General features: G+C 37.7%; 1 protein-coding gene across 3 annotated transcripts; it reads right to left on the reverse strand.

The window, feature by feature from the left end:
• Positions 1-23,373: 23,373 nt before the first annotated feature.
• On the reverse strand, positions 23,374-113,368 carry LOC149780972 (solute carrier family 49 member 4-like). Of its 3 annotated transcripts, XM_089938084.1 has the most exons (15): positions 113,128-113,368; positions 106,122-106,288; positions 103,312-103,461; positions 99,309-99,516; positions 97,450-97,540; positions 90,667-90,830; positions 89,651-89,705; positions 83,921-83,964; positions 80,744-80,803; positions 77,099-77,228; positions 74,769-74,877; positions 67,343-67,407; positions 33,220-33,338; positions 28,835-29,017; positions 23,374-28,114 (listed from the first exon to the last, which is right to left on the reverse strand). In XM_089938084.1, exons 3-15 carry the CDS (start codon positions 103,438-103,440, stop codon positions 27,966-27,968), a joined length of 1,506 nt encoding a protein of 501 aa, XP_089794210.1. In that variant the 5' UTR covers positions 103,441-103,461; positions 106,122-106,288; positions 113,128-113,368; the 3' UTR covers positions 23,374-27,965. The 3 variants fall into 3 exon arrangements, with proteins under 3 accessions (XP_089794210.1, XP_089794211.1, XP_089794212.1); XM_089938086.1 differs by lacking the exons at positions 23,374-28,114; positions 28,835-29,017 and adding an exon at positions 32,038-32,132; XM_089938085.1 differs by lacking the exons at positions 103,312-103,461; positions 106,122-106,288; positions 113,128-113,368 and adding an exon at positions 102,330-102,381.
• Between the last annotated feature and the right edge of the window lie 30,811 nt (positions 113,369-144,179).

The raw sequence follows: 144,179 nt of genomic DNA on the forward strand, positions 1-144,179 counted from the left end.
CTTCTTTTTTGGTCACACGTTGTAACTCGGGCAAATAAAACGTTCCTTTGTGCACTTCTCCGTTCATGTCTTCCAATTTATAGACGGCAGGATGACGGCCATGCACTCGTCCAGTGACGCGAAACAATTCGGTCGTCCAGTTAGGTAAGTAACCTTTATCGAAAGTGCGTTTGGTTTTGCCAATGCGCACCCAATCTCCTACGGCCAACATTCCACTTTTCTCGGGGACAGCCCTCGTCGGGGACGTACCAAACAGACGCTCAAACACCAACACTTCGTTGTCGGGAGTCACGTCTTGCGGGGCACGTCCGATGCTTCGATGGTAAGATTGGTTGTACGCTTGCACCAGGTGCGGTAAGATGTCGATGTACTCCAGAGTGTGGTGATGCGTAAAATATTTCACATGCGTTCTTTCAAAGTGCGTTGAAAACGTTCCACGATGCTGGCTTTGGTTTCGGGATTCTCGGTGGTAAAAAAATGAATGTCACGTTTCTTTAATTCTTTTTGGAAAGCTTGGTTCAGGAATTCGGTGCCTTTGTCCGTTTGCCATCGAAGAGGGTGAAGACCGCTTTGTTTCAACACCCGTTGCAGGGCTCGCACTAACTCGCTGATCGATTTGGAAGTCAAGGGCACGACCCTGGCAAATTTGGAAAAGACGTCGATGACACAAAACAAATATTTGTAGCCACGATTGTAGCTGGCCAAATGAGAGACATCGCCTAAGTCGGCTTGCCATTGATGATAGATGCCTTCCACTCGAGTGCGACTTCTGGCAAACTTGCGTCGAATGGGTTTGTGTAAAGTGTAGGTAGCTTGTTCTTGTAACCATCGTTGCACTTGAGGTAAACGGAGACTTTTCAATCGAGTTTTGGCAGCACGGTACAATTTTTGAACTCCTGCGTAACCTGCAGGATGAGAGGGATCGTAGTAAATGCTGGCTAAGACTTTTTCCATTTTTTTGTGTTTGTGTGTTAATAAGGCATCCACTCTTGGAGGATGCTACTCTTTTTCTCTTGAGGTACTTTCTTGGATTGCAATACTTTGCGTGTGCGACCGGCAATAGGTGTTGAAGAGGAGGATGTCTGAGCGGGGGATATCGGTTCTTGTTTCACTTCTGTCTTCACTTCTGTCTTCACTTTCTTTTTCTCTTGTGATGAAGAAGGGGTGGCCATCATCTTTTTAATCCATCTAATTCTGGAGGTAGTTGGTGTTGTTAACTTGCGTACTTTTTCTGGTGGAGTTTGAAACCCTTTTGTCTTCTTCGCCTTTTTCAGTCTTGGTCACTGGTAGTGGTGGTACTGGTACTGGTAATGGTGCTGGACTTTTCATCAAGGTCTTAAAATCTTTCAGAGTGGGAAGAGCTGTTTCGTCTAAAGCTTTTTGGTGAAAGAGTTGCAGTCGTTGCAAGAGTTGACCGTACTTTTGCGATTTTTCTGTTTCGGACAAATCTTGGCGATCCATCAAGGACTGCAATTCGTGTTGTAACTGGGACATCTCGCTCAAATTGGGATTGGGAGGTAAATGCGGGGTGCGTTGTTCTTGCCACCGATGGTATTCCATCCATCGTTTGTAAGGCACTAAAGCTAGTTTTCGTCCTTCCATGGGGTTGTCAGGGGTCGATTCTGAGATCTTGGGACTTCCGAGGGTCTTTTTATCTTGCTCCCACCAGTCCTCCCAACATGGTTCCCAAGACTCCTTTCAGCAAGGGACCTAACAAGAGGGGCAAAATGCCTCCACGTTGGACCAACATCTTCTTCTTTTGACGAATGGGAATTTTCTTTTGAACCATTTGGCGAAGAACGTGACGATGTTTGCCTAAGCATTGTTTCTGGTGTTTGGACAAAGGGATCGTGCCTTTCAAGACGTTCAAACAACATTCGCACACGGTATCGATGACCTCTTTGGAGGCCGATTGAATGAGTTTTTTTCGTAGAGGTGGAGAAGCTTTGGACAGGACAGATAACATGTCCCCATGTTTGATTAAACGTGGTGGTAGTCCTTTCCTTTTCTTTCCTTGGGGTTCTCTGGAGGGCGACATCTTTGAGTCTTCAGGAGCACCAAAAACACTGATTCCCCCTACTTGGTCACAGGCCTTTTTTATACTGGAACGCGTCGCCACTGATTGTCTTTACGTCGTATCAGTTTGAAGACAGGTATGACACGTCGTGCAGGGGTACGCAACGGACTAAATCGAGCCAGTTCTTGCTTGGACAAATCCAGTAAACTTTGTAACATGCCCGATCTTTCTTGGACTTTGATTTTGGGAGAAGGTACTTTGTGAGCAGCAGCCACTGCCACTAAATTGGAGGGTCCTGCCACTGGGGAAGTTCTTTTGGGGGTCATCAACGGAGAAGTTCTTGGTGTGATCAACGTCTCCAAGTACTCTTCAGTTCTTGGTGTCATCAACGGAGAAGTGGATGAACGTGAGGCTGCCGGAGACGCAGTCACTGCCGTGGCAGGTCGTGGTTTGCGAGTGTAAAGTTGCGTCCTGGCCAAAGTGCCTCTCTTGCGACTAGTTTTCTTCTGTGGACTTTTCTTTTTCTGGGGACTTTTTCTCTGTTTCTGTTTCTGGGGGCTTCTTTTCTTTTTCCGGGGTGGTGTCTGGTCAGAGGAGGGTCCCGCCACTGGAGAAGTTCTTCTTGGGGACCTGGTCTTTTTCTTCTTCTTGGAGCTTCGTTGGACTTTTTTCTTGGGGAGAAGTTTGGGGGCATTAGGATCCCATCTTAAGAGAGAGCGAATGATGACCCCTCCTAGAGTACCGCTTCCTCCAGGTTTCAAAATGATTTGTTTTTTGGTTTGAGTGACGATGCGGCGATCGGCCAGTTGGGTCAAAGCAACTTTGTTTCGATCAAAAAAGCGTTTGGTTTGATGAGGAATCTGAATGATTCCTTGGAGTATTTGACGTGCCGTCACCGTGAACCATCATAAGACTTCTTTGAGACTAGCTTCTAAGACACGAGCTCGTATTTGTGGATTTTTTTCTCGACTGATGCCATACAAGGCACGAATCAATTTGACGGGAAGATGCGATTGAAGGGACGTTATGTTCACACTGTGTGAGACAGACGAAAAGGGTCTGAGGTTTTTATAGATTTTTTTGTGGAGTGAAATTAAGTCGAGGACGGAGACGTGTACAGGACAGGCCCTCCGTCTTGGCACCAGTGGTGAAACAAGTGGGTACGAAATCGCAAATCCTCGGGGGTCGTAGGTTTCAAATCGACGAGTAAATAGGCGTATGGCGTTTGAGTGGCATCGTCGTACGCCTGAGTCAGCCAAAGCGTTCCTAACTGTTTGGCTAAGACTTGCACTTGCGATTTATCTCGAGGGCTTTTAAACAAGACCACGTAATGCGCATTGAGACTGATGGTGCGATGGGCTTTACTTTGTTGAAACAAATTTTGGGTGATGTAAACGACACTGGCATTAAGGTGATGCCCTTTGCGCGTGAACCACAGTTTAATTTCTTCTTCGTCTTCTCCTAACATGTCGTCGAAAATGACCAAATGGGTTTGACTGGAGTCAGAGACGATGCCGTCGTCTTCTTTAGGAATGCCTTCCACAAACACGATGGAATCGTCTTGACTTTCTCGCAAGAGGCTGTACGCCGATTGCCACTCTTTGTAACACCACACGATCCGCTGAGGTGGCCGATCGATCAAATGATGTTTATGTTCGATCAAACGTTTGACGAATTCGGTTTTGCCTGAACCGCTAGGTCCAGCAATGAGCATGTTAAAGGGATGGCGAAGATACAAAGCCTCCCAACTGGCACGATCTAAGTGTTCGTCGATGACCTTGACAGTAGAGGAAGAGGGAGCAGAGACAGCAGAGGTAGCCATAGTGTTAGGAATGTCACTTGTGACACGAAAACAAACAAGACGAGAGTTTATATACTTTTTTCAGGACACGTTTATTGAATGTTTCAAATATGAACAACACGAAAGAAAAAATTACATAAAACCCAAATAGTTATGTACAGGAATAAAAAACACATCAAAACGATCAAAGTGGAATATAAACAAGTCTCTGTACAACATGTTTTGGGTAACCAATATATCCTAGGGACAGTGTGTAATGTTCTTACAGTCTCTACATGAGGTATTGTCACACAAGTGTCCTCCCGGAATGACCTTTCAGGAATGTCCATGACAGTCCTGTCCTGAAGCGAGTGGTTGTTCTCGGTGACGGGTTCTTCTGGCACTGTCACTAACACAGGTTGAAAAGTAACTTTTTTCCTTGAACAACTCTTGTGCATACTTGGCCACTTCTTGGGTCCAAGCTTCAAAACCCCCCTTTTTCCAGTCACGAACATCTGTCCAATGAGGGTGTAAGTCACAAGCTACACACACACATCGTCATACACGTCTTGGGTAGCTAAAAGTTGACGAATCTTTTTTTCCCGTAGAGGTCGAGAAGTATCCAGATGAAACCGCAAGGCTTTGAGCAAAAGGAGTTTTTCGTGTCCATTTAAGGCCATGGGGGGTGTGGTAAGTACTGATCGTAAAGAGTCCACAAAGAATCGGCTGGTAAACGAAATCCCAGAAAACAAGTCACTAAGACACACACCACTTGTCCCAAATTGAATGCATACAGTTCTTGTAATAATCGATGGTAATGATCCACGGTTTGAATATGGTCGTTGAGTTCCTTCCACGGAATCTGTTCAATAATATGTGACATAATCCGTGGCATGGCAGCCTGATTTTATAGTCTCTTTGTTTCGGAAGCAATACAGGTAATTTCTAACTAGACATGTTCGTTCTCCAGTAGGTAATTTAAAAGTTACATACTGTAACCGAAACGTCAGAGTTTGTCTAGATGTTTCGTCTTCCTCGAAGCAGATTCCACGTAACAAATGTTGGTAATCCTTTACTCGTCTTCCTCAATACGTTGCAGTAGGTGAATCTCGAAGTAACCAAAATTACGAACGTCTAGTTCATCATTCACAAACTGAAAGTGTTCAACAAGGTCTGACCACTGAAACAATTTCTGACGAATCAGTCCTCTTATACCATTCAGGTACCAGTGGTTAAAGATCTGGTGACGTAACGGATCCAATTGTTCTTTACGTTTGACTTGTATTTTCACCAGCTCTCGGTAAATCCTTTCTCTCAACTCCACAGGCAAGCCCAAAATGTTCACTCGTAAAGTATCCATGAATAGGTCAGTCCGTACAATTCACAATCTTCTCCTAGAGCAAAAGTAATCCACATAGTGAATAATTTCTGGCCACTGCCATGCAGGGTAACGTCCAAGAATGTCACTGAACTCTTTTGATGTAAACGGTCTAGAGTAAAACAATAGGACGAATGCACACTTGACCCAAAGAAATCTAACACACTGGTTGACTTTTTTCACTTTCCTCTTGTGAATTTCACGGCACAAAAGTTCTACAGTCACTCATTGAGATTTCACTCTGGCAAGTCCCTGCCAAACTTCCTTGTAAATCTTCTCTTGCAGTTCTTTAGGTAATGATTCAATATCGTTTTTGAAATGAAGTTTAAATACTGGTCTCGGTGATGTCCAACATTTGACTCCTAGCCAAACTGGTTTCTTCTTCGTCAACGACATGGTAAGTTACTTTAATGTCTCGGTCCCACTAAGGGTAAGTAATCACAATTCGGTGACCATCGAGTATGTTCTACGTAGGCCGAATCTTGCGGTTCCCAGTGGTGAAGTGACACACCGCAACTGAAGCACTTGACTTTATCCCCTTCGTCCAAGTAGAATAATCCGGCTCTGGCTAATTCTTCGGGGGTCGGTCCTCCCAGATACTTAGGCCATTTTCCTTTGAACGATTGAAGACAATTTTCAAAGTCGCAGTATTCCGACAAACGCACAGGAAACGAATATTCGTCTTTCACAGGTTCGTTTCGATGAGGGTTGGGTGACATGAACAGGAGTTTGCTCAGGGCTGGATGACATCCGTAGGGGGTAGACGTGAAGGTGAACATTACCCTTTAAAACGAAACCCAGTAAAATGTCCAAGAGGACGAGCGGCATCGCTTTCGCATCCCTCAGGTTTGACACGCACAGCATGACTTTCCATAATAGGGGTAGTGACACTAAAGTTCCCATGATGCTTAACAACGTACAGCATCGTACCCATCGCAAGGCTCACAATCGCATTCCACTTCAGAAGCCCCACACTTGAATTGTGCCTTTCTAAACAACTTGTTTTGTGTTTCTCTGAAAGTATTCATCATGTTCGCTCGGTCTTGGTAGTCACAATGAACTATCGATCTTGCCTAGGGTTCCTTTTTATATACAGACCAATACCGACGTGTCCATACGGCAAGGTGAAATGATTGGGAAGTCGCACTCGCTTCTGGTACACGATTTGATAGACTTTTTCCAAGGGTCGACTGACGATGTGGTGAGTGGGTAAACGTACAATCTTGTTCGGTTGATAGGTGGTCACTTTAAAGTTTGCATTCTCTCCCGATTGCAAGGCTTCTTTCAATACCCCAAAGTTGACCACTCGACTGGTACGATAATTCAGAGTCAATCCTTTCACTTTGCACGTCGTGTGCACTTCTCCTTGTGGGTCCCGGTATTCGTAGCCGTAATTTTTGGGACCGCCACTGACGAAACTTAGAATCTTGTCGTCGGGATGCTCGTCTGTCCAGGCTCCTAAACGGTCTCCTTCGATATCAGGGTGCTGTTGACTCGGGTGATGGATGTAAATGCAACTGTCCGTGTCAAGGTACAGGACGCGTTCCCCTAACAGTTCTAAAGCTTCGTACAATTTTAAGCGAGCATGAGCTGTCACGTAAGCCGCAATGATGACATTTCCAAAAGGGTCGTCTTGTACAAAGTCCAGATCTTGTTCGTAATTGACCAAGATCAAATCCTCGCGAACGACGTCTACGTGTTTCATGTATTTGGTTTTGTCGTGAATCATCTGGAAGTAGCGGGAAGGTTCTGTCAAATATTCCGTCTTGGGTAAACACGGTCGTTGTGCCATTTTACCCCACAAGCAATTTAACATCACTTTGGCAAACGATCGCCTGCCTTCGTTTTTCTCGATGTGGTCTAAAGAGATGCCTTCTTGTTCATAGTATTTCTCTTTGAATTGTATTTGGTCTTCGGGAGTGTGACACCAGGACGGATAGCCGCTGCCTTCTTGCTTCAGTTTCAAAAAGGCATCCACGTAGTCGGCGAAAATGCCTTTCTGACTGGGGTCGCCCTTGTGGTATTGTTGTGTCTTGGGAAAGTGGCAAATTTCGTACACTTCTAACAGTTGGTATCCCATGTCCAGAGCTTTGAACAATTCTACGCTGACCCAGGTTCCCGTCAAGGCCCGTTCTTCCTGGGTGTGCTGACAAGGTTGGTCTTGGTTGCACGTTTCGGCACAAGTACGGCACAAAGGAAACATCAGTTTGCCTTGGCAATGGTGAGGTAACACGGGATGGTACAAGTCCGTGGGAGGCAAAACTTTACACTTGATCAAGCCTTCGTATTGTCGAATGTTTTTCAGGTCGATGTGTTCCGTGAACAATTGCGGGTGCCCTACAGGAAAGCGACAATATTTGCACAAGTAGGGATACAGCGAACACACGTCCAAGTATTTGATTTCTTCTCCTTTCTCTTCGTCGGCTTGGTACAGCAAACAGGTGGCATTGGTCCTTCCTCCGTACAAACTATCCCTCGGGTTCAGCGGGTCCATGAACTGGTAACTTTCCACGAGGCGTTTAAACTCGGGATTGGTTTTCATACGGTGATCGTACTCGTGTTCCCACATTTCCACCACTTGGTATCCTTGCTGTTCTAACTTTAGGCGCCGCTGGCAAGTGTCCTGGTACAGGTCTTCCATGGTTCGTTGTAAAAACTGATTTTCAGTGCCACGGTCAGGGTAACAGACGGGACATCCGTGAAATAAGGAACCGTTAAACTCGTACACGATCTTGGGGTTTTCTAAGTCCCAGCCATCGACCGAATACGTTCCGATGGTCTTTTCACCCCCTCCGTTGCGGGCATGCTGAATCCACTTGTCTTCCTTGTCGCACAAGTAATGTAACCAGCGTAGGGCTTTGACCAAGTATTGACGTTTGACATAGTGGGTCGTTTGAGGACTGATGACAGGTACGGTGTTTTCAGGCATGAATCGTTGTCTGTACACTAAGGAACACGCTTTGGCAATGGTGCCAGCTTCTTTCAAAGGATCAACCCCTCCGTGTTCCATGAACAGTTCTCGAAATTTTCCACAGCAACGTCGTAAAATGTCCACGTCGGAACGACAATACTTTAACATTTCTTCCTGAAAGTCGAAAGGGTCCGAGGCGTGAGCCTGGTACCAAGCGTAGAAAGCTTCTCGTTGTTCGGTACGCATGTTGCCGGGGTCGTAATAGTGAGAGTCAGGTAAATGGGGTAGAACGGCGTGTTGATTGGCTTCCGTATTGAAAAAGTGTGGAAAGTACCCTTTAGCCATTTCTGTCATTCTAAACGTTTTAGGCATTCGGCTCAAAGGCATGGCCAAGTAACTCATCGAATCTTTAAACTGTACTTGTCCCACTTGCATGAAAATGATTTTGGCTCCGTTCAAAGTCACTTTAGGACGCTCGGTGCCATGTTCCGCATAGTATCTGAGAAGAAACTGTCCATCGTATCCAGAGAAATTGTGAGCCATCACCGTGGCATGACGATGACAATCTCCGTAACGTTCGATGTCCTCTTTGCTCCACGTCTTGTCGACGGTGTCCAAGACCCATTGGGCAAAATTGGCTAACGTGTTCGGTCCCCGAAAGATTTTTTCACGCCCTCCAGGAATCTTGCTGCAGTGAGGGCAATGACTGAAGATAGGTTCTTGAATGCACTTCTCGCACGCTCGATGAGCCACGCAGAAATAAGGAATGTGAATACCGGTCTCTTGCATGCATTCGAAATCAAAAAAGATGAAATTGCCTTTCTTCTTGTGACCGTCCTCTTTCTCTGGTGGAGGTTGGTATTTTTGCACGTAGCATTGGTGTTCCAAGTCCGCGATGTGGTGACAAATGTGACATTTTTTCTTTCCTCGACATACGTGTGCCTTGGCAGTATTGGTACATATGACTTGTCCACACGTAGGGCACAATCTCAGGAGTTGACAAGCACATTTCTGCTGTGAACCTTGCGTCTTCAGATGTTGTTGGTAACAGGTAGGGCTGACAAACGTGCGCAGACAAGTTGAACAAGGCACTGGTCCTTTTCTCAGACAGGGTTGAAAGGCCAAACATCCTGAGCGTTTCAATCCGCAATGTTTGTGTTGCTCTCGATTATTATAACCATGGTCACATTTCTCACAGTAATAACCGTATCCCAGGAATCCGGTGATACTGGTAATGGTATCGAAATGGTCATTGTGATAATAGACATGAATGTATTTTCCGTCCTTAAAGTCTTGGCGTCGAAACAACAGAAGTCCGCGCACTTCTTGAGGGTGCACTTTCAAGGTGTATCGTGGAGCTAGGGCATCTTGCAATTTTTGCATCTCAGGAATGCCACAGGGTGTGTCTTTGGACAGTCCGGCTTGTTGCAACAGGAGTTCTGCTTCGTTTCGTTGTTTGGCTCGGTCTTATTGTCGAATAGTTTTCCAGGCTCTTTTCCATTCTGTCGTGTCGTTCTTGTTGGCATAGGTTCGTCCCACCACAATGGCTTGGGATAAACACATCTGGTCTTGAGGGTTGTGAATTTGGACGAGGCTACACTTAATGCTGCGAAGCTCGTTCACCAATAACTCTTTTTGAGTCCGGTCCCTTGAGGAGGAGAGACGTGGGTCATGTCCAGTGTGGCTTTTCCATCGGTGATGTCAAACTGGTCATTGGATTGTTGCACGTGTTGAATTTTGTCCATGACTTTGGAAGCAGTCAATTCTGCAGGGGTGCTAAACTCGATCCAAACAGGGGATTTCAAACCGTCGTGTTGTATGGAAAGTCTCAAGCGATCGTCTTCTTTGGGTTGACATTGTCGCTTGAGTGCGGTGAGCAAAGAATCCACACCCCAGTGATGAACCCTTCTGCTTTCTCTAACGGTACTTCAGCCTTGAAATCTTTAAACTTCACTGTGTATTTGTAAGCCGTGGTTCTAAATTTTCTAGATGAGCGCTTTTCCGTCTCTCGAATGGAATAGTATTTTTCAGGGTTGACTAAGGGTGGTGAACTTGATTTAGAGGGTTCGGATTCTGGTTCACTCATATCCTCTTCAAAATCACTGGCATGAATTTGTGCCAAGACTTCAGCTCTGGTACGAGGCGATAGATCACGTTTCTGCCTCTTACTTTCTTCTTCTTTCTTCTCGAATGAATAGGATCGTTTCATCTTGAGTAAAAAACGTCAAATGACTCAAGTTTAAACACCATGGACTAATTTATAGTCATGGCAGACCAGCGTATATGAAAGGGTGTGTGTCTTGTCCTTTCACTATTCATTTCACTCTCTAACCGAGCACAACGATGGAAGAGACTAGCCAAATCGAACGTTTCATCAGAGCTTTGCGAGGGGTCATTAGAAAATTCTCTTCAGACCAGCCCACGGACTACTCTCCTTCCTTTCGAGATAAAAGTCAAGATACTTGCTATATCTGTCAGAAGAAAGGGCATTGGTCTTCAGAGTGTCCAGACCGTCAAAAAAGAAAAAAACAGGGGCTAAAAATGACAGAAGTCAAGATACCTGTTATTATTGTCAAGAAAAAGGACATTGGTCTCCAGATTGCCCAAAAAAGAAACAAGAGGAGTCAGAAGAAAAGAGGGATTCTTCAGAAGAAGAGAGGTATTCTTCGGAAGAAGAGAGGGATTTTTCAGAGGAAGAAAGCAGACAGGTGAAGAAAAAGAAACAGGAGAAGGAAAGAAGAAGGGAAGAAAGTGAGGAGGAAGAAGAGGAAAAGCCTGTGACGGTGAAGAAATTTAAAAAACAGAGAGACTAAACAAGGAGACAGAAGAAGTGTATGAACTTTTTAAAGTGATCTGTTGTGAATTGTGAATTGGATTGTAATTATGGATAAAAGAATAAATTAAGTATTAAAAGGTAAGTGTCTTTGAGTTTTGATTTTAAAATAAGAAGCTACACTCACGCACTCATATACACGTACTATAGGGGTAAAATGTTTTTTTTTTTGAGTTATTGGCAATTGAAATTGTATTTCTTTTTGAGAAATGCGGTTGGCCCTGAAAAGGGCCTTTTTTGGTGTAGGGGTGAGTTTAAGCAATCAACTTTAACTGCTTTAAGCCTTTGCCACGGCCAAGGCCTACTTCTGGACTGCGTACTGTTGATGATGATTGGGTTGAAATCACTAAGGGTGGTACGACAGGCTTAGTCACAGGGTTGACGTATTTAGCTCGGGAAGGTCGTATTCTCTTCGGTCGTAATAAAGAAGTCTGATACATTTGTTTCAGACTCCTTAACTCCGCTAAAATGTCCAACAGTACCGTGACCGTTTGATTTTCACCCTCTTGTTTCTTTGCTGCTACTTCTTGTTGTTGTTGTTGTGTTTTTTTCTTACCTCTTCTTCTTGCTGCTGTTGCTGTAGGAGAAAAGCTTGTTCCGCTTCCTTTTGTCGTTGTATAAATTTCTCCAATTCTTCTTTCTGTCTCTGTCTAAAATTCTCCACTTGCGGTAATGAAGAAGGTAACGAAGGTTCCGGAACAAATTCTTGCGAGGTAAGAAAATCCACAAAATCCCAATTCACCTCTTCTGAAAGTAAGTCCGGGTTCCCTTGGGTGGTCTCCACTGCTGGTGCACCCCAATGAATCGTTTTCTGAGTTTCCGTCATGTTGAATCACTGTCGCATAGATTGACTGCACACAGGCGCTAGCGAATCTATATAGACCACGTGACGTCACAAACTGCTCTCTTCGGATTGGATGCGGGCTGACTGAATTTTGTAACGCGTGTTCGGATTGGTGAATGAACTCAATCCGTTTCAATCCTTCCTCTACCTATAAATAAGCGCAGTTCACTGCATTGATTCACCTGTTCTCGTCGCCTCACGATGTGGACCACAGTTGAATCATCCACCTTGTGTCTTCAGTGATGTTTAGGACGGACATGTTCATGTATGTCCGGTCCAAGTGGACTGTTGTTGATATGAAAGATACTAGTCTATGGATGAGAAGAGTTTACATAGAAAGATAAGGATGTCTCAAGAGGGTACTTGTGTATGGACCTGCAGTTAGAAGGAGTTTAAGAAGAAGAAGAAGATGTGACAGATGCCATCTATGTTAATATTAACATAAACCCAAAGGCCCTTTCCAGGGCCACCCACATTTCTCGAAAAGAGAATGACTTTCAATTGCCTACCCCTTGTTTTTTAATTTAAAAAATAAATAAATCCCATGTTCAATTTCCCTTGACGCTAGACAGTCCCACCCTGTTTAAATTCCTTTGACGCTATACAGTCCCTATTCCCATGTTCAATTCCTCTTGAGGCTATATCGTCCCACGATTTTTCTCCATGTTAAATTCCCTTGAGGCTATATGTTCCCACGATTTTTCTCCATGTTAAATTTCCATTGAGGCTATATGTTCCCGGGGGGGGGGGGTCTGTAATGCTAATTCCCATTGAGGCCATAGTATCCCTATACACTACTTGTATGTATGCATGTATGTATGTATGCATGAATGCACGCGCGCGTACGTATGCATGTATGTATGTATGTATGTATGTATGCGTGTGTGTAGGATTTAACAGCACGTCAGCACACTACTGGCTATATGTGTCAGATATAACGTGCTGAACTGACTTCACAACAACGTTGAGAGATCGTATTATTAGTATTTACATCAACACGAGATATTTCAATAGTTAATTTGTTTACACACAAACATTGCGAGGACTTATCATGCGACATGTTTACACACCAACGTTGAGGACTGCAAAAATCAGGTGTGTATTCTCTTATTTTTAAAGCGATTAGTATGAATCTTAGAAAATTCATAAAGACATATTTTTTGCTATTAGGGATACCTTTAGCAAATCGTTTAAGTGACAATTGGTACACATTTCAAACAGGTCCTCCCAATGTATATCAGATAACATAGGGAAATATTGTTTTACACACTTTCTTTACCTATTATCATATCCATCCAATATTTCGACCCACCCAATATGACCAAAATTTATTACGATCTAACTTAACAAATCACAGAAATTCCAATATTTAAATTTTTTCACATGTTACTCCACATACATTAGGAGGAAGCATTAGGAGGATATCCTCCTAATGTCGATGGTCCTCCTAATGTTGGTGGAAAACATGGGGTTTTTCTCCTAATGTAGGCGATGCGTGAACACACACACACACACACACACACACACACACACACACACTTTAGCTTAAATGTACTTTACTCCTCCCCCATCAATGCCATCTGCCATTATGGGCAGGGCTCTTTATTACAATGCGCTAGTGCTAAATCACTAAATAACCAAAGAATTTCAGTACTCAGCACTGAAATAGAAGAATTGGTTTTATCTTAGATTCCTAGAAATTTTTGTTGGTCAGTAGAGTGTACTTCCCTCTGAAAGACTTTTTTTTAAAGTTTAAAAATATGGCTGCTCCTTCTATCATAACCTAGATGCCATTTATTGCTTTTTATCAGACAGAAATACTAGAAATTGTCAGCATTATTATATCAGGCAACATTGTGTTGGACCAGTTGGTGACTTTATTTCAAACCAACTTATATTCATGTTGATAAGTTACAAAAGCTGAACTTAAGGTACTGCGGAAGCAACTGTCATCAATAATGCAAGCTCTGCTCTTAAAAAACAAGGCCACCAAATAAGTTCAGTACTTGATGCAAATGGAGTAATCCAGAAAGTAGCCAATTGGTACAAAGTTAAACAGTAGTTGTTCTATTTAGGTGATGTTACTAAATTGTACAATATATCAAAAAAATTATTTTGAAGGATTTCCTGTTAAAAATTTTAAGAGAAAAATTGGTATGCGTAAGCATCTCAACAATGGTATTACTCTGATTTCACTACCAAACCAACTGGTGAGGGGATTCCTGTTTATAATACAAAGGTGCTAACAGAGTTTCCTTCAACATCAGGTAGTTTTAAAAGCCATTCACCTTGTACACTGACATGTTATGTCACATGTAGATCAATCACAATAAAGAGTGTCCTGTATGTCATATATTTCAATATCTTGTTCACTTCGGATGAAATGTGTGGTCACATTTTGGTATCACAACATGAAACATAGTTACAAAACTAGTAATCATTATAGAACACTGACTGATTATGTTCCGGATTTAAGTATTTTTGTCTTAGGGGTTGTCTCATATAGTTTAAATTTTTAATAGTGCTTGTCAGTTCTATTTTATTTTACAGGCATCTACCTTTGTGAGCCCAAGGCATTACAATTTATTAAAGGGACTTATTGACAAATTTGCGTTTTAATAAGAGCTTACCTTCAATTTAGAAATGATAAATCCCTTAAAATTGTCAAAAATTAAATGTTGAAAGAAAAAAGGTTTACTGGTTCTATTGTTGTTTCTGGTATCTTTGTTTTCGCAGTTTAAATTACCAGAGTACATGTTAAGAGATGAAACTATGCCATTTATAAGTGCTGTTTATTGATGTTTATGGAATTTCAGATTGAGCATTTGTCATTGTTGTACAAAGATGTAACTGAGGTACCAACATTTCAATTATCCAGAGCATTCAGTTTAAAAAATCACATTTGCTGTCATGAGCCTGTTGCTATGATCTAGGTACATGTACTTGTATTTGTGACCTGTAAGATGACATATGAATGTAGATATAAGGGGTACGGTCAACACTGGTTGTGTTAGGTTCATTTCAGATGGAGATGTCATGAACAATAACTTTTGTTCAAAGTTTGTTGGTTAACTTTACCGGGTTTCATATTGCAAGTGGTCATTCATATTCTTGGCAACCTTGAATTTCTTAGGTGAAGTTTGAACAATGTATTCTCTTTATCCTGTTAAAGATTGGAACACAACATTTTAACAATGGTGTTAGAAATCATTTTGGTAATATGCTTTGAATTAAAGATGCTAAATTGAATACTGGTTTGAAGTATTGTTTAGACCACTTTCCAGTTATAAATAATAAGGCATACAGAATTATGCATAATTTAGTAGAACAGATCAATATATGGTGACCTTATCTATCACATTTTTCATCTCCTACAAACAGGAATACAAAGTGGTTGAAGAATAGCATTTAAGGAGAGGAGTGACTGTCCATGCTAATAGCATTTTAGATGTGCTAAATATTATGGAAAAAGACAAGAGTAAAGTAGAATGTAAACATTGTAGCAATCCGGTATACATGTCATGGTTTTGCAATAAACACCTAGTCATGTTAAATACTCTTTACATAGCCCAAACAACTTTTATGAGCACCAGTCATTTCTCAAATGTGAAAGTTTTTGACTCTCATCCAGAAATGCACATACTTAACAAAGCCTAATGTTGTGACCAAATTGCCATTTAACATGCTGACCAGAAAAGTTAAGTCGGTCTGACAGCCATATTTAGGTTTGTATTTGATATTTATACACTTTGGCTACCTGTAATCTGTCAGTGGTCCCAGCCCATGTACACTATGACTAACATAAACATGATGACAACTTGAGCTGGTCTGCAAGAGATAGTCCTGCAGAAATGCACATTAGATTTAAAACTAATCTTGAATAAAATGTTTACCAAAGTAATATAAGTATAATTTATAAACTTTAATTACAGTTACTTATATATATATATATATATATATATATATATATATATATATATATATATATATATATATATATATATATATATATATATATATATATATATATATATATATATATATACACACACACACATCAGGGTTTCGTCATTTTCTGGCATAAGGAGTCACACAGCACATGACAGCTTGATAAACAAACTGTAAAGACCTTATTACAGAATAGGGAGTAGTGACCTAAACAGGGAGAAGTGGAAGCAATGCAAGATATATATATATATATATATATATATATATATATATATATATATATATATATATATATATGTGTGTGTGTGTGTGTGTGTGTTTTCATTCTCTTATTTGAATTATGCCTTATATTTGTCATTATGCATGTCTATATTTAACACTGGTTTTAAGCAAAATTTTATTTTCAAGTAGAAACTGAGTTGTATATATGTATATTATAAATATGTATGCATATAAAAATTATCATATGCATATGCAGTGTAGAAGCTATACATTGAAAGCTTGAGAGCACTGTATAAGCTATACATTGTAATGAATTTTAACTGATAGGACTAACAAAATTACAGTGTTGTAATTGCAACAAGGTGGTTCAGATAGGCCATGAGAACAGAGATCAAAATAACAAGTATTCCAGCAAGGACATTTATACTGATAGAAAGGTCAGGCTGTCATTCCTGATTTATTAAATGGGAACAGCTTATTTTTTTTTACTCAGTGCTAGTATTTTGCAATATTAATGATTCATTGAAAACCTGGAAACATATTCTAGAAACATATTGCACTGTTAGCTTAATATAATTTTCTATATGTAGGAAGTAGAATGTGGAATCAAGCATTCTTGGAGTGGATATCAGTCTTGTCAGAGATATATTGATTCATTTAAATTGATAATGATTTTTTGAAATTTCAGTGCTATGATGAACATTTACTCAAAGATATTCAGACATTATTAGCTGATTATTATGAGTTTATTCAAAGGACAGTTGGATATTGGCCATAATATTAAAAGAATATTATTTTGGATTTTACCACTAATCCACTTCAAGACTATTTGGATTATATTGGATTTTATGATGAATTCATTTAATAAATACATTAGGATTTAAAACATTTACTTCTGTGATGTTCGCACACAAGGATGTTAGAATTATCATTTGGAATACTTTGGAATGTACAGTATTTGGATTACATCAAATATATTGGATTTTGGAGAACTATTGTAGGAAATTGTAATTTATACCATATGGTAAGATATTTTTAATTATTTCACTTTCTAATTTAGAGAAAAAATGTATATGTTGAATTTTACAAAACTTGTTAATTATTGCTCTTTCTTTGTTACACAATTAAAAACTTCAAACCTTAACACCAATCTACATTCTAATATTCCCAATGTTACTAATAACAGAAAGAGCTTTAATGACTTCTTCCCAAAAACTGCTAAACATTAAAGGTTCTTCTAAAAAAACACAACAGAATGTTACCAAATTTAGCAGGAAGGATTCTGGGATAGATGGGTTTCAATATTGTACAAATTATGCTGATCTGCCACCAAACATACACGTACAAGGTTGCCTGAGGGTGATTTAATTTTTAGCTGTGGTTATTTAAAATACTGAGTTCAGTGTATCCATTGCTGTACACACATGAAAACCCCAATTGTAAATCCTCATATTCTCACAATACAATGAGTATAGTCAGGAAGAAATCTAATTTACAGGAGGAATCACCAGTTGTAGAGTTGTTATTTTTCCAGGGTGTCATTGAACTCAGTGGTGTTTTATGCACCCTGCATCCTGGGTACGATGGTGACATTGGCTTGGAGGATGATATTGGTTTACTATCAGCAAGGAACCAAAGATTCAGGACCAACAGGCATGAAGAGAATAAGGTGGCTCTTGAGGGATCCTTCAGCAGACTTGGTGGGGTGAGCCATCCAAGGTGATACCAGTGGACGAGAGCTGTGGAAGAGGAAACGCTTTGTGCTGAACATATGGATGTAATGATATACGTTCGTTCCATTTTTTAATCAGTATTATTCAATATCACTATATAAGTAATATTAATAATTCAAGATTACACTACGAGTGGAAATCAATAATACATACATCCAACTTGTGATTGAAATTTAAGTTATTCTTATTTGTGTACAAATTTAATACTTTGTTCACCCTTGGTTGTAGAATCATTCATAGTTCATATTTCTGTTTATATCCTATACTTTGATCCACTTTGTGATAGGAATCATGTATTCATATTGGTGTACAAATTTTAGACATTGATCATCCATGGTGATAGATCCATATATCAGTCATATTTGTTTACATGCTCCATTCATTGATTCTTGTTGAAGTTATAAATTCTGATCAGTTTCCTTTAGAAATGATATATTTTATTATCAAATTTGCTGAACTCATGCACATCACATATTAAATCCACATTTAGTTTATAACTCCTTTCATTGTTATTTTTATTTTTAATCACATCCACGTTGTTTTTTTTAAACTGACTTCAAATGCTTTTGATGTGCTGAAGGTAATTTTTCTTTCTCCATTTTTATTAGGTGTTGGTTGTAACACCTCTTTTTCCCTGTATCCATTTTTAACAGTAGGTTTTTATTCTTTCTCCATTTTAGGTGTTGGTTGTAACACCTCTTTTTCCCCTGAATCCTTTTTAAACAACTGGTTTTTATTCTTTCTCCATTTTAGGTGTTGGTTGTAACACCTCTTTTTCCCCTGAATCCTTTTTAAACAGCTGGTTTTTATTCTTTCTCCATTTTAGGTGTTGGTTTTAACACCTCTTTTTCCCTGTGTCCTTTTTAAACAACTGGTTTTTATTCTTTCTCCATTTTAGGTGTTGGTTGTAACACCTCTTTTTCCCTGTGTCCTTTTTAAACAGCTGGTTTTTATTCTTTCTCCATTTTAGGTGTTGGTTGTAACACCTCTTTTTCCCCTGAATCCTTTTTAAACAGCTGGTTTTTATTCTTTCTCCATTTTAGGTGTTGGTTGTAACACCTCTTTTTCCCCTGAATCCTTTTTAAACAGCTGGTTTTTATTCTTTCTCCATTTTAGGTGTTGGTTGTAACACCTCTTTTTCCCCTGAATCCTTTTTAAACAGCTGGTTTTTATTCTTTCTCCATTTTAGGTGTTGGTTGTAACACCTCTTGTTCCCCTGAATCCTTTTTAGACAACTGGTTTTTATTCTTTCTCCATTTTAGGTGTTGGTTGTAACACCTCTTTTTCCCCTGAATCCTTTTTAAACAACTGGTTTTTATTCTTTCTCCATTTTAGGTGTTGGTTGTAACACCTCTTTTTCCCTGTGTCCTTTTTAAACAGCTGGTTTTAATTCTTTCTCCATTTTAGGTGTTGGTTGTAACACCTCTTTTTCCCTGTATCCTTTTTAAACAACTGGTTTTTATTCTTTCTCCATTTTAGGTGTTGGTTGTAACACCTCTTTTTCCCTGTGTCCTTTTTAAACAGCTGGTTTCTTTAATTTTTCTTGCAACTCTTGCAACATTTGTTGTTTGTAATGATTCTTCATGTTTATTTTTTACTTGCATTACTTTTTAAGTAGGATGTGCCACTTTCAATTTTTCAAAGAATCACTAATATTGTCTAGTGATGCATTTTTAACTTTTCTTCCATTCTAGGCAATTAATTTAGTGCTTGTTGTGCAAGCTTTTCATATATTTTACTCTGCATATTTTATCTATATATTTTGTTCTTGTTTCTTCCAGTTGAGTAATTTTTGGTATTCTAGTTACATTAATTCTTTTCTTTGTAAATCACCATATCATCTTTAACTGATGTTTCTTCAATAATTTATTCATTTTGTAGTTTATATTGGTTGTTGTGGTCATGGTGTATGTAATGACAATTGTGATTGTGATAATGATACATGTGGCATAATTTTATTCATGTTATTATTATCATTTTCTTATCATAAATCATAATAAGGGCTCTTCCATTCAAACATACATGGTACACAGGGAAGGCTGTTTTTGAAAACATATGAAAGGGTACTTTGATTTTACAGATTTCATATTAAAATGATACAAAATTTTAAATTGCATCTCTGGGTGGGTGCCCCACTTTAAAAATGACTTCTTTGGGTCCCATGTATTTTTTAATGGAACAGCCCAAATCTGATTTTATTTTCATCTAATTTCTCAAATGTGTCAACATTTTTTTGAAATTTCATTTCAAAATCTTTTCCTTTTGTTTACGTTACTATGGTGTCAAATAATTCTTCTAATATTATATATTTTTCTTGTTTATATTAATTGTACAAAATTGTAAACCTATCGAAATTGAACTAATTTAAAAGCAAAATTTATTAGCAAAAATATTTTGCCTTTTGACCTGTTGCATCCACAAATATGAACCTAGTAATAACAAACAATTAACGCAAATTAATTTGTATGTTAACTTTATTTTCGTATCAAAATCAAATATTGCCATTATACACATAAAAAACATATATCTTTATTTTGTTAACCATTTAATTTTCAACAAATGTTAAGACATTAATCCAATAGCTCCACGTAATTTTCTGTTCAATTAAATTCTTATATTTTAGCAAATATCTCTTGGATAAACTCTTCTGGATTATCAGAAATAAAGTTGTTTTAACTTGGGTAGTGATTGCTTAAAAGAGTAATGATTATAGTTTAGTCTATGTTCTTTTTATTTTCTAATTTTAGGATGAATTAATTCCAGCTGAAATGACACTGATAATAATTATGACAAAAGTCATGGCTACTATAATACTAAAGTTATATAATTGCTGATCACCGTCCTACAAGCCAATGTCACCATCGTATCCAAATTACTTTGTGCAAGTTACCAAATAATTTGTATCATTTTCTATATGCTGAATATAATCTTGCTAAATAATCATGTAGTTTATGTATGTTATTTATTTATATTATTATATTAGATCGAAAATACAAATATGGACAAGACCACATCAACAGACTCAATATGGATGTTTCCATGACTGGCAACAACTTGGATTACTTCTGTTTCAATAAAAACACTACTCCATATATTATTTTTTAGATCTTTGAGAAAACATGACAACTTTCAGGAACAACACCTATTGAATAATAATTAGAAACATTATCAACATCCCCTAAAATATCCATGAAAAAACACTGGTTGTGATAATTTCAATAATAATAACTAACTTGTGCGAGTGACTGGAGGTAACTAAATGAAACTATTGGGTAGAAACCTTGTGGGTAAAATTTCGCACACTTCTTTATTATGGTTTTGATTAGTATTGTGCCAGTATAATGCAATAGCTGGTTCATCAGCAGCCTTAGATTTAATACCAAATTTATTATCCAAAGTCACAGGTATAAGTTTTTATTAAGATAAAAAACTGTGGTAGTATTTTTATAGATTTTATTTTTATTCAAGTTCTAATTTAACATCATTGATAAAACTGTATCTTCACATTAACCATATGTTTATCCTCAATTGGTCTAGAAGAGGAAATATTGCTCTGTCTACATGCTGAAGAGAGAGAAATTGACTGACCTCTGTCAGGAATATTATTTTCAATATTGGTAATGATTATTTTGTGGGGTGGTGGTGGCAACAAATGATAGTGCAAGAAGAAAGGAAAGTAGTGTGCGAGAACCAAAACATGATTGTTATCATATCCTGCAAGGATGAATGAGTCAGAGATGCCCATGATGTAATATGGCTCGACCTTCAAGGTTTTAATTGACATGAAGGATGGGTCCCTATTGATAAGGGACTGATAAACACTATTGATAAGGGACTGGTAAGCACTACTGATAGTTAATACAATCCATCTTTACCATAAATAAAATTTACAGCATTATACCTATCAAAACTGGTTTTCCATTCAATTTGAAACTGTCGTTGAAAAGTTTAAATCCTTGTGAAAGCACATCTCATTTTATCCAAGCATACTTACACCCAACGAAAAATAAAATACTAGCTACTTGCTTTAAGTACAATTAATAATGAAACACTACATACACTAATTACCACATATACACTAATTACCACATATTACTGATTCTCATACTTCACTGGCATTCAGACAAAACTACCGAATCAACATCATGTCAACCAAGTTGATTGTCATCCACAAATGTTTGCTTGTGGGTAAATAATACTGAAACTGTTGAATAAACAAGTCCAATATTCTTAAAGTCACTGATAATTAGGTCTGAACTTTCCCAGATTTTGGCATGTTCAGTTCACGTATGGATGACATTATTCAAACTGATGGGGGTCCAAGCTGAATTTTACCTCTCTTCAGCCAGAGTTAATGACATGGTTGCCAAAACGTAAGGACAGTGTTTTCAGAAGGAGATCATACACATGCACTTTAATAAGACGTTAGCTTAGTGTTGTTGGCTGCATTTGTTCCCTTTCATGTTGAGTTGTTAGTGATTTATCTTAACAGGTGATTTCATTTGTGCTCATACAAGTCATAGCATTCTTTTAACCATTAAACCAGCTGTTGTTTGTTGTCATCATAGTTCCTTTGTATTTCTTCATTTGGGGTACAGTGGAACCCTGCTAAAACGCGATAATTGGGGTCCAAAAATTAGGATTGCATTAATAGCAGGTTCACGCTAATGTGGAGTTTTACAGTATTCAACTTTTTTCAGAGAACAACGCATTGGCACATATACATTTATTCATGTCTAATGTCAACACCATTTACTATTGTGCCATCATGGCATGCAATTCATCCATAATGCATGTAATTCCGTTGAAAAATTGCACACAGATTAAAAAATATTCAATAATTTTGTCACAGTTCATTGTGTCTGAATTCAACGTCTAATAGAGACGTTGAACAGAAGTTTAACACCGTTTACCTACCGTCTGATATTGTACCGTCATGGCATGCAGTTAATCCATGTAATTCCATTGCAAAAATTGCATAAGTATTTAAACCATTCAGTAATTTTGTTACGGATTATTATATGTCAGAATTCAATGGGAAAAAATAACAGCAAAATTAGGCTAAGAAAGACGAAGCACAGGTAATTAGACGGTTCATTACGTTGCATGGTTTATGAATGTGTCTATACAAATTTCATACCACTAAAATTTTATCATATGCGTTTTTGTGTACCTTTATCCATTGTAAATTCCCAATAATTAAACAACATACGCTTTCAGCGTGCATATAACTTTCACTTCAGATTTTGTGAATATCGAAAAGAAAAAAAAAACAAATGAAAAATACTTTAATAAAAAGTTTTAAGCTGAACACAAACACTGCCAAGTCCAGCAAACATGTTGGCGACTTTCGTTTTTTGATGTTTATTAAATTGTGAGAATATTTCATCAACCACCACTTTGTCTGCTGCTTGGTTGTGTATACAGTTAAAAAAGAAACACATGTTGGCTATTGTTGAAGCAACGATAGTATACAAAATAATTGAAGAAATCACAAAGACAACTTACTGGCTTCATTCATGGATCAATAATAAATAACATTTCCGATAATGTTTATTTTGGCATAACACTTCAAGAACCTGGTGAAATTATTAAATTTCAGAAGCCACCCAATGATCATATTATATTCAAATTAATACGCAAAGTGTTCCCCCGAATGACGATAAAGATTTTACCCACTATTTCTCGTACTTTTAAAAAATAAGATGTTAGTGTTAGGACTGGTCGGCCTGGTGTCAGGATAATGTGACTGGGTGGGACATCATGCTACATGTCTGCGGCATGATGCCCCAGTGCTAGATATCACTATAAACTGTCACATTGCAGACTTCGCAGCGATATGACTGAAAAGTTGTTAAAACTACGTTAAAAATCCAAATCACACACACACACACATTAAAAATCCGTATTCCTAGAATACATCTGGACTATACAAAACAGAAAATTACACTTCAACATTCTTTGTCTTGAAAACATCAAACATGCACCTTTATTGTTCTCAATAGAAATGTTGTTTCAGAACACAAAGTCCCAAGCTGACGTTAAATAGTCAGAAATTTCACTTTTGTGCTTTTTGCTACTGTGTCAAACCAGTGCATGGAATATTCACCATTCACAACAAATGCTTGAGGACAAAAGTGTATCTAACAGAGTTTATTTAAATTATACTAATTCAACCTATATTTGTTCCTCATTCTACCATAAATAATATAGCTTACATTATTCATTATATTTTTTATCATCTTTTTTATATGGATAACTGTAATTTCTTATGTGCCAGTGAGGTGTTGAAAAACATTATTAGTAAATGGGAATTTCTTGATATAGAGAACTACTCAAGTATATTACAAGATTATTTTTTTAAAATTACAATTATTCATTCTTTATGAAGAGAATAGTTATTTAAATTGATGCATGATTACTTTCTCATACAGCTTAGAATAGTTGTTTCTCTACCATGAAGGGGCCCCGAGTGGCCGAGTGGTCTAAAGCGCTATATGTTACGGATCACTGCCATCTCACCTCTGTCTGCATAGGTTCGAGTCTCGGATTCGGCCAATATGGGTATGAGAAAAAGCTTGCCAATAGCTTCTGGAGGATCGGTGGTTCTTTCCGGGGTTATCCCGGGTTTTTCCTCCACTATTAATACTGGCCGCCATGTATAGCCTATCGTGTGCTGAACAATGGCGTTAAACCCTACAACAACAACAACAACAACTCTACCATGAAGCATAACTCTCTTCTCAAGTATACAGACATACATATAAAATATGAATTAAATACATCAGTCAGCTTTATTTTTTCACCTGTTTTATCTTCTTAAGCAAATATTTTTGGAATTGGATGACTAATTTTCAAGATGGGCCTTCCCTTAAGTCTTAGAATATCTAACAAGTTCCTAAAAAAATAATTTCTTATAAAAATGATGTATCTAAACAAGGATATTATAGCAAAAAGTACACTGAAAACATACAAGTAATATATTGGCTTAACATGAATTCAGTACATTGTAAACATTAAAATTTACTTTTTTTTTATAAATCCAGGATTCAGAATCTTAAACTGTTTAATCCCGAACAAAGGAAAAGGAATAAACAATCTTTAGAATGAAACCCAAGATCTGTAGCACCAACGCCTGGCACAGGTACCACTTGACCATAAGGAAAAGAACCCATTTTCACTAAACATGTCAAATTTTCTTTCTCAAATTGAAATTTTGGAGCATAGTTTTTATTCATTTCAAACCATGCCTTTTTTTAAAAAAAACATTCTGCAGGTGTCAAGAAGATTAATCATCATTTCTATAACTCTCTGAAAAGCGTCCTGTTTTATCTCAGAGGTATTTGGAAAATTCATTAACTTCGTGGTTTTTTCAAATATAAGAAAGATTTCAATGTGTACAACTATACAATTTAGCACATATTTCTTTATTTTTACTACTGAAAATGAATCCCAGTTATAAATGACAACATTTTCGTAAGTTTAGGTAATAAGAATGTGATGCAACAAACCCTTGATCACATCCTCTGCAGAAGTTTTAATTTATTTCTTTGGGACATCATCATCTTAAAAACAGACAAAAATGTCAACTGATTAACATGATCATTTACAGCAATGTAATTTCTCCATCAGACCTATACCAAAGTACACCATCCATAAATGTGGAGAAAATGTAATTCATTCATCTGGAACATCTCATCTCAAAATGAGATAAAAATGTCTAGTGATGCATTGATTTATATGTGCATTAGTACATCATTCATGGATGTCATTACATACATACTTTAGTCTAATCAAAACATAATACACTTTATCTCTAATAGGAATATAATAAAAATGTTATTTTTAAAGTTATTACTTAAATTAACAAAAGAAAAGCTCATCCAAATCATGATCAAGTCTTAATACCAAATTATTAATCTGTTTGCTGTCCTCTTACTGGTGATAAATTATATTTCTTCAAAAGTCTGGATTTTGACACAATTATGGACTCGTTTTATTCTTAACTTATTTTTGGACATAATTTTTACTAATTTAATATAAAAAATTGAAATTGCTAATAACACTTGAATAGGTCATTAAAATCACTTTGGAAGAATTATCACACAGGTATTACGCAGTATATTTAACAGCAGATGGATGAAAATGTGATTGGTTGCTATGTAAGGTCAAACTGTCATGGAACTGTAGTGTTAGCCATAGTCACTATAACAATTTACCTACAATGCATATTTTTTTTTATAAACCCTGTTTCTATGATATCATAAAGTATATAAAATAAACCAAAAACCATTTTAAAACTTCACATTTCAAAAACTGCAAATTGTACATGCCCAAGTAAGTTCTTAAATCTTAATTCGAGTAAGCTTGAAAAACTTAAATTTGTCCAGGATTTATCAAGTGTGTTAAATTGCATAGGAAGTAAAGGTGGTTCAAACAGACTGATATGATATTTGTGATAATCTTTCATTGTGATAGCTATTTATGAAACAAGCAACGATAATGTTCTTTAACTCCCCATTTTAAAGATTTCAACATGCATTAAAAGTCACAAAAATAATTACATTGATCCCTTAGAACATTCCTGATTAGACTAAATAAAAAAATAAAATCATTGGTGGATTGTCTGATATATTATATGCGCTGAATAAAAATGTTCATGAGTAAAACACTCAGTCTATTAATCACTGTGCAATAACAAATAAAACACTCTGTATGCATTATAGAATGCAGTCACATTAAAATAAGGCTGACAAAGTTTTACTTCACTCTCTTGCTGTACTAGATAGTACCTTCTCTGTAAAATTAATCACTAATGTAGCAATAATGCTCTGTGTATGTACAGCTATCCATAAGTACATTTTGTGATAATTTTTGCATAAACTATACAATATGACTTAATATAATATGAGGTTTGTATTTAAGTATAATGCAAACGATTTTTATTGCCGTTTGAATAAATCTGAAATAAAAGGACTTTATATTCTAAAAATCACACCAACTATTCAAACAAGAGTCCTTCAAGAGGACTGATGTTTTACTGACCAAAATTAATTTCCAAAAATCTAAGATAACAATGTTTCTTCTTTTTAACTGTGGAAATGATTGAAATCATCTCCGATATTCTTGAGAATCTCCCACACAACAGTTCTGGTAACAAAACTGATAAATTACACAAGATACATCTAAGTGCAGAATAAAATTCTTTATTATTGCCTTTGACACTGAAAGAAGATCAATGAATCTGTTTCAGACAATGCCAAGATCAATGATAAAGTACAACTGATAAAGTACACAAGATACATTCAAGTGCATACTACAATTCTTTATCATTGTCTTTGACACTGATAGAAGATCAATGAATTTGTTTCAGACAATGTCAAAATACAACCATACGTCAAGTCATTATATCTTTAACTACTATTTTATCTTGGTGGGAAATTTAGTCATTTCCACAACTTGTTTCTTTTCCAGACAAAAAAAGATCTCTATGTTAACAATTTTAAATTCTTTTCACTACCATATCTCTACTTCTAAAAATGATGTTGTGAAGTTGAGTCATAAACAAACAATTTTTTTTAAATACAGATTTAGTGAAACCTGGCCAGGTCTTTTAGACTGGTAATAACTCTGTAAGATTTCAATGCAATTGGTTATGGACAACTTCTTTTGTAAAAGCTTTGTTGCATCAATTTTCTTAAAATGGCACTCAAAGGTCAATTATTGTATTGATTTATGTCAAATCTATGTAATGTCCTCACCCGAGGTATACAATTTGCATAATCAATGGATGTAAACAAAAAAGCATACTTTAGTCTGATCAAAATTTTCCCTTGTCATTATGAAAGCCATTTTCAAAATTTGCTATTTTCATCCATAAAGGTCAAACATACACAGTGACCAACACTTTATGTTGAGACCATGATGCAACATCAAACATATTTAAGGCAGATACCAAACTAACCACTGTGTTCACCATGGTGACTGACTGATCTTTCCCTCAAAAGTAGTTCTAAAAGTAGTATCCAAAGTCACATTATGATTAGTGATTAGGGCTGTGGAAGTTCTGAGTGATGCTTCATTTATTTAAAGTACAGTTACAATGACACTTCATGACCTTGAAAATGACTAGTGATTCGGAAGAAAAAAAGTTTTTGTACATCATGTGTAAAATGAAGACAGAAAATATAGTACACATTTTAAGTTCAGGACATGTACTATGTGTAACAATGAAGACAGAAAATACACTGAATATGTTGACTGTTACAACCAAATAACGTTTAGTCCTATTTAAAAGTTTTATGATGATATATCAGTGCTGGAATCTGCTGTATTTCTGACACTCTCTTCATCTACTTTCAGTCTGTTGTAATTGTCCCTCAGAAAGAACAGCACAGGCAAACAGAAAATAATTGACCCCAATAAGCACCAGTTTTCCCACATGGTACCTGAAAAATAGCAGTTTACACAACATATATTTTCATGCTGGATATAAAGATAGAAACAACTTAAAATGAACCATAAGTGTAAAGAGTACTAGAGTGACTCAATAATATTGTAGAATGACAAGTCCATATAATTTCCATACCATAACAGTTGAGCCATCCCAAACATGCAAGTTGGAAAGACTCGTGATATGATACAGTAGCTTTTGACACAAAACATTATACCAAGTATAACCAAGCATAAAGGTTGTATCAGGCTCATGACATAAGGAAGTAGATAATGATGTAAAACATGACTCCAAGCATGAAGACACCCACGCACTGTTTTTGACGGATCACATTTTATGGTGGACAATACGTCTTATAGATCAACACAGATTGGATGATCTATTATTTTCACGTATGGGTGAGTAAATGTTGATAATGGGGTACTTAAGCTGAAAAATGTATGCCAACAAGAATTCATTCTTTTTACATAGCAGAACTAAATAAATATATAAAATTGCAAACAAAACTTTTCTATTCTTATACAATGAAACTAAATAAATATAACATGTACATGTCTGCACACTAAGAAGCAGCACAGGTTTCACACTTGTCAGACATGCAGAAAATCTGTTTACCTTTTTCTGGGCGAGTCCATCTTTTGCTGACATATATACAGATGTCATATGAATCATTACATCTATGAAGAGCTATATTATGGTGGGTTAATGCACTTACCAATATTAGGTATCATCTGGATTAGCAGGAACACCAAACCTCCAATATTATTCATCAATGTAAGGGCGAAGTTTGTGATGCCCTCAGCCACTGGGTACGTAGCTTCGCAACATGACTCATAAAATAGTGGTGTTGAAGCTGACAGAAGTAGTCCCACTAAAATTAGGGTTGTGTACATAATTCCTGAAAAGAACATCATCAAAGAGACATTATGAGGGATATATTGCAGTCCATGAATAAGTCCTGAAAATGAAAGCAAATTAAAACCATGTGTTGTTCAGCTTGTTGCTAAAAACTACATTTTAAACAGGTGCAATTATTATCCCCTTGCTTTATTATCAAGGTTAGTGATAAAGTGATATCATCCTTTATTTCGTCTATCAATAAATAACCATATATTCTCCTCATACAACATGTGGCTGTAGTAGAACATTTGCATGTATGTGGTAACTGTACTTAGGGTCCCTGGGAGGAGTTCAAAGCTCAAATAAACTAATATATAAAATATTTTCAAGCCAAACTTCATATACAGTACTACCCATTTATCTCGACATTCTCTGTCCCAATTTTGTTGACATAAGCAGATGTCAAGATAAAAGTATTTATGTGGGGATACTGAAACAAAAAAAGAAAATCAAATTTTTCATACAAGTAAAATTCATGTTAAGGGTGACCTGTCATCAGCGAGCAGGATTTAAACTTTGAGAAGAAAAAAACAATGAAAATTTTGTTAACAGAAGGCAATACTAGTTCTAGTCCACTTGTATATTGACAACTTACATTTATGTTATCTTTGTGTAATACAATCCATAATGTATCAAGTTGTTGTTGCTGTTATAAGGTTTTTAAGTACACGATAGGCTATATATGGCAGACTGTATAAATGGTTGAAGGAAGAACCCAAGGAAAACCCAAGAAAGAACCACCAACCCATGAGAAGCTACTGGCAAGCTTTCTCACGTACCCACACTGTATATATATACACACAAGAACACAAGAAAAATCTATTAATTTGTGTATAGGTCATATCTTAGAAAATTCATGCATCAACCACATCACATTAGAAAAAAGATATAAAAATGGTAGTCCTTATGTCATTTCATCTATATCCCAATGTGTCACTGCACAATTCACTATGATTTTCATTGTCGCCAATAGCACATGGCTTTATAGTTGTCGTTTACATGCTACATGTACTTAAACTGACCTAGATTTTGGTTTGCCTCAGACAACAAACATAATCATCTTGCTGAGGTTACAAAGAATATGAAAGTTTTCATAGGGAATTGAAAACCTTTCAACAAGTGAACATTTTTTGTGATATGCCTCACTTCAACTCCCTTAGTGGCCAGATATTGTAAATTTATGTTTTGGTAGCCATTGTAAGCACGAACAGTCACTTTTTTCCTGCAGAGAGGAAACTTTAACAACACAAAAATGTGTTCCTATCACCGATCACTTTGGGAAATGCAACAATGTACCAGATTGCATTGCTATCATTCAAGTTTGGTGCTCACTTCCTTTGATAAATGATGCATTGTTTTAATTGAAGTTTGTAGCCAGCTTGCTTTGATGAAGGGTTTATGCACAACTAAAAATACTGAATTGCACAAGGAAAGATTTAATGCACACATTGTAAGAAAATACAGGATATACGAGTCTCTCAAACAAGCCAACATTCATTATTACCAATATTCTACATCTTCAAAAACTAAAATAACATCAATGCTTAATTAAAATATTTAAAGAAATATTTGGTTCTCTCTGTGGGGGGTGGGTTACTCATGGGCTAGAATCTGAATATACAAGACTGTGATTCTCAATCTGTGCTAGGCTGATCCCAGCATTACAGTGTATTCTGGGCTAGACTGATCCCAGCATTTAAGTGTATTCTGGGCTGATCCCAGCTTAAGGTATGCTATGTGCTAAGCCTATACTAGCATACTAGTGTATTATGCTGGGCTGATCCCATCTTCAATTGAATCTATTGCTAGGCTGAACCCACCATTATTCCCAGCACAAGTATAATTGGCACATAACTGATCAAAGTATTAAAGTCATCCCAGCTTCCGTAGACTGTGCTAGGCTGATCCCAGCTCATGTCAAATCTGTGCTAGCCTGATCCCGACATATGTGTGTTTTCTGGGCTGATCCCAGCTTAAGTAGGCTATATGCTAGCCTGATCCCAGCATACTAGTGTATTTTGTGCTGATTCCATCTTAACTAAATCAATGTTAGGCTGATCCCCACATAGGAGTGTATAATGGGTTGATCCCAGAATAGTTGAATCGGTCTAGGCTGACCCTAGCACAAAGAAAGTCAGAATAGTTGAATCGGTCTAGGCTGACCCTAGCACAAAGAATGTATTCTTAATTTTCCTCTTTAAACTGTAAAAGAAATGTATTAAGCAGGTATGACCTTTACGTTATTAGTATAGCATATGAGTATCTGATTAAGGGAAAATGCCAAATTGAATTTTATATTAAAATATATCAAATGAGAGCACCCATGAGGATGTCAGTTTGAATGTAATAATCCATTCGGATGGGAATGGTGTCTAAAGCATATCGCACTAAATGTATGTACAGAACTGTTTCTCAGCAGAAAGAGGTCGATTAGGGTTAACTCTGATGTATCACATATAAGATACTGAATGGCACATTACACATCTGCCCTATGTTTAATAGCTCTGAATGTAGGTCCTAGTAGAACATGATTCATTCTTGAGATTACTGACCATCAGGTCTCAGTGATCTGGATCATTGGTCAATGCATAAGGTCTTGAACTAAGCTTGATATACAGAAACCATTGGTCTCTGACCTTCTGATACAAGGCTCAACAGGTTTGTATACAATTAGTGCAGTTTATCCAAAACGTTTGTCAAAAGATATGTAGTCTGGAAGAAAAGACTACAAAACCCATTTTCTTTGAACCATAATTTTATGAGAGCAAATTCTTTTTCAGTCACAGTGTTCTGACCAATGAACTTTTGACTCCGAAAAAATGAATGTCTTTATTATATAAAGTCATCCATAAACTTTGTGCAAGGTTGATGAAGAAACCATTTTTGTTCCTTTGTTCCTTCAGTGACCTTGACCTCTGACCACAAAATAAATAAGCCTTTTCCTTACTCCAAATCCAAGACGATCCCAAAGTGTTGTCAGAGTCTGTGATGTAGAAATAATGTTGCTGTGTATTAACCTTTTTCTTCTTTCAGCCATTGACCTTGATCTCTTGTCTCAAAATGAGTAGACTTCTTTCTTGCCAGAATTGTAATTCATCCAGTTTGCTCGACGTCTGTGATAGAGGTAATCTTATTATGAAGTAATTTTTCTTCTTTCAGTCAGTGACCTTGACCTTTCACCTTTTGATCCCAAAAAAGTTTTTTTTCTTAACCCAGAAGTGCAAGTTATCCCAAATTTTGGTGAAGACACATGGTCACAAACTGACATTTTTATGCAGAAACTATTTTTTCAACTTTCATTTTGTGACCTTGACCTTGGATCTCCTGATCACAAAATGAAAAGCTTCTTTCTTATCACAAGTGTAGATATTGGCAAACTTAAGTTATTATGTTTTAATGAAATTAGAAACAGATGGATGGACAGACATCATGTGTTCTGCCATATGAGAGCTGTATAAAAAAGCTAGAATACAATTTAAATAACACAATAAATATGTTCAATATAAATAATCTTTGGCATAATGGGGGCACATCCTGTCTCAGCACACTGCACCAGCCGAGTTCTGAATTTTTTCTATAGACATACCTCAGGAAGAGTTTGTAGGGTTGAGAAGAGTGTCAACACCTGTTATGTGGAGCCACAAGAATTTGATATGAGGTATATAGATACACTGATAACCGAAACTTGATAAGTTTGATCCTGAGGATTACTATGATAACAAACATCAGCCAATACTCAATACATGCACCTTAGGAATCTGGTATGAAGTATATAGTTCAGTACATTTAAGTACTGACACAAATTGGGAGTCAACACGAAATTTAACATGACAATGCAAATTTAGTTACTAGCTTCTTAACATATTGGTTGCAATGACATCGTGTCTGGGCAGAGAAACCATAGGAGACAAAGAGGGGCCCAGCAAGGGGCTAGAGAAGGATGCATTGTATATTAAACTACTTATAATCAATTAAATTTTAATATAACCAATATTTGGTTTGCTTGATACAAGTCTTATTTCAATCAATCATATTCTTAAGGTATCAAATTATCTGTATAGTCAAGAATTTGATTTTTACAACAGAAATAATGTATGGCTAATTTTTTTTAAAATGAAATATAAACTTTTAATTTAATTAAAATATTGTAAATATTATTCCTTAAATAAGTGTCATTTGCAATACTTTTAACACACAAACCTGTTGAAAATGGAATTGTTCCATACAAAGCCAGAGTAAAGACAGCAAAAGAAATCCCTGCCAGAATGTACAAGGTGATCAGGTATTTCTTCATGTGACGGGAGAAAATATCTGCAAACCTTAAAGACAACAAAATATCTAAAACATCTGCTAATGTAATGCCTAGAGGATTACAATTCATATCTTATTAAGTATGCAGCTCTCCCCCGCTATAATGCACTTTGCTATAGTTCAATTATGAATACACGCCAGAATTGCTGTTGGACCCCATAATCAAAACTATAAAAATTATAATTTAAAAATCAAACTTTCAATATCAGTTGAAAACTTTATATCAACAACTCTACTTGATTTGGACATTACTCGAATGTGTTTTTACATTTACAATTAAACTCTAATTAATTAGCCACTATTATTCAATCATCCTAAGATATTGTTTTCCTTAAAAAACTGCACATCAGAAATTACATGTCTCTAACAATTGTCATTGGTCAATATCAGCTATCTGGTTAAAGTACATGGGACTGTTGAATTTGCTTTTAACACTAAGGCCACCCCAGTAGGTCAGTGACTTAATCTCTGTAAACACAGCTCACCAATTATAATGAAGACCAGCTTACTGTCCATCATTATTTGTTGAAACAAGGACAGCAACAGCTTGCAGACAGGTTTAGTGGCTGCATTCCTTTTGTACTTATCTCTGCTTTCTGTAATCTGTTGCAGTGCAGCCCAGAATAGATAGATGCTCATTTGCAAAAAGTAGCTGCAAATGAGGTCCATTCAAACAATTGTCATTTTCTAATGAAATCAGTTAGATTTAAAAGTGAATCCAGTATTATTAATATCTTCAAGTGAATGTAAACATTTAATCTCACAATGGAGACTTCCAAGAAAAGGTAAGTATATATGTGAGTAAGATTGTAACTTTAAGAGATTCACAGAAGAGGATGCTGAAAATGTTAAAGCTGTGCTATGGTGATATTTTAACTCATTTGATGATGCTCAGCGCTAGATCAAAACAGATGAGGACTGCCTCACTGTTCAGTGTAATACTGATGCTAATGTCATCCCATTCTTTATCGCCAAAAGGGAAAACTTTCAGTCAGTGGGAAGTAGGATTTACTTATGACAGTGGCGACGATGACCTTCTGGAAATACCCCATGCTGTTTCTGAAGGCATATTTGCATTTGAGAAATCAATGATGTTTCTAGAAAGCTATTAAACTGAACTTTTGAAAATTATGCAGCTAGACATACCATGGAATTTGCTGCAAATAAAAACGAGAACAATCAGGACTCAAACAACATAAAATTATGAAACACTTCCAGTAGGGAATAATCATCATGTGTGTGAACAGTGCTTACTCTATTTGGATTAGTACCCTTGTGACCAATTGTGTTTGTTTTGGACATCATTGGAAGTTAAACAAATTACATGTAAGTTTGTTATTTTTTTTTTTCCTCCACTGTTCTGTGTTTTGGAATCGCTAAAAGCATGCAGCAAATGATGTGATGTCACCCAGCTGCTAATTATCACATGTAACTGATATTTTTGAATTGAAGATGAGATATTATATTGATAAAAATGTTTTTACATTACCCAATACACCTGTTGCCAATAGATGTTCATTTATTTAATTGCCATATGGGTGTAGAAGTGGTAAATATGTGATAATAAGTTATCAAAAAGGACTTTAGCTTTTAACATCAGGATGCATGAACCTCAAATGCAACCTACATTTAAAAATGAGAGGGAGGCAAGTGATGATATTTTTTCATAATTTTAGACTGAAGTTATAACTTGCAATTGGATTTATAAAATGACATGTTTACATCACCGATTGAATGTAACTCATAATCTGATCTATCATATGCATGACACAATGGGTTGAAAGAAAATGAGAAGCTTAGCATTATATTATTATTTTATTTTTAAAACATTATTATCGGACACAATTAAATGTATTAATAGAATGCATCACAATACACCATACCTAATTCATATAAACTATTACTATACATTTGACTGGCGTTTTGTTACCCCTCCCATACACTCAGTTTTGGACCATTTTTGCTATCCTGCTGTTTAGTACATACCACTGTCAGCAGTTATGGACCCCAACTACAGCATTATAATGGGGAAATGGTGTATTGTTATTATTGTCTGCATATCCTGTACATCCAGCTGGTAACAACACAGACTTGTCTATCATTTAATAACATACTGGAAAACCAGATTCTATCATGCTAATGTCAAAATTGAGTGGTAGACTTCGATCTGCTGGTCCACTATAGGATGACAGATATGTACATGTTAATTAATACAATGCATCAAAATACACCATACCTAATTCATATAAACTATTACTATCCATTTGACTAGCGTTTTGTTGCCTCTCCCATACATTCAATTTTGGATCATTTTTGTTATCCTGCTGTTCAGTACATACCGTGGGCAACAGTTATGGACCCCAACTACCGCATTATAATTGGGAAAAGCTGTATTATTACTATCTGCATATCCTGGTAACAACACAGACTTGTCTATCATTTAATAATATACTGGTAAACCAGATTCTATCATGCTAATGTCAAAACTGAGTGGTAGACTTCAATCTCCTGGTGCATTATATGATGACAGATATGTATATGTTAAACACAAGCCAATGTATCAGCTATTGAATCCACATTGAAAAATATTTGTGTGAATGAACTTTTTTGGTAGTGACTGACTAACATGCAAGTTGGTTCGCAAAACAAGTCATACATATAATTTTGGCAAAATTCAGTAATCTGTGTATTTTGTATACTTTAAGCCGAATTAAGGAGCGAACTCTATTCTGAACATTGTTACAAAAGTAAAAACTCAAAATACAGATAGAACTTTACACTAATGAATTTAAAAGACATCACCCAAGATATATTCTCAATGTCGATTCCAAGTGTACCTATGGTGACAAAATTCTCTGAATCATGAATAGGTCCTTTACTACCGTAAATCAGAAATATGTTATATAGGTAAATTATAGATTTTTATCCTTTTACATTATATGCTAAACATTCCACAGTTATGCAGTATGAACAGAAGTGTATTAAACCTTTGCAAAATTATGTTTAACTCATACTTAGATCACATTTCACATGCTAGGAATATCATTAGCATTTAAAAAGAATACATAATGTAGATACATTTATTATTATAATTATCATTATTATTATTGTCCCCCTCGGATGCTGGAGGTTGTGGGTTCGATCCCCGTCGAGTCATACCAAAGACTTACAAAAATGGTACTAACAGCTGCCTCGCTTGGCGCTCAGCACTAAGAGGTTAGTGTTAGGACTGGTCGGCCTGGTGTCAGGATAATGTGGCTGGGTGGAACATCACGCTACATGTCTTTGGAATGATGCCGCAGTGCTAGACATCACTATAAACTGTCACACTGCTGACATCGTAGCGATATGACTGATAAATTGTTAAAGCTACGTTAAAAATCCAAACGTACATACATACATACATACATACATACATACTTACATACATACATACATACATACATACATACATACATACATACATACATACATACATACATACATACATACATACATACATACATACATACATATATGGATGCATGCATGCATACTCAATATGGATGATCTCGTGCAGGAAATAACGTTGATAATACAGCCGAATGAAAATACAATTTGTCAGTGTTTCTGACAATAATACAACATTTCAAGTTTTAAATTTTAGTTGGCAGCTCAACATATGAGTTACCTTGCAATGGATTATATTTCATAGTGTGAAACAGTATTTCTGTTATATTATTAAATTTCCAGTCCGATCCAGATGCAGTGTACTCGTCTATTTTCTTCCATATCTCCTGAAATATATTATCTGACAGTGATATGAAATCTGTCTATGTTAGAATATGATTAGATTCTGATGAGATATAAGGATTGGCAAATTCCTCGCATTGCTTAGCGGCAAGCTGTTCTGACGTAGGCATCTGACTGACAAGCCTATCCTAAGATTTCTGTTGGGATCCCAGAGATATATTTAGCTTAAAAACCTGAACAAGGAACTGCAATATGATCTTTAGACCCTTGTGCATGGCAAACTCTGATTTAATTATTAGCCGAAACAGATGATATAAGTTTGTGGCAGATATATTTACTAACAAATATTTATTATCGAATCTCCAACTGTTATCAAACCCAGAAAATGCAGCAGCGATTTTTCTAGATTGATATCTGATATCTCTTTGTCAAGAATAGAATTCTCTTTGTGATATCGGCAAGTTTGAGTGTGCTGTGAAAATTGTCAATTAAAGAAACAAAATACTGTTATTAATAATATGAGCAAAATTATGCTTAGTGGCCTCATGCCAACAGTCACTGAGCAGGAGCTATTCTACGTTCACGAGAAGTACAACTGCTATGCAGGAAATATGCTAGGAGGGGTGATTAATCTTAAAACTAAGGCTTAATTTGAGATTCGAACTATGGCTGGTTATAAGATAAAAGTGAAAGGTGCTGATGCTACGTGTATGCAAATTTGTTAATCAAGGGCTTCATTTATTTGTTGTCTTGTGGTGACATTCCAACAGGGATGCAAGTCTGTCAGGTAAATAAGAGTATGACTGACGATACCATTGCTAATTTATCTTTACAGGATGAATTTAAATCTCATCCAAATTATGCTTTTGATGAGGTCAACGACAGACGAATTATCAGAAATATTAAAACAAAAAACATTAATTGTTTTATAAAAAGTAATGGTTATTTACAAGTAACAGTACGAGGAACTAATACTAATAAAGCTTGTTACAGATCGCACAGATATATGTTTTTGAAGTTTTTCATGGTTTGATTCCTAATTGTTTAGTTATTGATCACATTAACAGTATTCGAACTGACAACCGATTTGAGAATTTAAACCTTGTTTCACAACAAGAAAATGTTTATCGTGGTAGATGAGGTGGTATCAATTTTAGAAAATCTGCTCAACCTATAATAGCAAACAACTCTACTACTGGTGAAGAAATATTATTTCTTTCAATATCATTAGTAAGAAAACACTCTAAGATTGTCTCAAGGGCAGTAAAATGTGCTGATATAGTCTATAAATCAGTATTATCAAAAACATTCGGGGATAGAATCGTCTTTCGTTATGAATCACTTGCTACTTAATATCTGTGCTTGTCAATCAATATTTGTGTTTAAAATTTCCTTATCTTATTCGACTACAATCTAGCTGTATCGCCCACAGCGATAAAATGTGAGCAACATATACATTTTTGTTTGTTCTATTATAATGCTGCTGTTACCGCGTATCACCATATTATCTTAATAATCAGCATAAAATTAAAGTGCAGAGTACCCATGCACTCCACTGCTAGCAGTTTATTCACAGATCAATATTTAGATTATTTCTACGATCTTTTCTTGACAGACAACAGTGAGCCATTGAGTGCCAAGCCGTAGCTGATACTAGTCCTATTTCGGATTTATTTGCACTGTCCAACTTAGTCTGTGATGAATCTAGCAGTAATGTTGTTGATAACTTTCCTATTTTATCCGATTGATAAAATTGAACTGTTAGCGGTTAGCGAATTAATTTGGCATGAATCAAATCGCAATGATAAGATCATTGTGTACAATATAATATTCGTCAGATGTTAGATAACCGTTTGATTGCAAATTATCTAAAATTTCAACAATTTTGTTGTCGATTTCTGTGTTCGTATTTCTGACTAACTTTGAAGCTATTAATAACATCAACCAGTCAACTATTTCAGCGGTCGAAAAAAAGATCTTTAGAACATATACTATTTTCTCTTTTCTTCTATACTCATCAAATTTGTTAGCAAAGTTTTATATTAACAATGCTTTGTAATTAACATGTTTTTTTATTTGGTAAGATAATATTATAAAAGTTTGCAATACTATCTTCTCGGTGTTGGTTTAAATATGTTTTGCATCATTGTAATTGAGTTTATCATGAACCACTTCATTCTTTGTTTTCTCACAATTCTTAGTTGCTCAATTAAATCATCTATCTTATTATGACCCAATATTTTTACATCATCAATTGTATTTTTATTATTGCCAAAGATTGTCTTCTCAAAATTTCTAAATTCAGCAATATCTATTGGACATCCAGTTTCTCTTAGGAATTTATTGTTTCCATAATGTAACCACATTCATTACCCTTATCATTACCCTTATCCTGCTCCCCAATTGTTTTAATTCTACAGTTTGCCATTCAGCTAGATCACTTAATTTTTCAATAATTTGTTCAGCAACGTTCTTTTGCTCCTCTTCAAGAATACCGCTGTTTACCTGTATTTCACCTGGTAAATCAATCAATATTGTAGAAGCCTTGTGCCAGATAAACTGCATTACACTTTCTGTTGCGAGGCAATGAAAAATACGATTTTATCTTGTCCATCTTATCGTTGCTAAGGGGAATGTCATCGGAGACAAATGTTTTATGCTCGTCAGAATCTAGCTCAGCAACTGGAATTAAATCTTCAGGTTGTTTTATAATAAATACATCATCACTAATGCATAGTTAATTTTTTTTTAGCTTTTCATTTTAGTCCCTACGCAGCTTGTATTTATGCTGCTGTGGACTGATCATGTAGATTTAACCTCTATCGTAGTTGAGGAGGTCATTAAGTAACAGATTCATCAGAAGGTTAATTTTTTGCCCAATCCATTTCGTTCTACTATCAGATAATGACAATCTGGAAGGTCATGGTTATGCTGATGTTTGATTAATCGCTCCATGTCAAATTCATTTATGCTCATTCTGTACTTGGGATTCAAAAAAAATTATCAGGCAGTCAAAGTTAAATTTTATCTTACAGTAATAAATAAAAATGAACTATCACACAAAATTTGGTACGTTAATTGACAGCTCAACAGTAAAAGAAACTTCAGTCACTATGGATGGTGCAGACTTAACAAACTTTCTCAAAAAATCTTAAAATACAATGACAGGTACTTTATATGTCAGGTCAGTGAGTGCTAGAACTTAAAACAAAATATCCACCAATCAACGTAAATAAATCATAGGCAGTAAGTTTTGTGCAACTCTTAATGGTCAGCAATAGTAAGTTATCAGCGACAGGTGTAAAGATGACCGGAAGTGTCAATATGAGTATTAAGAAAAGAGTAAATCTCAAGCCTGAATTCGCTACCCCCGCTAACATAAATAACTCACAAGCAGTAAGCTATGCACAACTTAGTGTGGTCAATAATAGCAAGCTGCCACTACCTGGTAGGAAGATGGCTGGAAATACAATTATTGGATGGAAACCAATATTTAATACTCAACTTGATAATACAACTTTGACCAATAACGATTCTATAACAAATGTCAAGTTTGTCAAGGATGACTTTGTAATAAAATCCGGGATGCTATGGTGGGAAATCTGGACATGGGATCAAGCAACATAACAACTATAGCAATTCCATCAGAAACATCAGATTTAACAAGCAAAAATTACACAGATGATATGATAGCAAGAAATATTACATCATGAATAGCAAACTCCGGTGATACGATGACAGGTATGTTAAGCATGGGCTCGAATAAAAGAACTTATAATCCAGTCGCCCCATTTGATCTTACAAATAAATTTATGTTGATGCTGAAATAAGTGCAGTATCAGTGAGTACAATTACTTCTGCAAATGCCAATGATCTTAAAATTCGAGGTACATGTACAGTTATAGGTGCGATGGATTTGGCTATCAATAAGATAACTTCTGCATATGTGCCTGTTTCAACATCTGATTTTGCCAATAGTATGTGGATAGTGTTACCTAATCACAAGCGATTGGTGGTAGTACACAACGAGCTAAAAATAGCATTGGTCATATTCCACATCTCACTGATGCTACAAATAATCATTGGGGGTTTGTTGTAACAGCATTAAGATAGTATTCGTAGAATAATCCAGGTTATGTGTTTGCGTTTAACAGCTCTATATCTGATGGGTTAGAGTGGGTCACAGATGGGGAGACAAGCGACTTTTGGATCAAAATAAAGTGTCCAGAAGCCGTTGCAATATGGAAATTTCAACTAGGAGGTCGACTAAATATTAATATCGGATGAGGTTATATTTGGAGTTTAGAAGGATCTATTGACAACAAAAGATGGACTCAGCTGTATTCGGCACCAAGTGTATTAGTACTTCTCAGCAATTTACACTTGATCCTAGAGAAACCACAGGCAGGTACTCATATTTCAGAGTTATGTTGAGAAAGCTGAAGGTCCTTGCCCAGGTTTGATGACGTTTCAGATATATACACTCGATGACCTAATATAGGTTTGGCATGCTAGCACGCTATGATTTAATGTAATTGTAATATATAATGTATGTTGATCCTTCATCGACCAGGTTCGCAAAAGAGTTTTATATTTTTATACTAAACCCCAAAACGGAGATCGAAATGGCTGGCGTTGATTCACTAGACCCAGAACATGTTGAGGAAGTAAGGGCAGTAAATTTAATTTCTCAAATGAGACAATTTAAATTTAGAATCACCCGGTTTAAATGAGATGAGTGACAACTTTGCTAGAGTGTCAGGAGTGAGAGGCCCTCAATTGAGATATGCGATCAGAAACATTATTATTATTATTATTATTATTATTATTATTATTATTAGTAAATACTGTCCTGTAAGTCAGTGTGAGGCAAGATGGTTAAAAGTTGAAAAGGTTTTGATAAATACACTGCTTGAGCTAAATAATGAAAATGTTTTGACGATCGACAGATCTAACCTTGTAAAAACAAAATTTCATTGTGATAAGAAACCAGAGCAAGAGCGACTGAAAAAATTTATAATGAGTTTGACACACTAACTGAAACAAAGAAACACAAGTTTCTTAAAAATTGTAAACTCAGACACATTTGTTAAATGTCAAATATATTGTGTGCTACGCATGAACTACTATGACATAAAGACGTTAGAAATGGTAGATAATTGTACTGACTCTAACCCGCTATCAACAGCATATCTAGTTCTACTAGACTCTCTCACCGACAATAAAGAAAAGTACAACATATATCGCATTAATACTGCACTAAATGCAATATCAGAAATTGAGTCTAGAATTGAGTTATATGATGATGTTGAACGAGACATTTTTAAAGGCTTGATGAAATTATGATGGTAAAACCTAGTATTGATGAAGATTATGAATACATAATAGTTGTAAAATCTTGCATTAAAAACTATAAAATAAGAAGCTGGAACGTTACTGACAGATCCAAAATAAAGAAATGAAAAAGAGCTGATTGATGGATACTTTAACCTACCTGCCAATGTAAATATAGAGCAAGCAGATATTTGCAGTTTTTTAAATTTGCAAAAGCATATGCAATTCTCAGGCATCATCTGGTACTTAACAATTTTAAGCTGGGATAGTTATGTTATGTTGTTAGTTCTATCGATGAAACAGAATATATTTATTGTGATAGAGTAATAGATGTTACTGAAATACCAACAATTTTTAACCCTCCATTTTCACCCCCAGTCTTAACGAATATCAGATAATATGATATCTCATCTTAAGTATATTATAAGTATGGAGAGTTTCTTGCCGACCCTGTTAATAATAAATTAAGTACCCTGATCAATAAGGCTGTCGCTGAAAATGCCTTCACCACGGCAATTGAAATAATTACCGAAACAGTTTCAAGATGACAAGCTAGAAAATATTACAATAAGATAATAAGCATGCTGAATTAAATTCCTATGATACGATCGCACAGAAAATTCAGAGTATTTTAGTAAGCTTGCTTGGGTTACAGTTTCTCTTTCTGATGTTATTGATAATCTTTGCAATCCAATATCACAAGACAAATGCACAAGGATCACAGAAGATAAGGAGCTAAAAAATGTTATGTCGATAAATCAATAGTCTCACATGGAAATTTTATCAAGATGCTAGAACCTGACTCTCTCATTAGTGGTAAAATTAATCTGTATTTGTTCTGTCATGATAAGTCTTACATTATAGCAAAAGATGAGACTTTAAAAATATCTCGACAAGTAGCTGTGCAAAATTTGGTTTGAAAAATAAATATAAATCGCTAGGAATTTTAAGTAAAAACCGCAGTAGTTGTGTATAGGGAGATGGTATCTAAGCCAACCATATTTTGTATTGTGTCTGCGGCGGTTCGAGTCTAAGATTCAGCCAATGTGGGTATGTGAGAAAGCTTGCCAGTAGCTTCTCGTGGGTCGGTGGTTCTTTCCGGGGTTTTCTCTGGTTCTTCCTCCACCATTAATACTGGCCGCCATGTATAGCCTATCATGTGCTGCAAAATGGCGTTAAACCCCACAACAACAACAACAATTTTGTATTGTGATGGTGATTCAATGATAAGTTCTCGATGCTGTTGCCTCAAGTTGTTTTCATATTTTTTTTCTTTTTAGACTAACATGGGGGGTCTCTGAGGGGTAATCATGCTGTTATGCAAGTGTAAAATAGGGTTTTGGCTAAGATACCAATAATGTGTTAAAGTGCCATTAAAACCAATAAAAACAAACAAATTAAATACGGTTACATCTGTAAAAGTACCATTTGCTCACCTTTAAAAATTAGCTTAATTTCACAATTTTTTTATAGTTTTGCCTGTAAATTATATTTCTCTCAAAACATTTATCTAATCCCATTAATGTTAGGAATTACTTTCTGCTGCCTCCAGAATCCAGCCTTCTTAAAGATGTGAACATGTTTTTTATTTATATATTATGTAGACAAAGGGAAGGTATTCGTACAGATTACATACCATCACCCTGCTAGGTGGCAACCTGTAACATGGATGTCATCTGTGCGATTCCTGATGCTACCATTATTTATTGGGATGGTTGGGAAGGCTAACGAAGGCCAAGGTAAGTATTTTTGTAGAAACATAATTTACTAATAAATATATTTTCTCTATCAAATATAATAACTAGTCACATTATTGCTAAAATAATAGGTACATGAAGGGGGAAATGCTGAGCATCAGTCTTCTACATTGTCATCTTGTAGGAGCATAATTAATGATATACAGCAAGAATCAAATGCTCCCCAAAGTTAGCATAACTGTATAATTTAAGTCACACGTGTGCAAGGAAAGCCCACGTGAGATCCCACACACATTAATCTCTTAAAGTTTTTTGGATGAATCTAGTGAAAGCTGTTCAATATTAAGTAGGAGGTTGTGATATCCTTGGCATGGCGTAGTTTCTGTTTGGCAGCAACCAAAATTCTGCTAAGATTTAAAGCCAAGTCAAACAAGTTGAAGCTAAACTAAGTTGACTGGGCATTCCAGCACATTACCTCCAGTATGTCTCGAATGGAAATGATATTCTCAAACACAAAGCTGGCAGAGTTTGCCCACATTTCATGGGCTCAAATGTTCATTATTTGTGCCTGGTCCTGTGAGCAGTCAATGCACATGGATTTATTAACTCCCCAGAGGCAAGCTATAAGGACTTATGCAATATAGAATGCTTTCCTGCAATAAGTGGCAGGAAGAGTCTTTGGTGATGGACTCTATGTTATTTGTTCATTTCAGGAATAATCTGAGAGCATGGACCAAATTCTTTAAGTCTGCTGCTCTCAAGGGAACAATCAACGAGAGGATATAATGTTATGTTTTTCATTACCCGTGGACAGCAGTTAGTTATTTACAATGAAGCTAGGCTGTGTCATTAAAGCGACTGACCCATCAGATCAAAATTGTTGATATTTCAGATCCATGGAGACAGCATGTAGTTCACTCATGCTTGATGTAAAAGCAAGGGCCATCAAGAAACAAGTTTTATATGATAAATGTTTTAATGAAGTGGGAGATAAGGGCTCAAACTTATTTAACCTGAGCCACATCAAAACCCAGAATAGGTCTGACTTTGGAAAAGGGCCAGTGATCATGGTTATGAATAGTCAGCAGGTCTGAAAGATCTTGTTTTGACCAATATTTCCTCTTCCCTGTTGTCTGAAGGTATCATAAATCAAGGAATGATATCCCCTAATTGTTATTGGGATCAAATTCTCTTCAAAGGAAAAGAAGTTGTCCAGCTGTGGAATGGAGGATGAAATGGGTGTGCGATCATGTGAGTGACACCAGTCAGTGAAGACTCGCCGCTTTCTGTCATATGCTTGGAGTGGAGGGCCATGTTGTTGACAAGACCTCTCCATAACTGCATCATAAAACTTTTTCTATGCATGCGGAACAAGAGTCATGTGGGAAGGCATATCTTTACCAGACATGGAGTAACAGTGACCTTATGTATTTCTGCACCATATGAGTTGCCACAATCTGTCTGGCTACATCTATCACTAGGTCAAGTAGACTGGTTACCCAGAATTTTTCCCATTGGGGAGGGGCAATCAGAATCATCTTGCGTTTTATTCCCTTCAGTTTTGAAGCAATTTTGGTGCTAGAACTGATGGAGGTAACTCCCAAAGCAGCAGGGGGGGGGGCGAATCGGACATTTTGTCCAATCGTTATTTTGCTTAATTATTACTTTCTGCACTCAACGATCTAGTGTCGTCAGCGCCTGGTAAAAAAAAAAACGACGTCGGTCCATCCTACACGATGGTGACGTCATTTGGTTTAATTAACACCTTCTGCGCGCCGATCCCCAGCGTCGTCAGCGTCCGGTAAGCACATCGACGACCGCGTCGATGTCATCGCCCCCCCTGCTGCTAAGTGGCTATTTACAATGATCTTACAAACAGAGTGATCACTAACTCCTCCTCTTGTTGATCAATTAGGTTATTTGACTGATCGGTAAGTCTAAAATTAATTCTCGTTAAAAACCGATCATGGCATCGCATATAGACCGGATTAATCGGACTCTCAACGATTAAATATCCCGGAGGGGCTGTTGGTGAAAATGAATAAAGGATATATCCCTGTTGAGCTTGATTTGATTGCTTGGTATCTACCTGGTAACTCCCTTCGATAACATCGCACACTAGATTGATTGCTATCACCGATGCGATATTTACGTTGTATGGAGCAATATGCCTACCATCATCTCCGTTATCGTGTCTGAGGATATGAGTTGATGGACTGATAAAATCATTAAGAGACTTTCTTAGTTCTGGCGCGTTGTATCCTGGAAACTTGAAATCAGGTAAATCGGCTTCTGTGATATTATACTCGGTTAGGAATTCTTGTTTATTATTATCATCGCTGCTATCGGATATTATTTTAACGATTAGTTCATTGATATATTCCATGTCTGATATAAGTTGATTTAACACCTCAACGTGTTTTTGTGCTTTTGTTTTCCGTAGTTGTTCTAGTTGCAATCGGTAATTATGATTAATTTCGATAAAAAAACTATCGATATCATTTAAATTAAATGTGAACACGGTGTACAATTTAGGAATTTTCTCATACTGAAAATACCATTGCATGGTATTCCTGTTTTGAAATATAAACCCGCCGGGTAATAACGCGTTTTTCATAATAGACAACTTATCTCGATAACTGGGATTAATTTCATGATACGATTGCGCATTCGTGTGCAAGTCTGTGGCGATTCCATGAGGTGGATTCTTAGGCCATCCTAGTATGGTTCTTATTGAACTGTTATAAATATCAACCATATACCCCGGTGTGCTTATTTCAATCGTCGACGATAACGTCGGTTCATGAACCGTAATAGCGATTTTTGATTCTTTTCCTGTGATCGATTTTATTCTGCGTTGAAATTCTTTATTGATTTGTTCTATTTGGTATGACCCAGTTGGTATTGTAACCTCCTCCCAGTCTGGGGTCCCATTGGGTTTATTTGTCCATGCAAAAACCAGCGAGTTATTAGGTTGTTGTCCGTTAAATGCGTCCGCTCGAATATTAGGCCAACTGTGATATACTCGCAATTTTGTCAGCGCTATTTCCTTCACTGGAACCGGCGACGGGAAGTTCACACTGAATTCGGGTTTCGTTGACGTTATCGATATCATACTTGTTTGTACCGGAGTGGTGTTCTCCGCGATCCGCTGAAGTAATTGAAACCCTTCGGGGTTCAGCGACATTATTATTATTTGTTGTCTTTAGTGTTTAATATTAATAACCAGAGCCCATTGAGGTGGTTCCGGCTTCCAGTTGAAAATCCTCGATTTTTGACATCGCGGAGCTATACAACTGGACCATCGTGGAGAATTCAACATCGGATACGAACAAATTATCAATCGATAACGAGATCAACCCGGATAATTTCGAGTACGCGTCGGATACTATTTGATGTTTTACTGTGTACTCGTCGAGTTTTTTCTGAAAACACGATGATATCTTCCTAGTGATTGCGTTGGCGACTCCAGCAATTGTTGTCATCGCGGAGACGGCGATTGGAACAGCGATCGGGGCTATCGTGGTTACCGTGGATAAAATAACACCGGCGCCAGCTACTATACCCGACACCGAGTACACGACCGCGTCGATGGCGGTTATTTTACGACGGTATTTTTTTATTTTTGCACGGTATTGTTCGGAAAGCGTTTTCAAGTTCGCGGAAAATTCTTTTGCGGTATCGAATCGATATTGATGTGACGTCGGTGATACCTCTGATTCAATTTCCTTGGTGGTCATTTTTATTTTAAAAGAGCTAGTGTTTTTAATTACTTAGATTCGCTACAAATTCCACATACCATGTAATGTTTGCCCCGGCTAGATTTCTATCAACGGCATAAATTGTAAACAGTTCAGTTGCGTTCTTGTCTATAATTGTTGATATTGTATTGTTAAACCCCGATGAACTAGACGATAATATATTAAACTGCATCATTGAAACCAGTGTCAATCGATAAATACCCTTAACAGTTGCGGTAATATTTACTGTATTATTCGTAGGAGTCCAATCGAATGATCCATGCCGAATTGTGTATACTGTGTTGATGATGTTCTCATGAGGGATTTTTATTTTTTCGAATTGCTCTGCTACTCTCGGTAGTCCGTCTTTAATCGCTTCAACATCAGTTTTAATCGTTCCTATTTCCTGTATATGCGTGTCCACATCTTTTTTGTTCGCTGCAACCCTAGTAATGAGTGTATTTATTTCCTGTATATGCGTGTCTATACTTTTTTTGTTCGCTATAACATTAATTTTGAGTACTTCTATTTCCCCTTCATGCACGTCTATACTTTTTTTGCTCGCTATAGCATTAGTGTTAATTGTTTCTATTCTCTGTCCATGCGCGTCTACATTATTTATGATCGTTACAACATTAGTTTTGATTGTTTCTATTTCCCGTGTATTCTCGGTCATACTTTTTTTGTTCGCTGCAACATCAAGTTTGATTGTTCCTATTTCATATGTATGTACGTCTATACCTTTTTTGTTCGCTGCAACATCAGTTTTGATTAATCCTATTCCCCGCCAATACGCGTCCACACTCTTTTTGTTCGCTTCAATATCGGTTTTGATTGTTCCTATTTCCTGTGTATGCGCGTCCATATTATTTATGATCGTTGTAACATCAGTTTTGATTGTTTCTATTTTCCGTCCATGCGAGTCTACATTATTTATGATCGTTGCAACATTAGCGCCGATTATTCCTATTTCTCGTTCATGCGCGTCTACATTCCCTTTGCTCGTTGCAACATTAGTTTTGATTGTTTCTATTTCCTGTCTATACGCAATGATATCATTTATAGTTATTGTGATTTCATCCGGCCTGGTATTTTTTTTACCAAAGAATTTATCAAAGTTGTCATCGATCCTGTTAACATTTTTTCGTAACGTGTAAAATTGGCCCGACAGCGTCGTAAACTCCGAAATAGTATTTTTTATTGTTGCAAGATTTGGTTCGGTTACCGTCGGGGTCCCAAAAAAACTAGCGGTAGTGAGTTGTATATCGGTGACAGATTTTTTCACCCGCTCGTCGAATTCGATCATAGATATAAGTCTGTCTCGAACGGATGTTATCTCATTCATCATCTCCGATATATGTTTACCCGGTTTGAGTCGTCCGTCGCCGGTATACAACGCGATAGTGCCATTGGCGACATTAGGATGTCGTATTAAAATGTCATTCAGCGACACATTACTGGATTTCAATTTACCCTGGCGGTCTTGAAACACAACTATTTCACCTGGGTCAACATTTGTTAAATTCAACGTATCAGCGATTTCATCCTCGATTAATTTTTTTATGTCGGCGGCGGCCGTTTCCGTGGATTCTTTCAGCGCCGAAACCGGTCGTCCCCAAATATCAATCATTATTATCTAATGTAATTGTCTCTAAATTTCCCACTAGTGTATTCGTTTACAACCACATGAGGTGGTTTTCGCGATGATGAAATCGCCGCGAGTACGTTCAATACCTCGCGGCCACATATCGGTGGGTCACTTAATCGCTGTGTTGGCAGCGTGGAATAAAAAACCCGGGCTGAACACGCCCGGATATACCGCATGAACTCTTTCGGCGGGGCTAACCCGTATGAATCAAAATAGACGATCGCACGCGGATCAATCGCGTACGCAACCCAATGAGTTCCCGCTCCGGAGGACCCATCGAGGTTAATTATGCCGGTTTCAATATTCCTTGGTGCCGCCGGTAATTGATCCCTCATAAAAACACCTCTGAAGTTTTTTATCGCTAGCGCGTTTGCGGCGTCTATTAAATCAAAATTAGACATTGGAGTCATAGACTCAGGAGTCATTGACTCCCGAGTCAATAAACGGTTCCCGGTAGTCTTAGACCCTTTCCCGAATACCATGAATACGGGGTTCCCGGTAGTCTTAGACCCTTTCCGGCCACGGGTCGTTTTTTTTTGTAGCCTTTCCCGGTTGCCTTCTTTAATGCCATTCCCGCCGCGGTACCAACGGCTCCTAACGCCGCCGCCTTAGCCACTGCTGGTGCGGCCGCGGCAATCAACGCTGGAATCGCAGCTAACAGCGGAAATATCCCATCGGTCTTTTCCATGTTTTTAATTGCTGCGGCTGAAAAATCTATTTGAACACCCTTTTTATTCTTCATCGCATTATTGAAATGTTTTATTTGACGCCCCGTCAACGATATCTTATGATTACCACCTGCCATCTGTGACGGCTTCAGCGTTATTGTGGTTCCGCATTGTTTAGCCGACTTTGATCGTAATTTCTTGACTTGACCATCAGTCAACTCTACACTGACGACACTATACGACATTTTATTGTAAACGCGTTTGTGTTTTCAATTACATGTTTTCCACTGGCGCATCAACGATTCTCATTCGTCCACCAACACCTTCTAGCAGCATTGATTTATCGCTGAGAATGACAGCAACCGCTCTATAATTAACATTACCCGGGGCTATATGAGCTCGGAAGTGTATATCAACGACGGATTGTCTCGTTAAATCAAGATGTTCCAGCGAAAAATAATAAATCGGATACAGGTTTTTAAAATCAAGTTGTGATATTTGCAAACCAGTGTCGACGTTTTGATCACGACCCATATACGACAGCAATCGATGATACACACGTGCGATATGGTTGTCGCCGTAATTAAGCTGTATATCCTCGGATGGTTCCTGTTGTCCGTTTATTCTTAGCGAAACATCCCTGACTCCTAATTGATCAAATATCATATGGCTGTGTTCTTGACTGCCCAATCGTCCCCTATTCTGTAGCGCTATGAATATATGACGCGGGGCTGAAACACCCTGTTTTGATGCTAGGTGCCATGTAAACGTATCGGCGACGTTATCCTCTTTAGCATCAGTTGTTACCGCTAGCCAACTCAACAGCGATTTCCCTCCCTGTTCCATAAATGCTAACAATCGTGTTTCCGTGGTAACTGATGGAGTCAGCACCGGCATCCACAATGCCATTTTAGTTAAAACAACCTTACCGGCAGCGACGCCAGCAGCACGCCATATTGCATTGTTATCATCGCCCCTTCGCGTCAGCGCGATTGTATGCTTAGCCCCATAGATAACCTTCCTGACATTTCTGCAAAATCCAAATATGTGATGGAGTGGAATCGCGCATGAAAACTTTCGGCGTGGTCCTTGCAACATTCCTACTCGTGTTGCAAACCCTAGATTAAAATTATCGTTAGTACTTTTTATGATATTGAACTCAGCGTCTGGTCTTGCTCTGCGGTCTGGATTGGCTGCTTCAGCTTGTGGGTTAGTTGCGGTATTTTCTTCCACCAGCACGTTGATGTACTGAAGATGATCAGCGTTATTGGTGGTGTCCTTTGCGAACATTATAGATGGGCCCGCCGATCTTGTATAATCATCCGAGTATCTCGCCAACCCAATTATCGTCGTTGCAACATCAACCTCGCGTTCTATTGATTCAATTTCTCGCCCGTCAATAAGATATCTGGCGCTCTCAAATAACGCCATGATACCGTTGTTGACGAAGCCAACTCGAACACGATGGTCATCTGCGTATGGTGCATTATCGGCGGCATTTGTCACGAGTTCTCCCTCGATTTCGATAAACGCTTCACACGGCAGAAAGTATTTACTGGTATCTTGGACTTGAAGTTCAATTCGCGATCGTAGGTCAGGTTGCGCTGCATAATAAGAATAATATTGATAATCACGGACAGAATCATCCCTGCGCACTGGGGCATCCATATCAAACGCGGGATCAGCGGTACGCGCAAACATTCTATTATTTATCATGTTGATGTTTTCAATTGCGATTTTTTCGTCGTAAATTCTTTGAATTTAAACCACTCCCCGCTATCGCGTTCATGAGCGCGTTGGTTGCCGCATCGGCTGATGGCGAAGTCGCCAACGACGGAGTCGTCGCCAACGACTGAGTCGTCGCCAACGACTCTAATTTTTCTTCCACGGCGTTATTTATTACTTTACTGACATTTGCAGGCATTACTGTCGTTGATGGCATTACCGGTGGTTTCTGTTTTCTTTTTGAGAATCTCTTAGATTTCACCAATGACATTAGTTTGTCCCGCGCGGCTGAAAGCGTCTTTCCGGCAACATCTCCAATGGCACTAATACCCTTATCACGAATAACATCAATAGCCTTCATCCCTAATTGTTTGGCTAACGGCGCTACTTTTGGAGCCATTCTTGTAAATAACCCCGCAATGGTGCTACCGAGACCATCTCCATAGTACGCGCGGTAAACAGGCAATCGCGAGTTTACCAAGTAGACGAGTACTGGTTTATCATGGTTGTAGTGTATGATCATCCTTATTAAAAACACCAGTTTTCCAATTAGTGATTGTGATCACCAGTGATTGTGATCACCAGTGATTGTGATCACCAGTGATTGATTACCCCCCCCCCCCACCGCCGTGTGGAAAACCGGAATAAATTTTATCAAAATTTCCTTGGGTTTTTGCCCTCAAAAAATGGTCAAAAACAGTCAAAAAATGGCCAAAAACAGTCAAAAAACGGTCAAAAACAGTCAAAAAACGGTTAAAAATTAACAAAAACGATAATTTTATAATTTTATAATTTTTTTTTAATCATCCACTAACTCGTCTATGAGCGTTCGATATGCATTAATGTCCATAATACCGCCTGCAAATAACCGCTTGCAAATATCAGCGGCCTCATTGATTATTTCCGTAGAGTTATTTCCGGCTCGTTTTCCTCCAATTAGTACCTCTAGCCGTGATATATCACTGAGAACACTACCAGGACAGGTAACGCCGTAGGATTCTTTACCAACAGAGTATCCTTTTCCTTTTTTTGGTTTTATACTTTTTACTTTATTGTGGAATATTATATATTTATTATCACGCAGTGGTAATGCATCTTTATATTTATTCGCTAAATACACCATTCTTGTCCAATCCTTTAACGACTTTATATTTTTCTCGTAACCGCTATTGATATGCTTCTTATCTCGTATGCTCTTAGCAAAATTGTTGGCAGCAAAATTAATTAATTCTTCATGGCTGAAGCCTCTAATTTCATCTATTGTGCTCTTCTTGAGTACAATACGGGGTATATTCTCCTCTTTTTCTTCCGGTATTTCTTCTTCTGGTATTTCTTCCGGTGTTTCTTTTTCTGGTTCTTTCGCAGTAGCACCTAATTCTTCCTCGTCGGCCATTGTAACATAAGGTTCTTGTGGTTCGGTTATAGCGAGTGGTGATGGCCTCCGTGTTGTAGCAGCCGCTATTTTTGCAGGGAGTGTTTCTAAAGACCTTTTTGTTTGTTTTGTCTCTGCCGCTATCTTTTCAAGCGCACCAAGAACGGGTACAGTTACCGCCGTAACATCCTTAGTCGCTTTAGTTACCGGGGCAAATAACTGTTCACTTCCAACAGCAAAATCAGTTTGCATTTGTTGTCGCGTTTGAAGTTTCTCTCTCACTCTATCTCGTAACGGTATAAACTTTATAAGCGCTGCTAGCCGCTCTCTGGCTAGCCGAGTAGTAAGTGATTCACCTACCATTATTGTAAATTGATCCGCAATTTCAAATAAAATTTTCCGCCGGGTCTTTCCATGGTGGCAGAAATATATCGTGTCATTGTGTACATCACATATATATAATGTTACATTTGTATGCCGACTTCGTCACGCGACGTGGGCACAGGTAACTTCAAGCTGAGGCTCCCCACAGGGGTTTCGTCTATGATCCTCCTAATGTTTTTAATCTTACTAGAGATCTCGCGGCGTTTTTCATAAAGCAGCCCGAGTTTTTTTCGTATTGTTTCAACGGCAGTGAATAACCCAATGAATACGCTTACGTCATTGCCATACAGGTTCTCATTAATTGTATGTTGTAATCGTTTTATAAAAGAATACTCGCGGGCTAGCGTAAAACGCCCTCGCTTCGATTGTTCGTTTATAGCCTCATAATCGGATAATATTTCCTCGCTGTTGAGCCTATCAGATAATACAATTCCTTGATTTTTTAATTTTGAAATCTCAGTTAATATATTATTGATGTCTTGGGGATCCATATTCTTATAAACATCTTATTTCTAATATCAAAAATTTTAATAAAATTTAAGTTTAAAGTTTAAAGTTTAATAAAATTATTGGGGGTCATTTTTGACCCCGTTTTTTGTATGGACAGTACAATGCCGTAAATCTCCACTCGAGTGTTGTGGCAGATTACAGGCATACATGGACAGTACAATGCCGTAAATCTCCACTCGAGTGTTGTGGCAGATTACAGGCATACATGGACAGTACAATGCCATAAATCTCCACTCGAGTGTTGTGGCAGATTGCAGGCATATACATATACTTAATTAAGGACATTCACATCTTGGAACCCCTTGGGTGCCTTCGCATCCATCTGAGCCCAAGGGAACCCCAAAACATACATCTCCGGGAGGGAGGCCTAGGGTGACAAACGTCATCGTAGACCGCCCAGAAGATATGCTTGGGGGGACATCACTACATGTACTTAATTAAGGATGAATATATTTACAATGAAATGATTGATGGATGATGGGACGGCACAAGACAGCACAAACATAAAACGGCGGGGCGGAACTCTACGGCCAATTCAACCAATCAAAAGCAACCCAATTAAATTAACCCGGTTGCATGATTGTGAACAAAAGACAACCACACGCCCGGGGCAAGAGCGTGGGTTAGTTTTGATTAGTTGAATTGGCTTTCGAAAGCCCCAGGCTTATAACGAGTCATCTTATATATAAAGTGACTAATACAGCGGCGTCAGTCACAAGGTGTGTGTTAATTTGAATTCCCTTGAATCGTTAAACCCTTAAATACTTATTAATGGTGTTTCACGGCATTTAAATGAAACCAAATACTCAAATAAAACATTAAAAAAAAGAATACAGCTGTTAGATAACAGCGTGTATTTCATTAGTTTTCATCGTAAAATGATTAATTAATCGCAACATTAATTGGACTTCAAGGGACATAACTCTTGTCATGCGACGCTATCACAAAACGAGTTATGTCCCTTTGATGTTATATATGAAAATCGAATTCTGTGACCCGTCTTTTTTGAGATCGCTGTTTTAGTTATATTTTCCGCAACATCTCGAACTGATTTACTACAAATATCGAAGTATTTACCAGCCGCATTCATAGAGCGAAATATTTTTTCTTCGTGCGTTATTGTATCAAATGACTTTACGGGTTTTGCCTTTCTCATCCCTCCTGTTTTTCCAAATTTGGAATTTTGACTCGGTGTAACAGCTCTTAGATTACACAGTCTGTTATTTTGAGGACATCCATCAATGTGATCAATAACGAGACCGTCGTTGATCAGTCCGTTAAACGCTTCATACACCATCCTGTGAATAAGATAGATTTTTTTCCCAGCATTAAATCGCAAATATCCGTGATTATTTACGGTACCAACCGGCTTCTTCAGTCTACGGTTTCTAACAATGCCGTCGCGAGATGCCTCGTAATTAACAAACACAGGGTGAGGTCTGAACTCTTGATCCATTTGTATAATAATACTACTTGTCTAATTCATTATTTGGTTTAATTATAAACCTTTCAATGTAGTCTTGAGGAGTTTTGATGACGGAGTCGGCGGTGGGGTCGATGACGGCGTTTTTTATTCGTTTATCGTAATAGCGTTTTAGTTCCCTGTATCGCTTTCCGCCACAATTAATACACAACTGCGATTTTCCTCTTACACCAACGTGACAAACCAAGCACGGGAGGGGGCCAAGAGAACCATTACGAACGCTTTGTAAATGATACCCGCAGAATTCACCTCTACATGATTTATTGCACGGGGTTATCGACCCAATCATCAACCATTTGCATTTATTCATTATACTATATTCTTTTATTTAAATACTTGTTTTAATTATATGGATGAGTTTGAGAGATTAGCAGTAATTAAGCCCTGGAAAAATATTAAGTTCAATCTCGAGGACACACCAAAAGCGTTAATAAACGATAGAACCCTGTTGAATAAAATACGCGATTGTATTAATGAATTCAAGCGTGATGGTGCATCTCATAGTTGGTCAACATTTCGAATTGATGGTGTTGTTGATGCAACCATGAACGACAACCGCGCAGCAATGATAATATCACAACTTGACGGTAAAAAGTATTTCTTCAGAGTAAAATTCATTGTCCGGGTGGAATCAGGTGATTGGATCATACGTGATAAATTTGAACCAGTTCTCAGCGACAAGAAAACAGTCACTGTCAGCCGCGACTCCAAGCCGGGGTTGTTAACCGGAATTGACAGACCATACTATGAACGAGCGTATCCTGAAACAGCAGTTGTTTATGGAATATACCCGTTAAATAAGAAACCTGATATCGGAAAACTGAAACCGATGAAACAGTCAACGGGGATAAATTGTGTAGCAGAACGAATAATAGAGCATTTTACAAATGCATGTCGAGGAAACAAATTGACTGATTTACGACGTAGCAAAATCAACCAGTGGGAACTAACCGTAAAAGAGCGTGGAGCGACCATCAGCGACATAGCGAGATTAGAAACGTCGTTGAGATTTCCAATAACCGTTACAAGGATAACCGGTGAAGTATTATACGAATCGAAGTATAAATCGAAGGGAGCCCCAATCAAAATTATTGATCATAACGAACACGCATGGACGCCCGCGATCACAATATTTCCACGGGATAGAACAGTAAAGTATATACCCGAAGAATTCTCCCGGGATGGTTTTCTCGCGGAGAGGAAACTATTTGATGCTATTGCCTACTTGTGTAAAAACGACCCTGTATCAGTGTGGTTACTTCGCAGCGCTGAAAACGATGCGGATACCTTTGATCAGTTTGTAAGACCAAACGGCGAATTATATCGCACTGAAGCATTTCACAACAGGATGAAAAAAACCGCCATGGAATTTGAAGAGCATGATGAACAACTGCTAACAAATTGTTTTACGATTCCATCGGTTGTAGCTCATGTTGCAGCAAGGAAAAATGCGTGGAGACCAACGCGCAAGGAATTTCTGCCGGATGTACAATCCAGTTGTTTGGAATACTATCACGGTGGACTATGGAACACTGAATACAGCCGCGACGCTATGATCTCGGTTGATATGGTTGCCTGTTATCCAGCGAGTTTTCTCGGGTATGGATCCGCCGCTGAGTACTTTAGACGATTTGGACACCCCAGTCATGAAATGACTCGTGTTGCTATTAATGGACCACTGCCTGATTTTGATTTAACCGGATTCGCTCGCATAGTATCATTTGAATTCGCGGCAGGACTCCATCGCTGTTGCTATATTTGGATCGGTAGACACATGGCTGAAAAGAAGTGGTTGCCAATAGCGCTGCTACGGTATATGATTGATTGTAGCATGCTAGTTTCGTTGATTGTCAGTGACGCGATTATATCATACCGGGCGCAGACTGAAGTCTGGTTACCAGAACCGGAGCGTCTAGATAGCATAATTGACGAGTCCAGAAAAAACATTGATGCCGACGAGGAATATATCATCGAATGGTCCAGGAGGATATTTAACCAACGAAACCGCGAGGCAAAAGATCTCGGTAGAAGAATAATCGGTAAGTTCACACAAGGTGGAAAAAACCACGACTACAAACGATATTGCTCACGGCTGATTATAGATGACGCAGAATATGATTTCGTAATCAAGGACGCAGTGGCAAAAAATAGATACGTGAACTGCAAAACAGCTTTCTTGTCCAATGGAACAAGGTTGGGTACAGTTGTTACCTACAGCGATGGAGACAGCCCGGCATACCCGCATTTGAGGGCGTCTATGCTGGGTTACGCCGCTATTAATTTATTCTCGATGATAAATAGATTTCCCGACACCGCGGTTAGAGTAGCCGTTGATTCATTTTATGTTGACGTAGCGTATAAGGAAAACGTAGCCGAGTTTACTAGTCCGGACGAGAGTTGGGGTACATGGAGAATTAAAAATGAAATACGACGCGATTATTCCCCGTCAGCAGATGTCACCGTTGAGAACAACTACTTACGCGGTGATAAATTGTCAGAATGGTCTAATGCACCATCGTGTTCTGATCCAATTTGTAGACATAAAACAGTTTATTTAAGCGGCTGTGGCGGGTCAGGAAAGACGACTCGGGCAATTGAATTATTTCGAACGCGGGCAAGTATAATCGTGCTTACACCGACCCATAGACTAGCGCGAGAGATAAAACAACGAAATGTTGACGCCGTTACTTATCACAGCTTTTTTCGATACAGCGGCGGTGAATGGACTCCTGATCGAATGGGTGAAAAATTTTTTCCGGACATTATCATCTGGGATGAGATATGTACTGTTTCGTTAGATACTTTACAAATGTTTCTTGAGTGGTTGCTGCGCGCGAATACAGCGGTAATCATGTGTGGGGACCATGGCCAACCACCACCATTTGTCGGCGAGGGTCCACATGATTGGTTGAGCGGGTTCGTAGACTATTATGAAGAAACCGATACTGATTACCGAGCACTTGATGAACAACTGCGCGAGGTTAAAAAACTAATCAGATTACAGCCGGATAGAGTTCAATGTGAAATAATCCGCGAGGTGATTCCGGAAACGCCGTTAAATGAATTCTGGGAAACATGGAGACCAAACGATTTGATTGTAGCGAGTAGAAAGATAGTCAGAGACACACTTCAGCGGAAGTTGTTTACGTTGCATAAGGAAAAGTTTCCAACGCGTCCAGTGCCGTTATGTTATAGACCCGCTGACACACGACGGCAGAACATTGAAGTTGAAATTCCAGCCCCGACAGCGTCGGGGACAAAAAAACAAATTCTCGTGCTGAATGATATCGTGCTCGTTGATATCAGCGTCGTCGAGGACGCGCTACGTGCTGATAAATCCCCGTGGACGCTAGGATACGCAACGACAATACATTCCTCGCAGGGACTAACCATCACGGACACAATTGTTTGGATGGTTGATAATCGCATCGAATGGTCAAATCTAGTCTATCTTGCAGTGTCCCGAGTACGGAGAATAAATCAGCTTCGAAGAATTGTTGTTGACGAAGTCAGTGACGAAGCCGGCGACAAAGTCACCATCGATGCAAGCGTCATTGATAGAAAACTCTCGGGTTACCGCCAACAGGATAAAAAAAAACAGCGGCGTTTTGATATTGATGCCGAATTAATAATTGCGTTACGACAACAACAGAATAATCACTGCGCGAGTTGTAATTGTGTAATGCGCTGGCGTTATTCGGATAAAGACGCTCGCCAATTTACCGTGGACAGGATCGATAACAGTCTCGGTCATGTCAAAAACAATGTGAGGTTGACCTGTCTTGAGTGCAATAGACGCAACGGCGCTAGTTAAGGCCACGTGGGGGTAATTGAGTATCATCAGGTATCACTTGTAGTTGCTCGCGTGTAAATCCGCGCTGAGGAGCAGTTGAATCCAGTCTGTAGATCGGTGGTCTACCAGTTGATCGTGTTATCGTTGATATGTTATGTGTGGTAACACTCCAAATAGGATCGGTAGCCCTTTTTTTACCGCCTTCAAGCTCTCCTGGTTCATATAGATATCTCACGGTGACATTGCCGAGAATCGGCTTGGAAACGCTATTTATTTTTGATTTTCCGGGTATATACTCGTATTTAATCGCGTCGCTGGGCTTCATGTTGATTGCTCGGGTAATCTCGTTATTTAACGCTGCAATTACGCCTGGCAACCTTTTGACCCATTCACGAGATCGTTTTTCTTGGATGAATTCCTTCGCGTATTGATATCCAAATAACCGTTCAGCGAGAGTCCGATTGAATCGTTCAACAATTGCCTGATCACGATGTAACGCAGTATGACCTCGTCGTACCGCGACGCTATGATGTTTCAGCGTTGATAAAACAGCGCCGCGAAATTCACTACCGGGATCAACTTGTAATAGATTTGGCCAGCGCAGAGAACCTCTTTGATAAATTCTTTCAAACGCAGCGGCTACTTCAGTTGCTGACTTTGTTTTTAACGGCTCCGCTTGTTTGTATCGGCTCGCAACATCAACTACGGTTAGCGCGTATTTGTAACCATTGTCATGCGGCAAAAATAGTATATCAGCCTGATGAACTTCATTAGGTACGCTGACATCAAAGCGCGAGAAGTTGATTTGTTTAGGCGGTGGTAGATAAATTTGCCATATAGCCTGTTTGGATAACCAATTAGCCGCAGTGGCCTTTGTTACCTTTGCAGCGCTTGCAAGCTTACCAATTGCGGCCTTCCCCTTCCAGTATCCTCTCGGAGAATAATAGATGGATTCCATGTTGTTATTAATTACCAGCGCCCATCATTAATTTACCTTTCATAGCCGATTTTACCAACCATGAAGCCAATTTTTCTTTGACGGATTTATCGGGAATAGCATTTAACGCGTGAATTAATTTTAGATCCGCGATATGACGCTGTTGCAGATCGCTACTTTTGTAAGCAACATCATGAGCATGACACGCCTTATCGATAGCGTTTATTGGATACTCACCGGGTTTGGGCTGATTTTGATCATCGAGTCTAATATCTAATCGTGTTCCGGGGCCACAGTAGTTATATCCTGGGAGGTGTTTTTCTCCTGGATACTTTGCCCACGGTGTTCCGGGGAGTTTTGCCAATTTGGCTGCAATATCACCTCCTCGCTTTTTTTTAAAACATCTCCGGGTTTAATAGAAATAAATCTAAATTTCTTTGTACCGCATTGTGCACACTTACCAGTAAGGGCCGATCTGTTATTTCTTGTTGTAGCGGTTGTCATATCATTTGTGCCAGTACGTACTCTACACTTCACACAATATAGATCCATAATTTATGTATAGAGATATGAATATAATTGATTTTTCGGCGACTAAAACAAGAGAACCAGTTAAGCATGTTGCAGCGTTACCAAACTCGATCCGGATGATTATCATCGGACCATCTGGATCCGGCAAGACGCAATTGTTACTCAATTTAATAATGAGATGGATGAAGTGGGATAAGTTGTATTTGGTTGCTCCTAGCGTAGATGATCAACGATGCTACGAGGTGTTGAAAGATTTCAACGAGAATGCATCAGCGATCGCTAAAAAAAATGTTATTGAGTTTATTACAGATATCAATGATGCACCGGGTATTGATGATATTGATGGCGACGTTAACAATCTAGTCGTGTACGATGATGTTATGTTAGACAATCAAAAAAACCCAGCTAGGATATTTTCCAGAGGCAGGCATAAAAACACTGACGTGATATATGTCACTCAACGATACACTCAGATTCCAAAAGTAATCAGAGACAACTGTAATATTCTTGCTGTATTCAACGGCGTTGATACACACACGCTACGAAATATTTGGCAGACATGGTGCGGCGGTGACATGGACTTTAATGGTTTTCGAAACTTTTTTAGTCATGCTCAGTCGACCCCACATGGATTCGTAACGATAAATTTACATGATCCTCGGACACGATATCGTATCGGACTTGACCAAATATTCGGTTAGTTGTAAATAATTTTCATTGTAAATAGCCACTTAGCAGCAGGGGGGGCGATGACATCGACGCGGTCGTCGATGTGCTTACCGGACGCTGACGACGCTGGGGATCGGCGCGCAGAAGGTGTTAATTAAACCAAATGACGTCACCATCGTGTAGGATGGACCGACGTCGTTTTTTTTTTACCAGGCGCTGACGACACTAGATCGTTGAGTGCAGAAAGTAATAATTAAGCAAAATAACGATTGGACAAAATGTCCGATTCGCCCCCCCCCCTGCTGCTCCCAAATTCTCATCTAGTTGATTGCTAGAACATTCAGTCGTGTCCACTAATGTTTAAATGAAGATGGGTAATGTATTGTTCCACCTTGTTGCAAATAAATCCACCACTAATCAACCTGATAGGATGCAGACAAGACAGAAGATAAATACATCGAGAGACAACTCTGTGTGAAGCAGTTGGCCTTTCCTTGAGAGAGAGAGTTCCCCTTTTAGCCGAGTTAGGTCACAACTGTCAAATTATCCAACTTATTTAAGAATCTTGGAATGAATGTACTCCAGCATACACCTAAAGCATGGACAATGGCTTTCATTTCCAGCTTGTTGATGTGAAGAGTCTCCTGGTTTGACCAACTGCTGCTGACTATCAAGAAGTCTGTGAACAAGTGTGCCCTATAGCCCGATAAGCTGGAATCTGAGCAGACTGTGAACTGTTGTTGTGGGTCCTCCAAAAGGTATTCCTGCCTTTAGCTAATCTGTTTTACCATTGAGACAAGAACTATTTGATGCCTGTTAATATTACAATGAGATGATTAAGCAAAGAAGATATTTGGCACCACTGCTATGAGTGCCATTTGAAGGAAGCACAATTAAAGACAGCTGAAGAATACAAGATCCACTGCTGCGCTGAAGAGGCATAACAGGTGAAGCGAGGAAACACTCTCACCATAATAACTTTTTTGTAAGTTTTGTGGAGACACGAGAAGAATAAAGTCTATACATGTGAAAGGAAGATGAACGATATTGATATGTGTTAGGAATTTCAGATCTAATATCCAGCTTAGGCTGTGAAGGAGATAGAGAACTTTGCTCATGTCTTAAACCGAAGCCATGCATACAACTTGCTATTGTAGACTATTGTCCAGGTACACCAACATCATAGATAATTTCAATATGTGTGTTACTACTGAGGCCCTTGGGAAAGCCCAGGGGCTGATGTTGAGGACAACAGAAGTGCTCAGAATTAATACATCACTCCACAGTAACCACAACATTTGGCATGAATGGGGAGACGAAAAACAGGTTGGGCAGATCTAGGCTTATGGCATATTTGCTGCAATCAACCGACAAACGGACAGACCTTGCGGTTTCTATTTTGAATCTGGGTGCTTTGATCAAATTATTTAGATTGCTCAGGTCTATAGCGGCCATAGCTTGAATTTCACAACCAGAAGGAAGTATGACAGGTTTTAAACTACCTCTAACACACATTTCTCTAAGTGTTTATCTCCTTCTGGTATTGCTGGTAGTGTCCATCATGAAGGGGCAGAACATAAGTGGATGAGGTTGGACAAATGAGACATGAAACTCTCTGAAACTAATAGAACTAAGAAGCATACAGTCATTATGTGGAAAGAAGTTGCTTCACACATCTCAGAACAGAAGAAGACTTGAATGCACTTGTGGCTGACTATGGGTGGTAGGGAGGGCAGTCACTGTTTATTGTGGGGAAGCTTAAGGTGTGAGAAAACATGTTTTCACTCATCCCCCTTCCTGTTTTTCTGCGAGAGGCAGGTGTGTATGATTCTCTGTTACTCACTTTGTCCTCGCGAACAACCTCAGCAATTCTGCTGACAGTTATTGTACCTTCAATGAGACCACTCTTGGCAAAGGCACACGATCTTCCACTTGTTAAGCATCATATTCCTATACTGAAGTCTATGGTAAGTACATAATACATGATAAAGATGAAGCTATATCTTCAACTTGTGTTATAATGACCTGCCTAGTCAACAGCACTTTATTGATAATATTGAGCAGGCATGTTTCCAAATCTTTATCATTGCTGCATGGCAAAGTCTCTAGGTGCAGGTATCTAACGAGTTGTGGGAGGAAACTTAGGTTGTTTAACAGGTCGAGGGGGAGGCATCTCCACGTCCCCAAGATATTCATTGAATCAAAACCAATACATTTAAGGTATCTGGGTTGGGTAGGTATGAGACTACACTCATAGAACAAAGAAAATGCCAATGCAACTTCAAAGCTAATAACAAATATTTATCAATAAAAACACAAATGTCAATAATGAAGCAGAAACTAAACATTAAATAATATTAGTAATTATTGTTAAAAGTTCAGACAGGAAACCTAGCATTTTCAGACATGCAGTTAACTAGTTAAAATCTCAAAGTACAGTCCTACCTGTTTATGTCAACAACTTTGTAGGACCAAGCGAAAGCTTGATTTTTTAATCCGACCGCGACATTAAAGCCTGGCGGCAAGATCAACTAATTGTTGAATAAAGTACAGGTCGGAACTGGCCGCTTGCCGACATAAATTATTAGGCGGGAAAATTAAAGCCTGTCGGGAAGATTAACTAATTGTTAAACAAAGTATGGGTCAGACCTGGCAGCTTGTCGACAAAAATGATTAGAAAACAAAGGATTTGTTTAAGCTGGGACCAAGGGCTTCTGTCGATATGTACGTTTATATTTTATCTCGACGTCGACATAAGCATGGCAATTTTGGTAGAAATAGTAGAACAAGGGATCAGGGCTTTGCTCTTTTGCCGAAATAATGGGCTTTTTGACATAAGTGATGTTGATATAAGTGGGTAGGACTGTAGTGACAAAGTTAAAAATATAAATAAATGCACCATAAAATGCAAAAATTATATATATATATATATATATATATATATATATATATATATATATATATATATATATATATATATATATATATATATATATATATATATATAAGTTGAAAACACATTCAATCCAATGGTTTCCTAATATGCATGTTGACAGTGCAAGTGAAAGTTAAAGAAGTGACATCTGCGTTATGGGTTGCCAGCTCATGGGTCAAGTGGAGATAATCTATAGGATTTGCTTCCTTTGATATATACAAAATGATGCTATCATGTCTATAGGAGAGCTGGATTCCAGAGGTAGCAGAAAGGAATTCCTAACATTAATGTGATCAGGTGAGGTATTAAGAAATGGGAGGTTAACCATTGTCTTGAATCTACTGCATTTGTGATATGTAGTCAGAACTTCCAGACTGTGTATATTTATGCTCTCTGTTGTACTAAATATGGCCTGATCATCTGTGTATGTATATTGAATGCATACATATGTGAGAGAAATAAAAAAAGGCATCTGGCTATACTAAATTGGTGAAGTTTTCTTAAATACAATAATAAAGCTTAAAATTCACACATAAATGCAACAATAACAGTATTAAAATGTATATCTTTTTGTATAAATGAAAATGTTTAGATTTGTAATAATCTGTTACTGACACTTACAGTAACTCAGATTGGAAAAGTGATCTTATTACTCCAAACCCTGCATGAATTAGGCATGAAAAAATGAATAATACTTATAAAAATATACAATCCATTATGCTTAAATATTTATTTTTATATATTTATCTATTCTAAAACAAACGTATACAAATAATGAGTTGATACAAGAATATTGGTTGCCATATGAAATATGAAGACTCAAATGAGAATCATTATAACTCGTGAAATGTGTTAGTGATATGTCACTGGATGAGAAAGTGAAAACAGACTCAACATAGCTCTGTAACTGTGAAAATTAAATTGGTACCTATATTTCGGTTATCTGATTATGATTGGATGTATCATCAACAGTGCATTAAAAATAATGAAAACTACTGACTGGCTGAAAATAAAATGCTTGAAATATTGAACATAATTTGGCAGAGAAAGATTATGTCTAGGCAAAATGTACACAACTGTAAGCTTGAATCTAACACCATTATCACACCATCACTGTTGCCAAATAGGTACTATGTAAACAGGGAAATCTAACTAGAATGAATTGCTATTGTGGGTACCCAGATGAGATTAATTTCCAAACCAAAAGCAATGCAACATGTCATTTTAACAATTTTAAAAGTTACCCCTTGGATAGATCATTCATTTGATCTAAACATATTTAGCTGATGTTACCAAAAATAATGTAATTTGGCCATACAATTACATTACATTCTATGGAAATTGAATTAGCTATCTGTGCCTTGCAGCTTTAAAATTAACTGACGATTACTGTGGTGTTAACAAATGTGAAAGCCTGATTTTCTCTTCAATCTTATATTCAGATGTCTCAGACTTGATACTTTGCTCTTGAATTATGCTAAAAAATAATATTTTCCAATGAAACTAGATCATATTTAACACATCATATTTTGCAACGAAATTAGATCATATTTAACAAACACTTTGTAATGTTCTTAGATGACACTTAATCCTTTACCTCATGCAAGCGCCTTTGCACGTCTGTACACCATTCTCATGGAAGTGCCTTTCGACGCCTGCTGGAAACATCAGCCATTTTTAGCAGGTTTTCATAGCGCCACCTTCGGGGAAAACCCTCTATTAGATGTTATGTACTTTCATTGGTGTGAATGACCATTATGTCTGATCGCGTGTTGCTGTTTATGCTCTGGTTGAAATCTGCTAGTTAAAGTAACTGGGTCATATTCTCCACTCTCCAAAATGGAGGCCACAGATTTCGTTCAGTATTTACTCGAGTTTTCACGATTAGAACCTCAACTATGAAAGCTTCATTAATTTAAGTAAAGGCTCTGATGTTGTTGTTATTGTAGGGTTTATTGCCATTTTTCAGTAAAATATAGGGTATACATGGCGGCAAGAATAACTGGTGGATTAAGACCCCAGGAAGACCCGGGAAGAACCACCAACCCACGCAGACAGAGGTGATATGGCAGTGATCCGTAACGGTGAGCGCTTTAGACCACTTGGCCCCTCGAGGCCCCGCTCTGATATTGATGTAGCAGCAATTAGTTTTTATACATTTTCAAATTTAGATGATTTAGTGATGTAAACAGACAGAGAACTTGTAAATTTGGAGTATGAGAAATGGCAGCTATGGTTGGTCATGTGGCTTCACTGAATTGAAGGTGGACAAGTTCTCTCAAGATTTTAAAACTCATAAAAAATTCTTCCATGAAAAAAAATTATAGAGCTATAACGATCGGATTTTACTCCTAAATCTTTCCATACATAATATATGTGTACCAAAAATGTAAAATGGTTACAATTGCTGTTAAACGTAACATACACTACACTGCCTAACAGTTAACAGGCAGGCCTATATGTATGGAGTAAAAATCTATTTATAGTGCACTGCACTGGGTAATTTGCTGCGTGTATATCGAAGCACTAAAAAGCCATACACTATTAGGTAAAGGGTTAATACATATTTTGAAAATATCAACAGAGTTTATGAAATATTATACAGATAAAGTTAAATGATGAAAAGGTTTATAAGCAAAATTGACAGGATTCTCTTATATGTGTATTAGGAAATCTTGAAATACCAGTATGCAAAACATTTCTTACAATGCCTACACTAATTTTCTGATTTCATTACACACAATGCAATTTATCAAAACACTTGAAATAGAGTTTTCAATTAGCAATATACATTTCATTTCAACCCACATATAGTGCCTTAATGTGAAAGAAAAGAAATTTTAAAATTTTCTACCTGGCAACAAACAACGCAGAAAATCCTCCAATTACGCCATAAAATCCTAACAATCCTGCTTCTTTCTGAAATATATAAACATATATCATAGTTATTTTAATACAAGCCCCCTTCTAATAAATGCCTCTTTTTTCCAAAAAAAAAGAAATTCTTACCTTACTGAGGCTTATATATACCTGTATATCTAAATAATTAAAACAGTACATGAGTATTTCAACAACTGTTAAATAAATCGAAACAACTTAATTTTACCACTGTGTTTCAGAAAGAAAAGAAAAAGTTTACTATATTCTATTGGTAAAAGTCCAAGTGTTACTGATTCATCATTATCTTCTCAAAATTCATACATAAAACCTGTCATTTTCTTTGTTTTCTTTAATTTGGCAAAATAAGTCTTTGATGATTTTTACGTTTCATACATTTTTGTACATGTGATAACCATGGATCAAACTACTGAATTTGTAGTACATAGCACAGAACATCTAATTAGTCCAGTTTATATCACTGCCCAACCCATTGTAAATACATGATGTCACTGAAAGCAAGTGGAAAGTTACAGCTATTACATATATGATTAATTATAACTGGTATGTTTCTGGCTTGTACTGTGGTCCGAGTCTAATTTCAGACTATTTTCTGCATGAATTTTAGGACCATGGTACTAATGCTAGTAGTATTCTAAAAACTATGGTACATACGCTCATGCATATACAATATACATACTGACGAAAAGATGGACATCGTGTATAATTCATGGAATTCAATTGACATGACTGTTTTTAGTAAACTTACTTAAAACAAACATCAAATCAGGGTTCGAAAATTTCATTTGTCGAATCGTATTTACAAGCACAGTGGATGAGGAAGGGTGAGTCATTTTTGCAAAATGAGTGGCGTTTTAAACACATTCAATATTATGAACAGTGAAGGATGAGTAAAAAATTGATGCTCAACAAGTTCCAAGTTATCTATGCCAAAACAACATGTCCATTCAAGATATCACAGTAGATATACTATAACTTGTTTATCAAGTACTCTAACTTGTACTTAGCATCAGTTAATCAGTTATAATTGCTTGGTATTTGGAATGATTCTCCTTCCATTTACTCCTTTTTCCAATTGCTGCTGAATATTATCTAAATCTGTTATGATGTTGTTTACTTGAGTCTTTCCAAACATGACATTTCTCAGCAAGAACTTTTGAACTCCCATGACTGTCATTGTCTTAAGTAATATGCAACGATACAGTTTTGTTAACACCTTATGTCTATTATGCTAACTGTACAGTACTGCAATTTAATTATGTAGGCAAAACTTTTGTAAACGAAATGCGTTGTTTATAAAAGAAGTGATACATGGACTGTCATGTGATTTTTCTGTCTTTGTCTAGTACCCTGTTATGTTCAATGTTAATTTCTCTGTGTCAATGCACAAAATCTATATTTAGCCAATGCTGACCATGTTATGATCTTGAAAATTATGTCCAGTCATAACCATCAAAGAGAAGAAATGAAATGTTGTGTGAAGTCCAAAACTCTATCACAGTATTGTTGACCCCATATGTAAACATTAGAGTTTACAGACAATGATATAATATTAACCTTGGTTTACCTAATACTTCTTTCAGTAACGAAAATCTGACAGTGAAACAGACGTTAGTAAAGATAATCAGATTACTTACCTTACCTTGAATATTGATTCTGGACACATTAAAATAAAATGTGGCCACTTGTGAGACATACATTGATAATTTTGCAATAATATGCTGGCCACTGGTTGCATAAGAGGGGTAACCAATATTGAGGAGTACTTTTTAACATAAACTCGTCAGTGCCAAGAGATTTTAGTTGTAAAAAGTGTGTAGCCACTGGTCAGGGTGGCCATTCAAGAAGGGGACCACTGTATGTCTAGTTTACAGATTGTTTCTTTGTCGGAAAATGGATAAAGGTGTCACAAACTCAACTTCATTCAAAGGTGTCTAGGTCTTGTCACAGTTTCCCTGCAAGACAATCAGTAAAGATGTCAAAGTCTAAGCTTCGTTCAAAGGTGACTAGGTCTTGTTTACAATTGTTTTAGTCCAACAATCAAAAAAAGTGTCACTGATTATACTTGTACGCCCAACTGTTTGAATTAAGAACTAACTGCTATGGTACACATATTGGATGTCAATTTGGCAACATTTACATTTAAGACAAAGGAGACATCATAAAAAGTCATCTGCTGAAAACACATTAAATAATGTTCATCCATTCTGGGAGAGAAGGTACAAGACTTTTAAGACAGTTGTCACGGCAGACATCTTGAATCTACATCTGGCACCTACTAGGTATCATAAGAAGTGTAACGCTGACAACTCCATGTTGATATAGCCATTCATTTGGGGAGGAGTAGAGATAATATTTTCAAGACTTTCCATTTAACAGAAGTAGCAATAACAAGATTTACAAGACAGCTGCTGTGGTGACCATATTGTGCATCAGAATGGCCCTGTTTTCAAGTAAGACCAACTACAGCATCATAAGAAGTAAAACCCCATTTAAATATGACTTTCTGTTCAAGCAGAGTTGTGATAGCAAGTCGTTTCTTTATGTTATGGCAGACATGTTGTATGACTAGGATCAGCCAGACATAGGAAGCTTCCAATTTAAAACCCCATTTTGATATGACCATTGCAATAACAAGGTTTTTAAGATGGCTGATGTGGCACCATATCGTACTGCACCATTTTCATTCAGGACCAAGTAAACAGCATATGGGGTTCTCACCAGTTATTATGTACTTTTCAGAGAGTGATGTATGTAAGGTGAAGTTGTTTGCATTTAAAACATGCACAATGGAGAGAATGGTGTCATACCTCTATGCTACACTAATGTAATGTCGATGATATTTCTTTGAATATTGTACTTTTGGAAATTGTACATGATTTAAACACACTGCTAACTAAAATGAATGCTCCCTTGTGCTAAAAAAATCAGCCTGAATTAGTCTAAAGTACAATATCCATGGCAGGTATTAAAATAGAAAAAATGAATGTTGCCAGACTTGACAATACCAGCTTCTGAAAGTGCAATGAATGAAATACCAAATATATAAAATGTCAAAAAAGTTATCAGCTCTTTTTTATACAATTTACCTCTAAGTTCAGGAAGTGAAAATGACCAAGTGAAGCTAGCACTTTTTTGAAAGGTGCACATCTGGAGTAATTCCTTTCTGTATACTCTATAACCCATATTACACCCATCAATAATATACCAAAATTGAAAATAGTAAGATCTTTTTAAAACTGGCAAATGTTTCAAGAAATCCCTTTAATACATCTTAATGACTTGGTCTCACAAAGGTAGATGCGTGTAAAATAAGAAAGAACTGACAAGCTCTATTAAAAATTTAAACTATATGAGACAACTCCTAAGATAAACATACTTAAATCCTGAACATAATCAGTCAGCGCTCTGTAATGGTTACTAGTTTTGTAACTATGTTTCATGTTGTGATACCAAAATGTGACCCCACATTTCAGCACAAGTGAACAAGATATTGAAATATATAACATACAGGACACTCTTCATTGTGATTGATCTACATGTGACATAACATGTCAGTGTACAAGGTGAATGGCTTTTGAAACTACCTGATGTTGAAGGAAACTCTGTTAGCACCTTTGTATTATAAACAGGAATCCCCTCACCAATTGGTTTGGTAGTGCAATCAAAGTAATACCATACAGCCATTTGTTGAGATGAATTCGCATACCAATTTTTCTCATAAAATTTTCAACATTAAATCCTTCAAAAGAATATTTTTTGATATATTGTACAATTTAGTAACATCACCTAAATAGAACAACTACTGTTTAACTTTGTACCAATTGGCTACTTTCTGGATTACTCCATTCTGCATCAAGTACTGAACTTTATTTGGTGGCCTTGTTTTTTTAAGAGCAGCGCGTGCATTATTGATGACAGATTCTTCCGCAGTAACCTTTTGTTCAGCTTTTGTAATTTAACAACATGAATAGAAACTGGTTTGAAATAAAGTCACCAATTGGTACAATACAATGTTGCCTGATATAATAATTCTGACACTTTCTAGTATTTCTGTCTGATAAAAAGAAATAAATGGCATCTAGGTTATGATAGAAGGAACATCCATATTTGTAAACTTTAAAAAAAAGTCTTTCAGAGGGAAGCACACTCTACTGACCAACAAAAATTTCTAGGAATCTAAGATAGAACCATTTCTTCTATTTCAGGGCTGAGTGCTGAAATTCTTTGGTTATTTAGGGATTTAGCACCAGCGCATTGTAACAAAGTGCCTTGCCCTTGAAGGCATTGATGGGGGTAGGGGTAAAGTACTTTTAAGCTAAAGTGTGTGTGTGTGTGTGTGTATGTGTGTGTGTGCCAGAGATATTACAGTTTGGTGCAAGGACATGTCCAGTGATTACCCATTATCAAATTTATATGGTAAAAATGGTGAAAACGTCCTATTCAGTTTCTGACAAATATTTTGTACTATCTAAAATAAAATAAACTGTATAATACTTTTGTAAAAAAAATAATTAAAATTTCATGCTGCCATTCCAACCTTAACATTAAAAAAATACAAACAAATGACTGAGACTATTTGGTCTCATCATCACTGCTGGCCTAATATGAGTTATTATTCCAGGTGAGGATAAGGGGCTGTCCATTTAGTACATTCGAAAACAGTCATATTTTTTTTAACCCCCCTCATTTGCAGGGTGTACTTTTTCCTAACCCCTCCTCGTGAGAACATATACATTTGCTTAGTATCCCCATTCAAACACTGTCAGTTTGTTTGCATTTCAAAGTCAGGCAAGAGGTTATTTAGTAACACGGTTTCCATATTTGCATGATCAAGCAGCAGATTTGATCATTCACTGTGTTTGATAATCTCACTAATTCCATACATTTTTATTTATCCATTATCTCAAAAATATTAAAAACTGTACATTGCAATTACTGGATGCGGATGACACAGTTCTGACTGTAATGCATCATCTATCCTGGAAACCAGAAAAGAACACAAGAGCTAATCTAGTTGCTTACAATTAACTTATCAGTTATATATATGTTCTTTAAAAAAGTACAAGGGAAGACACTTCTCTCTCTTTTTGTACAACTTGTATCGCCATGATCAGACCCGCTTAATATGCAACTGCACTACACAGAATGGTTGACTGCCCTCTCAATGGACAATTGGAAATGATGCACTGCACTTATTTATAACTTCTCTTCTTCATGCATTTCATTTTTAAAATTGGTAAGGGGCTAAAACAAATTGGAAAGTTGCAAATACTATCAGTTGTTTGTTGTTGGCTATGGCAAATAGGTTTTATTGGAAGTTTAATAAATTTTTGGTTATTAGGTGTGTATGTACTACTTGGTCTTATCCCCACCCATACATATTCAGACTTTACCTCTCCCAGTGTGCACATACAAAATGGCCAGTCCTCAACAAAACAATGTTTAATCCAAAGACAACACAAGATTCTCATTTAAACTAACATGTGTCAACTAAAAAATGGCCACTGATATTTGAGACCGAGAGAGCAATAAATACATTTATTTAAAAATCAAAACTGTTATGAGCTGTAAAAATATGTTAAATAATAATGATAAATACATACATATAAAAACAATGAATGAAGTGACTAAGTTTTGTGCATTTATTTTATATCCCTTTTAAAAAATGTTTTTATAATTCTCTCAATCCCAATTTTCTGACACTTCAGTCTCTCAAAATTCTGCTGTGATGGCCAGACCTAACAGCAGTTCCGTCCCAAGCATTAGTCAGTTCCTAGTGATATATTCCTCACTAGAAGTTTTCCAGATGTTGTTTCTGCTTTGGGGTGATGCTGCCTTTCTCTCATCCATCAGCAATATAAAAATAAATAATAGATGTATACACACGGATTCAGTTCTGACAGGGATTATTACTAAAAAGTGAGTGCTTTAAAGGAGTTAATGCCATGGGTCAAAAGAAGAGGGATTTTTGTTACCATCCGCATACCAAGGTCAGTCAAAATAAATTGATTAATTTCTACCGAGTGACCGATAGTTAGAGCTGATAAGGAGGTTTAAATAGCTTAAAAGTTCAGTATGGAATAAGGCCTGACAACGTTGGTCTCCGCTGTCAGAAGAAAAAATAACGGAGACCCACTTGATGGTTTATTGACTGACAGAAACGAATCTAAGACAATGTTTGTAATAATTGAATAAATGGAATTTCACTAGTCTTTTAACACTTTTGATTAGCTTGCTGAAAAAATAACAGAACTTACATCTGAGGCTGCCAATTATTTCTCTAGGCTTTGCGTTCTCAACCAAATACTTACTTCTTCCCCGGTTGAAAACTATTTCACCGCCATTACTGTCACAATAGAGCTACATTCAGTTCTTTTTGCAGCGTCCATCGGATCCGAATAATCCAAAGCAAGTCTCACAAGACTAAAATTAATGTGGCCGCAGAATTTATACTTTAATTTTATAAGGAGATTTATTTAAAAATATGCTAGTTTTCCTCGTGATTAAGAAAAAAGACAGATTTTCACCTTGTGACAATCGAAAACTACAAATGCATGGTCAAGTGGCACATTTCCCCAAACTATTTATATCTGACCAATGACAATGTTTTATTGTTTGTTGTTTGTTGGAAGGAATACTTTTGATGGGAAAAAATATAGCGTTCATAATATAAAATATGAATTTGATGACTGGATATCTAAAGTGGAAGTTTTTGATTATGTTTAGCTCTCACTTTTAGACAGACCTACCAAACCAGCTATTTCAACCACCTGTAGAAGCAGTTTTATTGAGTAAACAACCTGAGACAGAAACAATTTTGAATCCAAACCACCCAGGTATATATATTTTTAAAAGTGCTGTGCACAGGTCCCATGTATGTTTGAATCGAACAGCCCTGACCAGTGTGCTACCAATATTGTTATTGCATTAAGATGCAAGATAAAATGGGCAATAATACAAACCTAGCTGGAACAATCTGCTTTGTTCTTATGCATATTTTCAGGTGATGAAAATAATATTCACCACTTTTGTGGAAATCCACTAAAAATTACTGACTAATGAGGTTGCATCATTTTCCAAGACAAAAGGGCAATAACTCTGCAAAAAACAACTAGAGTAATGGGATTTATCTCTACGTGCAACTTTAAGTTATTATCATAATATTTACTAATTGACATGGCAATCCATCAAATACTTAGGGACAAAATGATTTCATGAGATTGTGAAGTAGAAATGGATGGAAAGATAGATGAATAATCAGACACAATTACTATGTACTCAAGCCTCTATGAATGCATGGGGTAATATATACAAAGGCCTTTTCATATTTGCATTTAGGTTTAGAAGTTTTGTAATGTGGGGTCTTGTGTCATAAAAACCTCTGAGATATTATGGCTTTTAAGATTGACATCCAGCACTCCTGACCAGCAGTTGTAGACACCAACAGACACTCCATATACCACTGATATCTGCCAGAATGTCACATTTCTGTAAATCAAAAACCATGAATACAGATTATGATATCCATCTTTTCCAGAATAGATAAAAACTGTTTTCAATTGTCTGTAATGGTCTATCTATAGAAGACCGCTTACTAAATAGCCTAGCTGGCCTGCACCTTCTAGTCTAGTGGTATGTATGCCAGAATGCAAGACAGACAAAACATGTTTGACTCCCAATGCAGACACTTAAAATTTGCATCCCGTCCTATTAACCCAAATGAATGATGGATCAGAATATAATGCCTTTATTTTTATATCATATTCACCATTGTAAGTTCATAAGATCATAAACCATAGTTAAAAATCGTATATCTTGTGTCCGAAAATTAAGAGAAAGTTTTATGTTATATACACTACATATACTTTCCATTAGTATCAATCAAACCACTTCAAATTAAACCCCTTGATTAAATATGCTACAATGGTGAGATTTCATTATGTTAAAGTCTGGGTGAATTTTACCATGAAATCTACCAACAAAAATAGGCAACTGTATTAGTATTAATTACAAAAATGTTTCAGTTGTATTTTAATTAGTGTATACAATGACTCATTAACTCATACAATTATAATATTAGCTTTGAAAAACACTCTTATCAACAGTCACAATCTTCATTCATCATGTTTTTAGATTAGATCTTTTGTTTTGCTTCAAAGATTTAGAATATAATTGGCTGCAAATCAACTCCATTTCTGAATTTGTTTGCTGTTGTTGGAAAAAAGTTTTGGACTAAAATATGTTTCATCACTAATACTTACCTAATCATAATACTTTATGAGTACAACCACTACCTTGCAAATTGAATCCTGCCAGAGTCCAAAGTGATCTCCCCTTGGTACAGGGATGTTAAAATGGAGCAGGATGTATGCCCTCCTAGTAGGATGTAATGGAGGGGGGGGAGTAGGAGGGGTCTATCCATGTTATGATCAGGTAAAGATTAACAAATTAACATTGGTTTTCTCTTCAGTTATATTACCCGATTATAATACTTTAGAAGAACAGGTAAGAGGTTGAGGGAGTTACATCTCTTGTCAAGGAAGGAAACCATGCTTGTACTGCTGTGAGAAAATTCTCTACTTCCCCTCACGAGTTTTTTGAGCAGTGTGTCTTCTCACCAAAGCAATTTTCTTCACCATTTCTTGCATGAACTGTTTGTTTCTGTGGACTTGTTTAATTACATCTAGACATGCAGGCTCAAATGAAACTCCTGCCACAGAGGCTGTCTGATGAGGAAAATACAATACTTTCCTTGGAATTTCAACTGCCATCTGGTTGTTCATCAATGGCCCACAGGATAAGGCAAAGCTTCCATTTGCATAATCTTTGAAGTGGAAGACACTGGAGGATAAGCATAAGCATCTAAAGCATCATCAATATGATAACAGCAGTTTGAGATTGAAGTAAATGATCTAGGTCAAAGCCTTCAACAACCCCCATGACTTTGCCCCACATCACATACAAGTGTGTACGAGTTTCTGCCAAGCAAAGTTACCATGAGACAACCCAACAGAGCACGAAAAATAAGCAAAGCAGGACAATTTTATTTGCAAAATACAAACACATGTAGCTGGTTGTAGAAGCTATTTGTGGAAGCAATGCCATGACCAATGTTGGACTAAGTGTTGCTGGAATCCTAATTAAAGCAACTATCATAGGTACAAACATCAAATTTATTATTCGAGATGTATCAATCGCAAACAGTGTCATGGGTGGTGTTGGTAAAATAATTTTGTTACAGCTGCATTTGCAAATACAAATTTGGAATTTCTCATGTGACACAAAACAGTCTCTATACAATAACCAAACAGTATTAAATGCCTATTGAGGATAATGAAATCATTAGCATGGCTGAGTTCAAATGATGCTAATGGAAACAGAAAACCACTGACAATTCTGAGCACATTAAGGGAACCAGAGCGACAGCCACCCATAACAAGTAGATGCTTTACAGGCAGTGAAAACTGAGTAAATGCTTCTTAGTGTATATTGATCAGTTATGCCAGTGCCTAGAAGTGGCTTTACTGGGGCAACTCATGAGAACTCCACTTATGTGGCTCACAATGATGACACATGTATGGTCGATAAGTAGCATAATAATAACTAATCCTTCTGTACCCATATGACTTTTCTACTTTTGCTATATTAATAACATAATTATTCCTTCGTTGTATGCAAGATACAGAGCACTCTACAACACTTGTTTTACCTGAAAAGACATTTAAAACCGGAAAAGAAGTCCAGTCTCTCTACTGATGCAGACATACTGGGTGGCAAGGGAGGCTTGTTTGGGAAATATATCAGGATCAGAAGAAAGGCAAACACAGAGACTCCAAATGCTGCAAAACACAGGATCATCATCAAGTAAAAATGTGCATCATTTTAAAGTAATTGTAATCAGGAAATTATGTTTTCACAGAACCACATGTTTCTGCTGTGAAAAATGCCATGACATCTATAACAAAATGTATTACTGAATTTTAACAAGTAAAACCTACAAAGGAAGTAATAAATCAGGTCATGAGATCATTAGGTCAATTTTATGTGGATCAATATTATTATATACATTCTTCTGCGTCTTGCACACCAGTCAGAGTGCTACAGGATGTCTGAGCCATGTGTTTTTTTAGGAAATGGGATCCTTTTGTACTTCAAATTTTAACATGGCTGAGAAAAGGCCACAGAATGACATATATAATAAAATAAATGTAACATGTGCCTACCTAAAACAAGATACTCATGCCAATAAGATGAAATTAATGGGCAAAGTTCTAAGTGAAACAGGGGCCACAACTCCATACACTTTTCTCAAAGACACTAGTAAATATCCAACCTGTCTTAGGTCTTCTTAATATAAGGCCATGTGCCAAATTTGGTTTCAATAATAATAATAATATTAAAAGTGCTGATTTAATGCCACACTTCATCTTTAACAGTTCTTAGCACTTCACAACACTATCGAACACACATCAACATACAAAAAGACTACAACAACAAAAAAAACATCATGGAATTACAAACCATGGTGAAATTAATTATGGGCAGAGAAATATTATATCTGTTCTTGCAACTGAAAGGGTTGAGTTTTTAATGTGCCCTTGAATGAGATAATGGTGTCATTGTGTCTAAGTGCAAGCAGCAATTGGTTCCAAGTAACTGGGCCCTAATATGCAAAGACCTGGTTTCAACAGTGGGAATAATGTGAATACGTGTACCAGAAGAACAGTGTTAAGTTTTTGTATGTTATGTACACATTCTTGATGTCAGATTGGTAATTTGGACTGTTGACAATCAACAAAATGTAGGAGAGATAAGAAATTTTGTGTCTGATTCTGGAGTCAGTGGGTACTTGAGTCTTGTTTCTCCAAGGATTATCTGTGCAGCAGTGTTTTGAACTTTTTGAATTTGTGCTGCAGGCATCAAGACAAACCAGCCAGAAGAGAATTAAAATAGTCAAGTCTATAGAAATTACTATGGAATACACAAGTGTGTCATCAACAGAAAGAAAATGGTGATGGGAGCTGATGCATCTCTGCTCAAGATATGCAGCCTTACATGTTCATGACATGTTGGTGCAATGAGAGATAACCGTTGTGAGTGACACTTAGGTTTAAGAATGACTGTGTGAATTGAATGTTGGTGTTGCTGACAGTTATTGTTTGAGGTAAAGGAGAAGAATGAAAAAGTCTTTGTGAGATGGTCTGAATGGCATCAGTTTTATCATCATTTATCTGCAGCTTGTTATATGTCATCCACAATTCACATCCGAAGTGAACTTCTCTATTTCACTGATAGTAGTATCAACTTCAGTTGGGTGACTAGATTAATACATTTTGATGTTGGCATACAACTGGTGACGCATCAGATAGTGCAGCATGACACATGAAACAGGCTGAGTGTAAAAATGAAAAGAAACAACAAAGATGAGATGGAATGAAATGCTTTCCATTTACAGACACAGTGTCCATTTGAATATGTATGACTTTAGCATTAGTAGGGCTGTATCACAAATACCAAATACATGTTGGAGACAGTGAGGTAATATATCTTGCTCTTTTGTGTCAAATGCTGCAGATAAGTTGAGTAGGATGATAGCTGGATTTGTTCCACAATCCAAAGCAAAGAGACGATCATGAACACCTTTCAAACGGTCAGTTTCAGTACTCCGACAAGGTCAATATGTGACTAAAAATGACTGACAGGACGATTTAAATTCAAATGAGATTACAAGTTGGGACAGAACAATGTTTTTCTACGATTAGTGACAGGTTTTAAACAGGACAGCATTTTTTTTTATTGTCAAAGTTCAAGCTTTGGGGTTTATTTTTGGTTTAGGCTTTCAAATGGAGTTTTGAAAAAATGATGGAACATCCCACAGAGAGAGAGAGAGAGAGAGAGAGAGAGAGAGAGAGAGAGACAGAGAGAGAGAGAGAGAGAGAGAGAGAGAGAGAGAGAGAGAGAGAAGAATTACTAACCTCAGCTGATGAAAGCAATATAGAATCTAAGCATTCAAGCAGCACTTATGTAGAAATCTGATCACATGGCTTTGGGGCACACTTCATGACAGGATTATATATAAGAAATCCACAGAAACAGGCTCAAATACACAAGGTTCAACAAAATATTTTGGTGAAGATTTAGGAACAAAATTCAAACTTTAACAGGGGTCAAAGCCCTGTAAAATGTCCAGAAAAAGTTGACCTATGTCCTTTTCAGGAAAAGCCTCAGACAAACATTTATAACACTCAATTAAGTCCTTCAAAAATTATTAAATAGAAATGATTTGGTTTAGTTTGGTCTGGTGCTTCATGGCACATTAACAAAAGTCTAGGTCAGTTAGTACCAGGGCAAATGGAGTAAAGTGCCTTGCCCAAGGACACACCATGGTAGCTGACCCAGGCTGGTCCGAAGCAGAAATAAAATGAAATGGCAAGGTTCCAAGTCAAACATGGGTCACAACTCCATGAAGTTTTGATGAAAGAAATAAAACATGACCTTCATCTTTTCAATGTATCTCTCAAATAAAATTCGTTTTCAATTCATTAAGTCCTTCAAAAGTTACTTAGTCAAAATTAAATGGAAAACAAAGTTCTAAGTCAAATTGGGGCAATAACATTTAGAATATTTTCCAGAAAATGGCTAAAATGTAAAGCCTCATACCAAGTATGATTACAATCCAAGTCCTTTAAAAGCTAATGAATAAAATCTAAATAGAAAGCTAAAGTTGTAATCAAACAGGGGCCACAACTATGTAAAAACCTTTGTGAAAATGGTTAAAATCAAATTTGAGCTGGGTCTTCTTAATGTACAATAACCTTTTTTAATGTCACTAGTCTGGGTAACATAAAAAACACTAGTTCTAGATGACTTATTTTACCAATGCAACGTAAAACAATTATGACAATGAAAACAGACAAGTACACGGACTGCATATGTTTTTTAAAAAAAAACAATACTAATAGTTACATTACAATGTCAACAGTACCAACAGCAACAACAACAAAAAAACAGCACAAACATCACAAAAATGATGATAGTCTTTTGTGCTTTATGTCAAATAAACAATCACCAGTATACATTAGTCATTTTGTACTGACCTTTATAACTTTCTTCAAGATGAGATGGGTTATGTCGTTTTTACACTTTTATCCAGATCAATCCAGTGACAATTTCAATGAAAAGTATTTGCAAGCTTATAGTCTAATTCCATCTGAACATTTGCATACATAATATAAACTCCTCCATATTTATAGTGCAAAAAAGTTTCCGAATTCAGTTTCCTCACTAGATCCATGGAAACTACATTGATGAATATTTTGTGAGTTACAATATATTGTGGCAAGTGCAGTTTTACCTATGCGCATATACAACTTGATGTCATTCCTGGTATCATCTTGAGTTCTTGTCTGATCATCTGCAAAAATAAAGAAATATCTGATACTGTCAGCATAAATCCATCAAAACTTAAGCCCAAACCTTTCTTTAAAAACAATCAATTATAAATTGTAAAGACATGTAGCTTATACAGCACTGAAATTTGTCAGTCTGGTATAGAAACAACAGTTAAGAAAAATCTGAAACACTATTCAAAACACTATTGTAGAATGTCAAAGATTTGGACTTTGAGTCTCAGTTTGTTGTTCAAAATGTGGGGTCAGGATCATTATTGATCATTTTATAGTAAAAACCCATTTTCAGAGACTACTGCTTTGAAATACCACCAGTCTTGAGACCAAAAAATTCTCAATGCATATATGTTTAATCACACAGTATTATAATCTGTCTTGAGAGACTATGATTTTTGGCAGTTAGGGTGGTCTTTTAAGACAGGTGATACTATGTAATTTCAAGCAAACAGCATTGACCCTAATGACACTTGCAGTTGTATGTTGTCCATACACTGGATAGTCCCAGGGTCCATACTGACCAAGTGAAAAGTGATATATAGAGTAGATACCTATAAAAGGATATGTCTCAACTTTCCTAATAACATCTAACAGACAAAAAGCCTCAGATATTTTCTGTTCCACCTAAACAAGGCGTGTATTAAACATCTAAAGCCACTAATGCTGCAAAGAAATGAGTGCAAGTCCAAAATGTCAAATAACACTAAAATTCATTTTAATGACACAAGAATCTACAAAAACTGAAACTTAAGTGTAACCTACATGTTGTATGTCTAAATCACAAATAAATTGAATGAAAAAATTTAGATTTATTTTTGCTAATAACCTTCATATCCAGCTAGTTTGTGTTCTTGTCACAAATGGGAAAATCCAAGTGGATTAGTACCAGAACTGAAACATCAAATATACCAATGAAAACTATATTAAACTGTACGTTCAAAATTTCCACTGAGCCTGATCGAAAAAGCCAATTTCATATGTCTAATCCCATACACGTTGATGTTTGTGGATATGGGTTTAGAAGGGACAAAGTTATTATTGCTCCATTTCATGTTATTTTTATCAATGCACCTATATGGATAATCCATACGCAGGTGAGCATAAGAGATAATTCAATGTTTACAATTATAATGATTACACTAAAATGATATCGGCTGGCAGGTATGATCTTTTTTCTTTTTAAACTTACCATGATGTATACATGTGACCTTCAAACCATCAAACCTGAATGTTTCTTACTTATTCTGAAGTGAAATAAAATTACTCTTGAAGTTATTGTACAAAATCCATTTTTCTTAAGAGTCACAGTGACCAAGACTTTGACCTTTTTGATCCCATTTTTCATTCATTCAGAGACCTTGACATTTGACAATTCAATCCAAAAATCAATAGGTGCCTTTCTTGTCACAAATGCTGGCAAAGTGTGGTCATGATTTATATTAGAGGTCTTGGAGACTTTAGACCTTGATTTCTCAATCCCAAGATAACAGGTGTTTTTCTTGTCTCAAATGCATACCATCTACTAAGTTTAATCAAGCACTGTGGTACTGAACCTAAGTAGTTTTGTGAGATCATTTTGCTTCTCCCAGTAAATATAACCTTGACCTTTAACCTTCTAACCCCAAAATGAATAGATGTCTTCTTTATCTCAAGTGCAAGCTGTCCAAAATATATGCCCAGCAAGTTTAGAGGGTTCATACAGGTTTATGTGAAAAAAATTCAAGGACAATTCAAAATACACTTCAAGGACAGAACCCTGATTCTGGAGTAACACAGAATCATGATATAAGCTAAAATTCCTCTAAAATAGGTAAAGTAAAAAGAATAAGACAAAATAACTGAACTTGAAATTGAAAGCAAGATGTATTTGTAAATTATTCAGTACATATATATGGCATAAAAATATTCGAAGTACTGCAATCCAAACTGAGATGGTGAATAAGTAACACTGGCACCAAAGAAAAACAAACGGGCATGGGAAAGAAACTGTTACATGGAAATCATGTTTTGTTATTGTTTTGCCACTTTTTTTAAAGCCAACCAGTGTTGCATATTCCTTCAAGTCATATTTCATGAAAGCAACAATGACCTAGTTTATAATGATGGCTCATGATCAATCCATCACTTTGTTTTACTTCTAGCTCATTTAAAAACAGCTGATGAACATGGTGTACATCCTTTATGAAATAAAAAAATATTTACTCCCTGAATGCATATGTTCCATAATTTTGTATAAGGGAGACCACTCACAAATAAGCCAGATGACACATTCATTAAGAACTTTGAAAATTGATTTTGTTTCCTTCAAAATATTTAAATTAAAGCAAACAAAATGCATTATGTATGATTCAAATATGTTATTATGTTGACATTTTCACAAAATTCAAGTAAATTCAAGGTCACAGTCAACATCTAATTACAATGTTTGGTAACGGTAGATGGTGGAATACTGAAATTATTGTCCAGAAGCAAAACAGGGAATCGACAGAGAATGACATCATAACATGATATGTCCACATTTTTGTTACTCCACATCTGCCAAGAAGCTAAACCACCATCACAGAGGCCACCTGTAGAAACTGATGAAGACAATAAGACAAGACATGACTCAAGACACTTAAGTTCTCACACAGGCAGATATTCCAAGCATCCACATTCTGCTGATGAAGTTGCAGATGAGACGGACAAACCACATTACCAGGATGTTAGAGGAGCAACTGCCAAATAAGATCTTCTAGAGTGAACTGAGGGAGTGAACTCAGGGTTGTAAGAAGAAATGTTTGCAAGATTTCCTCAAACATGTCAACACTGACCTTGAGTATTGGGAACATCTCACACAGGATTGCTGAACCTTGTGCAGTCTCATCCATGCTGAGTTACAGACTTTTAACTGAGGAGTGCAGATGCATGAGCATTGTAAATCTCAGAACTGCAGCACATCCTCTATTGATCAAGCAATCTGATGTGGCATCTACAGTCATGTGTGCATTAATTTCCTCTTGCTACTGCAGTGATTTCATTAAACAAAACAAGTAAAAACAGAAATGTTATATTCTTGTCTTGGGCTAAATTATTTCAATCTCTTTCTCTAATATCTCAATTATAGATAGACAAATTTCGTTTACCTGATAGGTATGAACTCTCTTTTGAGAAATATGATTGACTTGAACTGAAATAAAAAAGAAAACTAAGTTTATATGATTGCTATCAGAGTTTTAAACACATCAAATGCTTCTAGTTTCAAATTCATGCTCTAGAATGATTGCATATGGGACCCTTTCCTAGCTGAAAAATTCTTGTTTCCAGAAATGTCATGTTTGCAGATATCTAAAACAAAAGTCAATATGACAAAATACAGTTCTGCTTCGATGTTACTCTAAGCACACATAACAGACTGCATGGTTATGGATAGTTTTAAATTTAAGTTTTATTTTGGAACTACTTTTGTTATCCTAAAGATACATACAGTATATTGACTGTGTTTGTCATTGGCAAACAATGCTAAGATAGCTAAAGCTTAGGATGCTTTAGTGCTAAATGATGACCTTTGACCTCTTGTATTCGACACATGACATTAATACTAAAATCAATGTTACAAACTTTCATATGATTCAAGATCACTCAAACCTGGAAGTTTCCAATATAATGAAATGAATGAACCAACAAACTCACAGATATTTTCTCCAACCAGTATGTGCATTTCCATGGTATAAAAAAATTACGATTATGTATTTATTCGACATATTTGTGTTTTACTAATGAAATAAAATCTGTGAATAAAGCATTATGAACTAAGCTAGCTGAGTCTTTTATTTGCATATTCTGTGCAGTATTTATATATTTGGAAAGACCTTAAGCTTTAACCCAACTTCAGTTTCATAATGTAGATGCACTAAGAAATGGTTGAAGAACATAACTGTCATGTATCTTGTGATAGTATTCACACACCCTCTCATTTACCTGTACAACCCTACTGAGTTTAAAAAGTAAAAGCACCAAGGATATAAAAAACTTAACCATTTCATTCATCAATTTATAATTTCTAACCTTACTGTCACCAGGGGATCACTAACACTGTCAAGTTGTTGGTCTTTTGAATCAAATGGGAGTTTCTTTACTAACATGGTCACCGTCTTTGCATGGGTTAGTCAATATTTTCAAGCAACTGATATGATGTAGTTCAACGTCTTTGATAATCTCAAAAAGTTTGTAAATTTTGGAGTTACATCTCTTTGAGCACATGTATAGAAGAGTTCCTCCTTTTTGTATGTTCACCTTTCTTTAGAAATGTTAAAACATTGCAACACTGGTAACTGTTCTAGAAACCAGAAAAGGACAGTGAGCAATCTGTCTGCTTGATTAAGTTGAGAGCTTCAATTTAGTTTGAAACTTCATGCTTTGATGAGGTAAATACACAATGGCAAAATCTCTCCTTTACTGTGTGTGCATGTTACTGTGTGTGCATGTTACTGTGTGAAAAATCTTCCTGTTAAACAGTGTCACAATCTGTCAAGAAAGACTGTTTGTCTTGAACAACCATGATATTTTGGCACACACGCACACACAAACAGAATGAACTTATCTGAATATGAGATGTTTCTGGTTTACTATCATTTTTGCTGATGTGAAAGAAGTCCATTTCTAAAATCTTATGAGTTGAGAGAAAGAGGAACAATGTAATTATGGGAGCATCCTTAGCATTCATGAAGTTTTTTAATTCATAGACATCACTTTCATTAATGGCCTGATTGCTTTCACAAAAATTATCCTCAATAAGGAACATCATTGTCAAAATTATATAAGTGCTCAGGGTCAATGTCAAGTCATACTTCATAAGCCAATCGAAGCAAGGGAATATTGTTCTCATAGTCATCCTCATTGACACTATCATTGTCTGCATTAATGGGGAAGCTGGCAACTCAAAAGCATTTCTTGATTGTACCAGGTGTCATCTGTGACCAGGCTTTTAAAATCCATTGAATAACATCCAAAAAGAGTTCACTAACAACATCCACACAATCAGGCTTACCTATAGACAACACAGCAGATGTTTCCAATATCTAGCCCTGAATGCACAAATTGTGCCCTGGTCAAGAGGTTGAAAGTATGATGTCAGAACTTTTGTCAAGTATTATTTCAACCTTGTATGCTCTTCAGATATTTTATGAGTCTTTGTCTCACTGTACAGCCCATTACAGTACTTCCTAATTGTAATTAAGCTGTTAAAGCATATGTCTGGAATTTAGCAGCTAAAATATACCACCATGTTTGAACGTTTTTTTTTTCTAAATGTATAAAATTAAAATTTGGGATCTAATTTGTTTTGTTATTCAGAGTTGAGGATTTTTTTTTGTTTATTAGAAAAAAAAAGATGGTATAAAAAAAAGTAAAATTCAGAGATTAAAAAAATATGGTCTTGGGGGGTTTCTGGTATCCTGAGGGTTCAATTCTGAGAGTTTCACTTTATTTTTCCAGAGGAGCCCCTGACTTAAAATAATCACTGTCTTAGCTTGCTTTTTACTCCATGACAAAGCAATAATTTCACAACTGACTAACACCTTGTATACAAATATTAAACGGAGGAATGACTTTTTGGTCAGCCAACTTGTATAAAATAAGCTTGGAAACAGCTGTTCATTCTTTACAAATAATATGTGGATTAGCAAGTTGCTCAAAAGACAGTTGGCTTATTGAGAAATCTGTGATGAATACAAATCAAAAGACAGCTGGCTTATTGAGAAACATGTCATGAATACAAATCAAAAGACAGCTGGCTTATTGAGAAACCTGTGATGGATACAAATCAAAAGACAGCTGGCTTATTGACAAACCTGTGATGAATACAAATCAAAAGACAGCTGGCTTATTGAGACACCTGTAATGAAGTCATATAGGTCTATTGTTTGAGACCCATGAACTGAAACTTTGTCTGACTTTGCAGAATTGTTTAAGTATCAAATTACCTCGGGCACAAAAGAAAAGGGATATAACTCATCTCAAAGACGAATTTTTTGTTCAGAGAGTGAGCTTTAATTTAAAGACAAATAGATGAAGACATTGAACTATATCTGTCAAACTGGTACAAAAGGCAATTTTCATTCTATGGTGATCACAAAGTTTTCAGCAAATGAATTGGATCTATCCTCAACCCTAATGATAAATTGCCTTATTTTTTGTTTGGACATATTGAGTGTGTGTGTGTGTGTGATTTGTATTTTTAATGTAGCTTTAAAAAAAAATTCAGTCATATCGCTATGATGTCTGCAGTGTGACAGTTTATAGTGATGTCTAGCACTGGGGCATCATACTGCAGACATGTAGAATGATGTCCCACCCAGTCACATTATCCTGACACCAGGCCGACCAGCCCTAACATTAACCTCTTAATGCTGAACACTAAGCAAGGCAGCTGTTAGTACCATGTTTGTTGAGTCTTTGGTATGACTCGACCGGGGATCAAACCCATGACCTCCCGTATCCAAGGCAGATGCTCCAACCACTGGGCCACCGGAGTGGTCATTGGACATATTGACACCTTTCAGTTAAACTATTAACATCACTATATTCCTTTATCTAAACAATGCCTCTTTCATTAAACAAACGTTTACTTTGCATATACTGAGTGGCCATGGTAAATACATGTCAGTAACCACCTAAAGCTGGGAAAAAACATTATTTGGACAGGAAACACCTGGCCACTAAATGAAGAAGGCAGGTGGCAGGTACATGCAGGACATTTATATAGGTAATTTGCCAATGAGAACTCAGAGTGGCCATTGTAAATGGATGACCATTAGGATGGATTGACTGTGTGTGTGTGTGTATGTGTATATATATATATATATATATATATATATATATATATATATATATATATATATATACACACACACACACACGCAAAAGAAATTATGGAATTATGAAATTCTATGGGCTCTTGCCAGAAATTTTGTTCCCAAATATCAGCATGCAATATGTGTGTATGTATTATTAAATAATCAGAATGTGTAATTTCAGTTCAGCATCTGCTGACATTTCAGCATTAACTGACAAAAACACGAAGACTTAAAATATAAATATTTTGTTCTTAAGGTCAGGTGTGCTGACACACTTAAAGACAACATAAGGGAAGCTGCCAGGATTGTATCTGAATGGGGTAATTTCCATTAATGTCACTAAAACAATGGGGTGGTGTAGAAAAAAGGGAAGAAATTGCCACCAGTTCATTATAAATCCAACACTTAAAAATCCATCTCTCTTTCTTCCTGCTCCACTTTATTAGATCAATACTGAAATCAAAATTCTCATAAGGTTCCCCCCCATTGACTGTTTCTAAGCTTAAGCTGTTTCTTACATGTGTATGAATAGTATTGTGTGTTGAGAATGCTTTTTCACAGGAGGACATGCATAGCTAGCTCAGCTAGCTTCATGAAGTTGGGAAACTGTCTTTTTATGGTTGTTTTTTAAATCTTCCAGAATTCATAGGAACTGACTGCTCCAAAATGCATGTGATCTTGTGTATCAGCATGTAATGCAAGAGTTGACATCCTCAAACATCAAACAGCCAAGTTTTGGACACAAGAGAGTAAATTATATTTTACACAACTTTTGCAAATGTTAAACATGCCTTCTGTCTTTGTGTATTCATTTGTGTTGCAACAGCCAAGATTTCTGACAATTTGCTTCAAATTTTGGTTTCTTTTTTTGGAGGCTCATCTAACATCATTTTAGAATTACTGTCCTCCATTCTGCGAGTAACTCCACTTCATCCTTCATGTTCTTCATTCTGCTTTTCACTATACACATTTGCTCCATTACTACCGCTCCGGTGGCCTAGTGGTTAGAGCGTCTGCCTTGGATGCACGAGGTTGCAGGTTAGAACCCTGGCCGAGTCATACCAAAGACTTATAAAAATGGTACTAACAGCTGCCTCGTTAGGCGCTCAGCATTAAGAGGTTAGTGTTAGGACTGGTCGGCCTAGTGTCAGGATAATGTGGCTAAGTGGGACTTCATGCTACATGTCTGCTGCATGATGCCCCAGTGTTAGACATCACTATAAACTGTCACACTGCAGACATCGTAGTGATATGACTGAAACATTGTTAAAGCTACGTTAAAAATCTAAATCACACACACATGCTCCACTACTGTAATTTTCAACCCAGCCATGCAGGACCAAAGTTCATGCATGCACTAATGAGAGGAAAGGCATCACTGTAGACTTTAAGTACAGATTTTTTCTGTTATAAATTCATAGTGGGATTTACAAACATCCTTGTGTATTAACCTATATCTGCATATTTTTGGATGGACTGAGGTATTCTAATCAGATCAGCATTTTTACTTTTAAATTTTGTTTAGATTCTTGTTCCTTCAGTTTATCTGAACATCTAAATAGAAATTCTACACCATGCAGAATACATTTTATATCTAGACTTTGAACTAATTTTACTGAACTTTCTGAGCATCACTTCTTTCTAAGTGCATATCTGTAACATTTTTGCATGATTTGCTCACATGCACACCCTCATAATGTTTATAAAACAGACCCTGGATTACAATGATACAGTTTGTTAAGTCCTTGATACAAACTATTTTGTCTTGTGCTTCTAGCAGCCAAATGTTTAAACAACTGGGAAAATATAATGACCAAAACAAATGCATACAATAATTATGAGGTCGTATTCAAGTCTAGACTCTGATTTAATGATGTATTATGTAAATGTAAGAAAACTACACGCCACAAGTTAGGACACCATTCAACTGATCACTTGGCTTGCTTTGCTTTTAGTGTTTTTTTAATTTAATTTTGCTTTCTAAAAAATAACAACAAAAATGTGAGCAAATAAACTTACCTGAAATTATAATGTGTCTGATTCATAGTCTTTCTTTCAGGTACTAAGTATGGACCTGGAATTAGTGTTGCAAATTAAAATAACTACAATGAAATAGAAAATATAGAGCTTAAATTTAGGAACACTTATTTTTCTAGAAAAATATGTAAAGAAACTATTACTTAATTCTACAGCAATGATGAAATATAACAGATCAATTATGTAAGTTAATGATTAGTTTTCAATTTTCAAAATGCAAAAACTCGATATTCATTGTTCTTATAAAATTGTCCAATAGTGGATGTAGCAGTGTTTTATGACATGTCAACACAAAAGTGGCTAAGTAGTGCCAAACCAAGAGTTGCTGGTCAGTTTGTTCTACCGTAATATCACACATACAAGTAAGCATAACTTTATTCAAGAGTATTAATACAGTTAATAAATTTGTAATGTCAATTTACATTAAATTAAGTGTTAAATTTTATGAATTCCATTAAATTAAATTATGTTACTCTCTACAAAACAACCAAACAAATTTGACCATGAACATTTAAACTTTCATTTTTGCTGAAAATACTAAACCATACTTTAATCTATTAGGTTAGTCATGCATGCATGACTAAGCATATGGGATTATTCATACTGCTTTTATATTGCTAAAGGTAGATATCACACATACAGACATGCACATATGATACCGTATTTGCCAACCTATAAGAGGATACTTTTTGACCAGAAAATCTAAGCTTCGTCTTATACTCCGAATCGACTAACAGTATTTCATGTTATTTTTTGTACACAAAAAAATAATTATTAATTTCAGTGTACAAAAATGTTGTCACTGTCATTGTAAAATTAAGAAGTCAAAATTTCAGAATGTATGCTTTTTTTCTTTGGGATTTTCTTTTAAATGTACACTTTTTCCTCATCTTATTATATTTGAAAACAAATCTAAATTGGGATTTAATTGCTTGGACTTTGTTATTTCAGAAAGAAAAAAAAAATCAATGCTGATAACTGGATATAATAATATTTACCTAGTAGAAATGATGCTGCAACCCCAAAGGAACCGATTACAATTGACACTGCTGTTGCTGTGGTTCTCTGGTGGGGTGGAAACCATTCTGCTGACACCACAGGTGGTCCTCCCATGGCAACAGGGCCTGCAACTCCATTTAAGAACTGACCAATATGTATCAACCTTAAAAGGAGGGTCAACAAATTACAGAATCATTATAAAACTACCTGCTAATCCATCAAGTTTCTCTTCATAGTTATACTCAAAAGATACTCATTTTGGGTTCTATTATTTCTCTTTTCCACTGCTACATCATTCAAAAACCTAAAATAACTCACTAGTCCTTAAAATGATTGCTCTTTATTGACTTGGATGCTGCTCTGGCAGCACTGTCAAAGAAAAAGCGCCAAAAGCAAATATAATCACTCGAGCAGGAAAGTTGGCCACTATGACCCAATTTGTTTTTCCTTATTTTTAAAGGCACAGATGTTATATAGTGTTCCCTGAACAGTAATAAACCAAAGAAAATACAGAAAACCACACAACACACCCAGGCTGGTATTAGAGGAAAGAAAAACAAAATTGGGGAAAACCAACATTTGAAGGGTGACCACTTACCCTTGCATATGCAAAAACAGGGTCAAATGTTGGGCTCCAGAGGTAAAGAGTTTGCCACCAATTGACTATCTAGGTCCCCTAATAAACTAGTAATAGTTATTGAGTCACAAAGGCCAGAAAAGGCAATCCTACTGGGCTTGCACATCTCATGCTAACACTGGACTGTGAGAAATGGCAAAATAGTCACTGCAATTACAGTATTTCTGTAAGACTTTATTTTACAGATTTCTTCCATACAAGGTAAAATACTAATGAATTTATTTGTGTTAACTTTTACCATACAGTTGTAAGCTTTAAATCTTGAATAATATTAACTGAAACGCTCCTTACTTAATTTATCAGTAGGCTATTTGAACCATTACCCAAGCTGCTGCCTGTTGTGAAAATTTGTGCAAGACATGACCATTCAATAATGATCTAGATTAATTTATTTATCAAATATCGTGCAATTTATTATAGAAAAGCATAACAAAGTTAAAGCATAAGAAAACAGAACCAAGTTAAAGTCCTATTATGCAAATAAAAAAGTACCAGTTTCTCTGTTTATTTTTTTAATACAATTTTCTCTATTTCTATTTTTTTCTTATGGATTTTCATAGTCACCCAAAATGTTTTATGTACTATAAAGAAAGGTTACGTTCATGTACACTTCAGTAAAATGGTTGTGATTTTTATATATCTCATAAAGCTATGTGCTACACATGCAACCACAGTGAAGAGGTGGACAGGTTAAATGGCAATTACAAATGATCAGTACCGACTGGTCTGTTCCATAGGATTTCACATGTTCATATACTGGACTATTTTTACTTAGTTCCAGTACTGCTGCTATATTTTACACTGGAAAATATCAATGCATTGGTCTGTTGCTTTATCCAGGGAGATAAAAATTTACTTTTATTTAAAGAGAGTCATAATCATGCCCACTTCTTTCGATTATGTGAATTAAATTCTTTCTTACATCAACCTATGGTCTATTTTTCACCTCAAGCAATAATTATATTCACTGTGGTTCTTTTGCATTGGTTATGTATCCTTTGACAGGCATAGAACCAAATCATGGGTCTGAAATGATGCACATTGGGCTTGACACTATGCATCCTGGGTCTGACACCATGAATCCTGGTTCTGACACTATGCATCCTTGGTCTGACACCATGGATCCTGGTTCTGACACTATGCATCCTAGGTCTGACACCATGGATCCTGGTTCTGACACTATGCATCCTAGGTCTGACACCATGGATCCTGGTTCTGACACTATGCATTCTGGGTCTGACACCATGGATCCTGGTTCTGACAATATGCATCAAATCTTCATATTCAGAATCTGAAATCTAAACTCAACTTAATTCATCTCAATACACATCAGTCTGATATTCTGCTTTTATTAAACTGAAAACTGGATACACTAATTAATTTTGAACAAAGAAATTACTGTATTAGATTATTCTTCATTTTTCCACAAGGAAAGGAGAACTCTTTTTTTTGGGGGGGGGGTTTGGGGTGGGGGTAATCTGTCCACATTAAAGTGACACTGAATTTATTGCAATTCTACAATCTGATCTTGGTTTATGAGGTCTTGAACATTTTGCGCATAAATAAATTTTGATGGGAAGAAATGTTGCTAAGACAGATACTCTTAAATTGTGAATCATCCGTTTGGGACTGTACTGAAGTTAGAATTGAGAGAACCAAGAAACTAACCAGACCACCTAGTGGCTGTGGGAGATTTTAGTTAAATCTTTCTTGCTTCTAATAATTAAGTACTTCAGCTACCCCAGTCTTGTAATCTACAAATTTTACTGAGTATCTTGAGACTTTAATAGACATAATAATGATGCAAGACCCCAAGGTTTCATTTAGCGCTGGTGTCCTGGATTCATTTCATTCAAATGGAGTCAGACACCATTGCCCAATGTATACTATCTTATTTACTGCTTCAAAATTCAAGTTCTATAAAATGGTGACATGATCTTATGATTAGGAGGATTACAATTTGTTAAGTTCACTTCAGTTTTCAGTCTGTTTTATGGCATGATATACTTGACAAAAAAACCCAGTAATGATGCCATTGCTAAATTCACTAACCTAATTTGGGACGCTGTAAGAAAAGCTGTGCACCAAAGGACACTCTTATGCTAAAAATTTGCCCTGGACACACAAAGAAACTAGAAAACAAGTTACAAACTTGAAACAATCAAACAAAACATTAACATAACCCTTGTCATTGGTTAATACACCAATAAGAAAAGAAACAGAATCATTAGTGAAATACGTGAATCAAATATTTTCAAAATCAAAGGTTGACTTACAAAATTAACAATTCCTCCAGCTACTCTAAGGTATGCTGTTCTTGGAAACTAACAAATGCGGTCAGTCAACAAAAAGACTGTAAAATAATTGTTTCAAATGATCACTTCTTTGTATTTTGTCTAAGGTATTTGAAAAGTGTGTCTATACAAATCTGAAGAAATGTATTGCTCAACATAACCTGATTACACCAAATCAATCAGGCTTTTCACCCACTAACTTTACAACCTATGAGGTGCTAAATACATGTATTTAAAATATGTTGACTTGTTTAGCCCTGTAGCAGGAAAGGAAGTTAGAAATGTTTTCTTTGATGTAACTGAAGCAACTGATCATGTTCTACACTCAATATTATTTACTTAAACTTTAAAAAATCTGAATTCAAGGTAGATAACTATATAGTTAGAATACTACTTATCACAATGAAAGGAATGAATTGTCCTGAATTCCTGATTTTCGAATCCCTAATGACCAGAGATTGATCTTTAGACCACTATTGTTTTTAGGATAAATCAATGATATACTATCAACACTTAGACCAATACTGTCAACACTTAGACCAATACTATCAACACTTAGACCAATACTATCAACACTTAGACCAATACTGTCAACACTTAGACCAATACTATCAACACTTAGACCAGTACTATCAACACTTAGACCAATACTGTCAACACTTAGACCAATACTGTCAACACTTAGACCAATACTGTCAACACTCTGACCAATACTATCAACACTTAAACCAATACTATCAACACATAGACCAATACTATCAACACTTAGACCAATACTATCAACACTTAGACCAATACTATCAACACTTAGACCAATACTGTCAACACTTAGACCAATACTGTCAACACTCTGACCAATACTATCAACACTTAAACCAATACTATCAACACATAAACCAATACTATCAACACTTAGACCAATACTATCAACACTTAGACCAATACTATCAACACTTAGACCAATACTATCAACACTTAGACCAATACTATCAACACTTAGACCAGTACTATCAACACTTAGACCAATGCTATCAACACTTAGACCAATACTGTCAACACTTAAACCAATACTATCAACACTTCGACCAATACTATCAACACTTAGACCAATACTGTCAACACTTAGACCAATACTGTCAACACTCTGACCAATACTATCAACACTTAAACCAATACTATCAACACATAAACCAATACTATCAACACTTAGACCAGTACTATCAACACTTAGACCAATACTATCAACACTTAGACCAATACTGTCAACACTTAGACCAATACTGTCAACACTTAGACCAGTACTATCAACACTTAGACCAATACTGTCAACACTTAAACCAATACTATCAACACATAGACCAATACTATCAACACTTAGACCAGTACTATCAACACTTAGACCAATACTATCAACACTTAGACCAATACTATCAACACTTAGACCAATACTATCAACACTTAAACCAATACTATCAACACTTAGACCAGTACTATCAACACTTAGACCAATGCTATCAACACTTTGACCAATACTATCAACACTTAGACCAATACTGTCAACACTTAAACCAATACTATCAACACTTCGACCAATACTATCAACACTTAGACCAATACTGTCAACACTTAGACCAATACTGTCAACACTCTGACCAATACTATCAACACTTAAACCAATACTATCAACACTTAGACCAGTGGTTCCCAACCTTTATGATTATGAGGACCCATTCATGACGTCAACAAGTTTCACAGACCCTCAAATACTAATAGTAGTACATTTAGGCTCCATTATTAGATAAAATACATACCCTCGGAATAAGCCTGTAGACCCTCAGAGGTCAGTGGCCAACAGGTTGGGAACCATGATTTTGACTATTCACTGAAAACTCTACACTATATACAATAGCTGAAATCCAAATGTTCAATTCTAATGGCTAGTTAACCCAGAGAAAACAATACCTATAACATGAAAACATAATCTAACTGTTAAATTTTAAAAACATGAAATCATCATCCAAGCAACTATCCTATACTGCAAATAGACAGCAATATACTTAAGAAGTATCCGAACAAAAGTATATAGGCATTATATCAGCTGGTGACGCCACTTGGCATGCATATTTAAAGCATTTATCTGAAATTTAGGCTGGGGCGAAAGTAAAATACTTTCAAGATTTTGAAAAATAGATTGGATCACTTATCCCTGGAAAGAATGCATGAAACTTATAGATTTCCTATCTTTGACTATGCTTATTTTATCTGGGAAAACTCTACTGTGCAAGAAAAAGAATCACTGGGAAAAAATAAATCTGGAGGCTATCAAAATAGTAACATGTACTACCAAGAAAGCATCTCTGACATTACTAAAGGATTTCGATATTTTTTAACATAGCTTTAACAATTTTTCAGTCATATTGCTACGATGTCTGCAGTGTGACAGTTTATAGTGATGTCTAGCACTGTGGCATTATGCCGCAGACATGTAGCATGATGTCCCACCCACATTATCCTGACAAACACTAACCTCTTAATGCTGAGCGCCAAGTGAGGCAGCTGTTAGTACCGTTTTTGTAAGTCTTTGGTATAACTCGGCCGGGGATCGAACCCACGACCTCCCGCATCCGAGGCAGACACTCTAACCATTAGGAGCGGTTGACATTACTATAGGAGGAAACTGGATGGAAGAGCCTAAATTAACAAGGTTACAAGCATATATTAATTCAGACACCATGGTCCCGCCCCAAATTAGATGGGACAGCCTAAATTAACAATGTTACAAGCATATACTAATTCAGATACCATGGTCCTGCCCCAAATTGGAAGAGGGAGCCTAAATTAACAATATTACAAGCATATACTAATTCAGATACCATGGTCCAGCCCCAAATTGGTTGTTGCTGTTGGGTTTAACAACATTTTTCAGCACACTATAGGCTATACATGGCGGTCAGTATTAATAGTGCAGGAAGAACCCGTGAAAACCCCGGAAAGAACCACTGACCCACGAGAAACTACTGGCAAGCTTTTTCACATACCCACATTGGCCCCAAACTGGATGGGGGAGCCTAAATTAACAATGTTACAAGCATATATAAATTCAGATACCAAAGTCCTGCCCCAAAGTGGATGGAGGAGCCTAAATTACCAATGTTACAGGCATATAACAATGCAGATACCATGGTCCTGCCCCAAGCTAGTGACAAGATATAATTTGACCTCCTTTTTTTGAATGGGACCTACACCACTCATTCATCAAATACGTTATGTCCCCTTTGTAGATAACTAACCTGTATACACTAGAAAAATATTGCAAGAATCTCTTTGTAACGGGGAGAGATTTTACTAAGCTTCCAGACTTCTACTGAATTCCCAGATATTGCATTGTTTGGAAATAAATCACTTTTGTGAAGATGCTTCTTGAATAAATATAATTTAAACTATAGTCTGCCATTATGATTTTGTGTGATTTTCACTCATTCTGTGAGATATCACAGGAATGAAATTAATTGCTGTGTGACTTTTCTTCACCCTGTCAGACATCACAAATATGTAATTACTTCTGTATGATTTTTCCAACCTCTGAAACGTCAAGTCTATGCATTCAGTGTGATTTTTCTTCACTCTATGAGAAATAACAGGAATGTAATTGTGTGTGATTTTTCCTCCATCTGTAAGATAACACAGGTATGTAATTCTGTGTCATTTTTCCCCAGTCTGTGAGATATCACATCTATACAATGAATTATGCAATTTTGTCCTGTCTGTGAGATAATATCATGTGTAATTATATCACAGGTAAGTAATTAACAACTAGTATAGGAATATAATTATGCAGAACTGAATCTTACCAAGTTGATGTTGTTGGATCAGCAGGAATACAGCGTAAACCAGTTCCCAAGGCAACTAGAAAGCTCATGCACAAAGTAGCCCATCGGATACCTGCAATTTGTAGATAAACAAAATAATTCTTTTATCAATTTAAAAAATGCACAATAAGCGTATTAACCAAGGAGCAAAATAATCCAGGTCACAAAAATGTATTAAATTTCCAATTTCCAAACATTTCATGAAATTAAAAAAGGATGACTGACGATACTGTACGTAGTTTTATTTTTCACGACTATCATGATGAATCAGTATTCTGCAAAAAGTAATCATGTTTGAATGTTTGTCTGAATTCATGCATGCATGCATCAGTATCACAACTAGCATGCCAAGGGCAGAGTACACACTGTTCTCCAAAGTTAGGGGAAAAAATCTATTTCAACGATACAAAGAAAAACATTTGAAAGTACTTAGTGCACTAGTGATAACAACTTTTTTAAATTTTTTGTCTATTTTGACAGTTTTGTCACACAAACTTTGTCACTGATACTGCATAAAAAATATTCTTCCTTGGACATCTATACTGTTATAAACATTTGGTCAAAGTTACTACCCACAAAAACATATATGTTTGAATACTGTATTTACCTGAAATAGAGCTGCACTACAGAATTTTCTGTTCTGGATCTTGTTCTACTTAATCTCCATTCATTATCCAGCAACATTTATTATATAAATTTCCACGTTTTTAAAAAATGTATCTTTACAAGCAAGTACTTTGTAGAATAAATGCCTGATTTTGTATTTCTGTAAGTTTGTCACCCAGAAATGTAGTCCCTGTTGTCATTATTTCAACCCAGAAATTAGGTTACCCTGGTGGCTTTCTGTGACCTTGTGACGTAATTCAGCTGACAACAACAAACCTTAAGTATCTGGAGTGCCAAACTTATTGTTTTAAAATGACTGGGATCTTCAAGTTTTTGTTGCCTTTAGTGACTCTGACCTTAAAAATGTAAGAGGCAGTTATTTTTGTTTTTTCCCTGATGAAAAAGAGTGTTCAAAGATGTACAAGAGTCAAGAACTGAGGGTTATATGACCCCCCAAAATGCAGGAAGCCTGTAATCACATGTTCTGTGTGTGTGTGTGTAATACGCATATATGCTTGTATGGAGAGTTCAATGGCACATCAACATAACATGAAAGCTAACTTATACAAAAATAAAATGTAAGATAAAAGAATTCCAATATTTTATCGAGGTGGATAATCCCTTCCAGATAAACAACAATTGTTCGAGTAAAATATACTTGGGATCCAGAGAAAGCACTTTTAATGTGCAGTAGTTACCCACAAATGCAATTTAGAATTTAGTATCATTTTCATATGAACTCGTCGACCAATCAATTCAGTGCTCAAACAAATTTCTTTGTAGACAAAGTCCCAAGGCTGGTTACATTAAAAAAAAACACAAGCCCTGACTTGAATTCCACAAGCTCAGACCCCAATTTCCATCTACCCAAAATTTCCCCTTTTTAATATTATTTATCACACATTGTTGCAATTTGTACACTTTAAATTTAAAAAGATAAACAACAAAATCATACTGACTAAGTGTTTTTTTTTATTATCTCAAACTATTACACATAAAGCAATATTTTCCTCCAGGCCTTGAGGTCAGCTATTGTCTAATTACTCTATCAATGTTCTTCTTATTCAGTCAATCAACAGAGTGTAAGTTCATTAGCATCTGAAGCATGTCCTGTTTTATACAGTTTCTTTTTACACCTTTGATGTTATTCAGCATATACAGGTGTTTTAATACAGGATGTTTACTACCGAACCAGTTGCCATGAATGAATGTACAAACCTGTAACTTGTATTTACCTTTTACATCAATTAACCATGAGAGAGGGAATGCAGCTATGATGTATGTTATAGGCCCCCAGTTACTGAGGAGAGCAATCGTTGAATCTGTCCAGCCAAATGCATCCTCGCTCGCACTTGCAATTGGCCCCCATGTGTTCCAAACCCCACCTTGTATTGATGCACCGAGGGAAAAAACAACCAGGATATACCATCTTTTGAAATAAACCTGAAATGTACCATGAACATTTAATTATTAACTGCATGAGAAGGATGACAAGTTAGAAACAAATTACTGATTCAAAGTAGTCTATATGACTTCGAATGTAAACAAAAAAAATATGTCAGTTTTTGTTCACATTATAAATTTACCTAACCTATTAAATAAACCATGAACTTGTACATTTAAGATCTAAATGACATGTAAATTAATGGGATCTTATTATTTTACACAGGAAATTATACAGTGACCTCAGTTCAGCAGGTACCTGTTATATACAGGAAATGTATGCTGTGACCTCTCTATACAGAAAATAGGTGCACTGACCACCGTTTTCTGCATGTGACCACTATATACAGGACATTCAGTAACCACTATATACCGGATACTAAAAGAGGGCTATTGTATTCAGCAGGTGACCGTTATGCAGGAAATCTGCACAATAAAACTGTGATAAGCCAATGGGAATATGACCCTTATGAACTGGTTCAATGTACATATATGTGGAGGTGATTACAAATATATACTTGAATGTACAATATAAAACAATCTTTGAGGGTTAGGATAAAGGCATATTCAACTTTTGGAAAGTGCAAAAATGAAGCACCAGCTCTGCACTGTGAAATTCAATATTTGTAAAGCAGACCTTTACTTTTGGTACTGGTCATATAGCCAGTTCTTTCCCAAGAAACAGCAGTGATGTGGTAAAATATGGCATGCCACCTACTCCTATAAACAACTGCATATTGTACAATCAAGAATAAGCAAAGCCAGGGAAGGTACTGTATGTTTTGGCATGCTAGGGAAGGTACTGTATGTTTTGGCATGCCAGGGAGGGTACTGTATGTTTTGGCATACCAGGGAAGGTACTGCATGTTTTGGCATGCTACACTGATATTTCTCATTTGTGGCAGGGAAAACTAAAAGTATGCAATAACTGTGTGTGGAGGGGGCTTCTAAGGCAGATTTTGCCTACATGAAGTGGTAGAAAAACAATTCACAGGTTAGACTGACTAGCAGAATTCCAGCTGTGTCATTGAGAAATGCTATGTCTAAGTAATACAAATATTTGAATCAGTGAGCCATCCTATAGTGGTTTCAGTGAGAAATGCTTTCACTGTGTAATACCATGAGTGTATAAATCAGTAGGCCATCCCATAGTAGTGTCATTATGCAAAGCTTTCTGTGTAGTAAAATGAGTTTATAAATCAGTAGGCCATCCCATAGTAGTGTCATTATGCAAAGCTTTCTGTGTAGTAAAATGAGTTTATAAATCAGTAGGCCATCCTACAGTAGTGTCATTATGCAAAGCTTTCTGTGTTGTTAAATGAGTTTATAAATCAGTAGGCCATCCCACAGTAGTGTCATTATGCAAAACTTTCTGTGTTGTTAAATGAGTTTATAAATCAGTAGGCCATCATACAGTAGTGTCATTATGCAAAGCTTTCTGTGTAGTAAAATAAGTTTATAAATCAGTAGGTAATCACATTGGGAAATGCTTTTTTTGTGTAGTAACACTGAGTATATGAACCAGTAGGCTATCTCATAGCATAGTCATCAAGAGTCGCTTTTTCTATGTAGTAGTAGAAGTATATGAACCTGTGGGTCATCCCATAGCAGTGTAAATGAGCAATGCTTTCTCTGTGTAGTAACATTCTATGAATCACAAACTTGTTTACCTGACATGAAATTTATGACACTCAATGACATGCAGTATGCTATGCCACAAGTAGCCTGTTATTCAACTGATTTCTTCACGTAACCAAACTGACTATATTTAAGCAAAGCAATTCTAATCATAAGTAGAAATCAATTAAAATAATAATAATAATAATAATAATAATTTTAAAAATAATAATTTATAATTTCCACTGCAACATTTTTACATAATTGCCTGATTTAACTTGCTAATATATGTACATGTAATTACCCCCTGCCATCACCACTGCCAAGGGCCAACACTGATCTAAGGAATGTACAGTCTGACCCCACTATAGCATGCTCCATTATAACATCAATTAATATATAACACAGTCATGACATGGCTCCCAAATTTTGTATACATGTTTTTCTCCTGCACATGAAAAAATGATCAGTTTCTTCTTGAAAGTACGAAAAATAACATGCAAAAAGTTTATTAACATTTTGGGGAAGAGATTGTGTATGAATTTGAATATAAGATGATCAAGGAATGGCTCCTGAAATATCATATACACATATTTTTCTCATACATTAAAAAAAATCTTCTTAAAAGTATGAAAAATAATGTGTAAACAGTTATTTATCATTTTGGTGATGAGATTATGTATGAATTCAGATAAAAAACAAACATGGTGTAGCTTTAGCAATTTAAATTTTTTGTCAGTTTCTCAAAGTAAATATCAGAAATATGAGTATCTGAACCAATGGCTGGGCCTTTTAAGAACTATGATCTTCAGTTTATTGTCATATAATGTCAGTTCATTAGTAATAATCTTATTATTACTAATCCACTGACCATAAAGTCATTGAGTATTCTTTGTTTGTCTTCAATGTATTCTGTACACAATCGTTGTTCAAACAATATCCAACATGTTTGGTGTTTTAACTGCTTACACAACCATGCACCAAAAAATGCAGTGGTTGATAGAAGATTCTAAACTGAATTTACAAGTCAAACACAATCAGTTCACCAGTGAGTAATATCGTCCATTCCCTAGTAAAATGACCCCATTGTGGATTGACAATTATTTTTGCTGTAGTCATTAAAATGAACATGTGTAAAAGTGTTAATTAGTGGACATTTACAACTGATAATGGGACATAAAACGTAAAGTTATTACCATTAAAGACAAGAAAGAAGCCCTGGATTAAGTCTGGTGTTCGAATTCGTCAGCTGAGGAATATGAAAGACCAAGAGCAAACATGACATTAATAGAAAGCAGCCAAATATTAATCAGTTTTCAACACAAAAAAAAGTATTTCAAGTCAAAGATGAGAAAACTTGAGTAATATGAAATTTATACAAACACTGTTTATTTTCATTGGGACACACTGAACTGTAAATGTGCTTCACCATTCGATGCATAATTTTGCTATTTTTTCCCTTGTATTTTAAATCTGTGTATATTACCTATGGAATTCATTGTTTTCAATTCACATGTGACTAGATCAGCAGGTGAGTACACAGTGCTGATACTCTTCATGCTTTACATCAGACAGGTATAAATAAACATTATATATACAATCTCCATTTTCACTACATGTGTATTTCTCATTTAATATGCTTCGACTGAAGATGGTAACTATGCCAATGAAGGACCGTATTTTTGTCCCACTTTCATTACCCACATCCCACCCACTCCGAACATTTTTTGGAAACATGCATAATTTACTTCACAAATCTGACTTGGCAGCTTATAACACAGTTCAGTTTATAATAGTCAGGTTCTATGGACCCTGAAAATCATATTATTGTACTTAGAATTTGTTATATTTAATCCATCTTCAATTTCCACAGTCGTACATATACACATGTAATTTTTATAGTTGTATATACACATAGTTTTGTCACTGGATGCTAGATGAGTGGCTGAAAAAAAGAAAAAAATGTTGCCGCTCTTGCCAATTACAAGTTACCACATGGACTTGATGAATGAGAAATAGATGGCATTAAAAATCTGCAGTACTAACTTTTGCAAGAGTGGGAAGAAGAATTAGGAAAAGAAAAAGAAGAAATATTTCATGCAAAAATAGATAAATCGCAGACTTCATTATTTTATTTTAGTTTCTGATTGATGTCAAGTCTGACAGGTCCTTATGTACCTTTGTTCTTACTGCTGTTGTAATAAGTGGAGCTTTCTCTCCAGTTTGATCTACAGCAGGATGATCAAACCCTGAAGATGCCTCATAATTCACAGGAAAAAATGATGGTATTTGATGTGTGTCACTCATGATGTTAATGCAACTGAAATGCTGAAGAACAATAAATTTTCATTAGAAATTGCATTTTGTTTACACCAAGTTTGTTTATTCATCAATAATTCCATCTATAACACCCTATCCATACCTACAGAAAAATGCTTAACTTTCATCAATACAAGTGTCTGCTTTTAAGACCTCTAGTTTCTTGGCATGAACAGTTTGTTTTTAATTTGGGTCTATCATTTTTCTTATGTCTTGATTTTGTCAAGCCTTACTTGACAGAAGCTTGACACTGCAAAAACATTAGCATCTGTGCAAGTGCACATACAGATGTACTTGTATCATTTGACACCAAAGATTAACCTCCATGTAAATGATATAGAACCAACTAGAATTTAGGAGGTATAGTATATAAAGTTATATGGAAACCCTACAAAATATTTTAGAAGATGTAGACAACATACAACAGGCCAGCTGTTAAGTTCTTCTAGTCCATAAGTATAAGCAACAGAGCCAAAAATGATAAAAAATTCTGCAATTTTGCCAATTCCACAACCAATAACTGAACCCAGTACAATGGAATTTTGAAGAAAAATCCTTGTCTATTCAATCTGTGCCAGTATTCATGGACCACAAATCAATGACCGCAACTGCATCATACTGTAACTGAATTAGGATAAACTGAAATTAGTTAAACCATATATAAACATATCCATGTCAATGTGCAATAGTTCAATGCCCTAGGACATCATGCATGAAAGAAAATAACATGTATGTTACATGATAGTTTTGGTAGGTAAATTATGTCACTGCAATTCTGCTGAATCATCAAAAATTAATGAAATAAGTGTTGGGATGTTGATGTCTAGACTTTGAATAAAGTATCAAACATGTGACTTTCAATTTCAATTTCTAATGCTGTTAATCCCTATTGTAACAACTGTCCATGGAAGCCAGAATTTAACTCCTTATAGTGAGACCACATTATAATGTAGAACACTATACATATTATTTCACTACTACATAATTAACTGGTATCCATGACAATACTTGCATAAAAACAAAGTGTTATAATGAGGGGCCTTATATCAAGGTAGTGTTGTATTATCATGCTCCTGAAGAATAAACTCATAAAATGGGAATCAAGTCATCCCATTATCTCAACTTTAGTTTTAGTTGAGAAAAAAGCTGGAAATAATACTTACAAAAAGTCAGGCATATTAGAAGCAAAACAAATGGTCAGTTAAATGTTTTGATTCTATGGGCAAATTCTGATAAAAATATTTAATGCAATACATCCCAAACAATAGTCATGATAGTTTTTTTGTATTAATGAGGCTGAATAATATCTCATTTGCTAGTGTTGTCTCCAGGCTGTGCCTTTGTGTCTTTTTCCACAGTACAATTTGAAAGGTAACAAATTTGATAAAGTGAGAAAAGTATTTAATAAGACACTAAAATATAATTAATCTAGGTAAACTGTTACATTAAAATAAATGAGAATAAAATTTGGAAAGAAAACTCCAAACTGTAGAGCTTTTAAGGTAAACATAGTAAATGTACTTATATTTCGAGAAAATCCTTAGCAACTTCTAGAAAACACCTGAGAAAACTTCCCCCATGGAAAAGACACCTACCTGAAACATTTCAGGACACACCAAGCATGCCAATATTACATTGAGATCATGGTGTGTATATACAGCTAGTTGACAAAATTAAGCCAGATCAAATTACATGTAAGTTATTTATTTTTATTGTACATAAATATATGTATTATCTTTCCAAACAGGTTGAAGATATCACTGTATTTCATTCATTCTTTGATTGGGAAAAAAAGAAACTCAAAAACAAATTAGTGGGAGGTTGGCTGGATAAGTAGACCATGTAATTTATTTGAAGCAAGAATTTCTTTTCATACTGAGTTGGTGTAAGATAACTTTAAAGGGCAAGAAAACTACACAAATCCGAGTCATTTGATTTGTTGATTTATCATTTCTAACCAACTATTGCTTGCAGGTCACTAACATGGTCATTTCTTTGGGTTCCAAACCAAAGGAGAGTATCTATGCTAACATGGTGCCCATATTTGAGTGGATGAGTCTATTTTGATGACTTTGTACAATAATGTTACAATTCTTCAAATCACTTATTGTGCATGTTCTCAAATTTCATGGCATATTTTTTGTAAAAATATTTTTAATATTTTTTTAGAAATATCAGAACTAGTCATTAAAAAATCCAGGATGCTGATGATGTAGAGTCTACCTTGAAGTCCAAAGATACAAACCATTTACTGAAAATGGACTTTTCCAATAATTGGCAAGTTAGACTCAACAGACTCATCATTACACTTAAACCTTTTTTGATTTTAAACATGAAGAAGTTGACAGTGTTTTGGGAACCATTTGTGACAATACCTTTATGCATTTGTCATATCCTTCAGGTTTTTTTTTTTAAATTAGAAATATTAAGGGGGGTGTTTACAAACTACCAAGGGTATTGGCAAATACTAAAGATTTCTTCTAGTACTGTAACCATGAAGAACACATTGCTACCAAATTTTTTTTCCCATTTTCTTCCTCATAACTGGATACTGTATATGCTCTTGTATTTTATCATATTACAATGCATTATGTGTTGGGATACCATGATGTGTTGTCATATCATTTATGAAACCTGAAATGAATTGTAAGTAAAAGACAATACTTTACCTGTTAATGGAAGTTGCCTTGTTGACTTATCATCTATCTCCAATCCTATATTCAGCAAATATTGTAAATTATGCCAACTTATCAATAAAAGAAATCCAGTGGGCCATCCTGTTTTTACTGCTATATCAAAGGAGTTTCTTGTATTCTTGTTGCATATCATGTAATCACTGTATGGATGAAATGAAAACAATGTCACAATTAAAAAGATGCCAAATTGTCATCCAATGCAGAAAATTTAAAATACTAAAAAGTATTTACAATTGTTTCTTAAATAGTGTTTCAAATCCAGTTATCTCTGAGAAGGTAATTCATGGACCTGAAAACATACTCTCTCCTCAATGCTAAAATATCTGGGCTGTATCACAAGTCCAGCGGTGTCAGATGTCAGATTCTTCCCTTATTTACAGTAATCAGCTGTTTGCAATTAATAAGCATCATTAATAAGTTGCTCTGGATTAGCAACTTTCGATTCAATCTCCCAGAATTCTACTCTCATACACACTGCTATTGTTTTTGTCAGAAGGTACTTTCTTTTCTACAGACAATGTTTTGTTGGATATTTCTTTCCATTTATTCAAATGCTTTTCTTTTCTATATGTGACTGATAGTGCCACGTGCCCATCTTTCATGTACATGCAATTAAAGATCTAGATGCTGTACTTTTAAATAGTTTTTTAAACATCTCTTTTCCATTTTCTTTCACTCCTTCATTTCCCTTTTGTTAAATATATGATTTAATTGCCTTATATTTAATAATTACAGCTTTTATGTAATATATTAATTAATATTAATTACTGGCATACTTTCATTACATATATTGGCATATAAATAAGTATATCAATAGAAAGAGTCATTAAAATTGCAACACTCCAGGACAAAGGAAAGGATTTCAAATGCATCATCGTAAACCATCATCAACTTCATGACTTGATTCACCTAAGTGGGACGTGGTTCAGCTTCCTGTGTGAGATATACAGTATGTATCTGAAGTTATAAAGGAAGTAGATATTTGTTAATTTCTCTACTGATTAATTTCCAGAAAAGAAAACATTACCAAAAGATTTTGTTATTAGTTGCAATGAAACACTTCATATTAACAAAACTGTAGCAATAAACTGCCTGCTGACTGAAGGATGGACATACTTAATATCCTGTGAGAATGGGAGAAATGAGTACAGAAAAACCTGTATTGAAAGACCACTGCTATATGAGACCACATGTCTTGACCGACCATGTTCTCAATGCACAGATTAATTGATTATATAGCATCATGACTAAACAAAATTGGCAAAAGGGGTTGGCTTTCATGAAAGATTCTACTGTATACTGAAAGTGAAACTTGCAGCAGTATCAGACTGATTCAGGCCAGGCTGATTTGGACCAAATTATGGGCTGATTTAGCCCAGATTGCAGGCTGATTTGGACCAAATTATGGGCTGATTCAGCCCAGATTGCAGGCTGATTTGGACCAAATGCCAGACTTATTCAGATCCTGTGAAATATTAGTAAGTTTTGTCGAAGATTTACAGGTGACATTAACATTTGTTTAAAAGATGCTTGTTTATTTCTGAAATACATTAAGCAGTTCAAATCTGCATTTAATAAAACAAAACAAACATTTTATGTGGGTTGTTATATATGATGAAATGAAATAATGTAAGACTTTATCTTGCATTGGCAAATTAATGGTGAAATATTTTTGAAGCAGCTGATTCCTCTTTGTGCAAAATGCAAATAGTTTATTGAGGTAAAAAATAAAATTACTAACACTGATAAAACATTGTGAAAACAGGGCTCATTCATTAACACAATTTTTATCTATATATATATTGATTTGTATATATAATGTATTAAATGCTTCAAATACTGGGTTAAACCAACTCAATTAGATTCACAAATTAATTTCATGAATTTTTAAAAACTAACTATATATCTATCTATCTATAAAATGTACTAAGTGCTTCTAGTACTGGGCTAAACTTGCTAATTAGCTCCACAAATCAATTATGGGATTTTTTGGGTTATAATTTTTTATATATTTAAACATTATATATATTATATTGATTTGTATATATAATGTATTAAGCACTTTAAGTACTGCGTTAAACCAGCTCAATTAGATTCACAAATTAATTTCAGGAATTTTTAAAAACTTTTTAAAATTTTTTTACCCTAGGAGTAAAAAAACTGCGGAGTTCAGCAATGAAAAACAGGGATATTTGGCCGACTGGAAAAACACATTTTTTTTGGGGGGGGAGGAGGCATAAGATTTATTTACACTTATTCTTTATCCTGTACAATTTACTATTACAATTTGTGCTTAATAACAAATATATTTTAAAACTTACACTGGGTTCCTGTCAAATTTATAATTCAATAAAATATCATAATCAATAGTATACATTTAGTATACATTTAAATTCTAAAATATTGCTGACCTCATTCTAATTAAAATAAAGAAAATAATGAAATGATGTTGAAAGATGAAATCCATTTTAGAACTCTTTGTTTGAAGAAAAGTAATATTATTTGTTTTTCTGTGAATTCACAATGAATCATTTAATTGTATGCAAATAACTAACTGCAAAAAGTCAAGCAAATCTGGCCCATGCAGTAACAATTTTTCTTATATATACATATATATCTTGGTCCAAGTACGTAAATACTTTGGTGACATCATTTTTGCCCACACATTCTGGTCTGTGTCTGTTAATGCATTTGCAAGCTTTGGTCACATCATTTTTGTCCACACATTTTGGTCTGTATCTGTTAATGCATTTGCAAGGTTTATGTTGAAGGGACTGCTCCAGTGGCCTAAGAGGTTAAAGTGTCTGCCTCAAAAGTGGGAGGTTGAGGGTTCGAAACCTGGTCAAGTCATACCAAAGACTTAAAAAAATGGTACGAGCAGCTGCCTCACTTGGCACTCCGCATTAAGAGGTTAGTTGTTAGGGCTGGTCTGCCTAGTGTCAGGATAATGTGACTGGGTGGGATATCATACCATATGTCTGCAACATGATGCCCCAGTGCTAGACATCACTATAAACTACCACACTGCAGACATCATTGCAATGTGACTCAAATTATTAAACCTATGTTAATGCAGGTCTGGATTATTTAGATTGCTAAGTCACTGGCATTTCCTGTTCCTATCATAAGAGTGGATTTATTAAGTACATGTAGTAGTTAATCTCTCTCCTTCGCAAATTAACTATTGAGAGAACAAAACAAACATATAAAACACAAGGAGTTTCATATTCGCTTCCCCCATCTCTCTTGCCATCGCTAGCTAAGGTCCAGATAAGTAAATTCATCTACACCTTGGTGGATCAATTCAATATCTGAGGACTTTTGGTCTGTTAATTTCACTGGATGAAGTGGCACTGCATCCAATCAAAATTGCTCTTACCTTTATTGTCACTGTCAATAATAGAGTGACAGGTCAGTTTTGTACTGACACGCTGCTTGCTAGCTGCAGTAATACGTTATTCTCCTGGTTAGTTGACTGTATATATTAATTATACTAATGGAGGTAACTCTTGAAATCAATAGATGTTGCTAGTACAAAGCACTGAAATATGAGATTGATCCACCAAGGTGTAGATAGGCTAACTTATTGGAACCTTTGCTTGTGAAGATATCACTCTCTCCCTCTCTATTCCATTATTGCTGAATTTACAGCTGCTATGGGGCCTTTTGCTCAGTGAACTGGAAATCAATGTGAAATGCCTGCACATGCTGAGTACACTTCCCATGAAATCACTTACCACTAGGAACAAAAAAAATAACTCATTCCAAGATGAAACTCAGCATACTTATAATAATAATAATAATGAAGACTTTCTATAGCGCCTTATCTTTAGAACACATAAAAAACATGCTGAAAACATTTAAGGTAGGGAACATTATTAGGTCTTTAAGTTTGTTCTTGCAGTCGAAATATGTGAGTTTTAAGAACACTCTTGAATGGGATCACTGTGTCTTTGTGTCTAAGTTCAGTGGGCAATTCATTCCACATTGCTGGGCCCTGGTATGCAAAAGAATGTTGTCCATATGACTTTGTTTTCGTAGTGGGAATAATGAGTATAAGATTGTCAGAAGAGGAGCATATGTATCTTGCTGGTGTGTATGCATGGGTGAGGTCGGATAGGTATGTTGGACTGGAGTCCATCATTGAAACATAGCACAGAAAACAAATTTTGTGTTTGATTCTGGATCGAATGGATAGCCAGTGTAGGGTACAGAGCAGCGAGGTGTGCTCTGATCGTGATACTCTAAGTATGATCCGAGCAGCTGTGTTTTGAAATTTTTGAAGTTTCTGACGTAGATATTGAGATGACCAGACAGAATTGAGTTACAATAGTCCAGTCTTGAAAGTACTAATGAACATACAAGTGTTTCAGTGGCATCAACTGAAAGATATTTGCGAATGGAGCTGGTACATCTCAGCTCAAGATATGCAGCCTTGCATATGTTCATGACATGTTGGTGTTACTGATATTATTGTTTGACGTAAAGGATGTGACCCAGAATGTCTTTGTGTTGTGATCAGAATGGCCTCAGTTTTATCATCATTCATCTGCAGCTTGTTACATGTCATCCATGATTTCACATCAGAAATGCACCTCTCTACACCTTGGATGGTAGCGTCAACTTCAGTTGGGTGGCTAGATTTGTATATTTGGGTGTCATCATCGTACAATTGGTGAGACAATGGATGATGATCTATGACACTTGAGACCGGCTGAGTGTATAGAATGAAGAGAAGAACAGACCCCTGTGGAACACCACAACATAGATTAACTGGGCTGGAGTGTTTCCCATTTGCAGACACTATTTGTGTCCTGTTGACCAAGTAGGACTTGAACCACAATAAGCCTGTATAATGAATGCCAAATACATGCTGGAAACGGTGAAGTAACATATCGTGGTCTTTTGTGTCAAATGCTGCAGACAAAATCAAGGAGGATGAGGACTGTAATCTTTCCGCTATCCAAATCAGAGAGAATGTCATTAACTACTTTTAGAAGAGTAGTTTCAGTACTGTGGCAAGGGCGATATGCAGATTGTACATGGCTAAAAAGACTGTTTGAATTCAGATGAGATACAAGCTGGGATAGAACAACCTTTTCTAAGATTTTTTATATGAATGAAGATTAGAAACTGGGCTGTAATTCTTTAAATTGTTATGGTCGAGTGTTGGTTTCTTCAGCAGAGGCTTTACAATGGCAGTTTTGAAAAATGATGGGAATTCCCCAGATGAAAGATATTAATAACATCAGTTAGTGAAGGCAATACTGGATCTAAGCACTCAAGCAGAAGTGATTTTGGAATTGGATCAAATTCACATGACTGGTGTACTCTTCATCACGATTGTACATAATAAATCCATAGAGACAGGTTCAAATGCTGCTGATGGTTGCCGCTGAAATTCTGTATCCCAACTGTATGGTGATGACGAATCAATTGAACTTGTGTTGACCAGTTTATCTCTAATGGTTTGTGCTTTGCCCCGGAAGAAATTTGCAAACAAATCCGGAAGGTCGACTAGAAAGAAGGTAGTTGGAAGTGGTGTACATTTATTCCTTGACATTAGCTTGTTAGTAATCTCGAAGAACTCTTTGCAGCTGGTACTTTCCATGATCTTAGTAGTGTAGTAGGCTGATTTCGGTGCATAGACTTTGTTTGTGACGTTCTTCTAAGAAAGATTGGTTATTATAACATTTAATCTATAATCAATTTGGTCCCATCAAAGCAAAAATGATATGCACTTTGTGTGATTTCTGAAGAGGTGCATTAATCACACAGCACCAGTAAATAATATTTTCACAAATCGTATTTTTCACACTAATGTAATGTGCCAATTTAATATTTATGATTTTTCTCAGATTTCTTCATAGAACATCCCTAGATATTTCAAGGTAGCACTTCTTCTGCATATAGCTTCAGTTGTGTATATAGTCATTTTGAAACATTATTTACCCAACTAGTGTACATCAAAATGGCTACATACCCTACCATCCTTAATCCTTTATATAGCCTCAGCCAAAATAGCATTATACCTGACAATCAGGTACCTTAAAATGGCTATATTCATGACCTTCGTGTATATCGTTGACTGTCCTGACTTCATGCCCATCCTTAGTAGGAATAATGACTCTAATGTAAAACTAACGAGAATGAAATTTTTCATTTAAATAATTTGATATAAGAGGAAAATTTCTTTGTTATACACTAGCATGACAAAAAGTCTTTTAAAAATACACTACATCTGTAAATAGAATAATATTTTCAAAAGTCTGAAAGACAAAAAATATATGAAAAGCATAATTTTCTTTGTTAACTTTGTCGTCATTATATGCATTTGAAAGAAATTAAGTATATTACAGATGCAAATATTAATAATTCAATTTTTGGTAAAACTAGTTAGCAAAAAATTTGGAGAGTTTTTAAACATTTATCAACACTGAATAAACTAAGCAGATATATCTGAATACTTTCTATTGTGATTTTAATAGTTTCAGGCAATATTATAAGCGTCACAATTTATGTTACGGGCACAAACCATAGCAGATCGATTATTTTTTTTCTTCTTTTTTTTCTTTTTCTCAATGATATATCACATGGTCCGAATCAGCCTGGGATTTGGGCTGAATTAGTCTGCCTGAACCATGATAATCTTCACGGTTATTAATTATTCGTTTCACTAGCACATACGTTCAACACTAAAAGTGACACGTGATAAGTTTATTTATTATTATGTTTCACCTTTGACCGCGGTTCACGAATCATCCTACTTTTGTTGAACACAGTCGATCGACAATACACCTGACACTGCTGTAAAACAATCTACTTAACCAAATAAAATTGATAACTACAAACCTTGAAAACTTGATAGCCCAGTTATTATAAATAAATAAATAAATGAAAATAAATAGCAGTTAAGTTATAGCAGACGACGTTGAGTGTTGAGAACGCCATACACAGACTGGTCTTATATCAAACTTACATATGGGTGGTATTGACGGTCGATGTGTCCTTATCGCCGCCATTTAGGAAACCTACCAATCTCAAAACTTATTGAGCAGTGACATCAGTATCCTGCCAATGGTCTTTAAAGTTTCTTCCTTGATGATTTGGATTATTTTACATTTGGAAGCTTCGCTCAACGAGAACATACAACGTTATAACTTCCTCACTTCCCGTTACTAATAACTGCTCCATTACAAAAAATTCTAACTCAGTTGCGGTCAAAGATGAAAGGTCATTTGGCAGACCTAACTTCCGAGAGGAAAACAATTGTTTCTTTGTCACGTGGAGGGCCATGACGTAGGAAGTCATATGAAATTTGCTATGACAATTATAAGCTTAACTTTAAATAAGTGTGAAAAACAGGCTGACAACATGTACAGAATTTTCCGAATCATACAGCTGTTTCGTCATAGTTGTGGAGAAATACGGACGTATATGTCTCAGGATAAACCAAAGTGAATTTTTTGTTTTGTTTTTCTTTATTTTTTCTTCTTGTTGTTGCTCGAAATGACATTAAATAAACTGTAAAATCTTGCATTTATACCCTAATTTTCATAGGTTTTATAAATCGAATATATTGCAAACCGAGAGATAAGGCACAGGAGTCAGACGTTTTGTCAATAAAATACGGCGAAATCTCTGACAACATGAATTTACCTTATCGGTTATATAAATGAACACATTTATATAACCGATAAGGTGATTTCATGTTATCAGAGATTTCGCCGTACTTTATTGTTAAAACGTCAGACTCCTGTGGATAAAGGGAGGCAAAATACAATAAAATAATAAAATTCAGTAGGTTTTTTAATGAGCTATTTATACCGAGTTTCCTATCATTTGTCAAGAAATTCACGCTGTCTTCATGAAATGCGGACAAAAGAGCGGATAGCCTGGACATAGTTCAATAGTATGTATTTACCGTGGAGAAAGTGAAGGAAAGTCGTGGATAGGTATTTGTTGAAGTCAGCACCTGCCTTAGCAAATGCGGGCCTGATTTGGATCATTTTTAAGGGGCCCCTGGATTTACGCGCGTGGCCCCCTGTGAATACGGCATATGGAAATAAACTTTTAAACAAGTTGAATGTGATACTGAACTTAAAATTCTCTTCCATCACTTTAAAATTACTTTCTCTCTTTTGATATATTTTTTACTAACGCGCGGAGCCCATGTGAGTGCGGGGTCATATTGGGCCAAATCGGCCTAAGGCCGGCCCTAGTTGAAGTGTGTCAAGAGCAGCAGAGGGGGCGAACAGACCACTTGGCTGAAATGTCATTTGCTTAAAATAAAAGCTTCCTCCGAAATAAAAAAATAAGGCCACTGACGCTAAACCAAAGCGTTTAACTTTACCGAGAGTTTCTGTAATTGGATTACTTTATTTTTGTCGAAATTTGTGTTTACCCACCGGACGTCTCATTGAGGTCCCGCCCCCTCTGCTGCTATTAACCAAATATTTTATCAAGTCCAATACGATATCTTGTTCTAGGATCATGCAAATTTATTGTTATAAACCCGTACTGGATTGATTGTGCTCGTGAAAAGAAATTTCTGAATTTAATTATATCCATGTCACCGCTACACCAAATTTGATGAATATTTCGCAACGTATGCTTATCGACTCCATTAAACATAACTAAAATATTACAGTTATCTCTGATCACTTTTGGTATTTGTGTGTATCGCTGAGTAACATAAATCACATCAGTAGTGAATGGGGTCACCCTAGCGTCAAGGGGAATTAGCATTACAGAACCCCTTGGGTCACTCTAGCGTCAAGGGAAATTTAACATGGGGAAAAAGTCTTGGGTCACTCTAGCGTCAAGGGAAATTGAACATGGGGAATAGAGTTTGGGCTTGTCTAGGGACAAGGGGAATTGAACATGGGGAATAGAGTTTGGGTCTGTCTAGGGACAAGGAGAATTTAACATGGGATTTAAAAAAAAAAAAAAAAAATTAAAAAAGGGTAGGCAATCGAAAGTCAATCTCTTTTCGAGACCTATGAGTGGCCCTGAAAAGGGCCTTTGGGTTTATGTTAATGTATCCATTAACATAAAGGGCACCGCATTGGTCTTCTTCTTGTCCTTAGGCTGCGTCTCACTGTTGGCCCGTAAATCAGCACTCTTTTGAGGCATCCTTGTCTTTCTAAGTAGATCCTACGTATCCACAGACTGGTGTCTGTCCTGTGGACAAGGGTCCACTTGGATCGGACATACATGAGCATGTCCGTCCTAAACATCATTGAAGACACAAGGGTGGATGATTCAACTGTGGTCCACATCTTGAGGCGACGAGAACAGGTGAATCAATGCAGTGAATTGCGCTTATTTATAGGTAGAGGAAGGATTGAAACGGATTGAGTTCATTCACCAATCCAAACACGCGTTACAAAATTCAGTCAGCCCGCATCCAATCCGAAGAGAACAGTCTGTGACGTCACGTGGTCTATATAGATTCGCTAGCGCCTGTGTGTAGTCAATCTATGCGAGACAGTGATTCAACATGACGGAAACTCAGAAAACGATTCATTGGGGTGCACCAGCAGTGGAGACCACCCAAGGGAACCCGGACTTACTTTCAGAAGAGGTACATTGGGATTTTGTGGATTTTCTTACCTCGCAAGAATTTGTTCCGGAACCTTCGTTGCCTTCTTCATTACCGCAAGTGGAGAATTTTAGACAGAGACAGAAAGAAGAATTGGAGAAATTTATACAACGACAAAAGGAAGCGGAACAAGCTTTTCTCCTACAGCAACAGCAGCAAGAAGAAGAGGTAAGAAAAAAACAAGAAGAAGAAGAAGAAGTAGCAGCAAAGAAACAAGAGGGTGAAAATCAAACGGTCACGGTACTGTTGGACATTTTAGCGGAGTTAAGAAGTCTGAAACAAATGTATCAGACTTCTTTATTACGACCAAAGAGAATACGACCTTCCCGAGCTAAACACGTCAACCCTGTGACTAAGCCTACCGTACCACCCTTAGTGATTTCAACCAAATCATCATCATCATCAACATTACGCAGTCCAGGAGTAGGCCTCGGCCGTGGCAAAGGCTTAAGGCAGTTAAAGTTGATTGCTTAAACTCACCCCTACACCATAAAAACCAAAGGCCCTTTTCAGGGCCACCCACGTCTCTCGAAAAGAAATACAATTTCAATTGCCAATAACTCAAAAAAAACCAAACCATTTTACCCCTATAGTACGTGTATATGAGTGCGTGAGTGTACGTTCTTATTTTAAAATCAAAACTCAAAGACACTTACCTTATATAATTAATGTATTGTTTTATCCATAGTTACAATTCAATTCACAATTAACAACAGAGCACTTTAAAAAGTTCATAAACTTCTTCTGTCTCATTTTTTAGTCTCTCTGTTTTTTAAATTTCTTCACCCTCTCATTCTTTTCCTCTTCTTCCTTCTCACTTTCTTCCCTTCTTCTTTTCTTCTCCTGTTTCTTTTTCTTTACCTGGCTGCTTTCTTCCTCTGAAGAATCCCTCTCTTCCTCTGAAGAATCCCTCTTTTCTTCTGACTCCTCTTGTTTCTTTTTTGGGCAATCTGGAGACCAATGTCCTTTTTCTTGACAATAATAACAGGTATCTTGACTTTTGTCTTTTCTAGCCCCTTTTTTTCTCTTTTGACGGTCTGGACACTCTGAAGACCAATGCCCTTTCTTCTGACAGATATAGCAAGTATCTTGACTTTTATCTCGAAAGGAAGAAGAGTAGTCCGTCGGCTGGTCTGAAGAGAATTTTCTAATGACCCCTCGCAAAGCTCTGATGAAACGTTCCATCTGGGTAGTCTCTTCCATCGTTGTGCTCGGTTTGAGAGTGAAATGAATAGTGAAAGGACAAGACACACACCCTTTTATATACGCTGGTCTGCCATGACTATAAATTAGTTTATGGTGTTTAAACTTGAGTCATTTGACGTCTTGCACTCAAGATGAAACGATCCAATTCATTTGAGAAGAAAGAAGAAGAAGAAAGTAAGAGGCAGAAACGTGATCTATCGCCTCGTACCTGAGCTGAAGTCTTGGCACAAATTCATGCCAGTGATTTTGAAGAGGACATGAGTGAACCAGAATTCGAACCCTCTAAACAAAGTTCGCCACCCTTAGTCAACCCTGAAAAATACTATTCCATTCGAGAGACGGAAAAGCGCTCCTCTAGAAAATTTAGAACCACGGCTTACAAATACACGGTGAAGTTTAAAGATTTCAAGTCCGACGTACCGTTAGAGAAAGCAGAAGGGTTCATCACCGGAGTGTGGGATTCTTTGCTCACCACGCTCAAGCGACAATGTCAACCCAAAGAAGACGATCGCTTGAGACTTTCCATACAACAGGACGGTTTGAAATCCCCTGTTTGGATCGAGTTTAGCAGCCCTGCAGAATTGACCACTTCCAAAGTCATGGACAAGATTCAACACGTGCAACAATCTAATGACCAGTTTGACATCACCGATGGAAAAGCCACACTGGACATGACCCACGTGTCTCCTCCTCAAGGGACTGGACGCAAAAAGGTCTTATTGGTGGACGACCTTCGCAACACCAAAACAAGTCTCGTCCGAATTAACAACCCTCAAGACCAGATGTGTTTAGCCCGTGCCATCGTGGTGGGACGAACCTATGCCAACAAGAACGACACGGTAGAATGGAAAAGAGCCTGGAAAACTATTCAACAATCGGACCGAGCCAAACAACGAAACGAAGCAGAACTCCTGTTGCAACAAGCTGGCCTGTCCAAAGACACACCCTGTGGCATTCCTGAAATGCAAAAATTGCAAAATGTCCTAGCTCCACGATACACCTTGAAAGTGCACCCTCAAGAAGTGCGTGGGCCTCTGTTATTTCGAGGCCAAGATTTTAAGGATAGAAAATACATTTATGTCTATTATCACGATGAACATTTCGATACCATTACCAGTATCACCGGATTCCTGGGATATGTTTATTATTGTGAGAAATGTGACCATGGTTATAACAATCGAGAGCAACACAAGCATTGTGGATTGAAATGCTCAGGATGTTTGGCCTCTCCACCCTGTCTGAGCGAAGGACCAGTGCCTTGTTCAACTTGTCTGCGCACGTTTGTCAGTCCTACCTGTTACCAACAACATTTGAAGACGCAAGGTTCACAGCAGAAATGTGCTTGTCAACTGCTGAGCTTGTGCCCTACGTGTGGACAAGGCATACGTACCAATAGTGCCAAGGCACACATATGTTCAGGAAAGAAAAAATGTCACATTTGTCACCACATCGTGGACTTGGAACATCAATGTTAAGTGCAAAAATACCAACCCCAACCAGAGGAAGAGGACGGTCACAAGAACAAGAATAAAGGCAATTTCATCTTTTTCGATTTCGAATGCATGCAAGAGACCGGTATTCACATTCCTAATTTCTGCGTGGCTCATCGAGCGTGCGAGAAGTGCATTCAAGAACCTATTTTCAGTCATTGCCCTCACTGCAGCAAGATTCCTGGAGGGCGTGAAAAAATCTTCCGGGGACCGAACACGTTAGCCGATTTTGCCCAATGGGTCTTAGACCCCATCGACAAGACATGGAACCAAGAGGACATCGAACGTTAAGGAGATTGTCATCGTCATGCCACGGTGATGGCTCACAATTTCTCCGGATACGATGGATAGTTTCTTTTGAGATACTATACGGAACAAGGCACCGAGCGTCCTAAAGTGACTTTGAACGGAGCCCAAATCATTTTCATGCAAGTGGGACAAGTACAGTTTAAAGATTCGATGAGTTACTTGGCCATGCCTTTGAGCCGAATGCCTAAAACGTTTGGAATGACAGAAATGGCTAAAGGGTACTTTCCACACTTTTTCAATACGGAAGCCAATCAACACGCCGTTCTACCCCATTTACCTGAGGCTCACTATTACGACCCCGACAACATGCGTACCGAACAACGAGAAGCTTTCTACGCTTGGTACCAGGCTCACGCCTCCGACGCTTTCGACTTTCAGGAAGAAATTTTAAAGTATTGTCGTTCCGACGTGGACATTTTACGGCGTTGCTGTGGAAAATTTCGAGAACTGTTCATGGAACACGGAGGGGTCGATCCTTTGAAAGAAGCTTGCACCATTGCCAAAGCGTGTTCCTTAGTGTACCGGCAACGATTCATGCCTGAAAACACCGTAGCTGTCATCAGTCCTCAAACGACACACTATGTCAAACGTCAATACTCGGTCAAAGCCCTACGTTGGTTACATTACTTTTGCGACAAGGAAGACAAGTGGATTCAGCATGCCCGCAACGAAGGGGGTGAAAAGACCATCGGAACGCATTCGGTCGATGGCTGGGACTTAGAAAACCCCAAGATCGTGTACGAGTTTAACGGTTGCTTATTTCACGGATGTCCCGTCTGTTACCCTGACCGTGGCACTAAAAATCAGTTTTTACAACGAACCATGGAAGATTTGTACCAGGACACTTGTCAGCGATGCCTAAAGTTAGAACAGGAAGGATACCAAGTGGTGGAAATGTGGGAACACGAATACGATCACCGTTTGAAAATCTATCCCGAGTTTGAACGCCTCGTGGAAAGTTACCAGTTCATGGACCCGCTGAATCCGAGGGATAGTTTGTACGGAGGAAGGACCAATGCCACCTGTTTGCTGTACCAAGCCGACGAAGAGAAAGGAGAAGAAATCAAATACTTGGACGTGTGTTCGCTGTATCCATATGTGTGCAAATATTGTCGCTTTCCTGTAGGGCACCCACAATTGTTCACGGAACACATCGACCTGAAAAACATTCGACAACACGAAGGTCTGATCAAGTGTAAAGTTTTCCTTCCCACGGACTTGTACCATCCCGTGTTACCTCACCATTTCCAAGGCAAACCGATCTTTCCTTTGTGCCGTACTTGTGCCGAAACGTGCAACCAAGACCAACCGTGTCAGCACACCCAGGAAGAACGGGCCTTGACGGGAACCTGGGTCAGCTTAGAATTGTTCAAAGCTCTGGACATGGGATACCAACTGTTATAAGTGTATGAAATTTGCCACTTTCCCAAGACACAACAATACCACAAGGGTGACCCCAGTCAGAAAGGCATTTTCGCCGACTACGTAGATGCTTTTTTGAAACTGAAGCAAGAAGCCAGCGGCTATCCTTCCTGGTGTCACACTCCCGAAGTCGAAAAGACATTCAAAGAGAAATACAATGAACAAGAAGGCATCACTTTACATCACATCGAGAAAAACGAAGGCAGGCGATCGTTTGCCAAAGTGATGTTAAATTGCTTGTGCGGTAAAATGGCAGAACGACCGTGTTTACCCAAGACGGAATATTTGACAGAACCTTCCCGCTACTTCCAGATGATTCACGACAAAACCAAATACATGAAACACGTGGACGTCGTTCGCGAGGATTTGATCTTGGTCAATTACGAAGAAGATCTGGACTTTGTACAAGACGACCCTTTTGGAAATGTCATCATTGCGGCTTACGTGACAGCCCATGCTGTTTAAAATTGTTCGAAGCTTTAGAACTGTTAGAGGAACGCGTCCTGTACTTTGACACGGACAGTTGCATTTACATCCGTCACCGGAGTCAACAGCACCCTGACATCGAAGGATGCCGTTTAGGAGCCTGGACAGACGAGCATCCCGACGACAAGATTCTAAGTTTCGTCAGTGGCGGTCCCAAAAATTACGGCTACGAATACCGGGACAAACAAGGAGAAGTGCACACGACGTGCACAGTGAAAGGATTCACTCTGAATTATCGTACCAGTCGAGTGGTCAACTTTGGGGTACTGAAAGAAGCCTTGCAATCGGGAGAGGATGGAAACTTTGAAGTGACCACCTATCAACCGAACAAGATTGTACGTTTACCCACTCACCACATCGTCAGTCGACCCTTGGAAAAAGTCTATCAAATCGTGTACCAGAAGCGAGTTCGACTTCCCAATCATTTCACCTTGCCGTATGGACACGTCGGTATTGGTCTGTATATAAAAAGGAACCCTAGGCAAGATCGATAGTTCATTGGGACTAGCAAGACCGAGAGAACAAGATGAATACTTTCAGAGAAACACAAAACAAGTTTAGAAAGGCACTCTTCAAGTGTGGGGCTTCGGAAGTGGAATGCGATTGTGAGCCTTGCGATGGGTACGATGCCGTACGCTGTGACCTTAGCGATGCCGTAAAGCATCATGGGAACTTTGTTCTCACTACCCCTATCATGGAAAGTGATGCTGTGCGTGTCAAACCTGAGGGATGCGAAAGCGATGCCGCTCGTCCTCTTGGACATTTTACTGGGTTTCGTTTTAAAGGGGAATGTTCACCTTCACGTCTACCCCCCTACCCTCATCGAAACGAACCTGTGAAAGACGAATATTCGTTTCCTGTGCGTTTGTCGGAATACTGCGACTTTAAAAATGGTCATCAATCGTTCAAAGGAAAATGGCCTAAGTATCTGGGAGGCCCGACCCCCGAAGAATTAGCCAGAGCCGGATTGTTCTACTTGGGCGAAGGAGATAAAGTCAAGTGCTTCAGTTGCGGTGTGTTACTTCACCACTGGGAACCGCAAGATTCGGCCTACGTAGAACATGCCCGATGGTCACCGAATTGTCATTACTTACCCTTAGTGGGACCGAGACATTGAAGTAACTTACCATAATCTGTTCATGGATACTTTACACGAGAAGATTCGTGCTTTGCCTATGGAGTTGAGAGAACGCATTTACCGAGAGCTGGTCAAAATACAAGTGAAACGTAAAGAACAATTGCATCCGTTACGTCACCGGTGTTTGAACCACTGGTACCTGAATGCGTTACAAGGACTGATTCGGTTGAAAGTGTTCCATTGGACAGACATTGATCAACGATCCCCTAGTTTTAAAAAGGATTGGTTTGCTATTGACGATTCTATCTACTACATTGTAAACTTACTGCATCGAATTCCAGAGGAATAGTTAACGAATTACCAACATCTTGTGCACAATGTCAACTTAGTGAAAGAGGAAACTTCTGAACGAATTGTAATGTGTAAATTAGTAACTAAACAATTTAAATTCGACACTGAAGTTAAACCATGTCTGTGCAAACGGTACATTTCTTGTGTCAGACAAAAGAGGATTTAGTATGATCTATTCATGGATACTTTGCTAGAGAACATACGTGCTTTGCCTGTGGAGTTGAGAGAACGCATTTACCGAAAACTCATCAAAATACAAGTGAAACGCAAACGCAAAGTTATTCAACCGTTTTTAAATTATGCTCTGTTCCAAAGTATAAGAAGACTGATTATGAGTAGATATTACATCAGGCACAAAGGTAAACGAGGCTATTGGCCACCACCCAAGGATTCCAAAAACGGCGTATATACTTATGGATACTTTACAAGAGAACATTTTGGGCTTGCCTGTGGAGTTGAGAGAAAGGATTTACCGAGAGCTGGTCAAAATACAAGTCAAACGTAAAGAACAATTGCATCCGTTACGTCACCAGATCTTTAACCACTGGTACCTGAATGGTATAAGAGGACTGATTCGTCAGAAATTGTTTCAGTGTTCAGACCTTGTTGAACACTTTCAGTTTGTGAATGAACTAAACGTTCGTAATTTTGGTTACTTCGAGATTCACCTACTGCAACGTATTGAGAAACACGAGTTAAAAGATTACCAACATATGTTACGTGGAATCTGCTTAGCGGAAGACGAAACATTTAGACAAACTCTGACGTTTCGGTTACAGTATGTAACATTCAAATTTCCTACTGGAGAACGAACATGTCTAGTTAGAAATTACCTTTATTGCTTCCGAAACAAAGAGACTATAAAATCAGGCTGCCATGCCACGGATTATGTCACATATCATTGAACAGATTCCGTGGAAGGAACTCAATGACCATATTCAAACCGTGGATTATTACCATCGATTATTACAAGAACTGTATCCATTCAATTTGGGTCGACAAGTGGTGTGTGTCTTAGTGACTTGTTTTCTGGGATTTCGTTTACCAGCCGATTCTTTGTTGACTCTTTACGATCAGTACTTACCACACCCCCATGGCCTGAAATGGTCACGAAAAACTCCTTTTGCTCAAAGCCCTGCGGTTTCATCTGGATACTTCTCGACCTTTACGGGAAAAAAAGATTCGTCAACTTTTATCTACCCAAGACGTGTATGACGATGTGTGTGTAGCTTGTGACTTACACCCCCATTGGACAGATGTCCGTGCCGGGAAAGAATGGGATTTTGAGGCTTGGACCCAAGAAGTGGCACAGTATGCACGAGAGTTGTTCAAGGAAAAAGTTACTTTTCAACCAGTGTTAGTGACGGTGCCAGAAGAACCCGTCACCCAGGACGGGACTGTCGTGGACAGACCTGAAAGACCCTTTCGGGAGGACACTTGTGTGACCTTACCCCCTACTATAGAACTGGTCAGAACATTACCCAAAACATGTTGTACAGACACTTGTGTTTATTCAACGTTAATGGTTATCATGTGCCTTTTATCCTTGTACTTAAGCCTTTGGCTTTTATGTATTTTTGTCTTTCGTATTCATGTTTAAAACGTTCAATAAACGTGTTCTGAAAAAAAGTATATAAACTCTCGTCTTGTTTGTTTTCGTGTCACAAGTGACATTCCTCACACTATGAACACTTAGATCGTGCCAGCTGGGAGGCTTTGTATCTTCGCCATCCCTTTAACATGCTCATTGCTGGACCTAGCGGTTCAGGTAAAACCGAATTCCTCAAACGTTTGATCGAACATAAACATCATTTGATCGATCGACCACCTCAGCGGATCGTGTGGTGTTACAAAGAGTGGCAATCGGCGTACAGCCTCTTGCGAGAAAGTCAAGGCGATTCCATCGTGTTTGTGGAAGGCATTCCTAAAGAAGACGACGGCATCGTCTCTGACTCCCGTCAAACCCATTTGGTCATTTTGGACGACATGTTAGGAGAAGACGAAGAAGAAATTAAACTGTGGTTCACGCGCAAAGGGCATCACCGTAATGCCAGTGTCGTTTACATCACCCAAAATTTGTTTCAACAAAGTAAAGCCTATCGCACCATCAGTCTCAATGCACATTACTTGGTCTTGTTTAAAAGCCATCGAGATAAATCACAAGTGCAAGTCTTAGCCAAACAATTAGGAACGCCTTGGCTGACTCGGGCGTACGACGATGCCACTCAAACGCCACACGCCTATTTACTCGTCGATTTGAAACCTACGATCCCCGATGATTTGCGATTTCGTACCCACTTGTTTCACCACTGGTGCCAAGACGGAGGGCCTGTCCTGTACACGTCTCCGTCCTCGACTTAATTTCACTCCACATAAAAAAATCTATAAAAACCTCAGACCCTTTTCGTCTGTCTCACACACATTTTGAACATGACGTCCCTTCAGTCGCATCTTCCCGTCAAATTGATTCGTGCCTTGTATGGCATCAGTCGAGAAAAAATCCACAAATACGAGCCCGTGTCTTAGAAGCTAGTCTCAAAGAAGTCTTACGATGGTTCACGGTGACGGCACGTCAATTACTCCAAGGAATCATTGAGATTCCTCATCAAACCAAACGCTTTTTTGATCGAAACAAAGTCGCTTTGACCCAACTGGCCGATCTCCGCATCGACACTCAAACCAAAAAACAAATCATTTTGAAACCTGGAGGGAGCGGTACTCTAGGTGGGGTCATCATTCGCTCTCTCTTAAGATGGGATCCTAATGCCCCCAAACTTCTCCCCAAGAAAAAAGTCCAACGAAGCTCCAAGAAGAAAAAGACCAGACCCCCAAGGAGAACTTCTCCAGTGGCGGGACCCTCCTCTTACCAGACACCACCCCGGAAAAAGAAAAGAAGCCCCCAGAAAAAGAAACAGAGAAAAAGTCCCCAGAAAAAGAAAAGCCCACAGAAGAAAACTAGTCGCAAGAGAGGCACTTCTTCGGCCAGGACGCAACCTTACACTCGCAAACCACGGCCTGCCACGGCGGTGACTGCGTCTCCGGCAGCCTCACGTTCATCCACTTCTCCGTTGATGACACCAAGAACTGAAGAGTACTTGGAGACGTTGATCACACCAAGAACTGATGACCCCCAAAAGAACTTCCCCAGTGGCAGGACCCTCCAATTTAGTGGCAGTGGCTGCTGCTCACAAAGTACCTTCTCCCAAAATCAAAGTTCAAGAAAGATCGGACATGTTACAAAGTTTACTGGATTTGTCCAAGCAAGAACTGGCTCGATTTAGTCCGTTGCGTACCCCTGCACGACGTGTCATGCCTGTCCTCAAATTGATACGACGTAAAGACAATCAGTGGCGACGCGTTCCAGTATAAAAAAGGCCTGTGACCAAGTCGGGGTATCAGTGTTTTGGTGCTCCTGAAGATGTCACCCTCCAGAAAACATCCCCCTTCTAAACAACCCCAAGGAAAGAAAAGAAAAGGACTGCCTCCTCGTTTAGTCAAACATGGGGACATGTTATCTGTCCTGTCCAAAGCTTCTCCACCTCTACGAAAAAAACTCATTCAATCGGCCTCCAAAGAGGTCATCGATACCGTGTGCGAATGCTGTTTGAACGTCTTGAAAGGCACGATCCCTTTGTCCAAACACCAGAAACAATGCTTAGGCAAACATCGTCACGTTCTTCGCCAAATGGTTCAAAAGAAAATTCCCATTCGTCAAAAGAAGAAGATGTTGGTCCAACGTGGAGGCATTTTACCCCTCTTGTTAGGCCCCATACTGAAAGGAGTCTTGGGAACCATGTTTGGAGGACTGGTGGGAGCAAGATAAAAAGACCCTCTGAAGTCCCAAGATCTCAGAATCGACCCCTGATAACCCCATGGAAGGACGAAAACTAGCTTTAGTGCCTTACAAACGATGGATCGTTGGCAAGAACAACGCACCCCGCATTTCCCTCCCAATCCCAATTTGAGCGAGATGTCCCAGTTACAACACGAATTGCAGTCCTTGATGGATCGCCAAGATTTGTCCGAAACAGAAAAATCGCAAAAGTACGGTCAACTCTTGCAACGACTGCAACTCTTTCACCAGAAAGCTTTAGACGAAACAGCTCTACCGACTCTGAAAGATTTTAAGACCTTGATGAAAAGTCCAGCACCATCATCACTACCACCACCACCACTACTACCATGCCCAGGGGTCACCAGAGATGCTACCCCACGAAGACCAGAGGAAGAAGAGATGCGAGAAGTGTTTCAAACACCGTCAGCAGCTCCCATTTCGAGTAAGATTGCAGCATCCTTGTTGACCCCGTCCCCCCACACCCCAACGAGAAGAAATGAAAGCTTGGGTTAAAAAGATGATGTCCACTCCTCCTTCGACAGAAGTGAAAAAGAAAGAAGGGAAACCAGAAGTGAAAAAAGAAAAGAAAACCAAAGCCATTCCATTGCCACCTCCACCACCACTACCTTCGACGTCTACTCCCGTAGCCCATCGGACACGTAAATCCGTTTCTAAACCACCCTTTCGACCCACCCAAAGTAGCATCACCGAAGAGTGGGTGACTTATTAACACACCAAAAAAATGGAAAAAGTCTTAGCCAGCATTTACTACGATCCCTCCCATCCTGCAGGTTACGCAGGAGTTCAAAAATTGCATCGTGCTGCCAAAACTCGACTGAAAAGTCTCCGTTTACCTCAAGTGCAACGATGGTTACAAGAACAAGCTACCTACACTTTACACAAACCCATTCGACGCAAGTTTTCCAGAAGTCGCACCCGAGTGGAAGGCATCGATCATCAATGGCAAGCCGATTTAGCCGATGTCTCTCATTTGGCCAGCTACAATCGTGGCTACAAATATTTGTTTTGTGTCATCGACGTCTTTTCCAAATTTGCCTGGGTCGTGCCCTTGACTTCCAAATCGAGCAGCGAGTTAGTGCAAGCCCTGCAACGGGTGTTGAAACAAAGCGGTCGTCACCCTCTTCGATGGCAAACGGACAAAGGCACCGAATTTCCGAACCAAGCTTTCCAAAAAGAATTAAAGAAACGTGACATTCATTTTTTTACCACCGAGAATCCCGAAACCAAAGCCAGCATCGTGGAACGTTTTCAACGCACTTTGAAAGAACGCATGTGGAAATATTTTACGCATCACCACACTCTGAAGTACATCGACATCTTACCGCACCTGGTGCAAACGTACAACCAATCTTACCATCGAAGCATCGGACGTGCCCCGCAAGAAGTGACTCCCGAGAACGAAGTGTTGGTGTTTGAGCGTCTGTTTGGTACGTCCCCGACGAGGGCTGTCCCCAAAAAAAGTGGAGAGTTGGCCGTAGGAGATTGGGTGCGCATTGGCAAAACCAAACGCACTTTCGACAAAGGTTACTTACCTAACTGGACCACCGAATTGTTTCGTGTCACTGGACGAGTGCATTTCCGTGATCCTGCCGTCTATAAATTGGAAGACATGAACGGAGAGGTGCTCAAAGGAACGTTTTATTTGCCCGAGTTACAACGTGTCACCAAAAAAGAAGACGACGTGTACGACATCGAAAGCATTCTTGAACGCAGAACCCGTAAAGTGGGTAAACGACGTGTCAAAGAAGTGAAAGTACGTTGGAAAGGATATCCGCCCAGTTTTGATTCTTGGATCGACGCTTCGCAAGTCATCGACTATAAAAAGAAATGACCATCATGCCCTTTCACACAGACGCAGCTACGTCGACCACTCCTTCACCCAGTTCTTCTGTGCAAGATTTACAAAAACAACCCTTGTGGGTGTGGTGTGGAGAACGTGTGCCTAAAACGCAAATCGTCTTTTTCTGCCAAATCTTCGTGGTGTATTGTGTCATCGGGGCAGCCATTGCCAATCTGAGTTTGCAACAAGGAGACAAACAATTCTGGACCATTTTATTGAGCAGTTGCATCGGTTACCTGCTTCCTAATCCCTCCCTGAAATTCACCTCGAACGGGAACCACGGGAACCTTGTGTCCAGTGCCAGTGCCAGTCACCACTCCAACAACAACCACAACCAGAACCCAATTTTGGGCGGAGACACGCCTCTGACGTCCAGTAACCCCTCGGACAGCCACAGAACTCTGGAATTATGAGTCGCCAGAACCAATTTTACTTAACCTTACCCAGTGACAGTTCCATGGAGGTGTTTCCCCACAACACGTTGTGCTGTTACACGGCCAAATTACCTCAGGCCATCCCATTAGATCACGAAGCCCATTGGGAAGCGGCTTTGGTAGAAATGATTCACCCGACACAAATCAAAAACATCTCTGAAACTCAAAACACTTTTGAGGTCGAAATTCTGGACCCAACAGTGCAGCAAAATATGACGACCACTTCTCAACATAAATTACTTCCCAAGACCCCAATACCCCGGAGCAGCAGTGACACTTCTCCTCCTTTTTACATTTATCACTTTAAAATTAACTCAGGCCATTATTTTAGTGGTCAACATCTGGTGGAGGCCATCGCTGACAAATTCTATGCAGCATTTGACAAAGTTCTGACCGGACTAAAAAAACGTGTCACCATTGAGTACCACAAACTGTCTCACCGTCTACTCATCAGATTTGAAAGTAAGGAAAAAAGTATACGTATTAAATTTTGCACTGAATTGTATGACATTTTGGGTGGAGACCTCAATTTGGTCACGGATAAGTACTCCAAAAAAATTGAGAAAGCAGAGATTGACAACAACGGGCATTTTGCAAGGTATTTTCGTTTCCCGGTAGAACTGAACCAGGGACTGAATTTGATGTTTGTGTACTCCGATGTTGTGGAGTACAACGTGGTGGGACACACCTCCGTACCATTACTGCGTGTCATTCCTTTCAAAGTAAATTCTGCCACGGCCACTGACGAGGAAGGTGGAAACAATTACCACGTTCACCGCGAATTTGTACATCCTCACTATTTGCCTGTCAGCAAGTCGTATTTGGACACGGTCAACATTGCTATAAAAGGAGATTTGGGACAAAATATTCCATTCACCAAAGGAAAAGTCACGGTGAAACTCCATTTTCGAAAACGGTTCTCTCACGATTCGTAAGTCATGTATCCAGTGTAGCGAGGGGTTGCTGGACAGCGAGGACACGGTTTAGGAGATATGTTAAAATCGACCTTTCGTTCGGTGGCCCCGGTGTTGAAACCGATGGTGACACGCGGATTGCACGCCTTGAAAGATGCGGCACTGACGCAAGGCAAAGAATTTCTCCAAAATGTCATCATCGACAAACAAAACCCCAAAGAAGCCTTCATGAGGGCAGGCAAAAATGTCTTGCTACAAACGGGCAAAGACCTTTTGGGCCGACGAGACACACCTATAAATGCCCTGCACGCTACCGAGTCAAGCATTCAGCAAGGACAAGGCAGAAAGAGACGACGAAGAAAACACCCTTTCACCAGACTTCACACGTCTAAAGCGAGAAAGGCCAAGAAAAGAAGAACCGTTCGAGACTTAGACGTTTTCGATTATTGAGACACAGCAACAACAAAAAAAAATGATGCACCGAGAATCTTGCGCTTGTTCCAAGTCGGAATTGGATCTGTTTGCCATGCCCCCCACCATGATGACCATGCAAGAATCCCAATGGGTGGAATGTCACCCCGTCTCCTCACTGACAGATTCCGCTCCCATCAAGTTTGACATCAAGGGACAGCACGAAGATTACATCGATCTGAATAGCAGTTACTTGTACTTGAAAGTCAAAGTTCTAGATAAGGGAGGAGATTCTATAGTAGACGAGAAAGTAGCTCCCGTCAACAATTTCATGCATTCCTTGTTCAGTGGAGTGGACTTGTACTTGAATAACAAACTAGTCAGTAGCAGCATGGATACTTACCCTTACCGTGCCTACCTGGAAAATCTTTTGACGTACGGAATAGATGCCAAGAACACCCATCTCAATGCTTGCGTGCTATGGGAACCTGACGAAGCGGGCGATTTTGATGATAAAGATATTGATGTTGACCCCAAATTAAAAGCAAACGTCAATGAAGGATTTGTAGAACGAAAAAAGAAAATATTAAATGGAAAGAGTTTAGAACTGATGGATCGTTGCATTTGGACATGTGGTTGCAAGAAAAGTATTTGCTAAACGGAGTGGATGTCCGCTTGAGACTGAATCGTAGCAGTACCGCTTTCCATTTGATGGCTGATAGTGATGACGTCAATCCCAAAAGCAAAATAGAGGAGGCCAAACTCTACGTACGACGCGTGGAAGTGTTACCAAAAGTGGGAAACGACATTAGTCAGACATTGAGCAGAACGACCGCCAAATATCCCGTACGACGCGTGGAAGTGAAAACGTTCACCATTCCCACTGGACATCATTCCATAACCCAAGATCATCTGTTTCAAGGACAGTTACCCAAACGTATAATCCTTGGTATGGTCGAGAATTCAACCTTCAACGGAGCCTTCACTAAAAATCCTTTCAACTTTCAACACTTTAAGGTGAAGAAAATCGAAGTCAGTCTCGATGGCAAGACCTTGTGTACCCGACCTTTCGAACCTGACTTTAGTGATGACAAGATGAATTACTTGAGATCGTATTTGTCCCTGTACGAAGCCACCGGTCAGTTAGGAACCAACACCAGTCACGGTATTACGTACGAAGATTACGCAGGAGGCTACGCTTTGTGGGCTTTTGATTTCAACCCTGACCAGGGCAGTGACAAGGGACATTTGCACCCTATAAAATCCGGCCAGATTCGTGTGGAACTTCAGTTTGCAAAAGAGCTGGACGAGACAGTCAACGTTATTCTGTATGCAGAATTCGATAATACGATAGAAATCAACAGTTTGAGAGAAGTCATTCTAGATTATTAGAAGCTATGGAAGACTGTTATCCCTCTTTACCTAGTGGAGAAACTTTGGAGATGGAATGTGAGGAGACCGTGGAAAAAGAATCTCAAGACAAAGACGAAGAAGTTGTCATGATGCAGTCGAGATGGTCAGAACAAGAAGCCCATTTAGTCTCCTGTTTTGCCAAACACTTGGTCGAAAAAATGACGGAATTGATCAAGAAAAATTGCTATGGATGTCAAAACGATCATCCCAGTCAAATTCAACACGATAAATGCCTGATGTTGAGTCAAGAAGAAAAATTGGACGAGTATCTGGACGATGCTTGGAGTCTCATCTCGGACGAAGTCGTGTTGCATCAGTGGTATAAAGACTTGCGTGAACATTCTTGTCCACCATTAACCACTCAAGAGATCGATCGCATCGAAGCTCTCCTGAATCAAAGTGAGGAGACGAAACGAAGAAACGGTTATTTGTCAGACATTTTCAAGCAAAAAGTCAGGATCGAATTGATGACTTATTATTACCTGTGAAGAAGAAAAAAAACAACACACAAAACATGGATACCTGGGAACTTTATTACCTTTTGAACCACAGTTCGTATACGTCTTCTTGGAATCCTGTCGTCTGTGCTAAAGATGAACTCCCTGATCGCAAACCTCAAGACCATCTAGCTTACGTGATCAACACAGACGACAGTCATCTCCCAGGAACCCACTGGGTAGCCGTTTACTTTCCTCAAGAAGGATGTGTGGAATATTTCGATTCGTACGGATTGCCCCCTTTGGAAGACGATATCATTGACTTTATGAGAAGAAATGCTCAAACCACCCGATTCAATAATGTGAAATTACAAGGCACAGATTCCTTGGTGTGTGGACAATATTGTGTGTATTTTCTGCATCATCGCAGCCTGGGCTATTCCTTAGAACATTTAGTGACTCATTTTGATCCTCGTTCTTCTTCTAGAAATGATGTGAAAGTAGATCGATGGTTTTGTGACCATTATGCTTATCTTTTGTCTCAAGCTAGGAAACGTAGTGTCCATCAATGGCCTAATGACTTCCAACAATGGAAATCACATTTTCATTCACAACGTTGCCAACCCTGTCCAAAATAATGTGTAAATTGAAAAAAAATGTTTGATGTTATATTGTTGGATTATTGTTAAAAATGTTATAGTTGTTGGTTAGTGTTAAGTGATTTTGAATAAAAAATGTTGTGTTTTGAAAAAAATGCCTTTGTCTTTTGTTTGGCTATAAGAATATTGATTCATGCTCTTTGACTTCTTACTATCCCTCTCATGACACTCATTGAACGTTCCGGCTCGAAAAAACCGTGCAGGGATGTTTTCCTTCACGTCCGCGCTTTGACTTTAAGAACCGGGGGAGTTTCCAGTCTAACCATCCATTGTCGACTCATCCTCCTACGAAGATGTGCTCCAAACTAGCTAAGCTAAACGAAGCCTACGTGAATTTGCATAGGGTCAGACACAGTCTGATACCGAAGCCAGAAGAGATAGAGAATGTGAGAATGTTAAAAGTCACTGAAGACCTAATAGAAGAGCTCTTCAGAGAAGAAGTGAACAGGGAGAAAGAAGAATGGACAGAGAAGTACAGACTTCAGAGACAGTAGCAACAGGAACTACAACAACAACAGCAGCAGCAGCAGCAGGAACCTGAACCTGACAGAGGCTTTGTCGAGTGTCGTATCGACACCAAAGAGTTCTTCTTCTCTTTCCGAAGAAGCAGACCTATCGTCAGAAAGTCTATCCTCAGAGGACGACGCATTCTTAGAAACTAAAAGATTGCCATAGCAAACAAAAAAAAACAGCCCTTTTCAGGGCTACCCCAATAATCTAGAAAAGAAACAACAATCAATTTGCCAATGTGTGTAGGTAGAGTAGTGTGAATATAAACACTGACTCTTTTGTGATGTGAGTGTATGTGTTTGTGTATAGGATTGTGTGTTTGTAAGTGCTCACGTACGTTGGTGTGGATAGTAGATTAAAATCATGTTATTTTTTTTATTTTTTTGCTGTTTGACGTGTGGGAAGAGTAGATTTGGGGTTTGATTGCTTTGCGTATGTGGATAGTATATTGAAGTGATTAATGAAAATTTTTAGAATAGTAATGGGTAGTATAAAAAAGTGAGTGAGTGTTTCTTTTAGGTTCGCGCGTTGTTTGGTCATGATCTAGGTAAGATCAATTTTGTTTTAGGGGATGTTTTCCATCACGTCCGCGCTTTCGGTATAAATTGAAACTCGCTGGGCAGTCTAGCTACCCTGTTCATTTGTTGACAAGACAATGAATACCAGAATTGTGAAACTGCTAGAACTCCAGATGCACCTGGAATATGCCAGGCGCATACTAAATGAACTGGCCGCAGAGGCCATTGTCGAAGAGGCAAGGATGAAAGAGGAGGAGGAAAGAAGAAAAAAAGAAGAGGAGGAAAAGGAGAGAGAAAATTTCAGAATCCCAGAGACAGAAAATTGGGATTCTGAAGCCACTTATCCCGCCTCTGCACTCCCAAGAAGAAAGGTAAAAGGAGACTGGGGAAGAAGATGTGTGTGCGGTGCCAGGCCTGGAAGGTGCCATCATTAGATAGGTGCATCTGGAGTTAAAAAACAAACAGCCCTTTTCAGGGCTACCCAATCCTCTTGAAAAGAAATAACAATCGATTTGCCAATGTGTGTAGGTAGAGTAGTGTGAATATAAACACTGACTCTTTTGTGATGTGAGTGTATGTGTTTGTGTTTGTGTGTTTGTGTTTGTGTTTGTAAGCGCTCACGTACGTTTGTGTGAATAGTAGATTATGGGTTTGTTTATTGTTTATTAGCGTATGTGGAGAGTATAGTTTGGGTTTTGTAACCTTTCAAGTACGATTGTGTGGATAGTAGATTATGGATTTTGTTTTAATTATTTGCGTGTGTAAATAGTAGATTTGGGGTTTGTTAATTGTTGCTTCACTTATGTGAATAGTATATCATATGAAATGAGAAAGTAGGGGATGTTTTCCTTCAAGTCCGCGCGTTGTTTGGTTATGATCTAGGTAATATCAATTTTATGTCTTAGGGGATGTTTTCCATCACGTCCGCGCTTTCACTATAAGAACCCACAGTATTCATCGTTCAAACCATTCTACAGAGAAGATGGCTTCAAACCACCTCGATAAAATGCAAACATTGCAAGACGTCCTGGACAATTTGGGCATGATGGAACAAATGCTATTGAGACTAAATGAAGATCACTATTCTTATAGCCCCCATCGAGTAAAGATGGAGATTAACAACTTAAGAAAAGTAAAGGAAATGATAATTGCTGTGATGAAAGAAATAAAGGAGGAGAAGGAGGATGAAGAGGAAAGGATAAGAATAAGAACATGGAATGAAAAAATTGAAAAAGAAGAAGAAAATGAGAAGAGGAAGAAAGAAGAGGAGGAGAAGAAGAAAGAAGAGAAAAAAAGGAAGAAAATAAGAGAAAGAGTGTAGGAGAGAAAATAAGAAGTTGGTGGAGAAATAGAAAAATTAGAAGCAGAAGAAACCCAAATGCCCTTTTCAGGGCCACTCATAGGTCTCGAAAAGAGATTGACTTTCGATTGCCTACCCTTTTTAAAATTTTTTTTAAAAAAAAAATCCCATGTTAAATTCCCCTTGTCCCTAGACAGACCCAAACTCTATTCCCCATGTTCAATTCCCCTTGTCCCTAGACAAGCCCAAACTCTATTCCCCATGTTCAATTTCCCTTGACGCTAGAGTGACCCAAGACATTTTTCCCCATGTTCAATTTCCCTTGACGCTAGAGTGACCCAAGACTTTTTCCCATGTTCAATTTCCCTTAACGCTAGAATGACCCACGATTTTTCCCCATGTTAAATTTCCCTTGAGCTAGAGTGACCCAAGGGGTTCTGTAATGCTAATTCCCCTTGACGCTAGGGTGACCCCATTCACTACTCACATCAGTGTTTTTATGTCTGCCACGTGAAAATATTCTAGCAGGATTTGATTGTTTGTCCAGCATCGCATCATCGTTATCCAACTAAATTATTAATAAATCCGTCTAAAAACATCAACACTCGGCGATTCATCAATATCGGTTATAAACTCGATAACATCGTTATCTTCGTCCAGTAATTTTGTATTTTCATTAAAATCTTTAAGTACATCATAGCATCTCTGATCATCAACTGACGGAGCTACTAAATACAACTTATCCCACTTTAACCATCTCATTTTCAGATTAAGTAATAATTGCGTCTTACCCGATCCAGATGGACCTATTATTATCACTCTGATGGAATTCGGTAACGCAGGATGTTGTTTAAATGGCTCTTGCTTTCGTGTCACTGAGAAGTCAATTATATCCATGTTATAAATAATATGAATTTATATTGTTTACGTTGTAGAGCTAAAACTCCAACTAATGATCTATCCACTGTTACAAAAAAAAGAAAAAAAGAATAGCATACAGTGGAAGATGTGCAATATGTAATAGGAAGAAATTTTCGTTTTTACCCAGAATTCAACGTAAAGACGGTGGTGATATTGCTACATTAATGTCAAAGTTCACAGGAACCTCATAGGCTAAATACACTGGAGAAAAACATCTACCAGGATATAATTATTGTGGTCCTGGTAAGTAGTGAAGTGTGGCACTTTAGTCTCAGTGGGAATTAGCATTAAAAACACCCCTGGGTCACTTTAGCCTCAATGGGAAATTTAACATTACGAAAACACTTTGGTCACTTTAGCCTCAAGGGAAATTTAACATGGGAAAAATGTTTGGGTCTTTTGAACCTCAAAGGGAATTTAACATGGGAAAAAATTTTGGGCTTGTTTAGCCTCAAGGGGAATTGAACATGGAAAATAATCTTGGGTCTGTTAAGCCTCAAGGGGAATTGAACGTAGGGAATAAATCGTGGGACTGTCTAGGGACAAGGCGAATTGAACAGGGGATTTTTTTAAAAAAATAAAAAAATTGGGGTGGGCAATTGAAAGTCTATCTCTTTTCGAGAGATGTGGGTGGCCCTGAAAAGGGCCTTTGGGTTTCTTCTTCTTCTTCTAACTCCTCCACTTCTTCCACCATCCCCTTATCTTTCCTAAAATTCCTTTCTTCTTCTCCTTCGTCTCTGGCATCCAGTCAGGATGGCCTAGCGCTCTGAATTTCTCCTGTATTCGTATCCAGTTATGGTTGAGTTTGTCTAAGTTTGTCTGTTCTCTTTCTATTTTCTTCTTCTTTTCTTTCCTTAGACCACTTTTCTTTGATGTTCTTGACCTTTTCGGTCAGCACTTTCCTCATTACTTCTTCCGCTTTCTTAGGCTTGTCTAAGCCCCACTTCACAAAAGACCAATCTGTCCGTTCTACAATGTCTTCTAATAAACACCTTACACTCGTCACATAAACTATGGCTTCTTTCAACTTGCCCACTTTCACATATGGTGGGTTAATGAAACCTCTGATTCTCTTCTCCTCATCCTCTATCATTTCTTTCACAATATCGATGGCTAAGTGGAGGCTGGTTACTTGTCTTGAGACGAAGTCTTTTGTCAGTGCATGCCTCCATTCCTGTTCAAGCCTTTCTGCTACATTCAATCCATCCACCATCCAATACCAACTTCCCGTAAGGTTGTTATACAAAGCTGAAGCTGCTGGCATCTTCTTGTTTGCTTATTCCGTGGAATGGGCTCCAATGGCAAACACTGTTAGTTTTATAGTTAAAGCGCGGACGTGAAGGAAAATATCCCCTACTTTTCTCATTTCATATTATCTACTATCCACATACGTGAAGCAGCAATAAACTAACCTCAAATCTACTATCCACACACGCAAAGCATTAAAATGAAATCCTAATCTACTATCACACAAACCAACTTAAGCTCTTACATAACCCAATAATCTACTATCCACACAAACGTACGTGATCGCTTACAAACACACACACACACACACACACACACACACACACACACACAAATAAAAAAGAGTCAGTGTTTATATTCACACTACTCTACATACACACACATTTGCAAATCGATTACTATTTCTTTTCTAAAGGTTTGGGTAGCCCTGAAAAGGGCTGTTTGTTTTTGAACTCCATGGCACCTGGTTAATGATGGCACCTTCCAGGCCTGGCACCACACACATCTTCTTCCCCAGTCTCTTTTCACTCTTTTTTATGGGAGAGCAGAGGCGGGATAAGTGGCTTCAGAATCCCAATTTTCTGTCTCTGGGATTCTGAAATTTCCTCTCTCCTTTTCCTCCACTTCTTTTTTTCTTCTTTCCTCCTCCTCTTTCATCCTTCCCTCTTCGACAATGGTCTCCGCGGCCAGTTCATTTAGTATGCGCCTGGCATATTTCAGGTGCATCTGGAGTTCTAGAAGCTTTGCAATTCTGGTATTCATCGTCTTGTTAACGAATGAACAGGGTAGCTAGACTGCCCAGCGATTTTCAATTTATACTAAAAGCGCGGACGTGAAGGAAAATATCCCCTAAAACAAAATTGATCTTACCTAGATCATGACCAAACAACGCGCGGACCTAAAAGAAACACTCACTCACTTTTTTATACTACCCATTACTAATTAAAAAATTTTCATTAATCACTTCAATATACTATCCACATGCACAAAGCAATCAAACCCCAAATCTACTCTCCCCACACGTCAAACAGCAAAAAAAACATGATCATGATCTACTATCCACACAAACTTACGTGAGCACTTGCAAACACACAATCATATAAACAAACACATGCACTCACACTATAAAAAAGAGTCAGTGTTTATATTCACACTACTCTACATACACACATTGGCAAATCAATTGTTATTTCTTTTCTAGAGTATTGGGTAGCCCTGAAAAGGGCTGTTTTTTTTTGTTTGCTATGGCAATCTTTTAGTTTCTAAGAATGCGATGTCCTCTGACGATAGACTTTCTGACGATAGGTCTGCTTCTTCGGAAAGAGAAGAAGAACTCTTTGGTGTCGATACGACAATCGACAAAGCCTCTGTCAGGTTCATGTTGTTGTTGCTGTTGCTGCTCTCTCTGCTGTTTCTGAAGTCTGTACTTCTCTGTCCATTCTTCTTTCTCCCTGTTCACTTCTTCTCTGAAGAGCTCTTCTAACAGGTCTTCAGTGACTTTTAGCATTCTCACATTCTCTATCTCTTCTGGCTTCGGTATCAGACTGTGTCTGACCCTATGCAAATTCACGTAGGCTTCGTTTAGCTTAGCTAGTTTGGAGCACATCTTCGTAGGAGGATGAGTCGACAATGGATGGTTAGACTGGAGGCTACCCCGGCTTTGAAGTCAAAGCGCGGACGTGAAGGAAAACATCCCTGCACGGTTTTCGAGCCGGAACGTTCAATGAGTGCCATGAGAGGGATAGTAAGAAGTCAAAGAGCATGAATCAAAATTCTTATAGCCAAACAAAAGACAAAGGTATTTTTTTTAAAACACAACATTTTTTAATCAAAATCACTTAATACTAACAAACAACTATAACATTTTTAATAATAATAATTCAACAATATAACATCAAATATTTTTTTCTAATTACAAACATTTTTTTCAGTTATCACTCTACTTTAAACAGGGTTGACAACGTTGTGAATACAATCGTGATTTCCACTATTGGAAGTCATTAGGCCATTGATGGACACTACGTTTCCTAGCTTGAGACAAAAGATAAGCATAATGGTAACATAACCATTGATCTACTTTCACATCATTTCTAGAAGAAGAACGAGGATCAAAATGAGTCACTAAATGTTCCAAGGAATAACCCAGGCTGCGATGATGCAGAAAATACACACAATATTGTCCACACACCAAGAAATCTGTGCCTTGTAATTTCACATTATTGAATCAGGTGGTTTGAGTATTTCTTCTCATAAAGTCAATGATATCGTCTTCCAAAGGAGGCAATCCATACGAATCGAAATATTCCACACATCCTTCTTGAGGAAAGTAGACGGCTACCCAGTGTGTTCCTGGGAGATGACTGTCGTCCGTGTTGATCACATAAGCTAGATGGTCTTGAGGTTTACGATGAGGGAGTTCATCTTTAGCACAGACGACAGGATTCCAAGAAGCCGTGTACGAGCTGTGGTTCAAAAGGTAATAAAGTTCCCAGGTATCCATTGATTTGTGTGGTTTTCTTCTTCACAGGTAATGATAAGTGATCAATTCGATCCTGACTTTTTGCTTGAAAATGTCTGACAAGTAAAAGGCGTTTAGATCCGGCTTCTGACTCTGGTCCAAGAGAGATTCGATGCGACGGCACTCCAGAGACGTTAATGGAGAAGAATGTTTATCCAAGCCTTTATGCCACTCGTTCAACACGAATTCTATCTCGATGTGATCCCAAACTTTGTCCAGATATTCGTCCAATTTTTCTTTTTGACTTAACATCAGACATTTGTCGTGTTGAGTTTTACTGGGATGATCGTTGTGACACCCATAGCACTCTTCCTTGATCAATTCTCTCATTATATCTGCCAGGACTGTAGCAAAACAGGAGACTAAATGGGCTTCTTGTTCTGGCCATCTTGACTTCATGATGATAACTTCTTCGTCTTGGGATTCTTCTTCTTCTTCTTCCACGGTCTCCTCACATTCCATCTTCAAAGTTTTTCCACTAGGTAAAGAGGGATAACAGTCTTCCATGGCTTCTAATAATCTAGAATGACTTCTCTCAAACTGTTGATTTCTATGGTATTGTCAAATTCTGCATACAGGAGGACGTTCACTGTGTGATCTGGAGGTGGATTTGCAAACTGAAGTTCCACACGAATCTGAGCCGATTTTATAGGGTGGAAATGTCCCTCGTCGCTGCCTTGGTCTGGAATGAAATCAAAACCCCACAAAGCATAGCCTCCTGCATAATCGTCGTACGAAATACCGTGACTGGTGTTGGTCCCTAACTGTCCCGTGGCTTCGTACAGGGACAAGTACGATCTAAAATAATTCTTCGCGACACCAAAGTTAGGCTCAAAGGGTCGGGTACACAAGGTCTTGCCGTCGCGACTGACTTCGATCTTGGACAGATTGTAATGTCGAAACTCAAAAGGATTTTGATCGTGGGTTCCGTTGAAGGCTGAATTCCTGACGATACCAACAATCAAACGCTTGGGTAACTGTCCTTGGAACAAATGATCTTCGATCATAGATCGCTGTCCAGCGGGAATAGTGAACGTTTTCATTTCTACGCTTCGTATCGGATACTTGGCGGTCGTTCTGCTCAACGTCTGACTGACGTCGTTTCCCACTTTAGGTAACACTTCCACACGACGCACGTAAAGTCGGGCTTCTTGAATGATAGTTTTGTATTCATTAGCATGGGCCATCAAATGGAAAGTGGCACTGCTACGATTCAGTCTCAGACGTATATCCACCCCGTTCAGCAAATACTTTTCTTGTAACCACATGTCCAAATGCAAACGATCCATCAGATCTAAACTTCGCCCTTGCAGAATTTTCTTACGACGGTCATTAAACCCCACATTGTGAGGATTGTCATCTCCTGTCAGGACTGTGTCGCAAAACGTGGCTACACCTGCCGTGTCAGGTTTTCATACCACGCAAGCATCCAGATGAGTATTCTTGGCTTCTTTTCCGTACGTCAAGAGATTTTAAAGCTAGGCACGATATGGGTAAGTATCCATGCTGCTGCTGACCAGTTTGTTATTCAAGTACAAGTCCACTTCGCTGAACAAGGAATGCATGAAATTGTTGACAGGAGCTACTCTAGCATCGGCTCCTGGATTGGTGTTGTCCGTTTTGATCACTTTCACTTTCAAATACAGGTAACTGCTATTCAGATCGATGTAATCTTCGGGCTGTCCTTTGATTTCAAACTCGATGGGAGCGGATTCCGTCAAAGAGGAGACGGGATGAAATTCCACCCACTGAGATTCTTGCATCGTCATCATGGTGGGGGGCATGGCAAACAGATCCAGTTCCGACTTGGAACAAGCGCAAGATTCTCGGTGCATCATTTTTCTCTGTGTCTCAATAATCGAAAACGTCTAAGTCTCGGACGGTTCTTCTTTTCTTTGCCTTTCTAGCTTTAGAAGTGTGAAGTCTGGTGAAAGGGTGTTTTCTTCGTCGTCTCTTTCTGCCTTGTCCTTGCTGAATGCCTGACTCGGTAGCGTGCAGGGCATTTATAGGTGTTTCTCGTCGGTCAAAAAGGTCTTTGCCCGTTTGCAGCAAGACATTTTTGCCTGCCCTCATGAAGGCTTCTTTGGGGTTTTGTTTGTCGATGATGACATTTTGGAGAAATTCTTTGCCTTGCGTCAGTGCCGCATCTTTCAAGGCATGCAATCCGCGTGTCACCATCGGTTTCAACACCGGGGCCACCGAACGAAAGGCCGATTTCAGCATATCTGCTAAACCGTGTCCTCGCTGTCCAGCAACCCCTCGGTACACTGGATACATGACTTACGAGTCGTGAGAGAACCGTTTTCGAAAATGGAGTTTCACCGTGACTTTTCCTTTGGTGAATGGAATATTTTGTCCCAAATCTCCCTTTATTAGCAATGTTGACCGTGTCCAAATACGACTTGCTGACAGGCAAATAGTGAGGATGTACAAATTCGCGGTGAACGTGGCAAGTGTTTCCACCTTCCTCGTCAGCGTTCGTGGCAGAATCCACTTTGAAAGGAATGACACGCTGTAACGCCACAGAGGTGTGTCCCACCACGTTGTACTCCACCACATCGGAGTACACAAACATCAAATTCAGTCCTTGGTTCAGTTCTACCGGGGCACGAAATAACTTGCTAAAAGACTCGTTGTCGTAAATGATTGGTACTTCGTTTTTCTTGAGCATGGCCATTCTCATGTCCATGTCTCCGGCCAACATGTCAAACAATTCAGGACAAAATAAAATGGACACGATTTTACTCCCGTCAAATTTCATCAAGAAGCGACGAGCTGCTTTGTGGTATTCCATGGTGACACTTTTCTTGACACTTTCCAAAGCTTTCAGAAACACGACATTAAACCTGGAGGTTATGGTGCTGACCAAATGTTGACCACTAAAATAATAGCCTGGGGGAACGAACAAGTGATAGGTGGTGTACTTTTGATTTTTTGTGCCAGGGTTTTTTATGTTATATTTGCCATAGGTATCCAAGTACTGTTGCAATTGTTCGTCATGAACTTCCACATCAAAAAAATTTTGATTGGGAAGCACATTGAGGACTTGAGTCGGGTGAATGATTTTTACTAAAGCCACTTCCCAATGGGCTTCGTGATCTAATGGGATGGTCTGAGGTAATTTGGCCGTGTAACAGCACAACGTGTTGTGGGGAAACACCTCCATGGAACTGTCACTGGGTAAGGTTAAGTAAAATTGGTTTTGGTGACTCATAATTCCAGAGTTCTGTGGCTGTCCGAGGGGTTACTGGACGTCAGAGGCGTGTCTCCGCTCAAAATAGGGTTGTTGTTGTTGTTATTGGAGTGGTGACTGACACTGGCACTGGACACAAGGTTCCCGTGGTTCCCGTTGGAAGAGAATTTCAGAGAGGAATTGGGAAGCAGGTAACCGATGCAGCTGCTCAATAAAATGGTCCACAATTGCTTGTCCCCTTGTTGCAAACTTAAATTGGCGATGGCTGCCCCGATGACACAATACACCAAGAAGATTTGGCAGAAAAAGACGATTTGCGTTTTAGGCACACGTTCTCCACACCACACCCACAAAGGTTGTTTTTGTAAATCTTGCAGAGAAGAACTAGGTGAAGGAGTGGTCGACGTAGCTGCGTCTGTGTGAAAGGGCATGATGGTCATTTCTTTTTATAGTCGATGACTTGCGAAGCGTCGATCCAAGAATCAAAACTGGGTGGATATCCTTTCCAACGTACTTTGACTTCTTTGACACGTCGTTTACCCACTTTACGGGTTCTGCGTTCAAGAATGCTTTCGATGTCGTACACGTCGTCTTCTTTTTTGGTGACACGTTGTAACTGGGGTAAGTAAAACGTTCCTTTGAGCGTTTCTCCGTTCATGTCTTCCAATTTATAGACGGCAGGATCACGGCCATGCACTCGTCCAGTGACACGAAACAATTCGGTCGTTCAGTTAGGTAAGTAACCTTTGTCGAAAGTGCGTTTGGTTTTGCCAATGCGCACCCAATCTCCTACGGCCAACATTCCACTTTTCTTGGGGACAGCCCTCGTCGGGGACGTACCAAACAGGCGCTCAAACACCAACACTTCGTTCTCGGGAGTCACTTCTTGCGGGGCACGTCCTATGCTTCGATGGTAAGATTGGTTGTACGTTTGCACCAGGTGCAGTAAGATGTCGATGTACTTCAGAGTGTGGTGATGCGTAAAATATTTCCACATACGTTCTTTCAAAGTGCATTGAAAACGTTCCACGATGCTGGCTTTGGTTTCGGGATTCTCGGTGGTAAAAAAAATGAATGTCACGTTTCTTTAATTATTTTTGGAAAGCTTGGTTCAGAAATTCGGTGCCTTTGTCCGTTTGCCATCGAAGAGGGTGACGACCGCTTTGTTTCAACACTCGTTGCAGGGCTCGCACTAACTCGCTGCTCGATTTGGAAGTCAACGGTACGACCCAGGCAAATTTGGAAAAGACGTCGATGACACAAAACAAATATTTGTAGACGCGACTGTAGCTGGCCAAATGAGAGACATCGGCTAAATCGGCATGCCATTGATAATCGATGCCTTCCACTAGGGTGCGACTTCTGGAAAACTTGCGTCGAATGGGTTTGTGTAAAGTGTAAGTAGCTTGTTCTTGTAACCATCGTTTCACTTGAGGTAAACTGAGACTTTTCAGTCGCGTTTTGGCAGCACGATGCAATTTTTAAACTCCTGCGTAACCTGCAGGATGGGAGGGATCGTAGTAAATGCTGGCTAACACTTTTTCCATTTTTTGTGTTTGTGTGTTAATAAGGCACCCACTCTTGGAAGATGCTACTCTTTTTCTCTTGGGGTACTTTCTTGGATTGCAATGCTTTGCGTGTGCGACCGGCAATAGGTGTCGAAGAGGAGGATGTCAGAACAGGGGATATCGGTTCTTGTTTCACTTCTGTCTTCACTTCTGTCTTCACCTTCTTTTTCCCTTCTGATGAAGAAGGGGTGGTCATCATCTTTTTAATCCATCCAATTCTGGAGGTAGGTGGTGTTGTTAACTTGCGTACTTTTTCTGGTGGAGTTTGAAACCCTTCTTCTTCTTCTTCTCCCTTTTCTTTCTTGGTCACTGATAGTGTTGGTAGTGGTACTGGTGATGGTGCTG

This window comes from Sinohyriopsis cumingii, chromosome 16 (genome assembly GCF_028554795.1).
Source record: "Sinohyriopsis cumingii isolate HCF-2022 chromosome 16, ASM2855479v2, whole genome shotgun sequence".
Taxonomy (NCBI): Eukaryota; Metazoa; Mollusca; class Bivalvia; order Unionida; family Unionidae; genus Sinohyriopsis; species Sinohyriopsis cumingii.

Bases quoted from the DNA above. Each gene is read 5' to 3' on its own strand.
- LOC149780972 (XM_089938084.1), bottom strand. From the start codon at position 103,440: ATGAGTGACACACATCAAATACCATCATTTTTTCCTGTGAATTATGAG. The intron at 99,517-103,311 runs GTACATAAGGAC...GGTACATTTCAG, and splicing joins CAACAGCAGTAAGAACAAAG to GTTTATTTCAAAAGATGGTA. The intron at 90,831-97,449 runs GTAAGATTCAGT...CCTCCTTTTAAG, and splicing joins GATCCAACAACATCAACTTG to GTTGATACATATTGGTCAGT.